Source organism: Solea senegalensis, linkage group LG20 (genome assembly GCF_019176455.1).
Source record: "Solea senegalensis isolate Sse05_10M linkage group LG20, IFAPA_SoseM_1, whole genome shotgun sequence".
In the NCBI taxonomy this organism is placed as follows: domain Eukaryota; kingdom Metazoa; phylum Chordata; class Actinopteri; order Pleuronectiformes; family Soleidae; genus Solea; species Solea senegalensis.
The window spans coordinates 1,871,775-2,015,953 of NC_058039.1; the positions used below are offsets into that span (position 1 = coordinate 1,871,775).

General features: G+C 42.5%; 1 protein-coding gene across 1 annotated transcript; it reads right to left on the reverse strand.

Moving 5' to 3' along the window:
• Positions 1-2,806: 2,806 nt before the first annotated feature.
• Positions 2,807-112,480, reverse strand: LOC122786453 (exostosin-1b). Its single transcript, XM_044052772.1, has 11 exons — positions 110,612-112,480; positions 32,028-32,121; positions 29,631-29,738; positions 27,672-27,791; positions 22,415-22,547; positions 20,120-20,238; positions 14,550-14,645; positions 9,025-9,114; positions 6,592-6,752; positions 5,092-5,263; positions 2,807-4,830 (listed from the first exon to the last, which is right to left on the reverse strand). The coding sequence occupies exons 1-11, from the start codon at positions 111,553-111,555 to the stop codon at positions 4,645-4,647; spliced, it is 2,223 nt and encodes a 740-aa protein (XP_043908707.1). The 5' UTR covers positions 111,556-112,480; the 3' UTR covers positions 2,807-4,644.
• Between the last annotated feature and the right edge of the window lie 31,699 nt (positions 112,481-144,179).

Here is a 144,179-nt window from a genome sequence, read left to right on the forward strand (position 1 = left end):
AGGGGTCCTCGTCTCCATTGAATTGCTTGATTTGCTAAAAGGATTCTAGATAAATAATAACTTTTTTACAATCAATAGATCTGTCTATCGAATGATAACCAACATTGCATTTCTTCATGTAATAATCTACCATCAATTGTATGATAAATGTGATGTAAAATACTTTGATTAAATGTAGCCTATTATTATCAAAAATGTAAGCAAGGTAACTTTATATAGTACATTTTAGCACAAGGTGATCCAAAGTGCTTTACATAAAATAAAATGAAAATACAACAATTCAACATACAGCATGTAAAAATGACAGGCTTAAATAAAAATGATATCAATTCTATACAATTGACCATGCAGGAAATAAATGAAAGCTATCCCATCGATTTGCATAACGATAAGTTGATAAATGTGATGAATATCACTTTCTAACATTAGTACTTGGGCTGCCAAATGATCAAATATGGAGAATTTACATAAATTGCAGTGAAACAATAATGTTATTTTAATTATGTTCATATGAATGTTACTTATTCGGGTTGTCTTTTCCTTTTAATTGTAGGGGTTTGGTTGCATTAATAGATCCACATAATTGATTAGTTTAAAACAAAAACCATCAAGAAATCAATTGGTAGATTATTGTCTCCATATATTTTGTCCCTTTGATGGAGGATTTATATAACATGAAGATGCTGAAATACTTTTTCTTTGTCACTTTCGCATTAAGCCTGTCGGCAATATTCTGCCACGCCACATCCCTCGCTTTATTGATTGCCGCGGTATTGCCCTTCTTTCAGATTATGTGGCTGTAATCCTCATATACCTCCATGAGGAGAACATCTCTGCACAATCTTTTCTCTTGCTTTTCGGCATTTTTCACAATTTTCGCACTCGACTAGAATGGGCTTTTTATTTTCCCTGTGGGCGTGCACAAGTTGAGGCTTAACAGGTGAGGCTTGACTAAGCGTCAGGTGGAGCCAGCTGATTTCACTTGATGGAACGACTTGGAGCTAGATTGGGAGGTGGAGCTTAGTCAAGCTTCAAGCTTACACCTAAGTCTGGCAATTCTTAGCTACGTTGATGGAATACCCCCAGGTTCAGCAAAACTGTTGATGTCTGCTGGATTTCAATAAACACAGCCTTTTACAAAAGGACCAACAACTGTGTGTGTGTCTGTGCCACATTTATGTTGATTTAGTCTCAGACTGTCCAAAAACTACAGTCGTGTGTGTGTGTGAGATTATTAAACTATGACTTTTGGACAACATACTATACTGTGACTTTTTTGTCTCATTTTGGACGACATACTATACTATGACTTTTTTGACTGATTTTTGACAACATACTATACTATGACTTTTTTGTCTCATTTTGGACGACATACTTTACTATGTCTTTTTTTTCACATTTTGGACAACAAACTACACTATGACTTTTTTGTCTCATTTTGGACGTCATACTAAAGTATGACTTTTTTGTCTCATTTTGGACGACATACTTTACTATGTCTTTTTTTCACATTTTGGACAACATACTATACTATGACTTTTTTGTCTGATTTTGGATGACATACTATAACATGACTTTTTTGTTTTATTTTGGACAACATACTATACTATGAATTTTTTGTCTCATTTTGGACGACATACTATACTATGACTTTTTGTACTGATTTTGGACGACATATACTATGACTTTTTTGTCTCATTTTGACACATACTATACTATGCCTTTTTACTATACTATGACTTTTGTCTCATTTTGGACGACATACTATACTATGACTTTTTTGACTGATTTTGAACGACATACTATAACATGACTTTTTTGTCTCATTTTGGACGACATACTATACTATGAATTTTTTATCTCATTTTTGACAACACACTATACTATGACTTTTGGACGACATACTATACTATGACTGTTTTATCTCATTTTGGACGACATACTATACTATGACTTTTTTGTCTCATTTTGGACGACAATAGTATGTTGTCCAAAATCAGTCAAAAAAGTCATAGTATTGTATGTTGTCCAAAATCAGTCAAAAAAGTCATAGTATATTATGTTGTCCAAAATCAGTCAAAAAAGTCATAGTATAGTATGTCGTCCAAAAATGGTCTAAAACGTCATAGTTTAGTATGTCGTCCAAATCTGGTCAAAAATGTTACAGTTAGATGACTAATGAAACTAATTAATTGTATGTAAAAGTTGAAAAAAGGTGTGAAGTGACCATTGTCCTGAACATTTTCACATTATGAAATCTGGCCCTCGTTAGAAAAAGTTTGGACATCCCCCAGTCTAAAAGCTTCATGTTTTAAAGGTTAAATCCACCCAAAATCGGCAGCAAGAAGCAGGCTTGATCGCAATTTCGCCGCAGAATTTTCTCCTTCTTCTTAATGTTTATTTAATTTGCAGCTTGAAGATCAGATTCTACTTTGAATGCCCTCCCTGCACCAAACGAGATACGAGATAAATAGATAAATGAAGGACACAAGCTAATTTGTCCTCTGAGCAGACAATCACGACGCCAAAGCATCTGAAAAGTGACGTGTGGAAGTATTACAGGTTCTACGTGGTCAATGGCAAATTAATGTACAAATGTGCTGACCCAGCTGTTAGCTTAGCCGTTAGCGCTACCTCATTAGTCACATGAGAATTCAACCTCATGTGATGAATAGTAAGATTAATAATAAATAATGTCGCTGTGTTCATTTGGGCAGGGGATTTATCTTAATATCTTTAAAGAAATAGCATGATTTTTAAGTTTTCCTGTTGGGAAATTGGGAAAAAAAACAAGGACACAAACGTATTTGGGCTAGCTATTGTTAGCAACAGTCTCCACGTGGTATTTTGTGCGCACAAACAGCGTAGCAACGGCAGTTAGTCGAAATGTAAACAGTACAACTGATTTACTGTGAAACAAATGTGACAGAGGTGAGATAAACAGTAATAGTAGCAGTGTTTGTTTGTGTGCAGCCGTCTCACACACGACTGCAAATACAGCGCACCCAAAGTTTAGCAACCGCTTGCGCACATCGCTCACATCCAGTGTCGCCCCAGCTTTAAAGGTCGTGGATAAGCGTGAACTAAAACAGAGCGGGGTTTTGTTGGCCAGAAAAAAAGAGGCTTTCCTCCCAAAGCTAGCATTAGCCAGCAGGTCATATTTGAGGGTCAGTGCTTTCACAACACAATGGTCCATAATGTTAGAGTGTTTCATCAACAGCTTGTCTACGGGAATAAAACAGCACTCCAAATGAAAAAGGCTCACCTAATTGAAGCGCACACACACACACACAGATATCTCTGCCTGACAAATGGAGGAGAAAACCTTTTGTCAATTTAATGGCTCTGAGGTTCTCTGATATGTCACCGGGCGAAGGGAGGGGGGAATATATAATATTTCAACCGGAGAGCATGGCGGCGACGTGATGTGCAATAAACAATTTTAAAGGCGGACCCTGATGTCAGAACGCTCAACGTTAAAAATCTCTCTCTCTCTCTCTCGACACGCCTGTGAAATGACGGCTGCTCTGTGGTCGGAAATGTTTTCCCTGTGATGATGGAGACGTTTGTGTTCAAATACAACATTCTGCTCCATTTCATCCAGAAATGTTCATTTCACTCATTCCGTCGGAAATGAAAATGTACTCGGCTTCAGCTTATGGTTGGACACACACACACACACACACACACACACACACACACACAGTAAATGAGAGCGTTAGTAGGGGAAATAAAAAGATGATGAAAGTAAGTGGAGAAAAAAAAACAGCCATGAGTATAAGAGGAAAATGGGATATGAAACAATGTTCTTTTCAAATTGATCTTGGCGATAACAGACCGTTGTACACACTGTGTATCACCACATCAACGATGAGGCTGATCACATGTTTGCAGAATCCAGGATGTGTGTGTGTGTGTGTGTGTGAGTGAGAGTGTGTAAAATATCAGAGTAGTTCTGTAAAGACCTTGTAATGACTGGACACTGATGTAAATGTTTGAAAACATATTCAAAATCTAAAACCAAGAGTTGATTTGTACAATGGAATCAAATCAGAAGAACAGGGTTTCCCACACTGAAAAGCAGGGGTTTGGTAGTGAGTCCAGGCTTATGTCCTGATGCAGACTTGGGTGCGACCAGTAGGATTAGTGGTGTGCGTGGTGGGGGGGTTGCCAGGTTTGCGGTCATGAACGCCTTCCCTCTTCTACCATCCTGTACATGTGCCGAAAGAGCGGGAAAGTCAGTGACGCTCTTGTTCGTGTCGTACAAAAAAATATTCTATTCCAGAGTTCTCGTCACCGTCGTCGTCAGTAGTGCGCACTGTGTGTTTGTGAAACACACAGAACTGTTTGGCTTGTCTTTGTGTTCTCTCTCTGTCTTTTTGTCTGAGGGTTTCAAATCTAAACACCATCTGCGTTTGTCCTCATTCGTCCCTTTCCATGTCCAGTCCGGGCAGCAGCAGCAGCAGCAGCAGCAGCAGCAGCCGCGGTGGCACTGTAGTCATTGGCAATGTGCTGAGTGGAAGACAGAGCTGTGTCACCCTCCGTCCATGCGGCTACAGTCCTACTACTCCTGCTTCCCACCGAGTCAGTCTCTCTTGGCTCCCCCAGTGCGAGGTCTCCGCCCCCCAGGGGGCGCCGGTCCTGTCAGAGCCTCTCGATGTCCCTGTATTTCTTGCGAAGGATGGAGACCTGGTCCTTGAACAGGACGGGGTCCAGTCTCATCTGGGAGTGGACCAGCGGCATGGCGCCAAACCAGCTGGCGAACTTGTTCATGCAAGTCTGTCTCTGGGCGAAGTGGTCGGGGTCGGCCCAGCGCGAGGCCCTTGAAGACTGAGGCAGGACAGACACCAGAGACACAGTCGTTACAATACAAGTACAAGTATGTACTGTATATATAGTCAGTCAATCAAATATAGATATATAATTATAGTTAGATAGAAATATAGATATTCTTATTTTCTAATAATCAAATATTTAAGCCAATCTCTGGCTTCAGAGTGAATCAGATAGTATGTGAAGCAACAACTTTTATATTTAAGGTTGTAAAATAATAAAAACAAGTGCAGATGAGGGGACTTGTGTGTCTCTCACCTGTCCCATCATTGTCTCCTTGTACTGTTTCTTCTGTGTGACCTTGATGGGCGGCAGCTTAGTGACAGCAGAGACCAGGAAGTTCATCAGGATGTCCTCACAGTTGGCCAGCTGGTCCACCATGTTCTTCAGACTGCTGGGCAGGAAGCTGGTGTAGAGATAATGGTAATACCTGCAGGAGGACACACACACACACACACACACACAGCAAAGAGTCAGCAGAAGAAGAGGGAACAGATCATCTCGTCTTTCATCACAACAACATGTGACTGTGACACCATGAGTCATGATATCATATCTTCTACCGCGTTCTCCTCCACATGAGGGTTGCGGGGGCAGCTGACATGAGGTGAAAGGCGGGGTAGACCCTGGACAGGTCGCCGGTCCATCACAGGGACACGTAGAGACACATTACACACCCACACACACACGCACAGGGAGAAGATAAAAACTCCATGCATGAAGGTCCCTGTTCTGGCCGGGACGTGAACCCGTGTCTTCTTGCTGCAAAGGCAAGAGAGCCAAACACTAAGAATCTCTGCTACTTTGCTGTTATTGCTGTTTTATATTACACTAGTCATTATTGGATTATTATTGTGGACTTTCATATATAATTCCATATTTACTTTGTGTTTTTTCACTTTCTGTTTGTGTCTCATAATCCCGAGTGTGTTTACTTTTTTTTTCGTGTATTATGTTCACATGTTTAAATAGTCTTTCAAAAACATCTGTGATGAGATTAACATTTAATGATATATTCACACATTTTCTGAAGATAATGAAACCATGTTTACATTTACAGATTAAACAAGGACACAATTAATCTGTTAACTGACAGAAAACGATTTAGCTGATATTTAAATAATCAATTCTTTAGCAAAAACACCAACATTTCCAAATTTCTAGCTTCTATTATGTGACATTTGTTCAACTTGTGAGAGGCCATATGAGGGATGAAACAAAAAACTCATTAATAGAAGATAAATAATAAATAATCTCAGGTATATTAAACAAATATTAATTTCAGGTATATGAAAATGAATATTTCATGAAAACAATGTGTTTTGAATGCATCACAGCGTTCAACTCAATTCAGCGACTGCCTCGTTCCTCAAGTCGCTGATGGATTGAGCGCTGGACCTGTTGGAAGCGATTAAGCGCCGGGCCGCAGCGATTGGCTGACGACAGATTAATGGAGCGCCGCCATCACGTCTGAGTGACGCCACATTAAAGCTGACGGGGCGTTAGTTTAAATAAATGCAGGAGCGAGGCTCAGCACACAGACTGACATTTTGGATAAACGTACGCGGCTGTTTCCTGAGGCTGTGCTACAACCGACATCACACCTACTGCCGCGACCTACACATCATCAAAGTGCATCAAAGTGTGCGATCAAAAGAAAGACGAGCGTCGAGCAAAGCTGTGATCTCTGTGCAGCAGAGACACAAATACACATGTTCAGTGTTTAGAAGACAATCACAGGTGTTTATAGTCTCATACTTGTGGTAGATGGCAGCTCCAGTCAGCACCATTGAATAGTCGTTGGTCCATTTGGATGTGTAGCCCCATCGCTCCTTGTTGCTGTCCCAGAAGTGACTGCGGGCCGGATAACCAACGAGACGCTCGGGAAAACTCTGCCACACAGTGAAGGCGAAGTCCACCTGTGCAGAGGGAGATAACAAACACAACATTTACAACATTTATAAAATGCACTTTTACAACAGTTTGTAGAAGAGGTTGATTCATTGCAACCAGTGGCTTTATTTATGCTTAATAACTCATTCATTATTGCTTTAAATATTAGTTACAGGACACACATTTACAGCCATATCTGTAAAAAAAATGGTGAACAAATTCAAAATAATTAATAAAAACTTCATTTTATGCATGTTATTTTCTGTGCGTGAGCCTTACACAATAATCCTAATTTTAAAATACACATCAATCTTAACTTAAATTTCTTTGGGGACCCACAGAGAAAAGTCTCCTGCAACCCATCTTTATCCTTCACCAGCAGGATACTCTATCATTTGTTTAGCCAAGTATTCAACTGTAACGTCTAATGTCCACTGTGTATGAATCAGTGACATCTAATGGTGAGACATTGTCATTAGTGCAGTCATTCAGGCTGCTGGTAAACGTAGCAATGCAAGACGGAGACCTCCTCAAAGCAAAGCACTTGCCCTAAAAGTTCATATAAAGTCTGTTTTCATGCAAAAACACTCTGATACAACCACACTCTATCATCAATTTCTGCCAATAAACCCACTTATGTTACACACTGGACCTTTAATCAAAGTGAACTACATTATGTTTTAAATGTGTCACCTTTCATCAAAGTAAAGCATATAAATAAACGGTCTTATTAGATATTTGCTCTTCATAATAAAAGAAAACTGTTTGCAAAAGGAACTAAACAAGCTGAAACTGGCAGTACACGGTGTTTTAAGTGGTATATATTATATTGTGTATAAAGAAATGGAGTGATTACAGAGAGAGAGAGAGAAGCAACAAAGGAACTGCACGCTTTAGTGAAAACACTGGCGACGCAAAAACCTCATCAAACACAAAGCAGTCTTTCCTCAGCAGCAGCAGCTGAAGCCAACTCCTGTGTCTGCGATCAAAGCGCTCAGTCACTCAAGAGGATGAAAACATGTAAAGGCCTCAGTGTCTCTGCATTACACCACATATTACAACACTGCACTACACTGAGAGGCTTTTTATGTCTATGACTTAACTCTAAATCCACCATTAAACACAACTAACTTCCATTTTATTTGTCTCCTGCCAGAATTACATGTGCAGACACACGAGTCGCACAGGAAGAGAAGGAGAGACCTGACTCTCTTCTTCAGTAAAAAGTGACCATAATTAAATTCTCCATACACATTTCATTTTAACCAGGATACTGGTGTGAGCTTTCAGGAGGGCTTTTATTGTGAAGGAAAAGTAAAGCTGCAGGGGGGAAAAAAGAGGAAAAAAGGCCAACAATTCCACTGAAATCACACTTTTACAACAGGGGCCACAAACTCCTGTGACCTGGGGGCCACAGAGGGTCTGGTCAGGTCAGTAAGGGTCGGTAAAATAAGCTTCAAATGTTATTGCGATGAATCACAATTATGACATTTGTGACAATATTTCATTTCAAGTGTCTTTTGATATGGAACAATTAAAATAAAATAAAAATGCATTTATGACACAAAATGAAAATATCCTCTTCTTTCAGATAATCTGCCTCCTTCTTGTCCTCATGTCCTCCTTTATAGCGTCCCTGAACCTTCGCTGTGGTCTTTGTCCATCGTCAACATCCTTTGTCCAATATAACTTCATATGAAGTGGGAGGGCCGTCTGAAATTGACTTAGGGACCACAAGCGGCCCACAAGCCGCATGTTTGACACCTCTGCAGTAGAAGATTTTAGCCAACGAGAAGAATGAGGAGACGTTTCAGGATTTCTGGTCTTAATTTCCCCTTCACTGGCAGCTCTGCGTTGCCATCTTCATCCTCGACACAAACAGACTTTTATGGGATCTAATTCTTCGCTGTTCAAAGCAGCATCTGGCTTCCCATGGTGCCGCGCCAAAATGTGTCCTCGGGAAAAAAAACGGCAACAATCCCGACAGCATGTGGAACAAATATGCCCATAACTGAGGAGTTACAGTGTGATTAGACACAGGCAGTGAAAGAAAAGTGGAGCAAGAGAGAGAGAAGGATAGATGATGAAAAGAGGGAAAAAGTAAAGCTTGGAGCATGAAAGTTAAAGTAGTTTAAGAGTCAAGCTGCAGAGTCATAAGTGGAAAACACCAGGGACGGAGAGAGAGAGATGAAAAAATAACAGAAAACACAATCAGAGAGTTGGAACGTGTTTGTTTTGACTCAAGAGGACGAAAAAAAAGTTCTAAAAGTTTTATATTTGACGGCATTAGGAGCTCACCTCTGTGGTGGACAACACCGTGTCTTCATCCAGACTGAGGACAGCGTCGGTCACTATGGTCTCATAGGGCAGGAAGCGGCTGCTCATCACCTGCAGGGGGAGACACAGAGCACAGCAGGGGTTCTGACAATGAAAACAGCCTTCATCATACAGCAGACGCAGGCACACATGAGAATAGAGGAGGATTAGGACCACATGTCAACATTTGTTTTTGGAAACAAAATAAAATGAAGAGAATAAATAAATACATAAATAAGACAGAATTCTGAGATTGAAGACAGATTTATGAGTTGTTTTTGTTTGTTTTTTTGTTTTACAGAGAATTCTGAGTGTAATCAGAGAGAATTCTGATTTTCTTTCTCTCAGAATTCTAACCTTACTCCCCCCAAAGTATTAAAGTTGAATGAATGAATAAAGCTCTGAAGCAGCACATGGTTCAGTACTGATACACTACAGCAGGGGTGTCAAACATATGGCCCGGGGGCCAGAACCGGCCCGCCAGAGGGTCCAATGCAGCCCACAGGATGAATTTCTCAAAATTTCACACTATGATTACAATCTAAACGTAAGATCAAATGCAATATTTTTCAATCCCAGATACCTGTGACTAAATGTTTATGCCTTTATAGATGATGCGTAAATAGTAAATTTAGGTGTGATATTGTTGAAATTGCACTTATATTTCATGTTTTGTAAAAATATCCCTCATTAAATGTAAAACAAAGGAGAAAAAACAAAGGAGTTCTTGTTGGTCATAGGTTATTATGCTATTATTTTACTATTTTTACTGGTCCGGCCCACTTAAGATCAAATTGTGCTGTATGTGGCCCCTGAACAAAAATGAGTTTGACGCCCCTGCACTACAGTAGTAATTTAGTGATAAGTGATTATTATGAGCAAAAATAAACTTTTTTCATGTTGACACGAAAGTTGCCAGCGAGCAGTTTATATATATTATAAAATAACATTTTTATACAACAGGCATCGACTTCCACCTTCTGTGTTGATAAAACTAACTTATTAACGCGTGTTAACATCAACATTCATTAACAGTCGAACTTCTTGTCCAATATTCACTCTCCATTAAACACTGTTTTCCCTCGTCTCCATTAACTCGCTTTTAATAGCTTTTTTTCCAATGAGCTTTTTAGCAGTTAAGTGTTCCGCTGTGTTCACATGCTAGTTACAGAGTTCCACTGTGGACTGGTGTTCCACTGACTGCACAGCGTTGGCTTTATTTCCTGAAAACAGCTGCTAATCTGTCGCGATTAGAAAAGTCCAGAAAACAAACAGTTGTTTTACGAACGATATCCAAACATCTGGGAGATTCATAGTCACTTCACCTGGTCCTTGTAAATGTTCTGGTGATAATATTAACATGTGTCTGAAACTGACAACAACTGCAACACAAACATTCACAATCTTCTACCACAAGCTTGAATTCACTTATATGAAACAAAAGCAACATGTCATATTAATAAGGTTAAGTTGAACTTTACCGTCCACAATGTGGAAAAATAAAAACACAACATCTATCTATAAATTGTCTGTGTGTTGATTGTTGATTTGAATAAGTAATGCTAAAGATATCGTTAAATAAATATATCAGAAAAAGAAGCACACATCGGCTTTCGCCGCTCTACTGTAGCCACGCCCCCTCTCACTCACACAGCACTGTGCGACAGCTCCATACTTACTACAAACGTTGTAATAAGACTGTAAGTTTGTATAAAGCGTTGATGAATGAAGTCATTGTTTCGATTACAGATGGGATGTAACTGGTGCTTTAAGCCAACCATTGAACATTCACGTCCAATTAAACACAGTATTTCTCCCACATCTGGAAACTAGTTTACAGAGTGCAGTGCAAATACAACGTGAAGACGCCGCAACATCAACACAACAGCTGAACACAGAGAAGGAGAGAAAAGTCCCTCCTGTGTGACGCGCCCCATTGTTTTCAACCCTGACAGAAGCAGTCGTTCAGATCAACACACACACACACACACACACACTGCACATGTTTTCCCCTCTGTTGTTGAACAACAGGACATGTGTATTTAATGGTGGCTGAAACCAAAGTGTGTAATTCATGATTTACTGGAAGCAGAGGGAGTGACGGTGGGTGGATGAGAGGATGAATGTATCCTGACTTCATTTAAACAAGCCCAGCAGCAGCAGCTGGAAGAAGAATTCAACCTCACACAGACACACACACACACACACACACAGAGCACTCGCAACGTTCAGATACACAAGCACACATCAGCAGACAGATGTACATGTACATATATACACAGTATATGAATATATATATATATATATGTGTACAGTATACATGTAAATATAGAACACACACACACGTACACACGCACAATGTTGGCTGAAGTCAGCTGTTGGTTTCCTCCTCTGAGAAAGGAAACTGCAGCAGCTGAATGTGAGTGACACTTGTGTTTACAGGAGAGAGGAAAACACAGGATAAAATGTCCTGCGGGTATAACCAGAGAAAAGGAGAGAGAGAGAGGAGAGAGGGAGAGAGGAGAGGAGAGAGGAGAGAGGAGAGAGGAGAGGAGAAAGTGACAGCAGGACAAACCACAGAAAAATGGGTAACAGAGACAGAGGAGGACGAGACACTGGTGTTTTAAACCCCCAGATGGTTTGTAATGTTATGAGTGTGACACAGTAGCCTGGGGCTTCCTGGCTGCTGCTGCTGCTGCTGCTGCTGCTGCTGCTGCTGCTGCTGCTGCTGATCTCCAGGAACCTGAGCTGTGAGAGCAGGAATCTGCCTCCAGCACTTCACCTCTCTTCTGAAGGACGTCAGCAGAGGTGTGACAAGAGGAGGACAGGACAGGACAGGACGGAGACCACCATATTTAAGCACTTTAAAAAGGACTAAATGATTTCTTTACTCGTCTTTGCTCTGTATTTTCTTGTAAAGTATAGTGTAATAGTGTATTTTTTTATTGCATGTTATTGAATATTTAGTGTTTGTCTGAGAAGCAGAACTGTCAATTGTTTCCTCAGTGTTCCCATGTTCATCATAAGTCTTTTACATTTTACATGTACCTGAGTAGAACAACATTAACACATCCTTCAGTTTTTTATTTCAATATTGAGATGATTTTGAATAAATGAATAAATAAATAATTAACAATTAACTTACTAACTAACCTGGCACTTGTTGAATCGAATGTATGAATCGATTACTAAACTTATTGTCAACTATTTTGATCATCGATTAGATTAGTCAGTGTTTCAATAATTATAAGGAGTTTTCTGATTCTTCAGCTTCTTACATGTGAATATTTTCTGGTTTCCTTAAAACAAAGAACTCATTCAAACGGTATCATTTTACTTTTGTGGACAAAACCTCATCATTTCCAGGTCTGACAAACCCTGATCAACACCTTTAGGGACTAAACTAGTACTCAAGATTCATTGAGAACATAATAGTGTGTACATTTACATGGAAGTAAAAACAACCTGTTGACAGGCTGTGGCAAAGGAAGGTAATGTTCAACTATTTGTGTTGGTTGTTTAAAGGCTTCGCAGCAAAATGTAAGTATTTCAACACGTGGCTCAAAAATAATAATAATAATAAAAAAGAGTGTGATTTAAATAAGTTTAAGAGAAGGGAAAGAAATGAGTGACAGAGAGTAAGAGTGAATGTGACAGTAAGTGGCAGGAAACATGAGAGAGATGAAAAGTGTTCTCGCTCGCTCGCTCGCTCTGTGGGGAGGACCAACACAGCTTGGCTCGCCATGGTAAACACAGAGTGCACCACAACCACAACAAACCACACACACACACACACACACACACACACACACAGCTACGTAGTGACACAGAGCCGCACAGCTCTGATTGACAGCCGGCAGGAAACCACTCAGAGCCACAGGGAGAGGTAAACTCTGAACCCAGCCTACCAGTGCGTGACTGACACTGATGTGGAAACCACTTCCTCTGACTGGCAGCTGGAGTGAAGTCGTCGTGAGCGGACGATGAGTCTGACGATTCACAGATGAGCAAACACTTCCTTCTCCTCACGTTTGTTTGGAAACAGTGAAAATAATCTCAGATTAGGCTAATGTCGGACCTTTGAACTACACAAGGAGAGGTCGCGGGGAGGTCAACGTAAACAGAGAGGCTCAGTGAGGCTGTCATAATAAACTTCATAAAGCAAAACAAAACAGCACATCAACTCAAAGTGGGGCTGAATATGAATGGATTACTTCATTCATTTATTTTATTTGAATGTTCTTTCAGCTTCTTAAATGTGAATATATTCTGTTTTCTTTGCTCCGTATAACAAATAAATCATTAAAACGTCATCATTCCCAGGTTTGAAAATCATTTTTCACCATGTTCTGACGTGTTATGGACCAAACGACTACACAATTAACTGAGGAAATCATCAAAAGACTAATGGATTATGAAAATAATCCTTAGTTGCGGCCCTAATTTAAAGCTGCACTGAGTAACTTTTGAATTTAAACCACTTTCACGTGAGTATCAGCTCCACACGACTCAACTTTTACTGTTTCTCATTAGAGCAGTGTTTGGCGTGACACATTTCATAACCCTGGACATTCAGTAGTACTTTTAATCTTAATCTGATTTGCGTCTGATATTGCAAAGAAAATCTGCTGCTCGGCAACCCCTGCATGCTCCTGTTCCTGCACTGAGCAGCTCCAAGTTTCTCGAGGTGGGTCATGTGGAGACAGTGTTTTAAGAAGTCCTCCAGACGGGGATAGATGTTCCACACTGCAGCTTTAATCCTTTCCTCGCTCTTTCGTTTCTAATTAGCTGCGTTCATCCATTTAATATCACAGTAAACAAAACACCTGAAACAAAAGCCATTTTAAGCCTCAAATCATTTCTTCCATGTCGCTATTTTCAACTCACAGACCAAAAAATCGATGAATTGAGAAACTAATCAGCACATAATGGAGCTGAGGTTCGGTCGCAGCGGTGGAACGCGCACATTTAAAAATAGATCCGGCAGTTATGAGTTTCTGAAATGGAGCTGAGGATCACAAGTTATTAAAACCTCAAATTAATAAAGTCATAAGTCATCTGCTGGGTTTACTTGTTGTGCATATTATTAGTCTATTACGACTCAAGTGTTACTTATTCCTCCAGAGATTCTTCAACTTTATCACGTTCATTTGATATTCAGCATAAAAAAGGAAAGAACGACATAAATAAACTCCCCTGTGCATTTACACTCACCCACTTATTGCCTCCCTTATCTTTCCTAACAATACACATTAGGCTGTCACGCTTTTTTTAACAGTGTATATTATTCCCATTACTGAGCTTTAATTAAAACCACACAAACTGTCCTTTTAATGGAATCACTGCAGCACAAATCGAATCTCATTAAGTCTCAGAAACTCTCAGACGGGAGAAAATGGGCCGAGATACAGTAGCTGTACAGTTGGTGACTGTGCATGAGAGGAACCGTAGAATAAGACGAGTCAATGAAAGGATGGAGAGCGCGGGCGAACGTTTCTGAGGCTCACCTTATTTTCCCCCTCGATGACGATGACGGGCACTGACGTGGCGGGCCAGCGCTGCTTTGCAGGGAGAGGCTTGTCACAGTTCCACAGGACGATGATCTGCAAAGGAAGAAGAAACAGGGTTTTCACCACAACTGTGTGTCAGCAGAGAGTAGCCAAAAAAAGTTACTTGAAGATAATTATTACTCAAGTAGAAGTAAAAGTACTCATGAAAAGAATTACTCAAGCAAGAGTAAGAGTGAAAAGACTACTCGAGTACATATCAGAGTTGGTGAGTTTCCCTGGAAGAAATCCATGTGCATGTGTGTGGATGAGCTGTATGGGTGTGTGCGGTGTATTTTTATTTATTTATATATAATATTTGCCTCTGTTAACAACAAATGGAAACTCACCTTTGGCTCCAACATTGGCTTAAATGTTCATTAACAGCACTGTCCCTTCCAAATAAACCACAAATAATAATAATAATAATAATAATAATAATAATAATAATACAATTCTGAGTTCTGACTACAAATGGATCACAGTGCAGCTTGAAAACATCAGTAATAAAAGGTGCTACCTGCCTGCACCAGATACCTGCATTGTAGCTAATATGACTTCCTTTAACCCAAACTACTCGCAGCGCACTTTCCCAGCTCGCTGTCGAACCGGCCCACGGAACATGTGACATTTACGCGGCAAAATGTCACCTCATTACAGGATGTTAAAAGAGTCTGAAGGGCAACTGAAGTGATAAGGTGAACAATTTGTACCATTCTGTCCGTAAGTCACAGCACATGTCCAGGTTTGTAACAATAGAAGAACATGCTGCTGAACTCTTATATCACATCACGTCAGCACCGACTGCATTTCTCTTTCACTCACAGTTTATATATATACTGTATGTATATATATATGTATATATATATATATATATATATATACATATAATATATATATAGGAAGTGATTTGTTTCACATCAAAACAGACGGACACTCGTGAAAATGAGTATAAACAAGTATGACTGAAATCATTTCTACTGCTCAATAATCCCAGTCATGCGCTGCTGCTGCTGTATACACACAAATGCTCCCTCAGTCAGGTCTGATAGTATTGTTTGACAGAGCTTATTCTCAGATTAAGGACATACTGTAGCATACAAACAATTACATCATTAGGACAATAAGAGGCATAAATATCAACATCAACAAAAGTCACTAAGAGTTACGTACCGTAGCTTTATAAAATCATGGAATTAGCAGTGAAAAAAAACTGGAAATATTCTTTCATAAAACTATGCAAACACCTTAATCTGAATACTGTTTTATTCAGACTAAGGCCAGTAGTTGGATTATTGGTTTCCATGAAGACAATGTTTGTTAAAATAATGAAGAATCAAACTTTTCTTAGGTAAGGTTAAAAGTAAAAACACTCTTTCGTTGCTGTGTGTGAGTTCCTACACAAAATGTCCTTGAACGGTAAAAGAACCCAGCGTGCAGCACTGCGGCTGACGCTGAGCACAGACATCGCTGATGGAAATGAGCCACAAGAATATCCCTGAAGGGATCAGTGGCGTTTCACATTATTCTAACATCAACAACGTCACTCTCTGTTTCCCCCCGCGGGGAATCTGCACCCTGACTGCACCTGCCAAATTATGAGCGAGAAGCTGTTCAGATGTTTGTGTTACGGTGTTAACACACAGCAATATGTCATCAGTCTGAGAACAACACGAGGAAGATTCAACACAAGAAAAGCATCGTTCATGGGTCTCACTTTGTCAAGAAGACAACAGGTATGAGGCCACTTTATTAGGTACACATGATGCCTAAAAACAGGGGTCTCAAACACATGTACAGTAGCTAGTCTGATCAAGATTAGGTCAGGTCTGAAATAAGAAAAATGGACAAAGTGAGCTTCAAAATAAAACACAATATTCCACCATGATACTGCAATAACAAGATGTTTGATATTTCACAGAATTACTAAGTAAAAGTGTTTGTTTTCATATACATTTATAATGCAAAACAAATCTATGAATAACAAAAACAGCCAGACATACAATATAATCACAAATCAACATGTAGACAACTGTAATGACACACTAAACAAGCTTACATGTGCATATAAGATGCCTCAGAAACTAGAAACTTCAACATTTCAAATCTCCACACAATCCCACCATCCTCTTTTTTGCAGTTTCTAAAACACTCACACATCAGCCCCTCTGTCACCAGCAACCACGTCACATTCAAAGCCATTTAAATCACATTTCTTCCTACTGTCAATGCTCAGTGTGAGCTTCAGCGGGTCATCACGACTGTATCTACTGTACACGCCTTAATGCATGTGATCGGCTGACGGCGTTAACAAGCAATTGAACAGGTGTGCCTAATAAAGCAGCCAGTGAGATCACACACAGACGTGAGAACTGCCTTAATCCACTATTCCTGTTGGAATAGAAAGATGAGTGTGTGTATTTATATATATATACATATATATGTATATATACACATGTACATAAACATATATACTGTATGTATAGGTACACAATCACAGCAGGGGTTCCAGTGTCAGAAAGCATCCTATTTCGCCTCCTCTGCACCTCCACATTCTCTCAGTCCCATTGGTTTATTCATATCCACGTCCCTTTCTTCACGCGCTCTAAACCCCCCACACCTCCCTCTTTCCTGCACAATGAGGCTGTGTACCTGTGGAGCTCCACTTTGCATGCACAAATGAGGGAGCGTTTTCTCATCCAAGTGTGGCTTCGAGTGTGCTGATAATGGAATGACTGGCTGGGTTTTGCCCCTCGGTGACACGGCTGGAAATAACGCAGGCCTCGACACTTTATCGACTGACGTGTGTTTGCAGCATAGATGAACAATATTTGTCCATAATTGTTGTTGTAATTCATTGTTTTCACACAACATCTATCCACATCTTTACTTTTATGAAAACACAAGTTAACGTTACATATATATAACATTTATATAGAGGTGAAAGTGTTGTTTCCTGCCAGAGGGCGTTACCTTGGTTGTGTGACTACATTACTATATGTGTATCATAACTATCAATTCAAAGATAATAATTCATGATTTGAGTAATGTTAATAAATGACTGAGGGTTCCTGTGACACCTGTGATGTAATGAACTGTATATAAATATGTGCCAGTGATGTGGATACGTTTTTAACATCATCTCTGTAATTAGAGATGATGTAATTGGCTTAATGAATTTTAATTATTGGCTTTGAAACGTCTGTTTGTTTCTGTTGTTTGTTTGATTCTTTTCTTACAGTATTTAATTAAAAAGGCTTATCTTTTATTCTTATTTATTATACTATTATACTATTAAACTTTTGTGACACCCTAGTGGGATGTTTGCATTTTCTTGTGAACCTGAAACAAATGTTGGATGATTATTCTTTAAGCTACATGCTGTAGTGCTCCAGCTTTTTCATTAGCGATGGCACCTGGTGAATGAGTGTGAATGGGTGTGAATGGGTGTGAATGAGTGAAAACAGAGGTGCAAAGCAACTGTGAGAGGTCATCAAGAGTAGAAAAGCACCATATACATTTCACTCAAGGTCCACTTGTTCTGCCACATCAGAGTTTTTGAAAAAGTTCTCTTTCTCAAGGATAAACTTGAGAATCTGACATTTTTGTATTTGGTATTTTGTGAATTCTTTTGAATCACTTTAAACCTTTTTCACATTCCCAGCCCTTCATTCCTTCTTATAATTATTTTCACCCTGTGTTCTATTGCGTTCACCACCTTTATTTAACTTTTCATTGATTCTCTTGTTTGCTCTTTACTTGGTCTTGTGTGACACGGTCTTCTTGCTTTTTTTTTTAATCCTAATTCTTACAGATATTTCAGTGTTCTGAATTGTGTGGCTTTGCCCTTGTGTTTCTTTTTCAGGCACTTTATAAACTTACATATTTACAGGTTATGTGTAAACAACATTATTCTTATTATATATTATTACAAGAGCTTTTGCAGTTTATGTCAAATGTGTGTGCATATTTATCATCACAATACACTCATTTGCATAATGGGAAATGTGGGTTGCAGTGCCATGTTAAAATAAAATAAAAACGCAAATTCTTCAGTTTCATTTAAAAAAATGAACTTTTAAAAATAATATGTTATTATTCTGGTACGAGAACTGGCTCGCTCGCATGGACGACTTCATACACAAAGTAAACACACACACACACACACAAACATCCCGCCCACGCGGAACAAACATTCATACGCATATCTGTTCCAACACCCAATCAAAGCATCGGACACTCATGTACAGCTCTCACACGGAAATGCATGACTCCCACACACAACACTAACTCCTGCTGCTTACTCACACACACACACACACACACACACACACACGCACACACACACACCCACACTCACCTTCACTCACACAAACACAAAGCAGCCATCGGGGAGGAAATTCCATTTCATTTCCCACACTGGTAAGGAACAAGTAAGGGAATCAATACATGCCATCTCCCTCTGTCCTGAGGGGAATTTTGCTGCCATGAAGACAAATGTATCACTGCAACAAAATGTTGCTCTAATTCAATCTACTACAGTTAACACACACACACACACACACACACAGGATGGAGAATGAGCTCTGTTGTAGCCGTATCATCCACATAAAGTGATGCAATTTTGGGAGTATTTTACTATCCCTGTGAGGGGGACAATCATTGATGTAACGCATGCCCCCGTAAATCACAACTACACGCTGAAACTGCAGCTGTAGCACAATGACATATAAGTGTGTCGAGGTTCCCACCACGACGATAAAACAATAACGTTTTATTTGAAACATGGTTGTAGCAGCTAATGACACCGAGTTCACTAAAAGAATGAGAGATCATTCTTTCCATTTCAGCTATGGTTCACAACATCAGCGCTCGGTTACACTGCTGAAACCAAAGGTCACATGTCCATCCATCCATCATCCGTCCATCATCCATCCTCTACCGCTTTACCCTCCACATGAGGGTCATGAGGTTTACACCTACGGTCAATTTAATCCCCATATTGCATGTTTTTAACTGTGGGAGGAAACCGGAGAACCTGAGAACACCTGCGCACACACACACGCAGAGAACATGCAAACTCCATGCAGAAAGACACTTGTTCCGACCGGGTCGCGAACCCGGGTCTTCTTGCTGCAAAGGCAAGACGCCAACAGCTCCAGCAGGGACATAAGAAATAAGAAATATTGTTAACAAAAGGTTCCTTTAATAAAATCCACGTCACCTGTCACGTTTGTCTTCTGTTGTAAACCCAAACTAAACTAACTCCTCACACCAAAGACCGTGGAGAAAATCAAAGATTTTACATCACGGCACACAGGAGCTATATTATACAGTATATTATATATTCATATTATTCATATGAAGCTAAATAACAAATGCATCCTTAAAAGTATCAAATACTGTTTTATCAGGTGAGTCTTTTATAAAGAGGCAGAAGCTAGGATTCAACAAGTGTTTGTGCGCTGACTGTTTGTTGACTATGTCACACACACACACACACACACACACACACACACAGTGTGCCTTACCTGTGCACAGTACTGGGACTTGGCCACCGCTGCCAGGAGCTTGAGAATGGGCTGTGACTGGGACACCAGAGGCGAGACGGCGTGGATGACTGCTGTGAACTTGGGGTGCGGTTTAATTCCTGAAACACAGGCAGACAAACAGTCAATGAAAACTCTGTTGTAAAGCGAGCGTCGATTCAAAGGTCAGAATAAAGCCTGATGACAAATGAAGGCACTTTACATAACTCCTCTGAGCCTGTCGTCCGTTAAAGGCAGATGATTTAAATGTCAGCGATGTGAGTTTGTCTTGAAATATTCAACTCCATCACTTCTGTAAACTCCTCGGCTGTATCTCCAAACCACCACTGATGTGACTTTGAATTCACTCTGACGTGATGTTGGATTAGAGTAATTGAGACTGAAAATTAGAGCAGGAAATAAGATATTGAGCGAGACGGATCACAGAGGCCGTTCAACTTTTCTTTTTTTGCTAAATTAAATCTAATCTAACCCAAACCAACAAAGCATAGCATGGAGGAGATAGCATTAGCACAGTCTCCTTTACGCTGAGCAACCTTTATGAAGGAGGATACACAGCGTTTTCAGCGGTGATGACAAAGTATCAAACTTTTAAAACACCTGGGATCTACACGCTCATATAAACAGAACTGTGACGTAACAATGAAGAATGGAGAAGATTTACTCTTCTGACCTTTATTCCATTTATTGCATTGAATGAAGAATTCCTTCTTTTTTCTTGAGATAATAATCAGACACTTAGATGACCCTGAAAGTACCATTTTCTTATTAATTGTTCTTATTGTAATTCACTTGCGTTTGTTTTCCACCAACGGCCACAGTAAATACCCTGTGTTGTGTAAGTGCTTCTCAAACCTTTTATAGAGAAAATATTAACGCCATGGACGGTAAAACACAGAGGTGTAAACAGGTCGAGCAAAGTCAGCAGAGGCAGATTTATTCCCAGTAAGATCGGTTTTCCCTCTCATCATCCTCCTCTTCCTCACATATACTTCACACACACACATATAGCAACATTAGATTAAGATAGAGCGAGAGATGAGACGACTCTAATTATTATTATTATTATTATTCATCAGTTTCCTTTTCTACGCACTCCAGTCAAAATTCAGCAACTCCACTCCAATGACAGTATAAACAGCATTATATACAGTGGAACAGTATTTCTGATTGTCCTCCAAGTACCACCAGAGGAAGCTCACGTACCACTGGTGGTACACGCACCACAGTTTGAGAACCATGGGTACAAGCTATGTCTGTTCTGATTGACTTGTATTTTTTCAACTATTTGATCCTAAAATCAAATCCACTATCTGATAAATAACTATATATGTATATATACATATGTATATATATATACATATGTATATATATATATACATATGTATATATATATACATATGTATATACATATATATATATACATATATATATATATATAAAATGTTTTGTTTTTTTGCTGCAACCCTCTCATTATTCATCATATACAATTGCCCATATTATAAATGTGTGTAAATGGAAAGCAAAAGGGAAAAAGCTGTTAGCGACCACTTAGCCATGACCTCAGTAATGACCACAAATCAATGTAATAATTTAAGTAATACCTCTGTGACAAATCTAAACCTTATTATCTTTGCAGAGGCTAATGTTATGCCAGGGCAATTACATTTTTAAAGGTGTACCTAATTAAGTGACGCCTGAGAGTATACAAATCATTCTTTTCTTTATTGTCAGTGTGCGCGTGTGTGTGTGTGTGTGTGTATGGTATATATGTGTGTGTGTGATGGCCTGGAAGCAGAGGATGATGATGATGATGGAGTGAAGTATAGAGAGGAGCCTGGGTCACAGACATGTGGGGGGGAGGGGGGGCAAAGCAGCTGAACCATAGCAGGTGGAAATGAGGAAATACCATTGCTGCTGTAGCAGCAGCAGCAGCAGCACTGCTGACTCAGAGACCAATGATGGACGTGTTGGTGTGTCAGCAGGACTAATACAATCATTCCTCCACTGCACTTGCTACTGGAGGAGGGCGATAGATGAGTGGTGAAGGCCAGACATCAGCTGCTCAGACCAGGTCCAAACCCAGTCACAGCTGGATGCAGATCTACAGGAGTAACAGTCATTGTGACTAAATAAACATTTGGCTGCTGATGTGATGGATAGCGAGGACAAACCTCCAAAGAAAACTCTTCAGCCTAAACTTTGTGGACGAGTTCATATGAAGCGTGACAGCGGTGATGTGGCGGCACTTTGTCCGGTCTGTGATGTGTTACTGACCCAGTGTTGCGTAGTAGAAGGGGAAGTCTCCCAGGTATCCAGAGTACTGCGGCAGGGCAAAGAGTCCCCCAGGGTGACTGTTCCACATCAGGCTGCTCCTGGAGCCGTGCTCCAGCACTCTGTCCTGGATGATCTGCACACACAGCACACAAGAATGAACACAGATTAGACAACTAATGACATCATCGCCGTTTCAAGGACATGATGTCATATTAAAACTTCTTTTTTGTCCATTTAAATTTGTCCTAAAATGGATTATCTCGTCTCATGAATGCAAAAGGGAGATATGATGCATAGGCATGAAAATGATCATTTATTAACAATTTAGTACAAGGTAGGTTGACATATTAAAAAAGCTTTATATTAAGCTTTTCAAGAGGAATTTAAAACCTATCAATACAGTTATTGTTGGACAGGATCAAACCGCTGTCTCCATAAAACTACCTACATACAACAACGTGTTTGAAGAGACCTAATAAAACTTTGTCCGGGGCTAAAATAACCTCATCTGCCCCAACCAATCAGGAATACACCAATGGTTCCTCCTGGTGAGAGATTACGCAGTGAGTGCATGGATGTGTGAAAACACACAGCGATCCTACATCTCTGAACGTTCTGTCGCGTGAACTCGTGTGGACAGGACCGGGATTGGTGTGGCAGCCATCTTTGGTGATCCAAGCCAGTGAAGGAGGAAACTAAAAAAGCCCTCTCTCGTAAACCTCAGTGGCTTTTACTGGGTTGTATTACTGGGTTAAGGAAATCAGATTATTTGAGCAAACACTAACTCAAGATTAAAGTCAAAATTTCCCTTAAATTGCAGATGACTCATAAAAATCCTCTCAAGAAATGATCTGAGTTGATTGAGGAGAAAATTAAATATTGATTTATTGATTTCACCCCACAAAAATGCCAAGAATGTGAATAAATGTCAAAACATCACTGATGTTCAGACTTCCACGGAGCCCATTTCAGTGCAGAGTGATACTCAGAGTATTCAAGACTCTGTCAGTGAATTAGCAGCTCAAAATGGAAAAGGAACTAAGAGCATGTCTGCGGGCGTCGAATGGAAACTAGAAGCTAGCTCGGATTTCCAAATATTTGCTCCGTCATCGTCTCAATAACAACTACTGATTGTGTCAGGAGTGAGAAAAGAGCTGAGACATTTCTGTTATTGTGTATTATTTTCTCTGCAGGCAAATCAAACTGAAGCTCCTTACAAAACAAATCAGAACGTCACAGCCAAACAACTCAAGATCCTTTCTTTTTCTTTGAGGACAGACATACAGTTGATGTGCCTTTGAGCCAAAGCTAATTTACTTTACCACTGCTGACTCTGGAGATGATAGCAGCTGTTGGCATGGCAACAAAGGATATTTATTATGATGTAATATTCAGGCTTTTGAAAATAAAGTGGTAATAATAATACGGAGAATAAAGTTTTCCAATTATGAGAAAGAAAAAATTGGAATATTCCCAAAATAAAGATGTAATATTACGAGAATCCTAATATTAAGAAAAAAGACGTAAAAACACCAAGAATAAAGTCGTAATATTACGAGAAAGGTTCATTTTGGCGATTCATTTAAATATTTTAACACGTTAAAAAAAAAAGACTGTTGTTTGTTTACTTCTGCTGGCGACTGACCCATGAAGGGCTGAAAGAAGTCATTGGCATCCTCTTATAATCTATAAATTATAATCCTCGAGACGAACCATGGTGTCAAGTACACACACACTTTGTATGAGGACACAGGAGCTCTCACAGGAGAACACTGGACTACAGCGTATTTCACTGATAAAGACTGTGATTAAAACATCGGAGACAAGGCATGTGCTAACATTTACTGGGTGTTACATCTGTTATTAGTTCTGTTCCAGAATATAAGAAAGACGCCTCTAAAGAAGTTTTATTTAAGTTTAAAGAAAGACATTAAAACTGTTTTGAATTTAAATCTACTTTTTGTGTCGATTCTACAATCATTCCATGATTTTATAAAAATAAATATCTCTTATAAGCTTAATATATATATATATATATATATATATATATATATATATATATATATATATAAATATATATATATATATATTTATATACATATATATAAATATACATATATATATACATATATATATATATATATATATATACATATATATATATATATATATATATATATATGTATATACAGACACACGTGTGTATTGAATATTATCTACATATTAAAGTCAGCAGCGTCAGGATAGTCAGACAGGAAGCGGGTGAGAGCAAGTAAGAGCTGATCAAATTGTAAAAAGTTAATAAAACAGCCAGAGGGGGCGTAATGTAATAACACTGACAAAGGCAGGTTCTATAAATTCATCATTCAGAGACATAGATGGTGAGGAAGAGGCGGGGACTAACATAACAGCCCAGTGTGAGTTTGTTTTTACTTTCTTCGTCCCTGAGGGAAGTTGATGTCCATTTGCCTCAGTGGAACAGATTAACTTGAGAAGCCTTGGCTTGTCTATAAAAACACTGGCTGCCACCTTAAAAACCCCGAGCCCTTTTTTACGTCTTATGAGGGGCAATTTTGCTCGCTTGGCTGCAGCTCCTCCCCCGTCGGCAGCCCTCAGCCGGGACATGATGGACGACTCAATCTCACCTCGGAGCAGCTACAATCAACCAATTAGAGCATGATAGATAAATCCTGCTTCCCTGTGAGCACACTGTGAGCCCGGCTCTAATAGGCGGGTTTAATAGGTGTACCAGTGCCGCAGATCCGGAAATGTTGACCTTGTGATTGGTCGAAATTAGTCCAATTTCTGACAGGAAACGCGGCGTGATAGATTGTGTGTCTTTGTTTTGCTGTGCACGCACACGCACGCACACACACACACACACACACACACACACACACGCACACACAGTTCAGAGTGGATGTTGAAAGTCATTTTAGCGCCGGTGTGTTTGTGAACGTGGGCGATGATATCACAGTGTGTGTGTGTGTGTGTGTGTGTGTGTGTGGTTACAGATGTGTAAAGAGGGCGAGGGAGGACCTGTGGGGGGTGAACAGGCTCGACAGGATGAATAAACCATGTTGCTTGTTATCTTGGGGGCCACGGCAACGCCACACACATATGTCACCCCTTCCCCTCGTCACTCCCTCACAACCCCGCCCCTTCTCTTGACTGTTTTTTTTACAAGACAGTCACTGACGATCAAGCGTTTAGGCATCGTTATATTCAATATAAACACACACACACACACACAGGTTTTCACCATGTCACCGTGCTATTTAGTGTGGATCGACAGCATATCAGCGAGGTTATGGCTGGGTGGTGTCATGCGACTCTGCACCCTGACATATGATGGAGTGAGGAGGCGAGGAACGCTGGGACAGACACACAAAACAGACTAAACTCTAACAACTGAAGCCATGATCGGGGACGGCTGTGGGGACGGTGCTGGAGTCGGGCCACGCCTCCAAAAACACCGTCAGAAAACCAATTCACACAGAGAAACAATGAACAGACGTCAATGACAATGGAAACGTGATGACTGTGTGAGGTTACGTGAGGAGGACCAACCTCTGGTGAGGAACCGTCGCTACTACAATGAAGATGAGATTGAGTGAGGGACTCACTGACCCACAGGTGCGTACGAGCAGCTGAAAAGCAACAGCTGATATCACGGGACTGTTGACAGGTTTATTGTAAACAGATTTACAGCTAAATCCAAACACGTCCCAAGTCCCAGTTTTCTGGTTGTTAGGACGGAGACACTCTTCCCTCACAGCTGTCCACTGTGTTCAGGCGTCCCTATCACCAAAGTATAATCGTATCAGTATCTGTATATGATACCGCTCCCTGGCCGTGACTGAACACATGTGTGTCACATTCAGATGGAGGTCCAGTAAACAGTAAATAAGATTTCATCATGGAGAAGAGTCTCACTCCACAGCTTTAGAGCTGCAGTGAGGGAGGAAATGAAATGCATGATGGGCCACTGCGATCAGAGAGGAGGCATTCTAGCTCTTATTTGTACCCAAATGTTTAAATGCACTTATTATAAGTCGCTTTGGATAAAAGCATCTGCTAAATGACATGTAATGTAATGTAATGCAACTTCAGCACTCACAGGTTTTATCAGACTGTCCTCCGATGACATATATTGGGTTATTGTTAACAGAGTGGATGCACATGTCACTGAGAGACAGTCAGAGAAAGAGAGACAGGCTGGTGAACTTTGAGGGTTACTCCACTTGAGAGTGGATTGAGCTTCAGGTGATTTAAATGATGGCTGGAGGAAGCGTTCCCCCGGGTTCCGTGGTGGTCCCACCAGTGTTTGCTTCCACGGGCTTCCGACAACCACAGATGACCTGCATACTTTCATGAAGTGCCCACACAGGTGGCCTGTAGAGGGGACTGAGTGGATGTGGGGGGATAAAGTGGGCAAACACAGGCGAGGCCACCACGGTCCAGATGTGATCACAGGATCATACAGAACATACAAAGCCACACAAGCATCCCATATTCAAACCTACAGTCTGTTTATCTGTTTGTCTCTGGACTGTGGGAGGAACTCGTACCTGTGGAAAACCCACACAGACACAGAGAGAACAGGACGCTGAACCAGAATCTGAACCTTGTTGCTGTAAGGCACAGCTGATTTTATCACTTTCATTTGTACAAAAGAGTTTATCACATATTGTGAGAAACCTGGGCAAACACCCAACGACCTCCCACTCCTCCTACACAGGATCACTGTAATCGTGTTTTTCGCTTGTTTTTCCACACGTTTACACTTTGACGTCACGGCACATTTCCCTGGAACAACTTTGTATGTTTCAGTCCTTTTCTGCCAATTATCGCAGTTGGACAACTTTAAAACAAGCATTATTACACGAGTAATGGAGCCTTTGACTCCGTGGCCCCTTACCCCTCTTAACAATGCTACTACAGAGAATGTGATAATACTCAGTAAAATGAGGAGATTCCAGAGTTGTAACGAGAGACGAACGCCCTTTGAATAAAACAAAAGAAAGCAGCTCATGAGAACGTGTTGGCGAACATGTGCTGGGAACTCTCTGTAAATGACACTTCCCATGGTTTTATTCAGCTTCTGGCCTTGAATCACAGACACTGCAGCTCTCTGAGAGAAGGATTGATGATGGAGGAGGCAGAGAGATGGAGAGAGGCCAAGAGGGCGGGTGGTGTAATGTATGTGCATGCACACGTGTGTGTGTGTGTGTGTGTGTGTGTGTGAAATCCTCACCTCCAGTGTGCTCAGCACTATCTTTTCCACAGAGGAGAAGTAGGCCTCCCACAGGAACTGCGTCTGTTGTCTGAGGGACAGGATCTTGTCCTGGTGGATGGAGCGCACCGTGGTTGGAATCTGTGAAATGACACACAGCAGTCAGTCAGCAGTAAACACTGAAGCCAGCGTTTAATGAGTGAACTGGGACCTTAAATGTGGTGATGGGAAGATTAGAATGGGTCCCGTGGACACACTCACAAAGCTCTATTAAGTGATGGGAACTGCGGCGGATACTGTATTGTTTTCTGAGCAGCAGCCACAACTATATTTAAGTAATCTGGGTCTGGTCCAAGTATTTAATGACTCCTCAGACTAGCTCATAAGACCTTGAGGGAAAGTCCAACTCATGTTTAAGTTTGATCTTTGAGGATCCTGAGAGTGAAGTCTCCTGACTGTCCAGTTGGTTGCCAACATGAGCCAAAATGTAAAGTTCCTAACTTTTCTGAGAGCTGAAGAAACCCTTGACAACGACCAGTCGAGTGTATAGTGCATTAGGGTTAATTAAATGATCCTTGAATGAAGTGACCCCATGTGTACAGTGTATTGTTTGCGTCTAACACAATAAAAGAATAAATAAAAATAAACCCTCAGAAATATGGCGTCTCCGGCACAGTGGCAGCTCTGCAGGCAGCTCGTAAACATTATAAAACTCAATGTCAAACAATATTATCAGACACTTCATACAAATGACCATTTAATGGGCAGATAATTACCTTTCTGACGTACCCCTGTGAAGTTCACACAATATTTGCCCTCACCTGGAACAATGACAGGCTTTAGCTCTATTCAGACGGGATTAGTTTTACATGGGTCGGTGGAGTAATGTCATTTTACTCCATGATATCACAGACACAACAAAATGACCCACAGCGTGAAACTGGACCCGGGAGGAAATGCTGCGGTTCATTTTGGTTTGGAGAGAACATCGGTGTCAGTGAGAGACTATAGTGCATCACCACACACAATTGTTACCTAAAACCAGTACAAGTCTTGTGCTTTCTTCTTTGGGTTCAGTATGGTGTTCAGTATGGTGTTCAGTATGGTGTTCAGCTTGGTGTTCAGTGTGGCGTTCAGTGTGGTGTTCAGTATGGTGTTCAGTATGGCGTTCAGTATGGTGTTCAGTGTGGTGTCTCAGTATGGTGTTCAGTGTGTTCAGTATGGCGTTCAGTATGGTGTTCAGTTCAGTATGTGTTGTTTCAGTATGGTGTTCAGTATGGTGTTCAGTATTCAGTGGTGTTCAGTGGTGTTCCATGTGTGTCAATGGTGTTCAGTATGGTGTTCATTGTTCAGTGTGTATGGTGTTAGTAGTTCAGGGTGGTGTTCAGTGTGGTGTTCAGTGTTCAGTATGGTGTTCATGGTATGTTCAGTGTGGTGTTCAGTGGTGTTCAGTAGTTTATGGTGTTCAGTAATAGTGTGGTGTTCAATTCAGTATGGTGTTCAGTGTGTATGTGTTCAGTGTGTCAGTCAGTGGTGTTCAGTATGGTGTTCAGTGTGGTGTTCAGTGTGTTGTGGCGTTCAGTATGTTCAGTGTTCATGGTGTGCAGTGTTCAGTATGGTGTTCAGTATGGTGTTTCAGTGGTGTTCGGTGTTGTGTGTTGGTGTTGGTGTTCAGTGGTGTTCAGTGTGTTCAGTATGGTGTTCAGGTGGTGTTTTCAGTGTGGTGTTCAGTATGGCGTTCAGTGTGTTGTTCAGTGTGGCGTTCAGTGTGGCGTTCAGTATGGCGTTCAGTATGGTGTTCAGTATGGCGTTCATCGTACGCCAAAAACACCCAAGGTTTGCCACAGACTTGTCCATGCGTTCATTTTTATTAACATTAGAAGAACAGGTTTTATTTCAGCTGCAGGATTCGCTGTTGTTTTTTCAATCTGGTAAAGTTTCCGGTGAGACTTCTGTGTGGGCGTGTCTTAAGGCCGTTACCTGCAGCAGGAGCCTCTCGTCGCCGATGACTGCAGCTGTGTTCCAGTCAATGATCTCGGAGAAAGGCAGCTCCCAGCCGTTACTCAGCATCACCGGCACACATGCAGCCTGAAACACAGACAGAGAGGGGAACTTAGATTAGTTTATGTCAGGAATCATCTGTTCCGGCGACTCCTAGAGAGGCGGAAGTATTCTGAAATATTCTAAAAGTAGATTTCTCTCAATATCCTGAAAACTTCAAAACGACATCACTGCCGGTGCTGACACCACAGCCCACCGAAAAATCCCTGACAACCAACAGATGAGTGAGTTTTCAGTAACTCTTGGTGCACCCCCTAATCGCACCGAGTCTCGCGGCGACGATCAGGTGTGAAAACGACCTCAAACACGAAGCAGTTGAGGGTTTTACAAGCAAAACAATGAGAGGGAAAAAACAGATTTGGGTAATGAGTTCTGTGCGGGCCACGACGAGCAACAGCGTTCACATTAAACGCTGTGTCATGAATTTTTCATAGAAAAACATCAACATGTCGACAGTCAGATAAACATAAGCCAACTAAGCGACAGTTTGGGGCCCCCAATATATTCTATATTTAATTTAATACACAAAAATAATGCCTTTATTACAAGATGAACAGTTGTTTTTGATTCTGCTCGTGTTCATTTGATTTCTAACTGAGAGGCTTTGAATCATTTATCTGTTCTGTGAATAACAGAAGAGCAGCACGTTCAGGGCCGGCCCGACTGTTTCTGACAGAACTGTGTGTCAGTGAAGCCGCACCTGTTGACACTTCAATATTAAACTGTGACTTTGGGAGCAGGAGAGTTTATTACTCAGAGCAGGAGACGCAGCAATGAGAGGAGGAAGGGAAATTCAAAAAGCAGAGGAAAATGGATTTAGATGCAAAAACTGTGTGTCTGTGTTACCTCTTTAGGACTTTTTCTGGTCTAAACACCTCATTTTTCAGGCTCTGCTTAATTCAGATGTGACTGTGAGTTAGGATTAACTGGTTCAGGTTTAGGTGTGGGATAAAGCTTAGTTTAGTCTTTAGTCCAAATGAATGGAAGTCACTGCAGCCGAGCCTGAGGGTCACTTCTGGTTTAACTGACACCTCTATGACCTGGGAGCGGCAGGGGTGATGTCATTTAATCCTAACCATACCAAGGAATTCAAGGACCTGTGGGACCTGTGATTTTTTTTTTATTTATTTAAATTATTATTTATTAATGATTTAAGCAACACAATTTTAAGTGGAGTTAAAACGATTCATTGTATAAAAAAGACAACAAATGAGTGGAAATGACCTCATTGCTGCAGTCATAATCAGACTATGAATCGCATTATGTTAGTCTGACTAAAATCGTAATATGCATGTAAACACACTGATTGTTAGCATCTATCACCGTAGCTCAGCTCATTTCATTCAATGGAAAAAGCTCAGTTGCACAAAGTCAACGGGTTAATTCAGCACTTCATTTAAAAATAGCCTCTTTATTTGTAGGAGGATTATATAAAAATAGATGCTACAATGCTACTGTCCTCTAGCTCTCTGATTATTCATTCACAAAGAGAACGTAAAGACTTAAGAGTGTTTTAAACCTTGGACATTAAATTAAAATTAAAGAGTATTTTTGTGACTGTATTGTTTGTATTTGCCAGGTCTCCCTTGGAAACGAGGTTTTCTGTATATTTAAGGGTCATCCTGGTTAAATCAGCTTAAATGAATAAATATGATGTAAATATGTCAAAATGAACCTTGAAAAGTGCAGGAGTGACTCTGAACTACATAAAAGTAAAGCGAGGGACGACGGTTCAGGATCATGGACGTGCTTTTCTCTCTAAATATAGTTTTTATTAATTCAGGAAACTTCAAGATTATTTTCAAAATGAAAGCCTAACGTTACTTCACGCTGATGTACATGTGAAAAGTGGTTTAGGGGTTAGTCACACTCTAAATCCAAATTCATTAAAAACATTTGAGTCCGTGTGACACAGTCACTGAACTGAAATACGACTGAAGCGGCTTTCAGCAGCACTGTCGCTAAACACACCTAAACTAACTCCAGACTGTTAAACATGGAGATTTTAGACGTTTTCATGTCTTTTTAACTGATCTACAGTTCGACCGTCTGTTTACGTCACATTTAGCATCGACTCAGCTCACGTACCAACAAAAAGCACCAGGTTAAAGCAGCGATCACGAATGAAAAGCAAACACAAACAAACAGTAGAGCGGAGTCAAGTCGGCCCGAGTAGTGTTTCAAATGTTTTTCTTGTAAAGAGTTGTTGCATCTTAAGTTCAGCACCAAGTCTAACTGTATTTCAATTTGTGGCAATAAATGTGTAACATGTCATGTTAGTGTGTGTCTTTGTGTTGTTGTTTAGTTGTTGTTTACCTGCAGCGCCTCAAGGAAGCGAAAGGAACCCAGTCGTCTGCCACGAGGCACCAAACAGAAGGTGGAGTTGTGGAGCATCTCTTTATAGTCATACCTGCAGAGACACAGCGGACACACGTGATGAGTTCATCAGCGGGACATTGATGGTCACGAATTATTATCTTGTCACGATATCAATCAACATTCTTCAATAACACACACAGCGGAAATGAGCGTAAAAAACAAGGAAAAACAAAATCAGGATTTGAAGTAAGGCTGCAAATTCAATTGCAAAATAATCGTAACCACAATTTTCAATTCTAAAATATCCAAATCGACGGAATTAACATATGCAATTATTTGATAAAGACAGAATGTGTGATAAATCAGCCATCAGGTCAGATTCTGCAGAGCTGCGGGAATTTAACAACCATAAAATCGTGGCCTACAGATGAGAAAATGTAAACGCAACAACAACACAACATATTGTGTCGCTGTAATTTGAAGAGGTTCATATTAAACACCACAATTTAAAGCACAGTTCCACTTTAATTCACAAAAAAATGAGGTCTTCCAACGAGTGACAAGAACATAGTTTTTTATTTATTCTTAACTATTTTCCTCGGAGATAAAACTAATAATCTTTCATTTTACAACAATTGCTTAATGAGCGATCACGACAAAATACGTTCCATGAATTTGCACTAAATTGTGATGAAATGAGTGAAACTTTCACATTTACTTTTCTTTTCTGAAGACACACACACACACACCGCCTTCACACCCCTCTATCTTGATGATGATGATGATGATGATGATGATGATGCCCCCATCCCTCTATCTTTCCACTGAGCTGTGCCTTATTGCTCTACAAACAGAGTGATCAACCCTGGCAGAGGTAATGAGCTGAGAGTGACACCTGCTTCCACCACACAGCTGTCTCCCTGTGTGTGTGTGTGTGTGTGTGTGCGCGTGTGTGTGCGTGTGTGTGTGCGTGTGTGTGTCAGAGAGGCAGACACAGAGAAAGTGTTTCTGAGCATCAGTCTGTGCTCTTGTTTGCGTCCATGATGTTTTTCCTGTGTTAGGATGTCGTGCTGCACGAGTGTGTGTTCTCGTATTTGTCGCCTTGCGAGGACCAAAAATCCATAAACCCTGTGGAATGAGGACATTTTGGCTGGTCCTCAAAGGGGATTTTTCAGGGTTAAGACCTAGTTTTAGGGTACGGCATTTAGTTGTGATGGTTAATACATTATGTCTATGAGGGTCCTCATTACGAATGCGCACAAACACGTGTGTGTTCCAGGTGTGAGGACCTTAAAGAAAAACAAAAAGTCCCCAAAATGTCAATTATTACATCTTAAGGTGAAGACATGTTGTATGGTTAGGTTAAGGTTTGAGTAAAGGTTAGGGTTATTAGTGATGGTTAAGGTTAGGGTGAGTCTCCAGGTAATTAATGTAAGTCATGTAATGTCCCCTGATGTCATGGAAACAAGACTGTGTGTGTGTGTAATTTATAAATATACATGTGCACACACTAGCGCTGAATTCATCATTCATCAGTTGACATTGCTGTACTTAAATGTTAGAAATATAATAATAATAATAATAATAATGATGATAGATTTTATTTATATATCATTTCTCATAAACTCACATTAAAAGCATAAAAATGAATGAGACTGAGATTATTGTAACGTTGAGTTCTGATCCTTAAAGCTTGGCTTATAGGACGGTGAGGGTTTGATTCCCGGCTCAGCTGATGTGTCCCTGGGCGAGACACTTAACCCCCACGTTGCCTGTGACAGCAGCGTGTGAACGTGTGATAGAAAAGATAGAAGTGCTGCACATGGATGCACTGTATGACTGTGTGAGTGAACGTGTGTGAATGGGTGAATGGCAGAAGCAGCTCTTCCCACTTTGTCTTTACTCCATATACAAACAGAGGAGGTCACTTCTTCAAACAGATTTTTAACAATGGCCACATTTATTTATTACTTTGCTTCCATTGTTAAAAACATAAAAATAGAACTAATGAGCCCCGAGGGTTGTGTAGGTTGAGGGTTAAGAGAGTGGTGAGGCAGAAAATCATTTTTCATTTAGCCATCGTCTATACAAGGTGAAGGTTACAAGGCGCGCACACACACACACACACAGACACACACAGACACACACACACAGCTCTACTGATGATTCTGTGAGCGTACTGTAGATTGTACAGGAGTGTGACAGCGACTGCTGATGCTGAGGTTTGTGTGCCGGTGAATGTAGACTGAAATGACAGGGTGAAGCCGGAATAAACAAACTAGAGCTGCAACTAACGATTATTTTCATAATCGATGAATCGGTCGATTATTTTTTTTGGTCCATAAAATATCAGAAAACCTTAAAAAATGTTGTCAAACCTGGAAATGATGATGTTCTCAAATGTCTTGTTTTGTCCACAAACCAAAATGATTGACTTTTAATGATTTCTTTGTTATTCAGAGCAAAGAAACGAAGAAAATGTTCACATTTAAGAAGCTTAAACAATCGGAAATCTTGTTTTAATCATGAAAAAAGCTTCAAACCGATTAATCGATTATCAAAATAGTTGTCGATTCATTTATTAATCGATTAATAATCGATTCATCGATGAATCGTTTGAGCTCTAAAACACACACACACACACACACACACACACACACACACACACACACACACACACACACACACACACACACACCATTGAAACGTTGCCTTTAACCACTCTGTGATGAAGTGTGTGGACACGGCAGCGTGTGATGACACAATCCCACCCTCACTCACATCTCCATGCATAACACTCTGCATAATGCAGTTATTGCAGGAACACGTGTACACTGAGACACGCACGCACACACACACACACACACACACTTGCAGTGTCAACAGGCGACAGCTGCACAGAGACGAAGAAGCTATCTTAGCCCATATTTCCACACCAGCTGTCTGCCTGGACAGGGTCTGTGTGTGTGTGTGTGTGTGTGTGTGCACAACACACCAGCATGTGATGGCACTGCATGTCAATCAATTTTGAGTCACACTCCAACCTGTCTGCTGTCGTCTTGCTTTACTAGCGCAGTGTCGCTGTTGCCTTTGTCTTGGCATAAAACAACTTCCTGTGTGCAGTAATGGAATGTCGCTGGGCTAATCAAGAAACACAGTGAACGCTTTCACACTGACACGGTTCTCGTTCAGAAGATTTGGTGATTTCCAGCCCAGAAGGTTTGTTTCCCTCATGGTTCATGATCCATATGAAAAATCCACCACGTTTCTAAGTGTTAATGTACACAACGCTAGGCCAGTGTGAGAAAATGATGATGTCATAGCTCCACCGTCTCCTCGCGTTTCAGTCAAATAAAGATTTATTTAAAAACACAACCGTTTGTACATATCGTGCAGTCTTTGTGTGTACGCTACGTCTTCTTCTTTGTCTGTGGTGTATTTCTGTGGCAGCGTTACAGTGCCACACACAGGCCTGGCATACGTACTACAGCATAGGATTAAGAGACGGCTGCCACAAACCATAGCCGTGTTGTTTGTGTTGGGTTTGTGTGTTCAAAAATACCATGTAGTGCGTTGTTATCGACCGGCAGTGCTAACGATGGCCAGCCTGAGATACACTCGCGTTTCCGACCTCTCGAACTCGGGGGGCGTCGTCACTCGCAGGTCCGACTTATGACGTCATTCTTTTCTTGCAGCCCGAGGAGAGAGAACACATTTCTGAATATGTACAGGCTTTCGTGGGTTAAAGGTTTTAATGAGAGGCCGTGACAAGGAACATCCCCTGCTATGGAAACCCACTCTCACCTCCTCATTACCTCTCTGTTCCATTTCTCACCCTTCCTTCCTTCCTTCCTTCCTTCCTTCCTTCCTTCCTTCCTTCAGAGGCCACAGCTTTCTTTCCCCGTGTTTTCCACCTCTCTTTTCTTTTCTCTTTCCTTTTCATGTCTAACAGCAGCTCTCCCTCTGCTTTCTGTCCACATGACCTTGAGCCACCATTGTGTTCAGAGCCTGCAGGGTGTGATTGTGTCTGCGTGTTTTTATTCATATTCAGAAGTGTGTGTGTGTGTGTGTGTGTGTGTGTGTGTCCACCATTAAGAGAAAGAGAGTGAAGAAGCACTTAATGTAGGAAGGACGGAAAACAAGACTTCATCCAGTGTCTGCTCATGTCAGCGTGTCTGACAACTGTAAAAACTCTCTACCAGCCGCGATGGCAACATCCTACACTGTTGCCGTGACAACCTGTCATTAAGTGCCTTCATTTGCGGAAACTTAATTACACGGGATCGGCGCTGACGAGGAGTAAGGGGGTGAAAGAGGAGAGGGATTAGACGTGTGTGAGTGTGTGTTTCAGTAAACACATTCACAGCTGACTTCACCGGTATCTCAGAGAAACCTCGGTCCGATCAGACGCCGTCTCTGCCCTCGGCTCGTCCTTAGCAACCCTGACTGCTCCCTCGTGACCCGTGAGATAATAATCAGTTTCTCAAGAACACGCTTGGTAGTTAGTTACTGTTGCTATGTAAACAGTCAAATTTATACGCACTCCTCTTTTCACATGAGTCACAGATTTTATCAGTGACTCAGTGAATCTGCGGCTTCAGTGCCTGTTCACCCTCTGACCTTCAGAGAGAAGAAAGCGGGATCCAATTTACCGCTCACTGAGGCTGTGGTTTGGATGATACACCACAAACTTACAAAATGCTCATAAAACCTGCGTCACACTGGAGGATAATTGGCCAGAGTTCAATTCCAATCTAATCCTTCCGACTGATTTGAACAGATTATCTGACCAAATCCTCCTGTAGTGTGAGGGGTTAACTATGGTGGCGAACGCACGGCAACGACCCAGAACACATGCGACGAGCCGCATGTTCATAAACGCTGCAGATTCAAAAACACAAACGGAAACAAACGTGAGAAACGCGCTGCAGAAAGAAACAAAACACATGCATCGACAGAAACACGCTGCAAAAACAAAACGTCGCAAAACCGAAAACAAACACAAAACTAATAACTAAAAAACAAATAAAATAACTTCAGTTAAGTATCGTAGAGCTGCACGACAACGAGCGCTCCCACTTTGTGTGTGTCATGTGTGTTTCTGTTGTCCACCTCCATGGCTGGTTATATTCTGAAGTCACGTTAAATCACGCAAGATTCTGTGGGAGTTTGTGTGTACGATCACATTTGAATTTCATTCACCTGAAGATCCAGCGACAGTCATTCACAGAACCACAAATCCAATTACAATAATGAAAGAACAGCTGACCCATAATTACAGATGTGTTCATGTATCTGAAGACAGATTCCAGCAGTGATGGAACAACAGCCTCGTTCCTCCTCATAAACACGAGCATGTGAGTCGACGCATATTGTCGCGTGTGTTCCCACGAGACGAGGACAGATGTGCAGGCTGAGTGGGCTTATGGGTAAAAAGATGGCATCTTAGGCTCCGTGCTGAACGTGTTTGGTGTGTGTGTGTGTGAGACAACTGGAATCCATGTGCATTTATAGCCTTCTGCACCCACTTTATTTTCACCCCCCCCCTCCTTGTTTACCCCATGACTGAGTGGAAAATAGTGTGTCAGCATCTGTGCATGTCCAGATGTGTGTGTGTGTGCACTGTCCATTTTTGTCCAGCCTTCCTCCTCCTCCTCCTCTACATAACACCTGCTGTACACTGTGCAACAAATTCATTAGCCTAATTAGCACCTCATTAGCCAGCTTATGCTAGTTCCAATTAACATGGAAGGACCCAGAGGTCTGCCCGGCCAAACAAACCGTCTCTCTGTGGTCAAACCCGTGATGAGCCTGCGGTCCGTCCACAGCCTGATGACACCCACGTACAGGACTGTGAAGACTTTCCTCTGCACAAAGACAGGCACAGTGTGGTGTGTGACATACATTACTGAAAAATGTTGAAAATGATGTCATGCTCACCACGTCTTCACAGTTATGGGAACATGTGGCTGCAGAAAACACAGCACAGGAAAAAAAACCACCAGGCAAAAATGATTTGGGAGTTATTTTCTGCACTCGATTCAAGTTTCCACATACGAACCAGTGCATACATCACTGTTCACGTGCTTTGTGGCGTGAAGTCACAGACAGGTTAATAAAAATCTACATGCTCAACACGTCTGGAAAGTGAAGCCAAACCACGAGTGCCTGACACCAGAACTCTCTTCAAAGGCCACCAGGGGGCAACGACACTGGATGTAAAATTAAGCCAATTTGCAAGTCAATGCGAAAATCACCATCTTTCTCACTCCCTGTGAATCGTAACATCTTCCTGAAACGTCCATTTTGTAAATTATGGATTAATTCACAGTCGAATAAAAGATAAAACACAGGGACATGGACACTGACCATCAACCATCCAGTGAGTGGACAGTTGCAGTCAGGTCCAACCCCTGCTTTACCAAATATGGCCAAAAAAAAAGATTAATTCAAATTCAAGGCAGTAAAATTGCAGTTCACAAAGTTCACAATGTGTGACAACTTGGTTAAAGTATCACAGTCAATGTCCTATTCAGGGCTGCAGCTAACGGTTATTTTCATAATCCATTGATCTGTTGATTGTTTTCTCTATCGTTTGGTCCATAAAATATCAGAAAATGTTGATCAGTGTTTCTCAAACCTCTTGTTGTCTGGTCCAAAAACCAAAAAATATTCAGTTTGAATATTTTCTTTGTTACACGGAGCAAAGAAAATATTCACATTTAAGAAGCTGAAGAATCGACTTCCGGTTGATGATGTAAGAGAGCAGACGTCGGCTTCGGATCTCCCGATCACATTTGCTTCATTTTTTACTTAGTCATCGGACTTTTTTCTATCAAACTGTCACGGCGCGTTACAAAGTCATTTTGATACATTTGACGCTAAAATGAGCTTCTCTAAACACAAGAAAAGTGGCACTCAAACTCCAGTTGTGACACGAGCCACCACTAGCATAGCTAGCAAACTCTCGGCCATGGCCGCTAGCGCAGCCCCTGTTAACGTTACCAGCGAAGGTGCTAACGCTAATGCTGACGCTGGCCTACCTGTCCGAGGGGACGCTACTGACACAATCTCCATGTCGCAGCTGGTGGCCGAGCTGGCGAAGCAGAGAGCTGGTTTGAAGAATGATGTCTCTGGGCTGATTCAAGAGTCCTTAAAGCCACTTCAGACAACCATGGATGCCCTCAGGGATACGGTCGGCTCGTTCCAGACCCGCCTCGCAGCCACGGAAACCATCGCCGGAGAAAACTTTGAGCGACTGACAACAGCCGAAGCCACAATTCAATCTCTCCAAACCCAGAATCAAACTCTGTTGGACCGTGTTGACGACATGGAAAATAGATCACGCAGATCCAACCTGAGAATAGTGAACATCCCGGAGGGCAGCGAGAATGGTAAGGACCCGGTCAAGTTTATTTCTGAGCTCCTGGAGGAGTGTATGGGTCCTGACGTGTTTACCAGTCCGCCTGAACTGGAGAGGGCTCACCGGTCACTGGGTTCAAAACCGAAAGAGGGGAAACCAGCAAGACCATTCGTCGTGTGCTTTCTTCGCTTTCAGCAGAGGGAGACAGCCCTACGGTGGTCCAGGAACCATGCGGTGAACTATCAAGGGACAACTTTGAGGTTTTACCCCGACCTGAGCCCCGCACTGGCGAGAAAACGAGCAGCCTATAACGGTGTGAAACACGCACTCTTCCAGAAGGGAGTCCGGTTCCGTATGATGTACCCGGCTCGCCTGGTGGTAACCTTTGAGGCGCAGACGTTCACCTTCGAGTCACCTGAAGACGCCCAGGAATTCTACAACCACCGAGTAATTAAGGAGTGATAAAAACGTCCGTGACTGTTGGCGCTTACTATTGAGAAGAATGGCCTCTATACAGGCACTGGACTTAACTGGACTTCACACAAACAATACTTTCACTCACTCTCATTGGTGGACTCAGGTATCCTTTTCCCTCCAATTTCCTTATTTTCTGTCTCTTTTATTGCCTGTTTATGGTTGTTTTAGGCATATGTGTTGAGACATTCAATGTGGCATGTAAATATTATTACTTAGGAATTCCCCCTAAAGTAAGCAATTTAATACCTGATGCTGGGTTAATGCCCTTTTATATTTGTTTTTGCTCGAAGTGTCATGTGCGCTTAATATAATCATTATGATTATTATTATTTTTCACCTTTCTTCTCTTTACCCTGACAACTTCATCAGCCATAAGTTCATATAGTGATGTTATTACTTTTGCACAAAATGATCGGGAGTACCTACAGCGAAAATAGAGTTAATTAGGATGCACTCCCGGAAGAACAGGGGAGATTTGGCGAGCCTGCAGTTTTCCTCAGTTGGGGAGGCAAACATAGGCATTGATTTTTGGTTTTATTATGTTTTGTTGTCATCATGGGTAATTTGGGGTTCTGTTAGAGTTGTAAGGGTGTTGGGTGTGTGCATCCCTGGATTTCAAATCCATTTCAACAGTTTTATTAGCTTGTTTCCATCATTTTACTATATACTTTTATGTGGAGGCACTCTCTCTATTCTTCAGAGTGGATGCTGGGCTGTGGTGCGGCGAATCGTGTATACAAATACAAATATTACTGATCGATCTAGTAGACCATGAACGGGACACAGGAAAGTAACCAGGTTACAGGTGGGACAAATATAAGATTTATTTCATGGAACGTCAAGGGTTTGAATGGACCTGTAAAGCGAGCTAGAATATTTGCACACCTTAAACTTTTAAAGTGTGAAGTTGCCTTTCTGCAAGAAACGCATTTAATGGTCAAAGACCACTTCAGATTAAAAAAACCGTGGGTTGGCCAAATTTTTCATTCAAGTTTCAATTCCAGGTCACGTGGCGCAGCAATTATAATTCATAAAAAAACAATCTTTAATGCCACAAACATTATTTCTGACCCACATGGCCGTTTTGTTATCGTTTCAGGGTCCCTCTATCACAAACCTGTCCTACTGGTAAACGTGTACGCGCCCAACTGGGACGATGACAAATTCATAGAAAAATTAATCTCATCCATACCTGACTTAAACTCACGCTCCCTAATTTTTGGAGGGGACTTAAACTGTACAATTAATCCTTCCCTGGACCGTTCCAGCCCAAAGTCTAAAATTCCCTCCAAGATGGCTAAGACACTATCATCATTTATGAACCAAACTGGATGTTTCGACCCCTGGCGGTTTCGCTTTCCTCATAGTAAGGTATTCTCTTTTTTTTCACATGTTCACCATTCGTATAGCAGAATTGATTATTTTTTCATAGACAGCGTATTACTCCCCTTTGTTAAAAACATAGAATATTCCACCATAATTGAATCCGACCATGCCCCAGTAATATTAGATTTCTCCTTTCCACTTAACTCCTCTGACCGGCCTCCATGGAGATTTGATACTGCACTACTGACAGACGAAGGATTCTGCCAAATGATTTCAACAGCCATTGATAACTTCCTAGAAACCAACAACATAGATAATATCTCCCCCTCCTTGCTGTGGCAGACTCTTAAAGTGGTAATAAGGGGGGATATTATCTCTTACACTTCTAGGGTGAATAAAACTAGGAAGCAAGAACAAGAGCGACTTCTCAGTTCAATATTTGACATAGACCGTCAATACTCTGCCTCTCCTACTCCGGAACTCTATAAAAATAAGCTGGATCTTCAAACCAAATATGATTTATTATCCTCCGAAAAGACGGAACGTATGTTGCTGAAATCGCGAGGTTTTGTCTATGAACATGGCGAGAAGGCTGGTAGACTGTTAGCGCGTCAATTAAAATGCAAGTCCTCCGATCAACTGATCACACAAATTCAAAAAGAAAACGGGGAGCTTACCACAGACCCCCTTGAAATCAACAATACCTTCAAGGCATTTTATTCAAAACTCTATACCTCGGAAGCACCTAATGACAATACCGATATGCTTAACTTTTTTAAGAATTTAAACACCCCTGTTATCAGTCCCACCTATAAAGCAGATCTAGAACTACCCTTTCGTTTAACAGAAATCTCAAATGCGATTTCGGCGATGCAGAGTGGCAAGGCCCCGGGTCCCGATGGATATCCTATTGAATTCTACAAAAAATTTTCAACCAAATTAGCGCCACTTATTCTTGAAATGCTTAATGATTCGGTGGGTACTGGGGCCTTGCCACGGACGCTAACTGAAGCATCCATAACACTTATACCAAAGCCCGGGAAGGACAAAACACAATGTGGATCATATCGGCCCATCTCATTGTTAAACAGCGACATTAAAATTTTAGCTAAGATACTTGCTCGACGTCTGGAATCGGTTACAGGTGAGGTGATCTCCCCTGATCAGACCGGTTTTATGTCTGGTCGTCACTCCTTCTCTAACATCCGGAGCCTTCTTAATATCATATATTCTCCTGCATCCGGGGGGATACCAGAAGTGGTTATCTCCCTGGATGCAGAGAAGGCTTTTGACAGAGTGGAGTGGGCGTATTTATTTGAATGTCTGCGGGCCTTTGGTTTTGGACCAACTTTTATAGCCTGGATTGAACTCCTTTATGCCTCACCAAAGGCATCAGTGGTCACGAACGGGAAACGATCTGAATTTTTTTCTTTATCAAGAGGGACACGTCAAGGGTGCCCACTAAGTCCACTCCTGTTTGCATTTGCCATTGAGCCCCTGTCTATCATGCTAAAATCATCCCCGGAAATAAGTGGAATCTCTAGATGGGGGAGGGAACACAAGGTGGCTCTATATGCCGACGACCTTCTGTTGTACGTGTCTGACCCGGTGCGGTGTGTTCCCCACATAGTCCAGGTGTTGCATAGATTTGGTGTTTTTTCAGGATATAAGACTAACCTCATGAAAAGCGAGTGCTTCCCAGTGAACAATTTAGCACTTGAAATTCTACAAGAGGACCTGCCATTCCATCTGTCTAAATCTGGTTTTAGATATTTAGGAATCAATATTACACGGACTTTTCCTAAATTATTCAAAGATAACTTCACACCCCTCGTTGATAAAATAAGAAACGATTTACAGAACTGGAGGTCCATTAATCTCTCATTGGCTGGAAAGATCAATTGTATTAAAATGAATGTGTTGCCCCGTTTCCTCTATCTTTTTCAATGTCTCCCTATATTTCTTCCAAAATCCTTTTTTCAGTCCGTTGATAAAATTATATCATCATTCATTTGGGGGGGTAAAGTTCCTAAAATACAGAAAAGGTTTTTGCAGCGACATCGATCCCAGGGCGGATTAGGTTTACCAAATTTGCTTCACTATCATTGGGCGGCTAATATTCAGAAAATCATATACTGGCTTCATGCCCCAAAGCTGTCGTGGTGTGAAATAGAAAATGAGTCATGCATTTTGACATCCCTCCCTGCCTTGGTTACCTCGAGTCTCCCTTTGCCTACTCCATCTCATACCTCTAACCCTGTTGTTATCAATACTTTACGAATTTGGTCTCAGTTTCGAAGACACTTTGGTCTAACAGATTTTTCTCTTCTGGCTCCTATCTGTGATAATCATCTATTTGTCCCGCCTAGATTAGACAACGCCTTTGCCCTGTGGAAGAGACTTGGCCTCTCCAAATTTAAAGATCTCTACAGCGAAGGCGTATTCTCTTCCTTTACTAATCTCTCTCAAAAATTCAACCTCCCCGGCTCAAGTCGTTTCCGATATTTCCAGATCCGACACTTTATGCAAAACCTAGATTTAAACTTTCCCAATGTACCTCAATCTACCGCTATGGATGGCATCCTCCAAATTCCGTCCAATTTAAAAGGCTTTATTGCGAGAATCTATTCACACATATCATCTCTCGGAGACACCTCTCTCAATAAAATTAAAGGGGAATGGGAGGAGGAGCTTGGGGATGTAATTCCTGAGGAATCCTGGACCGAAGCTTTGAAGAGAGTTAATGGAACTACTTCATGTGCTAGGCTGGGTGTAATTCAGTTTAAAGTCTTGCACCGTTCCCACCTCTCCAAGTCTAGGTTGGCCAGAATTTATCCTGAGGTGGATGAAAACTGTAGTAGATGTCATGTTGCCTCGGCTACACTAACACATATGTTCTGGTCATGTTCTTCCCTCTCAGATTATTGGTCAGATGTCTTCAGAATCCTTTCAAAGGCTCTATCCTTAAATTTGCAACCTAGCGCCTACTCTGCCATCTTTGGTATAGTGTCAGCTGACCAACAGATTAGCAATAAGCATAAGAACATTATTGCATTTACAACTCTATTGGCCCGCCGAAGGATTTTGCTGCTCTGGAAATCCCCCAAACCACCAAGCACCTCCTCATGGATGAGTGACCTTATGCTGCATTTAAGTCTTGAGAAGATCAAATACACACTTAGAGGGTCAAAAGACCTCTTTTATTCCACCTGGAACCCAGTAATATCTTTCATAAACAAACTTAAAACCCTTCCTGATAATTCATGAATACACAAGTACTAGATCCTGAGGAGTGATGCATGATGTCGCACGGCGAGCTCGGCCTCCTCTCCTACTTTCAAGATTTACTTTCAAACAAGCTGCCTCCACTCTGTTCTCTTTCTTCTTATTATTATTATTTATTTATTTTTCTCTTTGTCCAATTCTTTATACATGTTGAATGATACCTTTACCTATCAATATCATAACCTTTATTTATTTATCCATTTATTTGATCTCCATAGACCGGGATGCACTAGATGTTGTAGGGTGGGTGGGTGGGGGGTGGGCATTTGTGTATTTGTTTGTTTGCATATGTGTTCTGCAAAAAACTCAAAAGCTTTGTCCTTTTATATAACTGTCTTTATGTAACTTGTCCTTAATAAAAAGATCTATGAAAAAAAAAAAAGAAGCTGAAGAATCAACACTTCATCGATTATCAAAATAGTTATCAGATATTGACGCGCTAACACGCTAACGCGCAGATAATGCTCCAGCACACAGTGGCTGCTAATTGCCAGGTAGTGTCAGAACACATGTGATGTTGGTATTATAATCAGAAAAGTACCATCAATCATACTAAATACAATCAGACACACAAACATTGACTCGAGCAGAACGTTAGCCGTTAAAACCACCAGCCGGGTCACACTGGACCCATGAGAGCAGCTTAGAACCATCACACAACGCGTCCACATTGTTAAATACTCCATCATGTTGTTCAGAGGACACTGCGTTAAAGAAGGTGGCCAGGTGCTACCACAGGTGTCCCAGCAGAGAACACACATCAGAACCCTGACCAGCTTCATCTGAAGAGCTTCTGTCAAAGAAATGACTCAGTGACCCAAACACTGTACGACATCATTGATTGATGAGTGAGTGACAGGTGACAGTCTGATAGAAACTGCATCGGTGCATGCAGCTATTTCTATAATGACTTGAGACGCATTGATGGACCACACGTGTGAACTTACATCTGCACTGGGTTTTATCGTCTATACCTGGGCGTAAGATCTTAAGTGGGACTTAATATGACAGGTCTTTCTGCGCCGTCGAGTCCAATTTCATGAGGGGACTTTTTGATTGATGGGTTCATGTAATCCCTCGCTTTGACTTTTTTTCTCTCTGACACTCCATCACTCTCGCGATGAAGAGTCAATTCAGTTCACATTTTCAGTTCAAAACCGGCGAGACTTTCTCTGCTGACCAACAGTTCCAGTCTACACACTGTGTCCCAGACTCAAACAATATGCACGTGTCTACAGGACCATAATGTTCCAGAGACCAAACTGGCCGACCAAATGTAAGCTGTGAATCCAGCATCTGAAGGGGTTCCCTCACTTGACCACCAAAATTCAGGCTTTTATTTAATTCATATGAATAAATAACCAGTTTACTGTTAAGTCCAAGTGATCGATTGTCCTGAAGCATATTTAAGACCACCATATTACAGTGACCTTGACTCTTGACCACCAAAATCATCCTGAAGTGAATTCAAGTGAATATTAGGACCAAATTCAAAGGGATTCTCTTGAGGCATTCTTAAGATAACACATTTGTCAGGTCAAAGTGAGCTTGACCTTTGACCACCATCAGTTTGTGAACATTGACGCCAAACATCGAAGGATTCCCTCGAGGCGTTCTGAAGATGTGACATTCAAAAATCCAAAAAGGTTTGTGAGGTCAGAGCAACTGTGACCTTTGACCTTTAAGGTGTAATCAGTTTGTGGTGAAGTGAACGTTCACAAGAATACACCAGACAATCAAAGTGACAGCATGAATTATTCGCCAACGCGGAGGCACAAAAACCCAGGGTCTGTGTCAGTGGGAGGTTGTTGATGTAGGTTTTATTTTATTTCACCAGATTTCTGTCCCGCTGTGTCGGAGCAACTTGGTGCGCAATCTTCACAGGGATCTGTCAGATTCTGTGTATCTGCACTGGATCCATAATATTACTATTCAAATGAGAGCCGGGCAGTGATTGGAGCGGCAGGTGGTGGGTGTGACCCATGCAGGACTGAAAAGCAAAACTTGCCGTGAAGACGGGGCTCATATGAATGCAGGCTCACATTCGGCACGCTCGCACAAACTTTTCAATCACGACACGTTTGCCAGCTCTTTCCCTCCAGCTACGGTCCCTTCTACCCCAACATGCAAGGCAGAATATTTTACAAATACCCCGATAACAAGAAGTCTTCCTGCCGCGATACTAATTCACGATGACGGCTTTATCCTTGCAATCTTTTCAATTTGTCCTCTTGGATTTCTTCCACTGCCAACAGATGGAGGCAATTTTTCCGTTACATTTAGTGTCTGCGTGGCAGTCGGAGGCCCCAACTACTACACACACACACACACACACTCCCACGGGCCTCCAGAGTAAGGAAGTGAGGTCAATTTCAAACTGGATGACACATATTCCACGCATGTATCCAAGAATATTTTGGGAATTTGTTCTCATAGGCAGCCGCAGGACTGCACCTCTACACTCGTGTACTTAAACACACACACGCACACACAGTTGGTGTAAGTTAGTGCCCGACTGTGTGATCTTGCAGATGAGGGGTCCGGGGTCCGTGGATGTTCAGTGGACACCAGCCGTGCCTCGCTCTGGACTGTGCACATAACTTTGTGTCTTCATGTGTGTTTTGATCCGTACGTGTGAGACAGTCTCAGATTTTGTCTTCAGAGGACGCTGGAGTTGTCCTTCCATCTAACATACACTCACACACGTCACACGCAGAGAGTGAGAGGGAGAGTTGCTGCTTAGAAAGGACACGCGTATCGTTCACGTTACATCCTGGACGGGTCGCCCATCCATCACAGTGCAAACATACTCACTTTCACACCCATGTCCAATTAACCTCTGCATGTTTTCTGGACTGTGGAGGGAAACAAAGAAGGACTCGAACCAGTGACCCTCCTCCTGTGAGGCAGGAGTATCCGCCCCACTGCAGACTCTTTCACGATAAATCATTCCCCAGCATCTTAAAGCGTCTAAACAACACACACCCTCACATAAAACCAAGCCAGCGCACTAATGGACACAGACTCAATTCCGCGTCCACCATTGCACACTAACAACCTGATTTTCAAAGCATCACCGACCATTATCTGGATCCCATCTGTTGCTCTGTCTCTCCTCCAATGGACGAGCAGAAACTTAAACGCATCTAATTCCTTGTCTGCAGACACAATTTAATATATTTCCTCTGAAGACTCCCCGAAATCAAAAAATAAACCCAGTCCTGGAGCCACCTGAGTCCCTCAGAACAACACCACCAATCAGAAAAGGCTCAGGAACCAACCCTCAGTGGTGCCAGAACTAATTCAGTAAAAGAGATCCTCTGTCATCAGTCTAGATTTCTTCTTCTTCTTCTTAAAATTGCTCTTTTTAGCAGAAATTAGAAGTAGCTGCTATATTTTCCAAACAAGGTGTTTGAGCGTAGTGGAGTTTTGGTTCCAGAGACTTAAGCTGGTCCCCACAGGACATGAAGTGACCGTGGAGGACACTGATGAGATGGACTGAAGAGGTAAAGGTGACATTTTTAATGGTAGATTTGAAAATAAGTCACATTTTTGCAGCAAAGATGTTTGTTGGTCGCGTCAGTGGGAGCTTTCAGACGTCATCTCACAGCCTTCATCAACGACAGCTGGCTACAAACCGACCAGGTTTTAACCATTAACTATCACCATGACAACTGCATTTGTTGATGAAGACAGTGAGATGTGGTGGAAAGCTCCAGTAAATGCTAGTTATTCCACTTGTTAAACACTGGGTTGCGTAAACAAGTATTAACTCTTTGTGCCAAAGTCTAATGACTGTTTTCATGCTTCATCATTTCATAGTTACTCGGTACAATTATGGAAAATTCTCTCTTTTTTTTTTCAAAAATTCTCTTTGGAAAGTGTCAGACGTCCAACGTGAGGTCATCACATGATCTGACCAAAACTTCCAAGATGTTAAATATGCTGACGCAAAACACAACAACAAACACATCTCATGATGTAGAACATGGTCTACAGTAGTTGTTGGTACCGGGTGGGCGTGGTCTACAATTACACAGGGTGATAACTCTGGTTTACATTGGCCAATTTGGGTGATTGACAGCTCCTTTTAATCCTCTATAATAGAATCAGGCTCTCTAAATTCATATATATCACACCATTAGCGCGTCAAAAGGATGCAATTTGATGGACATTCGCCCTTCTCCAATCAGAACTATCTAATGTCGCTCTGGAATGACCAATCAGACCCGTGAATAGTCCCCCAAAGCATGCTGGGAAGTGTAGTTCTTCATTAGAAGTGCTTTGTTGTGGTGGAAATAAACAGCAAAGGTAAGACAACATTTGCGGTTGGTATTTCTTCAGTGTGAGTTGTTGTTTTGCTCTTATTTTGAGTCTTGGTTGTGGAGTCTCTGCTGTCCAGCAGACACATGTTTTTTGTTGTTGACATAATCACGCTGATTCTCCGGTGCCGCTTTTCAATGTTTACACTGTTCCGATGTTTTCTGCTCCAGCTGGTTTCATCGATCGGTGTTTAAACTGTGTTTGGTGAACATAAGAATGTTTTTTCATCAGCTTTGAGCCGCGTTTCTGACCTTTCTGTGGGTATGCAGCAGTCTGTGTTTATTAAAGTTAGACATGGCTCTATGACGTGTTTGCTGCACTGGGGGGCGTCAGGGAAGAAGAGGTTCATGTCCGGAGCAAAGTTTAACTACAACAAACGATTCCTACGAGTCCTATCTGAACACAAAAGGGATATTTAAACAGTAACTCATTAGGCAACCACCGTAAAACTTACTTTACAACAAATATTTCACTGTGGAGGAAGTGTAGATTACAGCTCTTTGTGGTATATACAGTAACTACTGTACAGGAGGATTGAAAATGCAACTGGCTCCTTTTGACAAGTCAACAACTGGGCTGGCCAATCAGATTTCAGGGGGGTCCAGTGCCACCTCTGCCTCCCCTCTAGCTCCGCCTCTGCCAATAATGGTCCCATTTAGAGTTAAACAGACAATAAAGCAGGTTATGCTTTAGGGAAGGATGACATGCTGGTCCTCGCAGTCTCAACAGATCCATCCCGAGCTTCTTCCTCATTGTTGTTGTGGTTTGAACAGCCCATTACAAACCATCTTAAAACAACAAGATAGTGACAACAAGAAAGACAAAAACACACCTGATCCTCCTCACAATGCTACATGCTATTTACATCGATAATTGGAACTGGAAGCGATTGGATCTTTGAGCTGGAAGTCCAAGGTCAGGCTGAATCCAAATGGAACACTCCATAACATCTCCCATGGAGTGTGTGTGTGTGTGTGTGTGTGTGTGTGTGTGTGTGCATAGTATTCACCGCCTTTGCTCCTTCATTCACAAACAATCCCTCTTCTTTTTTTCCCCTCTCAAACAGACTGACAAGCACATACACAATCACACCAGAGTGAGTTTGACATCAGCATCAAACACAGAGTGTGTCAGCATCACATGACACCGGAGAGCGGCGTGTGTGTGTGTGTGTGTGTGTGTGTGTGTGAGAGGGAGACAGGGAGGGAGAGAGAGCGAGAGAGGGGTGGGTGGAGGTACACTTGTCAATCACACGCAGAGAAGCAAGCGAAGTGATATGCTACCTAGTGGGTTCATCAGTGCCAGGTGTCAGTCAAACCCCCAAGATCACACTGACTGTCTGTCGGCACCCATCTGTGTGTGTGTGTGTGTGTGTGTGTGTGTGGGAGAAAATGATAGTGAGAGGCCACAGTCAGTCCTGGGAGACAGATCATGTGGAGAGGGACACAGAGGACAAGAAAAAATAATGAGTGGGAGAAAAAAAGAGGACGCAAACGTCCACCCTGACGCAGTTATGATTCAATTTGGATTCCTGCATCAATTATGCAAACGTATTCAAGAAACATGTCAAATATTGATAGGCTTTTCAACTTCTCAAACTGTATTCATTAAGGAGCCAAACTTCACCCGGACTCTCTCATTAATCATGGATAGATGTCAGCTGGAGGTCTACATTCAGATTCAGCCAACATTCGCACAACCAGCTACGGCTATGCCCTGTATCTGTGTGTGTGTGTGTGTGTGTGTGAGAGAGAGAGCTGTTGTCCCTGTGGAACCGTGACTTGTTGTATGTGAGCAACCCTAAATACAACATGGTGAGTGAGGCGGGGGAGTGATTCAAGATTCTTCAATACAGTATGAAAATCAATATCCTGACTTCCATACCGATTCCTGAATCCATTAAAACCCTTAGCAACAGCACAATTACTGGTAATAGTATGGTTATAATTTAATAATAGGGAGGTTATATTGTGGTAATACCATCATATTACTTTTATTACTACATATTATTAATTATTTATTATTACATATTACTAATAAGGCTAAAATACTATGTGAAGTAATATCCAGATAATAGCGTGGTAATGAGAATTTCTATCTAATATAATATAATATAATATAATATAATATAATATAATATAATATAATATAATATAATATAATACAATACAATACAATATAATAATGTTTTTTTGGAATTTTGCTTTAAAAAAATTTATCAGTATTATAACATATATATATATCTATCTATCTATCTATCTATCTATCTATCTATCTATCTATCTATCTATCTATCTATCTATCTATCTATCTATCTATATATATATATATGTATATATATATACATATTCCCTCACCTGGGCATCAAAGTTCAATACTTATTTATTTGTATATATATATATATATATATATATATATATATATATATATATATATATATATATCTATATATATAGATATATATATATGTATATATATATATACAAATAAATAAGTATTGAACTTTGATGCCCAGGTGAGGGAAAAATGAATGGATGCCATTACTGGCAACCAAATCTGTACTTAAAGGACTAAGTAGTGTTACTTTCTCCAAGGACGTTATGGTTTAATTGGCTCAGTTTTATCTGAAGTCACAAGCAGCAAAAAAATGGAAAATGAACTCTGAAAATTACAATCAAGTACAAAAACAACCAAAGAATATGTCAATAATGCAGCGTGGATAATACACCAGAGGTAGCTCCTTCATCATAACAGGAAATCTGGATATAATCAAGCATTATATTGATGTAATAAGGTATTCTATTAGGTATTAATAAGGTAATAATTCTAACATATTTATGTAACCATGTCAATTTAAAATAATGAGCTGCGTGGAAGGTTTCTGTCGTCTGTCCACATTCCTCTGCATCTCTGTTACGTCAACACAACAGACGGCTCCTCGGGCTACAACTGCTGCGTCTCAGTCACATGACATGCCTCGTACACAGAGCTAACCTGCGCTCATGTCACTGAACTTAGGCTCCAAAGCTGGGCGGGGTCATGGCACACAGGTCAAAGGTTAGTCTGGTCCCCACCCTGAAGAACAAAAGGGAGGAATAAGCCTTTCAGTGGCTTGGATTGAGGCTGACTGAGGGAGTTGTGCTGTGTGTGTGTGTGTGTGTGTGTGTGTGTGTGTGTGTGTGTGTGTGCAGAGGGTATGATGGACAAAGTGGAGAGAGCTCATGTTTGTGTCTGCGTGGATGAAAATGTGAGGATGAACCCAGAGTGCAAACCTACTGCTCTGACTGTCCCTGGAGCTGCACTTGGCTGTGTGTGTGTGTGTGTGTGTGTGTGTGTGTGTGTGAACAGCTGTTCTCCAGTGCTACATGGGGAGGTCAGGCAGAGACACAGCGGAGCTACAGCTGTGGCCCTGGGGCAGTTGTGGGAACTGTGGCTTCAACAACGTGGGAGACAAGAGGAGGGGGGAGGGGGGGAGAGGGTTGAGTATGAGATATGAGATTGAGCAGGAAAATCTGGATTTACAGGCTGAGGTGATGTCAAAAGAAGCACGAAAGACGAGTAAAACAGGAAGAGAAAAAACACACAGGAAAAGGAAAATGAACCACATTAAAAAAAACAACTAAAACCACAGAGAACACCAGGCAGACAGACAGACAGACGACTTTATTGACACCAGGCAGCGTGGACCGTGGCGCCGCAGCCGCAAGGTCGTTGCCCAGGAACATGAGCGGAGGAGCACGTACACAGGAATCTGTATCTGTCATATCACTCACAAACAGCTCAGCATCAATTTTGATGATTTGAGTTTGGAGTTTTCTGGCTGTAAAACACTGAGGTGTTACAGACAGGAATGTAAATGAGTTCTTTATATATATATATATATATATATATATATATATATATATATATATATATATATATATATATATATATATATATATATATATATATATATTATTAGGTTGTATAAAAGTGTGTAGTTGTCTAACTAAACCCGCTCTTCTGGGGCTAACTCCCCCAATGCCTGATTAAATAACTGAGAGTTGAGTGAGAGAGAGCAGAGGAGGACAAGGTGCATGACACGAGCTTGACAAGAGGCTGATGGACGCGAAGTTTGGTGTTTACACTGATTTTTATCACAACAAATATCATTTACAACACTTTACACTGAACAGTGAAGATTTCTGCTGGATACCCAGACACACCGGTGGGTATCTAGCACTTTAAGTGCATACAGCACTCAACTGCTGATTTGGATGCCATGGCGACCTCAAGAAAATGAATCGAAGCTCATTAAGAACTTGCTTTTCCTCGTTGAGAAGCAGCCTGCTGGCAAAAGAAGAAGGAGAAAGAAATCTGAATTAAGAGCCACTGTTGGAGATAATGCTTATTTCAGGACAGCACATAATGTGATAAGTCTGAGAAATCTCCTCTTTGTTTCGCCCGGACCATCACGGGCTGCGGTGAGAGCAGAGGCCGCGCTCCAATGGACAGAGACCAGCGGTGCTGACAGTGAAAACTAATAAGCTGTGTGCACGGGCAGAGAAATGGACTCATCTCTCTGACGCACAAAGAAAAACGACTGGTGGTGTTCTTCGCCATTTCCAAGAACAAAAAAAGATAAAATAACTGAAAAAGGAAAGGGAAAAAAAGCTACTTGTTGATTCTGAAACCGAACACTAAATCCCTTCTGCCTGACAGATTTGGCAAAAGAATAATATCTGCAACAAGAGTAATATTTGCAGCCCACATTATACATACGGGGGAATAGAGTGAGAAATGCAACAACACCAAAAGCCAATTTATGGCCTGTGTGGGAAACCTTTAATAAAAGAGGGAAACTTGTTAAAGGTGCAAGTTAAAAAAGATCCAATCATCCAATCACTTACATGCCACAGTTATAGATATTTAACTGGACCTTAACAGTGCACGGCAACACTGCAAACAGGCGTAGGTGTTAGGAAAAGAATGAAGATTTATTAGAGACCAGTTAGAGGTGAAACTGTACATGTGACAGATAACATAGTGGATGTGTGTTATCGCTCTCTGATAACACGTATATATACATGTGTGAGTGTCTGCGTGTGATAGAAGTCGAGTTGGCGAGGTTCCTGCAGGCGATGGAGTCAGTAAACCGTATCCTAGCAACATGCTCTGACACATCACAGGCTAGATTCCCTGTAACTGATAAACTGCTATTTGATATGCAAGCGCACTTAATGTGCCAAAAATGTATTTAGGGCTCAAAAACCACAATGAAAAACCCCCCAGAATGTAAGGACGTCACTTTTAAACCTTATAGTGTCACTTATCTGTCCAAAGAAGTCGTATCTTTAGACAAAGAAGATCATGTTGTTATTGGTTTTATGGGACGTGCTGTCAAAGCCGTCATCTCAAATAGAGCAATTTTCCTGACATTAGCCGCGTCTTTGACATCAAGAAGCAGCTCATTTTCTATTTTATAAGCAGAATTACTGACGCTGATGTATGAAACACCGCCAACAGACAACAAACAATAATGCAAACAACATAATGTGCTTTTAATTAAATTGACGACAGATGACAGAGTCGCTGAGTATTCAGCCTGACGGTTCTCGACAGCGCGGGAGAGAGAGAACATCTTACACGTGGAAAAATGGAGCTTATTGTTGATTAATTATAGATATTCCGTATCACTGGTCTCCTGCAAAGACTACGCTGACGGAAAGTTGTAAGTGAAGCTCCGCCTGTATAGTCCATTATTCCTTTTTTTCCAGAACTCGACAAATTGTCTGACAACGATCCAAAATTCAAAGTTATTCTTCAACATCTTCTCACCTCACAGCGAGAAGATTCTTCGCCCAGCAGGAAAGTTCTTGAAGTTTCAAATTGCCTGGGACCTTCTCTTCGTGTGGAGTTTCCACGTTCACGTGCATGCGAGTGGGTTTTACACCCTCAGATTGGAGTTAGGAGTTAACTTAAAACTCTAAATTGACAGCAGATCATCAGCATCTGCATGTAAAGTGTGAACCCTTTCTATCGTACAACATTATTTTAGAGACAAGAACCAAATTGGTGAAAATATTGAGTAAACTCGATCATCAATTAGTTGATAAATCCTTCTATTGGGTGAAGCCCAGACTGTAAAGCATGTTATAAAGATGGTGATTGCTAAGTGTCCTTGGGCAAAACACTGAATCACCAATTACCCTCAATGGAAGTGCTGTGCCGGCCGTGTATAATGGGAGATGTATGAATGCTGTATGAATGTGTGTGGACGGGTGAAGGTCAATGGCAACATGAATCACTTTAAGTGGTTGCCAACACTAGAAAGGAGCTATACACTGTAAATGCAGTCCATTTATCAATTAGCATCTATAGAACAGGTTAAAGGTCTACAGAGAGCAAGAAGGATCAGACTGACAGATGACACGACAACCTGCTTCTTTTCATTCATCTTCTCAAAGGTCGGTTTCATTGATTCCCCAAAATTCATCCAAGTGCTGATGTACTGTTGGGTTAATGGAGCTCCAGTAGCTGCCGCAACCACAGCAACAAAGAAACGCCCTCTGGTAAGCAATGGTACCTCTGTAGACGTATATACAGTAGAAGACAACACACAAACAAGATGGAGGAGACGCAGTCGGAGACATTGGACCTGACTCGCTGACATACAAGTCTGCAAGTATTTACATTACACTGCCTGTTGCTAATGCTAACGGTATGCTCTGAGTGTTTGTCACAAAACCAGATTGTGTCTCGCTGAGTTTCGCTCCAGGCTCTTGTTCACTTTCACTGACTCTTATTCACCTGCATCTTCTACATGTCTCCTGATCGATATCCGTCCTTCGATCCCTGTCTCAGGGATGTGGTGAACCATTTTGACTTTAATGAAGGGGTGTGCTGTGTCCAGTAAGAGAATAAGATATCCTGTTGTCTCTCAGTTTACATACAAGTATCTGGAGAGAGGGAAAGAGCGACCCTTAACAGTGCTGGGACAGATTTAATGCCGGGGACAAATGGAATGTCGGATTAATGGTATCAGGATACGATCTGGAAACCAGACAAATCTTAATGCGAAGTGTAAAGGAGGCCTTTCCCCATCTTGTTTCTCGCTCTCTTTGCCAGTGAGGAACTTTCCTCGCAGGCATTTCTGCAGTGCAGCGGAGCAGAGAAGCAGCCTTCTCCTCTTATACCTGTAACAGAGGGATATTGTTGCCACAGAACATTCCTGCATCTTCATTTCAAAGACAGAAATGTTAAAAGGTAAGGCGAGGCGAGACACGGCGAGGACAAATGGGTACAAAATACCAAGGCCAACGCAGGAGGGACAGGAGGGACTGGAGCCTGTGCTGCTGGTACGAGGGGAAGCTTTTATTTAACGCAAACATCCATACCACTATATGCATTACACAAATGTGTCTTCAGTACATATGCCAGGTCTGTATGTGGCGCTGTCACACTGCTGCAGAAATGCAACACAAACGGAGAAGATGATGATGATGAGCATTCAAAATTGAAAGTGAAATCAAGTGTTTTCAGAGAGCTTTTAGTGCACAGCTGACAGACGAGACGCGGCCGAGAGAAAATGCAAAAAAAACTGCATCTCTGCAGTTACATGAAGCAAGAGAGAGCAAATCTCTGGCTCACAAGAAATTCACAAAGACTAGCATGACCAAGATCCCCGAGGACAATCACTTGTCCACATACAGAGCGTCCTGCAAATCAATCAAAGTGGACGCCATGGAGGGAGTGGCTCTTACAAGTTGCCCTTACATCTTAAGCAGAATCAGGTCCTTGAATTCGGGGAAATTGGTCTTGGAGTTGTTGAAAAACAAAGGTGCAGGAACCCTGTCTAAAAGACTGGGGTAATGTGGACGACAGGTAGCCTGGCTCACAGCGCACTGCGTCTCAATCTCATCTGAGATTTAGTAGGAGTCCGGAGAGGGTGGAGTCACCTCCCACTTCACTAACAGGAAGTTTTATGTACGCAGTAGGCTCCACCTACACCGATCACGGATGGATGGATGGTATCCCTGGTAACCCGGGACCCCGGTAACACCCTGGTAGTTTCTGGCTCTGGCAACGGTGCATTTTCTATTTCCTGAACGTCACAACATCCCCCCCACCACCGCTGCGGCTGCATTAACCATCCGTCAGGGAATGGTCGGATACACGTTAAACCCACTGAGCTCAGGCAGCAGTTTGTTCACGTGCGCTCACACACACCGAGGCTGTAGAGGATTGTTTTGCATTAGTTCAGAACATTCAGCCATTTAATCACTCGGTAATGGATTTACCACCGACTGATTGTCCAATTGCAAGAGCTATAAAATGCTAATGTTATTGCTTTTCATAACCGTAGCATTACTGTTGAGTACAGCTATAGCTAGGAGACAGTGCTTGGTTTATCCCAACGGCAACTCGAGACAACCAGGCAGCTCGAGGTGATTTAATCTGTTATCACAACAACTCCCACTTCCCTCTTTATTGCTTTCTCTCCCACAAAAGGCTCAACAATTTCTCACTCGATTTTTTCATCTCGTATTCCCCGTCTACTCCTTTAAATGTCTATTTACTGATTTTCTGATTATTATTCGATCTGCTCATGGACAATAAAACAAGCGATAAGCCCCGACACTTTTGAACTTCGCTATACTCCCAGACAAAACCCTTTAGCTCCTATTTATAGATCTTGATGGCAGCTTTTAAATTATAAATTGTATTCATCTATTGTTAATGTCAAATTTTAACTGTATAGTTTCAAACCAGTGCTTCCCATCACCACTTCTTTTCATTTTTACAGTGTTTCTGAGTGCACGGTTCACATTGTTTGAATCCACATGGGAAATGATGTGTTTGACTGCTATTAAATATGATTTTATCTTCTAATCATGTCCCAAAAACGTAACCACAAATTCACCTTTGTTTGATCCTAAAATCAGAGAGAAATGCCCTGCTTTTGGAAAAAAACATGGAAAAAAAGAAACTGAAATCATTTCCTTGTGGTCGGTGGGAGTTAGCGGTGGGTCTTTTTCAACAGTTTTATGAAAGTCACTTTTAAAGTGTCTATGTCGAGGGAATAAGTAGTGTAAGTAATGTAATGTTGATTCATTCACTCGTTGTAAGACATAAAATAAAATGGTAAAACAGAAACTTGTTCATGGAAAAATGTGGATTTTAAAAAACCCAAACAGTGCGATCAAAGGAAGTATCTGAATATAGGGTCATAATCACCTCCCATTATCAGTGTTAACTGGGTCATCTGTGGGAGAGGCACGTGCTCTCCTGAGACTGCCAACACACACACACACACACACACACAGTGAGTCGTTCAAAAGAGCCCAATAAAACATTTACAACGTGCTTGAGTCCTTTTTTCTTCCCCGCTGCTTCACTCTCAGCCTGTTCCTGTGTGTTTTGTGTCGTTCTCCTCTCTCATGATTCTCCTCGGTGCCGTTACAAGTCTGGACTTCTCACCGAGTCCCATCTCGTGTCACCTTGTTTTAAAACACGTTTAATTAGCGCTCGCAGGATCTACACCAGCGTGCACGTATACTGTATGTGTGCGGGATGGCGGCGTGTGGGTACGCTGGAAAGTGACACTTTCTTTAGGCTTGATAATTACACGGGCTTGTGCACGCACACACACACACACACACATTTTAACAGCATGTTTCTCCCTCCAACCTTTAAGCCTTTCCTCAAATTACACAAAGCTGTGAGCATATTCTGCACAGCGTTGGTCAGAAGTGTCAATAAAAAGTGCCGTCTTTGCACACTTTCATGTTTTTTTGGACAGTGAGTGGAAGCAGCAGAGAACAGTTAAAGATATGCAGGCCTGAGGTGTCAGGCTGTTTGCTAATGAACAGCATACAGTGCACTGTTAAAGACTACAGAGGTCCTTGTAGGTACAATGCAGCAGGTTACAGCCTTTTACGGATAATGAGCAGTGTGTGTGTGTGTGTGTGTGTGTGTAGAATCCAGAGAGTCGGTTGCACAGGATAAAGCAAGGAAAAGAATTCACCACTAAGTTCTTCATGGGACTTACATTAGTAGAATGGTTCTCAAACTGGGGTACGTGAGCTTTCTCTGGTGGCGCATCAGAAATACTGTTTGTATGTGATGGGATTGGAGCTGAGGAATTTTGTGTGGAAAATGAAACAAACAACAAAAAATAAATACATGAAGTAAATAATAATAATTAAAGTCACCTCTGGTATCTCTCGCACCATCTTAATCTAAATTCTCTAAAGTTGTCTAAGGTATGTATGAGGAAGAGGATGATGATGAGAGAGCAAATTGGGATTAAATCTGCCTCCTGTGAAAAGTCTGTAGCTGACTTTGCTCGATCTATTTACGCCACTGTGTTTCAACCTTGGTGATTTTAACCATGGTGATTTCAAGAGCTCAATATTTTCTCAGGTGGTACTTTTTATTGGTAAGTTTGAGAACTTACCAATTATAATATTAGGAAATTATAGACAGTAAAAATAAAGGGTTACAGAGTTTTGCATGCAGAGAATAACAGTGTGCTGACGGGGAATGCGCCAATAAACGGTTTATTACGGATGTTCTTGGTAGAACAACAGACTTTCTTTTCCTGAGGGTAATCAACACAACAACAGGATATTTGCTTGATCAGAAATTACAGCAGCAGCAGAAACTTGTGTTTCAAAGCAGAACAAAAAGAGGAAACAAAAAACCAAAAAAACATCTTTTTGCATCTTTGCTAGACAACCACAACCGTGGAACAAATCACCCTCACCTGGAAATGAGAAAGGAGCAATTTACCAGACAAGATGATAGAAAATAAAGCTGCTCTGTTTGAAAGCTGATGCAATCTACTTTGCAGTCGAACATCTGGGGAAATAAAAAGGTCACGTAGATTTATATTTAGACGCCAGAGGGAGGGGGAGGAAAAAAAGCTGCTTTACTCCACTCATCTGCACCCAAAAGCTAACAATGGTCTGCTCTGAAGAGCTAAATGAATGTAGCATTAACGGCAGCACACTGCACAGCTAATGGCTGCTGGTTTTGTGTCTGTAAGCAGTTTGAGACACACATTAGGTCCACTCTGCTGAGCTCAACACATGTTAGCTTTGATGCTAGGAAGACAGAACTCAGCTTTTGAAAAAGGCAACGTTAACAACATGAACACGAGTGTTTACTTTCTTGCATCTGTGACCGGTAAAGCTACGGTCAGTAGCTGGTTAGCTTGGCTTTCTGCAGAGCAGTCTGTGGTAACAAAACAACACTTAGCGCAAACACAGGAAGTCAATGAGGAAATGTTGATTAGTTAAGAAAAAAGTGTCATTTGTGAAACTTAAAGAGTCTTTTCATTTTCTTCCCAGCGAACAGAGCCAGGCTAACAGTTTCCCTCCATGCTCTATGCTAATGCTACCGCCACACCCAATGTGAATTTTCGCACCATCTGCATCATAAGCGATTATAAATCAATTACTAAATGATAATAATCAACATTTTCCTACATTTTATGGGGCAAGCAATGTCTCCCTTCACTGAGAAAATAATCAAATCATGAAGTAACTGTTAGTTGCAGCTCTATTTGCATCTATTGTGAACATCATTCATTACTAATATTAAACATTTACAAGTAGATCGACCAATGTATGCAGCTAAAAACTGTAGTGTCGTAGCCTATAGCCCCAGGAGTGAACACTAACATTACTTGGACAATGTCAACATTATGTCACTGTTTTTACCAAAGTTAAAAAAATCTTCTGGAGCAAATGTAAACACAACATGTTTGTGCACCGCGTCACCACAGCATAACAAGGTAACCAGCAGGTAACTGGGTGGTAGCTTCATATTTAGCGCAGGAGAGTGATATCATCACCTTATTGTCCAACCCTAAGCAAATAAGCATACAACGTGTATTTACAATAACATGGTAAATATCTATTCAGTTGCAGCTCGGTCCAGATAGACAAGTCCTCTCCACAGCTCGATAGACGAGTGGATGTATTTTGTAACATTATCTCCCGTCTTTGCTGGGTGTGTTTAGTTGAAGATAATCTAAAAAAATATTTACTGGCCTGTCTGATGTCATTTATTTTATATTATTTTATAACACATGCAAAAATCTCATCAGTTTTTTGGGTTTTCTTTTCATACATTTTTTTTGTGTTGGAAATCAACCTCTGGGAATTAGAGAGAAGAAACATAATACTCTATATATTAAGCACATGGAAGGAGATTGAGACTAACAGCAATGGGGACTTGACTGAAGAGAAAGCAAAGGGAACATTTCAGACAAACGCAGGACTAATTAGGGTGCATGAAAACACCCAAGGGTGCCCACAAGGCCTCGCTGCTTGGAAAGGCTTAGCAGTCTTCTACAATATCTCTACAATAAAGACCTTGCAGACAGACTGTGATTAATGCTAAGACTTGCTAGTGGGCCTCTTCTCTGCATTAGATCCAAAGGGGAAAACTTTTAACCTGTGATTGAGCTGCGCTGATTCACCTCTAATAAGTCAAAGTAGACATTCCACCACCTAAGCTCCACTGGAAAAAGACTGATAGTAGCCATGGGATGCTGGTGGAGTGCTAACCCTTTCAAAAACACCATCTGTTGGCTGTCTGTTCGGGATGGAAGTAGCTGATAGGCAGGGAGGGAGCCTATCATCGTCCTGGTACTATGGGGTGGAGTGTGAGTATACCGGAATGGCAGAGGAAATTAATCTTTGCTTCAATATTTGTACGCCGCTGTGTGTGCGCTTCTGTATGGATACCTGAGGAGCAGTCGAGGATATTGGCCAGTGTTAATTGGGTGGAGTTCAGCCTTGAGTTTATTACCAACATAGCATGAAAAATGAAATGAAATGCAGACAGCACCAAGTCCACAATGAATATAATGAATAACAAACTCTGCTTTTCTTAAACAAAGGTCTGGTTCACAAAAGGTAATAGCGCAACACAGGATTATTGTAAATTCCAGTGTAAGATTACATGTTAGTTCCTTTCTATGATAATTTTACTTGAAAATTAATTCTTTATTAAAAGGCCACATAACGCAGAATGGCTTGCGCTGTTGCCTCACAGCAAGAAGTTCACCGGTTTGAAACCCGGTTTGAACGTGGGCCTTTGTGTGTGGTGTTTGTATGTTCTTCCCGTTTCCCCCAATAATCCAAAAACGTGCAGACCATGGTGTGAATGTGTCGTCCGTCTCTGTGTGTTTGAAGAAGATATTTTCAAACAAAGCAAATAAAAGATCAATTTAATCATTCAAAATATTGTATAGTTTGTTTGAAAGTACACTTGTTCTTTACGCTCGCTGATTTGTTCTTTGTGCCATGGTTCTTTGGTTTTGTAGATATATAGCATTTGTCAGATTATAAACGTTAGATACTTTTTTTTGTTAGATTACAATTATTTTCTCGGATGTCGACGGGGAAAAGTTGGGTTGAGACTTCCTGTTCATTGAGCTGTCGCTCCAAAATTCAGTAGCCAATCAGCAGGCAGCTTCCTAAGGCCCGCCCACAAACAAAAAACCACGGAACAAAGAACAAATCAGGGAGCGCAAAGAACAAGTGTATTTTCAAACAATGAAATACAATATTTTTGAATGATTAAATCAATATTTTATTTGCTTCTTAAAAGGTGTTGCTTGAAAATATGGACACAATTTTGCCTTATATAAACTGGGATTGGCTCCAGCTCCTCCCACAACCCTCATATAGTGGATAATGAGTGCAATGAGTCAATTCATTCTCTAATAATCTTGGGCTAAATACTGCTTACACATAATGAGAACACACTGAAAACTATCTGTGATTTGAGGGGTTAAAACTCACAGTGAGAGTGTAAGAAGATGAATTGTGTATTAGGAACGCTCTAAAGGTTAAGCAGGAGCCTCAGCTCTAAAGTGGATTGTACTGGTCATTATACTTTCAAACACACAGCGTAAAATATGACCATGGAGCTCATTCATCACCGAGCCACTTTATGTAAAAGTTTAGGGCTTACTAATTCATCAATGATTCCCTTTTTTTTCACACAACGAGCTCATTTGTTATCCTTGCACGACGAACCTCCGTCTCAAACCGTCTACACTGATTCCACGTGTGCTCCTGATCAGCTTTTCCAGACGCGGTTTCAGCATGACTCAGCGGGTGCTGCCCTATTCATGATTCACCCTGTTATGACAACAACACCAACTTGTGGGGATGAACAATGACTTCTTGTAGACTTAGCAGATATCTGTAAGGGCCCAGGTTCTCCTGTGACAGCACTCATCTTTGAAGGAGGGCTTTAAAGGGAGTATTGCCAGCCTCCTCAGCCAGACTCATTACTGCCGAATTAGACCGCATCGTCAGGGTAAGCTCTAGTAATCAGACTACCTTGGCAGCTAAGCTTAATTGGCTCATCACTCAGCCGGCACTCACTTGATGCACATTAAAATAGAACCAAAGTGTCTGTCATTTTCTTCAACACACAACGAAAATCAAAAGACAAAATGCAAAGAAATGTGGTTTCCTAGAGACGTGTTTGATTTTTTTAACAAGTCGATGGAGAATCTGGGACAAAGAACAAACCAGACCAGTCATCAAGGACAGTGTTATTGTTATATTGCTCATGTTTTAGCCACAGCTGCAATATGCTCAAATATCCCCAGTGGATGATATTCTTACCATTCTGCTGCTGAATGTTCACATAACCTTCGACTGCATGTGTGGAATTCTGAGCGGCATCGCAAACTAAAAAACTAAAAAACTAAAAAAAAAGTCCCTTTATTAAAACGTACTTTACAGTTCATCCCGCTCATCTAACCCAATCTTGTAAGATCTACAACAAGCCTGAGCAGCACCTTCAAAATTAAAAAGCTGTGTTTAATTTTGGCACAACCGCCTGCATATTAAAGTAAATATGGAACCTAATTTGGCAGCAGTGACACACCAGGGGAAAAAAAACAGGAAACAGATGAGTGAGAAAGATGGAATCAGGCAGACTGTGAGCGGAAATGAGTGAGTGGGAGAATGTGATAGAGGCCAGCAGTTGTTGTTGGCTTGCCTGGGCCTCCTTTTGCCAGCCTCTCTCTCTGAGAAGCTCAGATATCCATCAGGTCTGCCTCTCTCTGTGCTCGACAGCAGGTCTACAGAGGGTCCTTTTTAAATCAGGCCTCTCCTACTGCTGGCACAGCCCCAGATAAAGGCCCACTCTGAAGGGGATTCCTCAGCCCACGGACCTTCGCTGGGATACAGCTGAGATGGACCAATGAGTGCTTTTGTGACGGGGAAGAGCAGGGCTCGGCGGTCAAGGAGACAGACAGACACACAGAGAGGAAATAAATGACAAAGCGGGAGGCAGACACACACTGACACACACATGCGAGCCCAAGGAACGACACACAAGCTCCACAGGGGGTCCTGTGGGGACTATTCGACATTTGTTCAATGCATCCTATAGACACTGACTCTCCCGTTTCTCTCGAGGGCCAATGGGACTCTCGCTGGGAGTTGAGCTGTAATTAAGAGCTGCAGCTTTACGTTTCACTTACAAAAAGAAAAAAACCCTCATGAAATGTGACCTGATTGTAGAGAGTTCACACCTGTGGATCAATTCAGTGCAACCAAAGAAAACAGTCGGTTTGTGTTAGATTTGCGTTCCATTTGTAGTAGGAAGTTGGATTTTCTGCGCTAATGAGGCGTTCTGGTGTAAGGACACCGCCTGTGTGCCACTGTTAGCAATACCACATGTGAGCTATAGCTAACAATGGCTACATTACTGGATACTTTTGTGTCCATGGTTTTGTCCAACTTCTCACAGGAACTCGGTGACATCAAGTCAAGGAAAGGCAATGACGAGGTCCAGTGGAGGGTTGATCAGAGCCACAGTGACTGAGCATGGCGCCAAACCATGGAAACAACCTAATGTCTCTCACCTTCATACATGTTTAGATGGTGGGAGGAAACCCGCGCAGACACGGAAAGAACATGCAAACTCCACAGCGAAAAGTCCCGGCACCTTCTTGCTGTGAGGCAACAGTGCTAACCACTAATCCACCATGCCGCCGAGTCAAGTCAAGTCTCTGGACTCGGATTTCCAACAAACTCACCAACCCCCAAAGTTGTTGCCACTGTACAAACACTGCTATTGTTACCACTAATAGCACTTCTGTTATATTTGTCTCACAGTAAATTGTTGGTACATGTAGTGTGGTATGGTAGACACGTTGCTACGCTGTTAGAGTGTGCAAACATGTACAGCATTGCAACTGGTATTGCTAACAATGGATAGTCAATGGATTTGGCTTTGACGTCATGACGTCACTCCCAGTTCCAACTTCCAATGTAAATGGAATGCAGCATAATACTTAGTTCATGTTGCAGATGAAGTCATATAGACTAGCAGGTAATGTGTAATGTACTCGTCCTGTTCCTGTATTTACATTTTTTGTTTGGTTTTCTCAGATTTTTCGTTTCATAACAGTCTGTCTAATGTTGCTGGATTTTCATTGCACCATGTAACACACTGTTCACTGTTTGGTTACTTCTTCATCATCGCAGATGAATCTTAAATCAAATCAAATATACTTTATTATCCCTGCAGGGAAATTTGTCTTGGACAAAAGTGCTACAGAGGCAGCAGAACAATGCACAGCATGACACATTTTAATAAAATAAAATAAATTAAATGAAACAATGATATTGCACAAGCTAAATACCACAGTACAAAATGTACGAGTAGTATTACAGTTGATTTTTCAGATGGAAACAGGCCATACTGTGCAAGGGATCAGGTGCTGGCCAAACATGACCCATCCACATTAGTAGGCATGTGACTCAGCCTCCTGATGCTGAGGCATGTTTATCCAAATGTGGCGCACACAGTGTAATGCAGAGATGTATTACATTTAAAATGGGGGTAAAAGAAGAGTAACTTCAATAATGAACAATAATTAGGCATCTTGTTACGTAATAATATGGTGAGGGGAGAGTATGACTAAAAACACAACATATCAAAATTCAAAACTCTATTCAAACTCTTTCCACTCTCTGACCATGGTTTACTGGAACATGCTAACTCATGGAGAACATGCTAACTCATGGAGAACATGCAAACTCATGGAGAACATGCTAACTCATGGAGAACTCATGGAGAACATGCTAACTCATGGAGGCATGAACTCATGGAGAACTCATGGAGAACATAACTCATGGAGACATGCATGGAACACTAACTCATGGAGGCATGCAAACTCATGGAGAACATGCTAACTCATGGAGAACATGCTAACTCATGGAGAACATGCTAACTCATGGAGAACATGCTTACTCATGGAGAACATGCAAACTCATGGAGAACATGCTAACTCATGGAGAACATGCTAACTCCACGCACAAAGCAACAGTGCTAGCCACGTGCACCACTGTGTTGCTCCATGTCAATCCAAAGTCACCAAACAAGCAAAGGCAACATGTTGAAAGTTAATGAAAATATGAAAACTTGAAAATGCCACCATGTCTTCTCTTGTCTTTCAACTAAGACAAGACCAGATTACAGTTTGACACTGAGTCACACTGAGAGAAAACCAGCCTTTGATTGATTAAACAACACCTGTATGACTGCTGTTAGCAGCCTCTGTATCCCACTGCTACACTTATCACTTATCAAGCTTCTTGAAGCAGCAGTGGAAAGCCAATCTGGCATCGCTTACCACCCTTCACCACCCGTCTTCCCCTATCTCAGTCGGTGAGACTTGTCAGGAAGTTGTGACGCTCAGATGAGCCGTCCTCAGGGACGACAAAGAGCTTTTGTGTTGACTGAAGTAAAACAAGCCTTCAGCTGTTCCGCACTTCCTACACAGGGCAACCTAATGTGCACTCGACACATTAACAGACAGTGTGGTTCTGGAACTGGTTGGGTTATCTGTGGACCAGCTGACAGCTGCTTGTGTTGCAGTGAGCTTTGCAGCTCAACGTTGGGAATATTCAGCGGTGTTTTCTCCATAAGCCCCTTGAGAGTGTTTACTTATCAGTGGGCACACACCCCTATCAACAGCTTTACACCAATGCACCGCAACGCTGAGGAGTGGCAGAGGAGGAGAAAAGATACAAGGAGAGAGAAAGAGGCAGCAAAAGAGGAGGCTTTCTAGGAGGCTTTGGTATGCGCTCAAGAACATACATGGTCTGATGCTGCACTCCTTGAACACATGTGTGTGTATGGCGGGAAGGGGCCTGGTTTTTCAGTGCAGGGGAGTAAATCCCTCACTCTCTCCCATCCCTGGAGAGCCATTCTGCTGCCTGTAGATAAGTGTGGAATTCAGGCTCGGTGGCAGACGTGCCGAAGTGAAACGGATGCTGTGGTTTCGGCTCATACTTCCTCTCACAAGACTGAGGTCTGCCAGAGTAGGGGCCCGAGCAAAGATGCTTTATAAAACATGATTAACATGCTTATGACAGGACAGGCCGACAACCACACACCTATTGTGAAGTACGCCGGCCAAAAAAGAAAAAAAAAATACGGGCTCCAACTGTGTCAGCATGATGCAGTGAGCCGTGTGGGCTTCATTACTTGTGTTGGCCGAGCCGGCACTAGTGAGTTATCCCCCAGCTACTGCACATGACTGCTGTCTCCTCTCTATACGTCTCAAACCAAAGAACACTCATTTCTAATTAAATTTATAGGAAGTGGACAGGTTGGTTTGACAGCACATTGTAAGTGTGTGTGTGTGTGTGTGTCGAGTGGAGGGAATGAAGTGAGATCCACACACAAGTGAAAGGTCCTGACAGTTGTTGTCGCTCAGCGATGGAGTCCAGTGAGGAAGAGGAGACACACTGCGGCTAACGCCTCCCTTCACATACAATAACGAGCTATAGACTTTTATAAACCCTGCTCGGAGGAAGTGACAGCGACGGCTGAACCTCCGTGCAGAGATGTTCACAAGTCAAGTCTCCAGTTTCTGGTTGAAATGAACATTCTCTCATTCCATCTGCTCTGTCCCTAACACTGCTCTGTCAATCCTTATGAATTTACAGCATGTAGTATCTACTGTCAGTATTAAAAGGGATCAGTTTTAGGTTGACTTTAAAAAGTCTACTGTAATGCAATGTGACTAACAGGCGACTGATTTACTGATTGAACAAATAAAGGACTATCTTATCTTATCTTATTTACAGTAAAAGAAGCATCTTTCTGCCCAGTAATTTATTGATTCATTCATAAAACATAAAAAAAAAAATACATGTAAATGTTTTTACACCTGAAAAACTGCAGTAAACTGGAGAAATACAATCGTAAATGGTCTGTATTTATATAGCTGAGTCATGTTCTCTATAACATGTCCTTAAATGACCCAAGTTCCTAAAATAAAGTTTAATTTTGAAGGCCTCAAAATGAATTCCTGTACATTTGTGACACTGGACACTCTCTGATTTGTTGAGTGAACATCAGATTCTCTGCAGACAGTGCCTCAGCATCCAGCCTCAAGTGAAATGGGGGGTGTGGGAGGGGGTGATACCGATGCCGATAAAAAAACAAGGCGGTGTGGGAGACCCGGCGGCCACTGAAGCGAGGTTAACACGGGCAAGCGACAGGAGAGGTGCACACAGGAGGGAGTGTGTCTCGGTAAAGGCCCACGCATGCCACCGCCGCTACCACTTTCGACCACTTTGTGTGACTGATGAGTTCAAACAGGACATGGTAATAGCCTGTCTCCAACATTCCCCTCACCATAAATCTCTCTGCAAGAAAAATGGGGAAGCAATCAGGTGGGAAGAAGGGTTCGTGTGCACGTGTGTGAGCAGAGAGGCAGAGACGCAGAGTGAGCCATAGTCGTAAAGACAAGCTTCTGTGAAAGTGAGCCTGAAGAATGCTCCGAGCCTGTGGTCAGTGGAGAAGAGAAGATGTCGTTTGTTAACAGCATTTAGATATATATATATACAATGGAATCAAGTACAATTAGCCAGGGGTGGAATCGAACTTGCGACCGTGATGTCTTTGGTACACAAGGTAGGGTCTTAACCACTGAGCCACTCCACCCCCCATATATATATATATATACATATATATGCATACATATGTATGTGTGTATATATACATATATATGCATACATATGTATGTGTGTATATATACATATACATACATATGTATATATGTATGTATATATAGTCCTGGACTTGCAACCCAGCTGTGATAGACCACACACACACACTGTCAAAATGATTTATTAACATAAAATAAATGATGTTATTTGACTCCAGATATAAACGAAAGGCAGAATTTGGCTTAAATCTGGTTACATTGCCATTTAAAAATGATAATTGTGAGAATTAAAATACAATGATTATAAAACAGATTGAGATCTATTGGTGCTTTTCCTTTATACAATATACAATTTTTGCTTTTGCGTCTGACACAAAAATCAAACCTGGACTCTTTTAAAAACCAGCCAGAGTGTTAAGCATACATGGCTGCTGTGCTCCATCCAGGTAGAGTAGAGTCGAACTGGAGTAGTGCTAGAACTGTATAATGGAAAAGTGCCATATGATAGAAGATGATGAGTGGGCACTTGAGCGCGGGAGATACAAAGCTTGTTTTAGTGCACATCAAAAAGTGAAGCTGTCTTTCCTGCCCAGCACTTAACATGATTAAAGAGTGAGAGACAATAGGAAGTCCCGGCCTTTTCTTTAAAGTAGTTACACCATTAAATAGGGCAAGAGGAAGAGTTATGTTGAGACTTGGCAGACTTGAGCTCCTGCTGTGGCCAAGTCTTTACAGTGAGAGGGAACGACGGAGGGTAACGGCGTATTTCAGCACCAAGTCTGCTGGTCCGCCTTACACCCAATAGGGTTTTTCAAGGAAGAGTTATGTTGAGACTTGGCAGACTTGAGCTCCTGCTGTGGCCAAGTCTTTACAGTGAGAGGGAACGACGGAGGGTAACGGCGTATTTCAGCACCAAGTCTGCAAATTGGTCCGACCGTGACCCTTCCTGTTTTTCATTTACCATGTGATTACGATTAATGAGCATCTCGCATCTCGACTATCAAACCCCCCCCCCCCGTGTCAAATGTGACCGCACAATATGGTGTGTTTGCATGTGTGTGTGTGAGTAACAGACTCGCCGCTGGCTACGCATAAACACAGGCTCTCGAGTGACTAAGACGTAGAGTCTCATCACAAGCACAATGCAGGCAGTGTGCACTCGCTGCAGTGCATTCAACCATCAATGCTGTGCGTCAGGGCCATCAGGTCTGCCAAACACACTGCTGCAACACTAAAGCAAATGAAGTTGGGAGTTTATTGAATGGGGAAGGAGGGACTGATGGAGAGAGAGAGAGAGAGAGAGAGTGTGAGGGTGAGATAAAGAATAAGAGAAAAGTTCATTATTCACTGCAAGCGAGAGGAAGGAAAGAAGTTGGGGAGAAAGTACTTAACAAACTACTATGATCTACAACAGTCGTTTGGAGGACGCTGAACTAGTGTGTGTGTGACTTTATTCATCACTGTTGTATGATATTATAGAACGATCAATCGCACACATTCTACTGTCAAACGAACGCGACGGAGGTGCTATTAATAGTAACAGCAGCAGTGTGGAATCCTAACTCGGGGTACGCGAGGTCGCTCTCCAATGACCTCAGGCGACAAACGCGACGCACCGTAACGCCTGGCTTTCTGTCTCGTAACCACGGTGACGTGCACAGCGAGACGTCGCCGCTCAGGTGATGAGCCAACAAGCTCACAGTGGAAGATGATCAACCCGTGAGTTTGAAAAATACACCCTGGTGTGGCAGGAGAAGCAGACACACCACGTTAGCTCACACCCGCGGAGGAGTGCGGCATGACATGCTCGTCAGCCAATAAGAAGCAGCATAATGAGAAGGAGCTCAGGGGGGTTCCAGCGTGGTAAGCCTCCTGTAATGAGATACTGAGCTCAAATATTATTAAGAATAACTGAAATTAAGACATTTAAAGGAATTCTTAGGTTTTAAATCTGGTTAAGTGTATCTATGTTCACAGTGGAGGGGAGAAAATTGCAAAAAAGTGCAGCACATTCACTATTTCTGCTGAGTTTTTAAAGGAGAACGATGATCTTTTAACGTGCAATAAAAGCAACAATGCGAGCACGACTGCAGACATTAGTCCCCCGACGCCTGCAGCTGCCCCACAGGTCGCCGACAGTCTCCTGTGGAAGCTTTATTTGTGGAGGACAGTGGATGTGAAACAAAATAGCAGTGACTTTGAAAAGTGACCTTTACCAAGAGCTCCACATACCACGAAACTACACACACACACACATTCCTTCTCCTCAGTGGGGTCAGGGTGCCCCGCTCTAGTCAAAACAGTGGACTCAGTGACCGCATCGTTTCCAGCTACCAGTGTGGGAGAGTGAGACGTCTCTCTGTGCTTTGTTTGTCTGCAAACAGTCCGCAGAGAGGAGACCATGCGACCTCGCGCCGGCACAAGAAAGACAAGAAGGGGAAACTAAACTGAGGATTTTAAACACTGACCGCCGCCTCCCTGTGATATTAAATACAAGCGGTGGAACAGTTTCTATCTGAAGTCATTTTAGATGTGAATTAAAGTCTGAGCTCATGCGCCAAAACAAGTGCACGAGAATAACGCGCAGTCATTCCGTGCATGTTTTTGCACATAATCAAACCTGTATGTTAACTGAGGAGCCATATACCACACTTGCATATAAATACACAGAGCGCTTTGTTACCGCTACCTGCCACAAATACAAACACACACATATATATATATATACACTAACTGATCTCAGGAGCATCGCTCTCGTCTCACATCAGTTCATCCGTTCATAACAAAAACCGCCTCAAAGAAAACTCAAAGCTTTAATATTGTTTACAACTGTTGATTCGCCACAAACAAATGACCCAGTGAACAGGAAGCTCAGAGAATGACAGACAAGTGAGAGGCCAACAAAATATTAATATCCTTCACGTTTATTTAAATAACCTGCATGACTTTTTTTTGCCATAGACCATCATCCCAACACATCGCTGCTGTGATTTAAAACATACAACATACACGTCAGATGTGCATTAGACTGCAGCTGCGTGTTATTCTGTGCAAACTTAACACAGCCCAAAAGAAAACTCACCAAACTCAAACTAAAATATCTTAAATTACAATTTGTCTGACTATTTTTTAACGCCAAACTTCAGATTAATGTTTGTAGTTATAGATTTAATAAAAAAAAAAACGCAGCATTTTCACATGATATGCCGTCAAAAATATGAACGACTACACTTTTAAGGATGAAACCTTAAAGATGAGCGTCTTTTTAAATTTGCATATGTTAAAATAGAAAAAAAAATGAAATAGCAGCCTTTGTGATTGGTTAATTGCGTTGTTTAAAATGACAATTTTAACGCTCAGCGCTTGTTTGAACTATACCTGGTGTGTGTATTAAGGACGGCTTAATATCACTCTGTTACTGCTCCTGTTAAGAGGCTCAGTTCTTCTAATAGATCTATGAGAAGATCCACGAGTTTTATTTATGTGAACGTCATGGCAAACCAAGTCATGTGACCTCAAATATATCCAAACCAGATACGACGCATCGGGTACTGGCTTGTCTTAGCACGTCACAAAGACATTTTCTGGAAAAACAAAACAGATTTATACTTTATAGAAATAGCATATGGAAAACTATCCAATAATATACACTAATAATAACACAATATAATAATACACTAATAAAAAACCATTAAAAAATCCACTAAAAAAGACACATATTTGACTGGTCCTTCTTTTGAACGAAAAGCCCTTTTGTCTGCAGATAATCTCTCCTTTGGTCAAACAACAGAGGACAAAAGTGTCTCTTTCTTCAGTCATGAGAAGCTGTGAAAAGAACCCGGCCTCTTATTTCAACATGTGTGCTACATGCTTTGAGAGCGGTGTGTGTGTGTGTGTGTGTGTGTGTGGGTATCATTGATACACCGGGCACGTTCCCGCTGCCACCCTGCCAGTTCTCACGCCCCACACACACACACACAACCTCGCACACAGTCACACAATCACACAATCACACAGTCACACACTTACAAGACGATAAGTTGTAAAAAAAAAAGTTTTCTTACCTGCAGATGGTGTTGATGGGAGGTGGATGACAGGTGGAGCAAGGAGGCGAGGAGGGAGAAAACACAAGAAGAAAGCATGATTAGTGAGTGAGTCTCCTTCTCTTTTCCTCAACAACGTAGAGGCCATATTTAGCATTCTTTTACTTCCTTCTCTTTTTATTTCATCACTTTTTACTCTCATTCTCTACTTCCACTTCCAATCCAATAATCTCCTTTTGTACTTCCTCACTTTTACCACCCCTCTCCTCCAGCTCGCCTGCCTCCTATTTGCTGTTTGCAGACAGAAAAACCTCCTTTAGGAAACCAGCAAGTGGCGACAAGTCCAATTAGAACGAGCCAAACCAGCAGGTGGGTTTTCCTACAACTGCTCCACATGTCAGACATGACCCTTCACCACATCTTGCATCATTTACTCCTCTGCTCACAAGCCTTCAGGGGAAACACAGCAAAAACCAGGAGGTACAGGTGAAATGTAAGGGCAGATGCTGTCCACTGAAAACCAAAACACTGAATCAATCCCTTTTCAAATCTCCTTCTTCTCCTTTTAACCCAAGCATCACTACACAAGGTTATGTTGTAGAATGACAGCAATATTCTTCTTCTAGAGTTATAATGTCGCTGAAGTCACAAGAGTGTTAACTCGTTTGACAGTGGTTTAAATGCAGAAGTCACTACAGCTTTAATTTGTCTAGGGAAGTGTTTTTGTGTTCATGTTGAAAAGTCTCATGTCATAAACAATCTCATTTAAATGCCATTTAAAGGCACAACACACAAACTAAAATAAACCAGCGCGTAGATGGTAATAAACGGAACAGCTGGATTCAGTTTCATGTATTAAATACATTTGACGTGCCTGTGAAGTCATTAGTGGCCCAGACACAACTTTTTCTTCTTCTTCTACATCCCGCAAGAGCCGAGAATCCTTCAAAATAAAAGTCATGAAAGGTCGGGAAATAAATGCACGGGGGGAAAAAACTGTGGGAACAAATGAACTTAAAGTGCTTTTAAATACTAACCGCTATAGATGACATACATTCTCCCAGCAAACACGTGGAGCAGCAACAGATCACGAGTATTTCCTTTAACATTTCACACTTTTAAAACCTGAAGCAGTCGAACCTGAATCCAGTGAAACCAGGAACTCGTGTATACTGTGCGCGCGTCTCTCCACCGCCTGTGGCCGAACATGCAGCGAGTCCTTTGTTTACAGCAGTTATGAGAATAATTAGTGCATTATTTTATAGATGTTTAAGTGCCACAGCCCATAAAACTAAAACCTCTTCAGGGACTCCTTACTGTAAATATTCCAAATGTCCTTTTGAAAGACAACAACATCCTTTGCATACGCAGCCTTAAACCTCCCAGTTACCGTAAGCTGAGGACACTGAGCAGCAGCTGAAGGTCTGAAAGTCCCTTTCAAGTCAAACATGCAGTCAGTCGCTCAGAGAACCTGCGGCGACAGGGACATTTCCTGTGGTTAAGACAGGAAGCAAGAGGGAGTGCGGCTTATAAACAAATACCCATCAGTCGCAGCGCTGTCGCTTTGCTGCTGTGTGACGTTGGCATTTTGTATTTACACATGTTTGCATGTTGACTTTCTGTTGGGAGGTGTTTACTGTACGCAGCAGCTGTGGGTGACGAGGTGAGCGCGCGCACACGCGGGTCGTCAAAGCGTTCTTTCACCTTCAGGAAGAACAAACAAGTATTTGCCACATGAAGCGTCTATAAGTATCAGAAAGTACTAAAAGAAATACAGTATAGTAGATAGTAGATATAATTAAAAACATGTAACATCTACTGAATGAGCTCACATTTATTTTACACATACATTAATTAAAATAACGTTTTTTAACAGATAATAGAAAATAACGTGTAGTCTAAAACTAACTATAATGAGGCCGCTGATACAAAAAGGGTGAAAAGAAAAAACCCGGCAGCAGACTCCGGGATGAGACCTCGTATAAATCTTTGCGGCGTCGGGAACAGCTGCTCCCAGCACTGAGCGGCACACAGCGACGCCTTCGTCTCCTTTAAGGCTTTGTTAAATGTCACGCCGCCGAGCGCATGGCCAACAAACTACCAGGCTATCGTCAATGAATATGCAGGGAATATATTACATATTAGATGGGACTGTTAATAATCTGTTACCGTCACTTTAAACCCTGAAACATGTCACTTTAAATCTGTTAAATTGCACAACCAGTGTTCACTTTATGTACAGTTCTTATTTCTTGTTTATATGCATATGTTTACACTTATTTTATGCATATATGTTATGTTAGTTTTTTTTGTAATACTCTTATTCCTTGTATATATGCATATGTTTACACTTATTTTATGCATATATGTTATTTTAGTTATTTGTAATATTTATATTTTTCTTATGTATATTTATACTTTTTTTTCTACAAAAGCATCTCTTTTTCTACTTTATGCTGGTGTTTTGTGAGTGGACAGCAAAGTAAGAATTTCATTGTACAGGGAAACGTGTTTCTTTACTGTGCATATGACAATAAACACTTTGAATCTTGAATCTTGAGTCTTGCTCTTGTGACATGTGTGTGTGTGTGTGTGTGCTGTATTTGTTGCACCAAGTTCATTTGTGCCAGTTGAAAGAAAAACAGGAAAGAATATGATTGGAAAACAAACAAAAGGGCAAAGTGCTTAGTGAAAAGGTTACACAGTGATCACGGACGTTTCCAACCAGTTTTTGTCAGAGTGCGTGAGGCAGAGGGAGGTTGATAGTTGTCAGGTCCAGGCAGCAGCCGTCACCCCCCCTCAGGTGTTTTGACATTTTAAGTGAATATAAGCGCGGCGGGCTCCTGCCACGATTCTACACCACAGCAGAAGAAGCAGGACTGACATTTTGTCTTCTTCTCTCTCTCTCTGTGTGTGTGTGTGTGTGTGTGTGTGTGTGTGGGTGTGTGTGTGTGTGTGTGCACTGCTTTTCCTTCCACCCACCACTTTCCTTAGATAATGAAATACATGGAACCTGCACACACTCAGGTGTCAAAGCGCAGAGGAAAGTCAGCGTGGGCTACAGAGTGAGATAGAGGTAGATAGCGGCGTGTGTGTGTGTGTGTGTGTGTGTGTGTGTGTGTGTGTGTGTGTGTGTGTGTGTGGGGCGGGTATACCAGATACCAGGTGTTTTCCAGTGAAGCTCAGACCACAGTGATGTTCTAACAACCAGCAGGAACAAACACACAAGCTGCTGAAGCAAATGTCAAGAAATGCTATTTCTTTGAAGTTGACTGCGACGCATGCGTCATCAGACAAGACTAATGTTTGCTAGTTTGGTTACTCTGAAGTGTCTTTGAGCAAGACATAGAACCCCCAATGTGCCCTCATGATTGCTAACATATAATGGTAGTGCCGGGGTGCCCCTAAGCAAGGTACCAAACCCCCATCCCCGGGCACTGCTCAGACTGATAAAGGACTCATTTATTTATCTTTATTTGCTCTTCCTTAAAGAAGTCTATTTCTGCAAAAATCTTTGATAACACAACGTGTTAACACAATGTTTTCTACCCACAATCGCAATTTGAAATCACAACATTTTTGTTGTGATTTCAGCAGGACTGATTCATATCTTCATTATTCAAAACAAGTTGTACTTTTATTTCATTTTTATTTTTGCCTTGAGCTAAATTGATCAGATCTCACTAAGACATTATTAAGAATCAGATCACAATCTTAACACACGGCACACGCGGCTAGCACGGTCGCTTCGCGGTAACCGAACACTGTAAATTGCCCGTGGGTGTGAGTGTGTTTCGCCCTGTGATGCAATGGTGACCTGTCCCGCTTGTGACTCCGCCTTTCGCCCTATGTCAGCTGGGATTGGCACCAGCAGCCAAGCGGTAGACAATGGATGGATGGAAATCACAATCATGTTATCTGTCAGAAAAATGAATGGCAATCGGATACTTTCACCACATTTGTTCCACCATAATCACACAATCAAGTACCAGTTCTTTGATAAGCGACGTATTTGACGTCATTCACGTAAAAACAACAACAACATCATCATGCCGGTCAGAGTCGGTGCAGCTGCTGCTGATGCTGCTGATGCTGCTGCTGCTGCTGACGCTTCAGATTTCCTGCTCAAAGCAAATCAAAGAAATGTCAACTCATGAACGTCCATTATTACTCCCATTCCATTCTGGCCTCGAGGCTCCTGCAAGCCAACGAAGCACCGGAGCGCGTTCCTGACAGCCAACGATAATAGCGTGCTGCAGGGCGCACATCAACATTTAGGACTTTTATATTTAATGTCGGAGGATGAGGCTCCTCTCTGCTGCGGCCTATGACGCTCTCTCCTCGTTGTGTTTTGTAGCTTTGATTGTTTTTGTGCTGTTGATCCATACAGCACAGATAACTAATGCTAATGAACTAGTCAAAGACACTCGCGGGTAAATGGTTAAGTTGGGAGGAAACGACCTGCTGCTTACCTCCTGCTGAAACACAAAGTATAACGATCATGTACAAACCACAGCCATGTCTAACACACCAGCTCACAGGACCGCCCCTTCCTGTCCTCCAGGTTTAAACCTATAACGCTAATCAATAGTGAGTAAGAATGTACATCCATGTCAAAGTGTGTCACATCTAAAGCGTCCATGTTAACTAATGATATCGCATCTCACAAGTGTCTACTTTTGAGTTTGGGAGCAACCCTTGTTTCAGCAGCTGATCCGTGACCTGGTCCCAACATCTGATTTCATGTTGAAGTGTAAATAACATAAGCAGAAAGTTTATTGATGTACCTTTTTTGGTAATTCTACTGGATCGATCTACATGGAAGAGCTTCAATTTTCCTTTAACCCTGTTCTCTATTTTAAGAAAGCATAAGAAGCAACAGTGTCTGATACTCATTTCACAATAAAACCACTTGACAAAAACACCAATAGACAACAGCAGAGACTTCACATTATTGGTTCTCCTACAGTATCTTATGTGTGTAGCGATGCCTTCAAGGATCAAACAACAGTGTGTCCTGAGATAACCCAGACTCACTTCCCTTAGACCTTCTGTCCACACAACAAAGAAAAGCTCAACTGACCAATTACTACAAGAAAAAACAACCACACATCACTGACACTGACTTGGCGTCTGAATGTGTTTGAAACTGTAAATGACCTTTGGAATTCAGTATCAAGTCTGACAATGACTGTTTACTTCACGTCTTTTCATGTGTGTGTGAGCGGCGGATCTTAATCTGCCTGCACATCCTCGCGAGGCCTCTCTTGTCACTTTGGAAAACAATAGTCATTGTAAACAGGACGTTAAATCTGGGCACTTCCTGCAAGTTTTCCAATCAGATATTTCCTTATCGCTCAATTCTGGCTGCACTGTCTTTCCGTGTGTGTGTGTGTGTGTGTGTGTGTGTGTGTGTGTGTGTGTGTGCATGACTGTTCTTGTATTTGGAACTCTTAAGGAAATCAATGCAGGGTCCTATAAAACAAGCAGCACAAACCTGTGTGTGTGTGTGTGTGTGTGTGTGTGTGTGTGTGTGTGTGTGTTTGTGTGTGTGTGTGTGTGTGTGTGTGTGTGTGCGTGTGTGTGTGTGCATGCGTGTGCATGTGTGTGTGTGTGTGTGGACCCCTGTTACCTGAGGGGCTTAAAGGTTGATATTAATAGAGTATTTCTCGCTGCAGAGCTGCGTCACTACAACAAGATTAATAACTGCCTTGCTTCCTGTACGTGTGTGTGTGTGTGTGTGTGCATAAATACATGATGAAGTGTGTGCGTGTATTTGGTCATCTTGGTAATAAAGGCCAATTTGAGCTTGTATAATTGATGACAACAGTTTCCCTTAAGATACAAACTCCTCAAAATGTGTTTGTTGAGTCCAGGTTTTCTTAAACTTAACTGAAAGTAAACAGAGGAGTGAGCTGATATGATGCTCAGTATAAGTCAAAATCACTACATTAGATGTTGATCAAAGGAAAAAGTACAATCTGTAAAAAAGACCCAGATGCTGTAACGAGAGATGTGCATGCACACAGGTGACTGCTGGGGGACCCGTTACTACCGTAGACCACACTATACCAATGAGACACACCTGTGTCCAGTATTAAGATGGACTAAAAAAGACCTCCAGATTCTAAGGACTCTGGCTTTGATCTTACAAGGCTGGTTTTCCACTAACAGTCAGTCGGGGAGACAGAATGACTGTGAAGCTGTTCAGTTATGGTAAAACTCCTGCAGTTGGCCTTTGTACTGTACGCGTGCCCATGAGGAAAAAAAGCCCATATCGTTATTATTAAAGAGAGGATTACATTAGCTCTTCCTGTTTACGGCTCTGTAATCTGCTGCTGCTGCCCGTCTAATAAGATTTTTATATCGGCGTTGTCTTTCTCTACAGGACAGTGCAGCAGTTGTAATGAGCCTAATGGTTTTTAATGCAGCCACGAAATAAGGATCTAGAGCTAAAACCATTTTTTTATATGACACAGAGTGTGAGGTTTATAAAAATAGGTTCTCCTATAATCTGTGTTCACTAAGTTGGTGGCTGTAAAAACTGTGTGTGTGTGTGTGTGTGTGAGAGATATTATCTCCTAGGCTTCTTAGCAAGGTGTTCATCATCCATCTTTATTTCCCAGAAGCCAGTGTGTGTGTGTGTGTGTGTGTGTGTGTGTGTGAGAAAGAGAGAAAGCTGTGGACCTGAGATTCAGAGAAGTGTTTGTGACTACCCACGCCTGGCTGTTAAAGAGATCCACCGCAGCTTGTGTGGTTTCACCTGTTAGATGTCATCACAGTCTTACAGCGTTTACCCCAGAATAAGTATGAGTCAGCACTTTTTCAAACCTGCTAAATAACAACAATTTTTTTTTTTTCCTCTGGTACGTCACAGTGGAAACAGGAAACACAACAGTACCATTTTATATCTTTCATTTCGGCAAATTTCAGATTCACAGATCCATTTTAAAAAAGAAGAAGTATCAACAACAAGTACGTGTCGCTCTCTCCTTCTCATCAAAACCTCTGCATCTGACGTTAATAATCACAACTGGTCTAATTGAGCTGAAATATGAAGTTTCCTGCTGTAGGACACTTAAATCATGCAGAAGAGCAGCTCGCCCTCTTTGGTTAGCTGTATTCTAAATGTTATAAATTCCATTCCTTATTATTTTTATTATTCAGAGTATATTCTAATTTTTAATTCCATTTTTTTTTTAAATACATTTTAACTCCACTTCCACACATGGTTTTTTAGACCTCTGTGTGTGTTTTATCACCGTTTCTGACTGGACGGGAGATTGTTGTGATTCGGAAAACTTTATTGTTCTACGAGGGTCATATGTGACCAAAGCATTTTGTTTTTCACACGTCGCCACATTTGAACACAAAAATACACAATTGAACAGTTTTATTACACCATTCCATTACTATTGATTTTTTCTAATATTCAAATTATATTTGACTCCTGAAATTCATTCCAACAGCCCTACTATCAATTAACTATCGCACAAAAACATGCATTTAAACGACAACAATTTATTATAAAGCAAAGCATAATAGTATTCTTACTAAAAGACTTGTTAGAGAGAAGTCTAAATAGGCATCAGTCAACATTGAGTCGCTGCACTGAAACGTTCTTCCACAAAACAAGACTCAGACATAAGAATAAAAGTCATCAGTTTTAGTTTCCAGGCAGGATATTTTATGAATTTAAGAAATCCTACACATGATGAAGTCAACAAGAAAAATGTTAGTTGTACTTCTAAAATGGCTCGACTGTTAATCATCATCATCGACATGCATACATTTCATTATAATCCTTCATCAGCAGAAATGAAAATAGATAGAGAGATAAAGAGTCAGCAGACGCTGTGTGGTGACATTCTCCTCATTGGTGCACTGCTGTCAAAGCCGAGCACAGCAGCTCATCAATCTTTATAAATCATTCAGTTCTCCTGCTTTGCCCTCCACACATTAACACGACAGTGACACAGAATGAACGCAAAAAAAACAACACACACCCCCTGTTCCTGGGTTTGGTTTGAACCGTTCTCCTGCAGCGTTTCAGGATCCCTGCACTTTATGTAAGTGAGGGTGACGACACGGCTTCAGCTAAATAATTCAAACGTTCCATGAGGCTGTTTTCAAACATGAACACGGAAAAACTGGGTCTAGACATTTTCCACAGATTATTGTTCACCTATGAATGATTGCGCAGGAATTACTCCAGGAATGTTCCGGAAGACATCTGCAAACTTGCTGTGAATTTTCCGAAGAGAAAACTCATTTTGGAACGAGCAGAAAGAATGTTGTAAAGGCACATTAATCTCTGCAAGCACCTTCATATTCAAACTGCTTAAATATTATATTTGAAAATAGATTCATTCACTCATTCAACAAAAACAAAAAACTAAATAAGTTGTGCGGGCTGCTGTCTACTTATTATTGCAGACGGCCTCAGACACGGGGCGATAAAAATTCTCATTAAATGTTGGAAAACTAAGTGTAAATTATAAAAAATCCTTTTTATATTATATACAAATTTATGTCATTATTAAGATTAGTATTGAGATTTATTGAGAGTAGACACAACAAATTTTAATTCAATGCTTCAATGTTGTGCGACATTCTCGCTAATATACAAATCTGGGCCTTGACAGATTTGGAGATTTTTTTGAGGGTTACCTATATAATATACAATCTGCTCTATACGACATTATATAAGTAAATATAGATATATGCTTGCACATGTCCGCAAACATACATTCTTTGGTACTTAAAGACTGTTTTCTGCTAAGGTAAGGTAAGTAACTAGCTCGTGTTACCGCCGCTAGCAATAACTTTAACATGTCAACGTTTGCAGTACAAGTTTTCTTTTTTTTAACCCAAAACACCTCAGTTTGGGAACCTTCAGGGTCCAACCTGTCAATTTTTGCCACTTGACACCTGCTATTATTACCACAATTACTTCTTCAGCCACGCCCTTAGCATGCGTTTGGGTGGTGCAGCAGTAAAACACAGTGTTTTTACTGCGACACATTCCGTTTTTCATGTCATGAAAATTCATATCGTAACACGTTAAAAGAGACATGAATGAATGAATGACACAAACCTTCCCAGAGGAAGTGTTGTGCACAACAACTAGAGTGGTGTTAGCTACCGCTAACTTGAAAGCGTGTGGCAGAAGCAGAACATATCACTTTCAGTGTGAATTACAGGACTTCAGCTGAATCCTGTTTTCTACTGTTTTCTACTTGCTCCGTCTAACTCCACAGCTAACGGTGAAGAACCCCCTCACAGCACATGCTCGCGTCAACTCTCCGAGGTGTCAGGTGTGAAAAAGAAGTCATTTTTCAAGTCCCAAAAATGTGAATCTGAGGTCACCAAGGAGGCAACAAGTAGTGACAAAAGATACACGAGTAAGAATTTAGTCGAGTGTATCTGGAGAATCACAGTGAATAATTCAATGAGTCCTTTTGATCTCACCCAGGACGGAAGGATGACTTTAAATATTCTTTGGAGAGGAAGGAACAGAGTCGGAGGTTAAATCTCAGCATTTTGTGAGGATGTAAATCATTTAATAACTTGTCAAGTCAAGTTGGACTCATGAGCTCAAAGATTTTATGGTGATGAATGTCATCTGGGGCGGGATTAAAAAGAGGCTCTTTTTTTTATTTCAGATGGATGACTCGTGTCAGAAGTGTCCCCCATGGTCACCTTGTATTTAAATAACATTGTGGCCCATTGATCTCTGGGGGAGGGGCCATGTTAGCTCGAGTTAGCATGCAGAGGAATGCTAGAATGTCTCTGGCTCCAAGCCAGGAAGCCTTTTCCTGGCCTGACCTTTGACTCCAGCCACGGCAGACGCGGGGGGAGGGGCAACGGGAGCGAATGAGGCTAAAGAAGGTGGCGGCCACCACCTGCTTCAACCGATCTCATGACCTCGTCTTCAAAGCGCTGCGACAGTCGCAGACACGGACTCACATCTAAACTCAACTCACAACGTTGGCTCCCACTGTGCGTCTGTGACGAGCAGCCTACGGTCAAACACGCACACACACACACACGCACACACGCACACGCTGGGTGCAGATGTTCACCGTCCCACATGAATTTAAGGAAAAACATTTTTATCATATACATTTATTATACACTCACAGTCACAAAGTCATTGTTTCCCTGTATCTAGTAACTCACAAACAAATAAAGAAGTCATTCACCAACACAATAAATTAAATAAATCAAGTTTTTTCACTGATATTTATGATTAATGAGTTGGACTTCTGTGTAAAGTCTGGATTAAAGTGTCATCAGTCCTTTAATAGTCTGGAATATGCACTGTGTGCATTCAGGTCAACTGACCTCTTTTTTCTGGGGGAAAATAACATTGTTGAGAGTGTGTATAGACGGGTACGTGTGTGTGTGTGTGTGTGTGTGTCTTTACATCATTAACAAGAGCACTCAGAGTGCAGACTTCCACCAAGGCTTAAACACTTTGGCGCTTGTATAGAATGAGAGTCCGTGTCTCAAATTCATCCTGATCTCTTAAGATGTTGCTGGGATACAGACGTCCGAACGTGTTACTTTTCTCTCTGCTGTGTTGTTTTGTAATTGCTGAGGTGAATCGGCGTGTGTTGCCGTAGAACTTCCCCGTTCTCTCCATCCATGTGATGGAAGGATCGTTACATCATCCGGTCCTGCGTGAACCTCAGCTGCTTGGCACCGGTGAAAAAGAAAACAAGGCCAGGAGCAGCAATGTGTGCTGAAAGCATTTTTAAAAATAAACATGTGTAGAGGTAAAACACTGAGTGACTAATCGGTGTGGAGGGCTAAGCCAGGCAGCGTGACCAGGAGAGGGGGGAAATAAACTCTGGAGCACAGCCGGAGTAATCAGCCTGAAAAAAAGGCTTTACGCGTGGTGTGCCAGGTCTGCACAGATATACACAGAGAGGGACAAATAAAAGGGGATTTGGAAAAAAAGACAAGACGGAGACAGAGAATGTGTCCATGTGTGAGGCAGGAACACGGAACTAGACTGGAATTAACACCCAGAGGTTACACCCCTCCACCCCACCAGCTGATAAAACGGTTTACGAGGTCACGCCAAAATCAGTTCATCCTGACGATCAGGTCAACATGTGTAAAAAAAATAGGTCACACCATCATTTCTTCATCTTTTAAATGATTCCCACAAGACGTCACGGCAATATCACGTTCACAAAAACGGTGACAACATGTCAGTGAGTCGGAGTAAATCAATCAAGTCATAAAGTAATAAAGCATATATATATATATACACATACATATATATATATATATATACGTATATATAGGCAGGTGGGAGTGACAGTAATGAGCAGAGAGACAGTTGGGGGATGAAATTAAAGAGGAATGTAGATGAAAATAGTGAAAGCCTGTAAGAGTGCTGGATATAGAGGGAGTTAAAGGGTCATTTGAGATGATGACACTGCTTCCCTTTTCTAGTTCTGGTATTTCCATCACAGACGTGCAGCGAGTGAAAGACTCCGGCTGTAACATTATACACGCTAAGTAAAAAGGCGACGGGCGCGTGCACTGTGCACGTCTGCATGTATGTGTGGTGGAGAGCAGGTGAGAGGCTTCTGCAGTTCTGTGTCAGAATAAAAACCCAACATGTACATATGTGAGAACACGTGTGTGCACACACACACACACACACACAGATCTGAGCATCTCAGCGAGAGCAGGGGATAAACACAGGGTTTTCCCTCATCGCCTCTGGCTCTCATTTCTGTCGACGGAATGGAAACAGGGAGAGGAAGTCTCAAAAAAGAGCGCAAGAGGCAGAAAATTATAGATCTCTTTGACACCGTGTGCTTATGTCATGAAAACCAGCCGACCACGTAGCATTAGCTGAGAAGGTTGGGTGCACTCAGACATTGAGACATGGTATTAGCAGCATGTGAGAGGTTTTCTGCAAAAAAATAAAAATAACCAGAGACAGGCCAGCTGCTTTTCCCTAATACCCCATTCCCAATGCTAAGAAAACACAGTTTAATCCCAGGTTTCAAAGGGTTTTTCACTTTAATTGTTCACCCCTGACCTGCTTTAGTGGGAAATAAAGACTTCTTTTCGTCTGCTTCAGTTTCAGTCCGGCTTCATTCCTCGCACAATGCTATGCTTCATTTCCTCTTACTTAAATTGTTAACTCACTGACAATCGCCTTCTATTGAGCAGGTTCAAAAATATCAGGCACGTTTTTAATTTGAGTCAGTACTAATAATTAATATCTTACTAGAAAATGAGACGTATTAAATCCTGGTAAAGACAATTCTCGCTAAACAAGCGCATTTTCCTGTTTCCTGCGAATCACACGGCCCACAGATGATTGACAGGCCTCTGGAATCACTGAGCATCAAGACACATTCATCCATCCATCCTTTTTCTACCGCTTTATCCAGGTCTACACTAATTATGGCAAAATGAGTCCAATTTCTGCTGCTTTTGTTGTGTGTCTTTGTCAGTCCTAAAAAGGCTGTTGTCGTCTTCTGTGTTCCAGCTTCTTCTATCGTTCCTTTGTCAGAGTCGTCAACTGTCAATGCACAGAGCACCGAGGCTCGTTTAAGTCCGACTCAACTCCGCAAATCGCATTATCAGGGAGCGTTAGTGTTAGATTTCAGTCAGAATAGCTGTAATAATAATGTTCACATGCATTTTGAAATTCATTTTCAAACATTAAAGCAAAAAGGACGTTTTCGGAAAGAGAAAGGAAGGAGCGGGATGAAGGGGAGACTTCCCGAAGACGATGGTGTGGGTCTTTGAGCGTCTTAATTGTGCAGTCGCTCCCACAGCGGATCAAAGGCAGAGAAGTGGCTCGGCTCTCCGCGGCATTAAGTCACTTTAAGCCTAGACGGAGGCCATACACATGCTCCCCTCAACTAAAGCTGCCTGGGATTAGACTGACAATAGCCCACAGTGAGTCACAGGCTTTCAAACAAGGTAGGACGGCGTTTTCACAGGAAATAAAAGATGGGCTGAGCTGTTTAAAGGAGATTTCATTTACTAGAATAATGAGTAGAAATGCCTCGTTGCTTTATCTGAAACGTGTGTAAAGACGGAGGGTAAAGGTGCCGAGGTCAGTGCAGGTAAGTGGACTCCAGGTTTTAATCCTTAACGCTGCGTTTTTGGTGACACCGGTGGTCGCCAAGGTAACGGTGAGTGGAGTTTAATACGCCAGTAACCACTTACACAATCACAGATGGTCTGTATTAATATAGCACTTATCTAGTCTTGATGAAGCTGCTTTACACTACAGTTTTACCATTCACACGTCAGGAGATACGCGTCTTACCACGAGCAGAGCCGGGAATCGAACCCACAACCTTTTCGATCTACCGTCACCCAAATGTGACTGTAACTTTAAGTAAATCTACCAAAAACAGACTCGCCACAAGCCACACATGCATTTATCTACTTTATTATCCATGCAAAGGAGAAGTATTTCACTACCCACAATCCTCCAGTGAAACAGCGACGTCTCTGATTGGTAGAGCTTGCCGTTACCATGGAAGTTTTTACCATAAACACATTAGCTACAATCAGGTCCTTCAGTATGACATGAGCTGACTGTGATTTCCTTTTTCTAACAACATCACAGGGGTAAATTCAAGAAGTTGGACACTGTGGGAAACAGGAACGTTCCTCATTCTTAGAATAATCATGTCAGTCGCTCACGCTCTCAAACCAGCAGCAGCTTACGACCTCACAACTCTTTCACGTTTGGATTTTCTCAAAAGTGAAGTGAGAAAATGAAACGGATATTTATTACCTGTGGAAACCAGAGATGCTCTAAAAGTAGAGAGTCACTGTTACACTTGATACAGCTCAGACACAATGTCAGATAAATAAACAGTGTGTGTGTGTGTGTGTGTGTGTGTGGAACAGGATTACACCCACACTGAAATCTGATACTCCACCGCGAGCTTAGATTGAGGCCGTGAACGGGCCGTCGCGGCGCCGGCAGGAGAACGGTTCACTTTAAGACGACTTTCTAAAAGTCCGTAAGTTCAGACTGAGACTCACACGTATGTAAAAAAAAAAAGAGAGATGTCAAAGTGAGTTGAAGTTGAGGAAAAATGCTGAGAAATTCATACAAACACACACACACACACACACACACACACACAGAGTGTCACTGAGCTGTCAGTGTATTGGACACCAGAGCGCGGCAACACATTTGGATCTGTCAGCACCTGTAGAAGCCCTCGCTCACACAATAACACATGCACACACTTCTGAAAACACTTTAAATATCAATGTGATGAAAGGGTGAGGGTCCACGGATTCAAGAGAGAGAGAGAGAGAGACGGGAGAGGGGAGCTCACACACGGGGGCGGGACTGTTTGGTCACCAGGTACGACAATCAACACACTTTAACTGCTGTACACACACACACACACACACACACAGCCGAGAGTAAATGGTCTGTATTTACATGGCGACGAACACTCAAACACACTTACAATTCAGTTCATTCACTCATTCACCCACACATTAACCCAGCACGCTCCATTTACATCGGGAGCGACGAGTCGACCGCATTCCAGTTCAGAAGTTGGCGGGAAAAAAAAGGGGGCCGGACTACAAAAATAACCAAAATCTCCCGAAGACATTTTGTTTCCTCTCAGATTACAGAGAATCTTCACGTTTACTTCACACACTTTTCAGCCTCTTTGTTTTTTTCTTCTTCCTCTTCCTCTTCGTCTTCTTCCTCTTCCTCCTGGCACAAACACCAGCTATTGTTTCGCCGTCATTGTCCACTCACATCTGTGTGAGAGGACGACGCTGACTTTAATCCTCGCGTTGTTCCCATTGACTGGACTAATAAGTGACGGCCGGGGTCATTTATCTTACACACTCCTCACATTAACACTACACGGACACACAGAGGAGGAGGAGGAGGGAGGAGGAGGAGGATGTGAACAGCTGAAGTATTTCTCCCCAGACACAGGACCTCCATGAGAAGTATGATTCTGCCTTTACTCTGTTTGTGGCCTGCTGACAAAGAGAGAGGGAGGGAGAGAGAGAGAGAGGGAGAACACAGAGGGGGAGATGGAGGAAGCAGAGTGCAGGATCCATCCTTTCAGGATACTGACCACATGTTTCCCCCCACTGTGCTTTCGCTGGCTACTGGATTAGTGTGTGTGTGTGTGTGTGTGTGTGTGTGTGTGTGGTTGGAATTGGCTGATGGCTGTGAGGCAGAGAGTGGTCTCTCTCTCTCTCTCTCTCTCTCTCTCTCACAACACACACATACACACATTCTGTAAAGCAGTGGTTCCAAATCTTTTTTTCCATAAAGCCCCGCCAACATAAAGCCCTGCCCACAGACACACACCAAAAGAATAACAGCAGACCACTACCCACAATTCAAATCTTAGCCCTAAACTGAGGCCACGAACACACGTCGCCTCCACGACCCCATGATGAATAATAATTTTTGACCACACCAGATTATTTTCATTCTACACAAACCCTGAAACCTCAAATCTCCGCTTTGGATGAAAGTTGTTGTTTTAGTTTTCAGGAGAATGAAAGGCTGTCATGCATTATGTGGTTTTATTCAGATACTGGGCTACAGAAACCAGGTTATGCCGCACTGGGACCAAGTTTTGGTCTCCAGGAGGATTACTGGCCTGTCTGTCCTAAAGCGGTAACAAATACAAGAACACACGTAGGCACAAAGGTTTGTGCAGCTATTCTTGTTAGGACATTGCATTGGATTGGACCATCGCAGCTAAATGGCTATGGCTAACTCTAGCCTAAACCCAGTTCTAACCCTAATCTTCTGGCCTCATGCTGTTCAGGCTGGGGGAGAATGGCAGCAGTGGCAGAGGAGAGAGTCTCAACATAAAGTCAAGGCTTCTCTACAGTTTCCTCTGGTTTTCTTTTGAACACACAATGACCGAGGTCAAGTCGTCAGAATGTGTCCACTGAAGTGACTCACAGCAGATCAGACGGTGGATCACAAGGTGAAGTGAAACCTGTACTTATTTAACCCTGCAACAGCTTAAATACCAAAGTTACGGCTCCAGCAAATTAGCCGGATTTCAACCGCTAACCTCAACAGACTGCACCAACCTGAGCATGAAGTCTAACCATCGTCCAATAGTGTGAGACCCCGAGCAGCAGGTCTCCATCTCCCTCTCCGAAGCTGTTATTACCACCTCACTTCTGTTAATGTCCTCATCTCCAATGCTGTCTGCTAGCTAATCGTCCACATGGCTGTGTTTTGATTTGTAAATCTAGCCAATTTAAGACGTTAATGTGGATCAAACCAAGAAAGAAGAGCTTAAAAGAGGCAAAACTGGACAAAATTAGATCTTAGAGCTTATCACAAGCAAATGAAATGTTATTATTTGATCACACACACACACACACACACCTATCTGTTAATTTTACGTCTGTATTTAACACACACACATAATGCACAGAAGCAGTTGGGATTATCTTTGTCAAGCAAAACTTGCTCAATTGCCCTGAAACTCGGCTGATAACACGTGTTTCCTCTGTAGTTTTAGAGCAGCATTTATTACACTGTCGACAAAGGGGTGGAAATACAGTCGTTCTTGTGATGAGATTTTACAAGGTTTCTTGAATGCATCTTGAAGCTGCTTCTCTAAGTTCAACATACTGCAAATCTAACAGAAGAAGAGTTTTAAAAGTAAAATAAATCTCCTGCATTTTTTCAAACATGACCGTGGCTCCGTTCATACTTAAACAAACTAACGAACGAACTAGCGTCATACTCAATTTCACATCCCATCCCAGTAGCAGACGTTTCTCAGCACGATGCTACCCTTGTTTGTATGTGCGTTGTACATGTGTGAGTACCACTGGACCTCCTCAAGCAAGTTTCCATGGTTACCATCTGACTGCAGCAGGAACAACAAAAAGGTGAAGATCTAGTGACCAGGATATCGCCTAAAACATGGGTAATAAGTGGGGGAGGAACGGGGAGTTTGAGGAACATAAAGAGGCCCCGGCCCCAGCCCCGGCCCAGGGGCGCGTTTTTGCCGTCTTTCTCTTGTTACCCTCTTCCCCTCAGCCAACAAAAACCAAACGATTTTCAATGCAAGTGAAAGAAGCAGCGGATGCTCATGATTTGATGATCCCCAGAGATCCATTTTCCTCTGTCTGTGCTCTCTCACTGCTCAGACACCTATATATTCTGCTGGAGCCCTCCTCCACCACCATCTGCCTGCGTTGCCTCCTCCTCACTGCCAGAGTCCCTAATGAGGCTCCGTGGGAATGCTCTCTGGCTCCCTCCCTCAAGATAGACCTGTTCACTGTCTGTTGTTTCTGAGGAGCTGCTGGAAAGGATTGTGCGCTGCTTGTACCATATGGCCTCGCCAACCCCACACACACACACGTGTTCTCCCATTTTATATTCACACCCACACGCACTTAATCTGGGATGAACACATGTAGCCATACGCTCATTTGGCACATGCTCGCACACCTATTTAAGTAAAGGTTACGAGGACGGCCGAATGCACGAGGGATCATCCATCACTGGCTCAAAATCCCTCGTCGTGATTAACGTGTGAAACGCAGTCGACCTGGGAATCAAACGCCCAGATAACCCCAACACTTAGTGTTCAAATTAAAGTCATGGAGACATGTTTATGGCAGTCCTTCCACACAGATACTCCCATTTGATTGATGACATTTATGATAAATAAAGCTGGCAAACAGACCCGGCATATCTACTACAGCGGCGACTTTTGTTTGTCGGTGAGTCCTCTGTTAAATATTGAGATTTGAGAGAACACAGTTGAGCTGCTCTCGCTCCGATAATAAGCAGGTGTTTGGATAATAAACTCCACCTTGATGGAGGATCGAGAATAGTGATTTTCCTTGTTTCGTGGAGGCTGACAGGCTTAACAGGTGGTTATTGAGAATATCAAGTGCAATCATGATGGGTGTGCTTTGCTTGCCCCTCCCCCTCTCTCATCCTCTCCAAGTGGCCATCTCTCTTCCTCCTTCCTCTCCGTCTCTCTCTCCATCACTGAGTCATGCAGTCAGTGAGCAGACTGTTTAGTCCAGGTCTATTTCTGGACGACATGGTGCGGATGAGAAAATAAGACAAACACACAAATACAGGGAAAGACATGTCCCTGCAGCTTAAGGATCCAGGAGATTGAAATGGCTTTATTATATATATATATATATATATATATATATATATATATATATATATATATATATATATAAGGTTTACTCAGCAAAACAGAGTGCCTGTCGTAAACAGTTGGCGTCCACATTAAAAAGAACTAAAACACCACAGACGCTCTTCATCTCCCACAAACAGCATCAGAAAGCCATTCAGGTCGATCAATAATTGAACCTGATAACCATTTAACAAATTGATCATTGAAATGGAGCTTTAAGTGGATAATGGCGGCAGATGCAGATCCTGTATGTTGTTCTCCTTCCTTCCTCACTTCAGACAATCCTCCATCGTTTTTCTTCCACTTCAATATTCTGTCAGTTGACGACATGAGAAATACGTCTCATTTCCAATGGAGAATTTATTCTTTTCATCCACAGCCTGAAATGTACTTTTCATATTGTAGTGACTTGATTTAAAAAGCTCACTTGATGGAAACTCAGTGAGTTATTTGGGAGGAAAATAAGGACATAGGAAAAAAAAAAAAAAATCCAGAATAAATGGTTGGCAATTTAAAAAACAAACAAAAGAAAAACCAAGAAATGGTAGAAGTTCATTGGTCAGTCTTTGAAAAACACAAAATCCATAACTTCTGTTTTTCCACGTTGTTATTTTCCTTGCATTTAACCTTGGAAACCTGACTCCAAGTGTCCTCTCTTTGATAAATGTCACCTGCTTCAGACTGTACAGAGGCAGTGGAACAGGAGAAGTCCTCCCTTCTCTCATGCATCATATCAAACACATCCATCTTTCCTCCCATTACATCACTCCTGGCACAGGTTTTCTTTCTCTTTTCACACGCGACTAAGTTCCTCTTCCCCTTTTACCAATGAGGTCAACGTGAGTTCAGTTCATCCCTAATATCAGATGGTTTGATCCTATGGGGACCAATGTTTCACACACACACACACACACATGCACTGGAAACAACCAAGGCAATGACTTATGATTTACATGGAAACTTGATGGGGGGTGAGGAATTTGAAAAGAAAAGGGCACAGTGTGAGACACCTTCTCATCTTCTTCAGCAGCAGCCGGGTTATTTCTGCTGGCGGTTGACAGAGGAAGCTGCCAGAGATCATGTGAAAGCACAACAATGTGACTTTTCACGGCTCAGCTCTGAGTTTTAATCCCTGACTGAAGAGAAAGTCAGTTTCTTTGGGTCCCCAAAATGTTGTCGGGATGTGTTACAGCTGTGTGGTTACTGAACTAAAGTTAGTTTTTATTAATCTCCTTTAGGGAAAGTTTTGCATTTTGACCCATCCTAGAATTAGGAGCAGTGGGCTGCCACACTGAGTATTGGGGAGCATTGGGGGTTGGGTACCCCAGCCCTTTTTGGCCGGGTGGGGATTTGAACCGGCGACCCTCTGGTTACAAGTCAAGTTCCCTTTCCACTTGCCCACGGACTGCCCCTAACTAACCTCAACGTCCTGGATGCCAACTGTTTAATACCACAACCAACCAACTAACCAAACAACGAGGCATGAGATTGTATGACAACCTAAGAGAAGATGCATTAACTCATAAACTGGCCCTGACGCATCATTAGAGAGCGAGGAAACGACTGCAAATACTTAAATGTAGAGTTACACTCGTGCATCCATTCTCTGGTTCGTTGGATCGGTTCCTCAAACTACCGGACAGCCTCGAGTCTCCGGGGAGACTGGGTGGCAGTAACTGTTTGAAACTCTCGTTGCACCCAGGAGGGCAACGCAGGTTTGAGTACCTGGCTCAGGGACACCTGACGTTCAAAACATGTTCATTCATTCATTGTTCACCACGTTGTTCCCCACATGAGGGTCATGGGGGGGGGCTGGAGCCAATTCAAGTTGACAGAGTGAACGGTGGTCCACACTCTGGACAGGTCCCCAGTCCATGGCAGGTTAAACACACAGAGAAGAACAAGCATTCACTCTAAATCCCACAGCGACAGTCAGTTTAGAGTGACAGATTAACCTAATCTGCGTCTATACGGAGTGTGGGTTTTGAACAGGAAGCGGATTCTCTTGACGGAGACTGATGACGAGGTGAAAGTTAAAGTAAGCGTTAACAGAACCTTTTATTCACGGCGGATAGTCGAGTCGAGTCCGACAACAACAACCAGGAAATTAATTGTGAGTAACGTCATTGTTTCCAAGGGTCTCTCAGTTTTTGCCAACTCAGACTTAAACGCAGCCCCAGAGTTTTCAGTCCAGAGAAAAAGCTGCTGATGGAGCCAGCAGAAAATGCTTGGGTAACAGGGACGGGGGACGGCCTATCCAAAGCAGAATGAAGGCGTTCTTAAACTAAAACAGAGTCATGTGGATGATGCCAAAGGCAAAAGGTTTGTGTGAGCGTGAGAGTGTGAGAGAGCGAGAGACGGAGAGAAGAAGAAGAAGAAGAAGAAGAAATGGCAGGATGCATTCTCATTTTTCAAATCCTTTCTTTCACCCCCACTGACCCCAAGTCATTTCTCTCTTGGCGACTGCTGCTTAAAAAGCTTTTCCTCAATGAGAGGATGATGCAGAGCACTGGGAATCATCTTCAGTGTCCCAGAGATTCCCAGACAAGCGGGGAACAATACAGTGACACGGCATAACTAATCGATATGATGGGGGACGGGGGTCAGAGCTCTTGATGTTGCGGGCCCCCATCTCTCCCAGCCTTTTCCACTCATCCTCTTCACTCCTGTCATCCGTCCACACCCTTCATTTCCTTTCCCAACGGACTTCCTTTGAAAAGCTAAACAATCAGTTTCCCCCTCCCACCCGACACACAGCTACAGTCAGTCTTCACCGCCTGGTCTTCACCTCGGTGTCTGAGGACACTGAGTGTACATGTGAGTGGAAGACTGTTTGCTTTCATTTACCGTGGACTCATTAAGTTTATTTCTGCATTATCTAATGTTGACAAAGTGTTTCTGCATGTCATGTTAGGTTATTATCAGTTTTCTTAGGTTTCACCTACAAACTGAAGGTGAAATGAATGAATCCACTTGTGATTCCTGGTTTCTTTGCTCCTCTATGACGATTATCTTTGGTTTGTGGATAAAACATTATTTTGAGGTTGGGGAAACATGGACCAACATACGAATGAATTGAGAAAATAATAGAGTGATTAATCAGTGATGAACATAATCACTGGAGCTCTTGCCTATAAAAAAAAAGACCGTTCATTTCCTTACAAAACCTTTTTTTAAGGAAGAGACAGAGACCTGGCGCCTTAATACATGAGCGACACAACATAGACTGACAATTACAGCTGACAAGGCGTGAACTGTGTGTAGTGTGTTTCTCCTGTCCGTGTTGTTCTCCATTACGCCGCTCAAACATCGCAGCCTTTACATCAACAGTGCTCTTCTGAGAAATCCTTAATTAATATGGGCAGAGCAGAGGTGCCTGCTTCCAAGTCCCAGAACCCCCCCGGAGACTGAAAGTAGGATGTTAAATGAGGTCTGGACGCGGCTGAAGTTGGCCCATGTCCACACTGGCTGGAACAGCTGTTTTCCTGTGCTATGTTTGCGGTTTTAAACAAACACCGTCGCACACGCATACATATGATACATATTTACGCACACGCACGCACACACACAGAGAGAGTCTGTCTGTTGCTGTGTGTTGGTCGGCAGCAGACCGAGCCTCTGTGGTCTGGTTGGGATCAGTAACACACATGCTCTGTGTTTATGGTGAGCTCACAGGCCTCCTGTGGTTGGCCTCTCTCCTTCCCGACACTATCTGACTTCCCAGCACATTTTTCACTCTTTTTCCATCACATCAACTCCGTATGTTTACAATAGTGAGAAAAACATGGAATGACTAAAACTGGACTTTTAAAATACATTTTAGTCTTAAACTGAGAGACATAGAGACGATGCGCTGGAGTAGAATCACTTGGATACATCATTATAAATGTTTAACCTCTGAATTCATCCAGAGAGAAGTCAGATATAAATGGATAATGGATGGATAATATTTAAACAGTATTCTGTGTGTGTGTGTGTGTGTGTGAGTGGCCTCGGTGCTCTGCACATGCTCCACAGTTCCCACTCTCAGACTTTGACCCAGAAATGACAAAGGACGCGGGAAACACAAGAAGAAAACATAGAAAAACATGTTTTAACTGGTACAAGGAGACTGCTCTGTCTGTTGAAAGCATTAAATATTTTGACCCATATTGACCCAGAACGGTGTTAAACATAGAGTCACCAGCTAAAGACGACCAGAAAACGCTTAATACGAACCACCTCGGACACGCCCCAGTGTCCTGGGACAAGGACAGTCGTCCAGCTGAATGGAAACATCCTGACTTCATAACAGTTCCCGATCAATTATTCTCCAATATTGTTCCTCTGTTTATGTTTGTGCTGCACATGCAGAGATAATGGCAGTGATGTCACCTTCGTGAGTCTGTTTGATGGTTTGTTTAAACTGCTTTCATGACACTTTTAAATTCCCCCTTGGGGACAAACAGGTGATTTGAATTGAACCCCTGAATCCACCGCGTTCCAGATAGAAATTGGAAAAAAATGGTATTTCCTTTGGCAAACACAAACTGCATAGCAACATGTAAGAGCACTATGTGTGCGATTTAATCAACTCAAACAAATGTAAACAAATTAGGCGGAACAGTAAAAATAGCAGCGTTTGTAGGGGGCAGCCATCTCGGAATCCTAACTTGGGGTATGTGAGGTCGCTCCGAGTGGGTATTCCCATTGAAGGAATGCCCAGTGACCTCAGAAATTCCGAGATCCAACTACAAATGGAACTCCACATTAGCTCGGTCCAAATGACTGGTTCATGCTGTGTGTTTTTGTGTGTGAGTTCAGTCTCGACTCATTTGCCTCAACTCGCTGTCTCTCCCTGTTAATCTCTGCTTTCTATAATCACCCGTTCCCTCTCCGTCTGCCCCCCCAACTCTGTCTGCCGAGTCTCATTTGGCGCACCATTGTTGGAGGCCAGCGAGTTTACGGAGGAGTTGGTTGGCCCCCGAAACATAAGCGGGAGTCGACGTGGTTGCAGCGGAGTGTGACGGATACAATAACCCCTGGAGCGGAAGCACCCATGTGCTAAATTACTGCCACAAACGTTCTTGTGTCGGGCCGCAGCAGGACCGCCAGAGCCATTCAGCTATCTCAATCCCGCACGCCCTGACCGAGCGTGCCCAACACGTCAAGGTACAGTCAGAGGTGGGATGAGGCAGAGTTCCGGAGTCAGGGAAAGTTTTTTTTGGTTGGGACATGCAGCAAATTCCAATTTCAACACACACGACCTGTATTTATCCTGCTCTTTTCTAGTCTCCATGACGACACAAAGCACCTTGAAGAACCTTTGACCACCGATCCACAGCCTCGGATTATTCCGTACATGATATAAATACTCCTCTATGAACCCAAATGAGCACACAATAATATTACTTCAATGACATTTGGATTGAAAGCGTATGTTTGAGAAAAGTTCCATATAAATATTGCTGAAATGTTTGTGCCTTCTCCTTCTCTAAGGATTGAGACCCTCCCAACCCTCCCATTGGTCTGGACACAAGGAGAACACTGGAAGTGACCTCCCTGTGGCCGGGTGTCAGACTCAAATGACCTGGGGGCCAATGAGCATCTAGTCTGGTCAAGCAGGGGCCACATAGGGGGAAAAAAGTGGAAAAAAACTATTAAGTAGTCGGTGGGCAATATAAGATATTCATTATGATATTAGACAGAATTGCAAAGTAAAATTGATTCACAATAAAAACATATTTATGATGCACAAAAACAGAGAATTAAATTGAAAATTTAGCAAATAACGACGAGGATAATTGTGATTAAAACAGCTTAAATATATGTCATTTCATGTTGAGTGTAATACATTTAATAAAGCAATGATTACAACTGAATGTCTTATCTCTATTATAAAAATATTGCTGGCAAATACATTTAGTCACATATTCTGTTTCTATTCCATCACCTCGCACAGTGGTGGGCGGGCCGGGGGGCCACATGTAATCGATTGGAAGGCCACATGTGGCCCCCGAGCCACCAGTTTGACACATGTGACTTAGAGTGTCCAGATGTGACTTGGGTACCTTGACCTGCCAGGGACTCGGTCACGAGCCGTTCTCTAATCGCTGTAAATATTCCACTTAGAAAGAGTCTGAATATTAAGAAGCTAAAATCCAAGATCTTAAAATGTTCTAACGATTTATTATAAAGTTTATGTTTTCACCCAGCTCTGTTTGATGCCTTCACTAACAGGGGAACCATCCATAATCTACATTAAGCGGGAATTCTGACTGGACAAGTGTATTTTTCTAAACTTAACAGGATTTGCATGAGAAGCAGTTTGATAGAAGATAAGAACATCAGATGCTTCCCTGTGGCTTTTCCCTCAGCCTTGTCAGTGAGTGATTTAAACTTATTTAAACACCTTCCGGCCCACAGCCACAACAGCCATTGTTTGCGAGGGCCGGCCACATTTCTGCAAACCCATCCATCTATTCAACCGTACAAAGGAAGCTGCACTGCAGCCACATCACAGTGGCTGGAAGAGACGCACAACTGTCTGCCAGAGTCACATACCTTTGAGATGATATTGGTTTCTGAGGCTGGGAGCCATTTATAGACGGGATCTATGTGGATATTGTGGACAAAAAGGTACCGTAGAAAAGAAAAATGTCACGATAATAATAATGATGATGATAATAAAAGTGTGATTTAAGGCTTGGAGAAACTCCGCTGCTTCTTTCTGGCGACAAACGGTCTTAAAATTGGACCAATTTAAAGTCAGGAATTAAAGTATCGACGTGTCTCCAAAGAATTCGATGTGCAAATCACTGATACGGTCTTTAGAGCGTCATGAGACACTTAAAGTCTCGGCTGCTGCTGAGTGTATTACTGCAGCGTTTTACAGTGGACGTGCTCCGCCCAGCCCGAGGTAAGAAAAAAAATAAAAGCCAATAAAATAATGAAATACAACATTAGGCTTATTGGGCTTTAGGGGAAAAGACATTTATGAGTGAAGTGATTGTTTAAACCCTCATCAGGTACCTATATACTGATTAACGAGACAGCATGAGTCACAATCTGTCTCATTTGGCACAGCAGGAAAACCACTGATTTATCACAATGTGGATCGGCTTCATAGTAATTAATGAGGGGTGAAAAGAACAAATGACTTATCAAGTAAAGAGGGTGACATAAACACACTGGCCTGTCTCTGTGGTTGTTGTCGAGGAGCTCCCATCATAATAAAGACGGTCCTACGACAGGTTGATAGATGATATTTAATACCAGGTGCTTGTTCGGAAATTCACTGCGACTAATTGTTTATTGACAAACGTTGCAAATTGTTTTGAGAAAATCAATCGCTCAATCAATGGTTTGGAATATGAAATGACGCCAGTGAGAAACATCAATAGCAATTTCCCTCACATCACGTCTCCCAATGTCTTTTCTATGTCTTGGAAATGACATGTTCACTTCTTCATCGGTTCTTTTCAGCCACAACGCAAACGCATGAAGGAAAAAGCTCCGTTAACTCACTTTCATCTTCACTTTCAACTGTTTCTGGATGTATCCCAAACGTCCAGTTGATAGTATATGACAAATTAAGCTGAATTAGACTTAATAATGGTTTTAATTTGGTCAAAGTTCTTACAGATTATTAGCTAATTAACTAATTACCTGAATATTGACAAATGAATAATTGATTTTAGCGGTCGGGAGGAAAAAAACAATCTGTATTTTCATACATTTAATCGACCTCTTAGAATACACAAAGATCAACAGTGAGGTTATTTTGGCCTTGTGTACTCTCCACTGATACATGCACTTATTTATTGGCATATTGACTTATAAATGGTTGACGAGCTCCTACAGTCAATCGGCTATAAATGGAGGCATTAACGTAATGCACCTGCATCCTATTGTACGCCGCAGCAGCAGCAGCAGCAGCAGCAGCAGCAGCAGCAGCAGCAGCAGCAGCAGCAGCAGCGTGGTACGATAAAACTTTGTTGATAAAGAAAAGGCCGGCACACGGGGGAAGAGCTCGTTGCACAGGAAGTGCTTTATAACAACAGTGGACTGAACATGATTTGATCTCATTTCTAAACACACATTCTCACACAGTTCACAATCACAGCGCACACACAAACACAAACACAAGGAAAACATTGGATGACGTGAAGATGACGTAAACATCTGCACATCATCACAGCAGTAAATAAAGGTGTGTTGTTGTTTTTTTTTCAAAAGGATGGGAAACAAATCCAGGAAGAAGAAAACACAGTGCAAATGTTGGAGATTAACGCAGATTTTCTGGAATATTAAGTCTTTTTATCCAATCTACAGTTCAGCATTGTAAAAAAACAAATCAAATGTATACAGGCCAGCCGAGACGTGCTAGAACTGTAAAATGGAAAAGTGCTGGATACAAAAAAACCATCCCCCAGCAGCTCTGGTGTTAATGCACGCCTTACAACACTGTCGTGGGTGTTCGCCTGGTTCTCACTGCCCAGTTGTGTTTGGCACAACATCGGCTTCCATTCATTTGCAGCCCTTTCTATTCTCTCTGATGTTTATTTAATGTGTTGGCACACGTGTGTCCGTCACACACCGATAAGGAGAGACAACCTTACAAACACATGGCCTTGATAAGGTTTACGTTCCCTGACAATAATTAACCTCAGAGCGCGGCTTTGACCGGAGGAGAAGGAGGTGGGACATAAACGCGTCAAATAATAAAAGCCACTTACTTCAGTGCTTATCACGCGAGCACATTAGAAAAGCACACGGCTGTAGCCTACAGGTATAAAGAGCTCACTCTATGTGAAAGTGCAGGACATGAAATATGCACAGCTGTAAACGCCGCGCAGTTTTCTTGAGTGCACCGTGAGTCACAGCAACATGTGCGCTGATAAAACCAGGGATTATCGGGGCTAACGTGTGCTAATCGTGAAAATACGATGTACTATTACAGCGACAACCGATCATCTGTTAAACTAAAATAAAATTTAGAGTAAAAAGAAAGAAAGTCCATAATGGAGCTGTGAGAAAAAAAAAGTCACACGCTGGGGAAGTGGTTAAATGAGAAGGTGCAGCAGCGTTTTTACAGTGCGTGTCAGCCTCAAACTTCCAACATGTAATAAAGATGATTGCGGCCTTTTCTCTCTCCAGTGAGCACAGAAGGGGAAGCAGGGCCACAGCTTGGGCTCACATCACAGCTGCTGGCAAATGTTTATTATAAACAGTAACTGAACTCAACACCTATAATCCTATACGAGCGACAGCGAAGCATGAAAATAGGTCGGGGTCGGAAGGGTCAGATCTAATGATGGGTCTGCTGCTAAACCAGGCTAAATCCAGTGAAAGGCGTTTCGATTAAATACATTCAGTACGAGCGAACAGCTGATTCACAGCTGATTATCATCACAGAGGGAGAAAAGGGAGGGACTCAAACTCAAGGTAAGCTACAGATCAAGTTAAGAAGTTAATAACAGAGAGACAAAGGAAGGTTCGGACACCATTTCTTGAAGATGAGTTATTTATGGAGATTTAAAATGGAAAATGAAACGCACATGATGACGCAGTCACTATAAACTTACTAACGATAGAGCACTTAGATCTGCTGACCTCAGCTGTCCCAAAAAGAGCAGGGACATTCAATGCTATTTTTTCGGTGATGTCGTCCTCAAAAAGCTTATCAGCATCCAGAGATGCCGCCGGCTGTTGAGACTCATTTGGTTTCACTTCATACTCCACACATTAAATGCAATTTATTGAATAATGAATCTCCCTCGGCGACTTCACTCATTCGCTCCCAAAAAAAAAAAAGGTCACTCTCTCTGATCCTGGATGAGACTCAAATGAAATGTTCTTGAGGGGAAAACCAGGGGCGGAGGATGAGAGCAGCAGCGTTTGGCTACACCGTCAAATAGGTACGCGTTTTTTGAGGAGAAAAAAAATGAAGAAAAGCTCTTCTCACTCATGCATTATTCATGTGTTGTAGCTTCTGGGGTCGGGGTGTTCCAGATGAGTGGCCACACTTAGAGAGTGCCGGGTTCCGGCCAAACAAGATGTTGCTGGGTATGCGAGAGGTAAAAAAGGGGTGTGTTCGTGTATGTGTGTGTGTGTGTGCCTATAGGAGCATGTGCACATATGCACACACACAGCTCAGACTGCAGAGTAAACGTAACACACACTTGTCTGGATTTCCGTCTGTCCCCTCGTCGGCTGCAGTGCAAACACTTTGCAGACCGAGAAGCAAACCCTCCGCAGTCCTGACCAACTAAAACATTGAAGGTGAAGACTTCCCATCACACAATAAAGAGCAGATATGTTCCGGCGTCATGAACTCAGAGCAGAAGCTCCAGAAGAGTCCGTGTAGTCCCGGGTTTATAGACGCTAAGCTACGAGGCAGTGAGCAAATACTCCCCAAGTTACCAGACACTTGGCAAACTCCACACTGAGGCCGCTTTCCTTTGCACACACATCTGCACCTGGGGAACCATGGGAAAATCTGAGCCATCACCTTGATAAAGAAGCAGTGATACTGAAAACAACTGGTAAAATGAGCTGCAGCATCTTCAGGTCCTCGCCACACAGAAATGGAACGAACCACAAACCATTTTTTTTTCCATTTGTCGTTTTGAAAAGGGTTTTTTTCCGTAAACGTCGTTTCAGGAAACGCAAACTCAAAATGAGGAAAATCGCTCTTTTCTTTTCCAAGTAGTTTAAGAATCAACTGAACAGTCTTGTCTGGTTTAAATGAGCATTTTGAATGTGTCGACCAGTAGACTGTGAGACTTTGCCAAATTACCATCAACCTTTGTTTGACAGGAGCAGGGGTAACTCTCTCATTAATTTCCTTTTTCAAACTTCAAGGCCATGCATGCACAGACTTTACTCCAGAGCTGAGGCTGCTGCTCGGGCATCTAGGTGCTGCAGAGGTCTGTCCACCTCTGCAGACATATGGGTTCAAACTGAAGCAGCAGGATCTTCAAAAAAACACAATTAGTGGTGTTTTTGTGAGTGTGAAGCCAGTCGAAGAGTGCGTCTTTGGCATTAAATAGCTTCCTCGTGCAGGGACAAGTTGGCACGTTCCATCTGAAACCTTCTGCCCGCACATCTTGCCCGTCTACCTTCAGACAATCAGAGATCATCGTGTTTTGGGAACGAACTGCTACGGCAAACAAGAAGCAGACCCTGAGAAGACAAAGTTCTGTTGTGTTCCATGTTCCACTGTGTTCCAATTCAACCCCCACAAACACACCCAGTCAAGCTAATACACAGCGCAGGATGCTCTTTGTGCTGCACATCTCTTTGCTCCCCGTCATATCTCTACTTTCATTTCGCTCTTGATCTCAGGGTTTAAAGTTCTCACTGGTTTTCCACACTTCAGTGATGGTTTCACTGAAGGACTGGGACGTCCGGTGGCTCAGCGACAGCCGTACATCGAGAACAGAGTAGGGAAAACAAGAATGTGTGCCTTCAGACCAAGCAGTGGAAAATTCTGCCATATTTTAAACAGAACCTCTGCGGAAATGACTCAAACAGCCAGAAATGTTGTTACTTCTAAAATCTTTCCGTCCATGATGTCATGAAATCGCACAGTCACTCTTTGATGTCCAAAGGCCACAGCGGGAGATTTAATAAGGGCACATTCTTTTTATGAGACTTTCCACATGCAGAAAGAAATGATTGTGGATTTGGACTTTGCGGCGAGGTGAGTGTGGAGCAGGACGACTGATGAGGAAGACAAAACAGAGACGGAAGGGGAAATGAGGGAAGATATCAAACATTTCTACCAGCAGCTGCACTTTGTCCTACATCGGCTCCCAAAAACAAGCGTGCACGCCTTCCACTTTATCTGAAAAGGAGGCCCCTGTTAAGCTCATGAATAAACACCACGCAACAGCACAGCCAAACTGGCAGGAAAAGTGGGGAAAACCATTCTTTCCTTCCTCTCTCTGGTCAATCATACACTCACACTGCTATGATGACACTCTCCCGAGTGAGGCCAGATGCCTTCTGCCCTTGCAAGCCCTCTCCCCCTCTACCTACACCCTCCTCCTTCAGTTTTGGCTAAGCTGCTGATCCGTGAAGTGTCAGTGGAACCTGCCAAACCTGTGCCTGGTCGTTGACGGCCGGAGCGGCGTGAGCAGCGCCGCCATTGTTGCCCCTGCCCCCTGCTCAAGCTTCAAAACCAAAAAGGCAAGAGAGGCCAGAGAGCGGGATAATCACGGTTGATGGAGAAGGGTGAAACATGAGAGAGTAAAGAAGGGGGACCATGAGGGGAGGGTGTGCGATGTCAGCAAAGGCACAAGAGTTCCCTCTAGAAAGAGAGTAAACTCCAGCACAATAGGACCCCTTTGGAGGGCCTGGGGGCAGCCCTAACTTTTACACTCCAAGAGTGGAAGTCAAACTGAGCCATAAAGAGTGATGGAGCAGACGAGGGAAAGAACCCTTCCATCAGCCTGCCAGGCAGCCAGATCTGCTCCAACAAAACCCTCTTTCTCTCCGCCAAGCCGTGGCCCCCTCAACATTCAGCCATGCACACATTCTTCAGTGACATAATGCTTTTTTAAGCTCTTGCCCTCTTCAGCTCCACCACCACCACCACCTTCTCCTCCTTTACTCAGATTTCCTCCTATTGCCGGTTACCATTTGAATATGAATACCAGCGGAGGGGAAGGGTGTTTGTTTTTGCTCTTGTGCCGTTGAGAAGTGGAGGAGGGAGGTCAACGTGCAAACTGACGTCAAAGACCTGCCGCCCCATTGATGTGCTGTAGGTAGGTGTTTGCTGAACGACCTCTCTGGGCCATAAAAGCTGTCATTCTCTGGGGCCGTAAAACGCAGACGAGATGACTATGGTCAGGTGCTCACTGAGGATGAGGGCGAATCCCATGAAGCACTGGAACCCGTGTCATCCTCCGTTCCTTCTCCACACACACACAGACCGTGACCTCTCAAGCACTAAAGCACTAAACCTCCACACTCAAGCAGCAAAGAGATAAGAACCGTATTAGTGCAGCCTGAGGGCCTGCACACATGACAGCGAGTCGAAGAGAATCCACCAAAATGTTGAGCGCACTTTGGGAGCAAGAAACGCTGTTTGTGGAAAATGGGTCACGGAGTGAAAACGTCTCAAAATGCCGCCCTTCAGTAACATGGCATCGTCCCACCTTTCTCTTGTCTTTGCTGCGTTCATCTTCGTCTTGTGTTTACAGTCAGTTTTATTTCCTTTCCTTCGTTGCACCGGCTTGGTTCGTTCCGTCTCTCCGCGATTGTAAAACGTTAAAACGTAAAGACAAAAGGTTTATGCACTGCAGCGTTTAGAGATGACATCATGAAAGTCTGGTATCTTTGAGGGTAAGGCCTAATTCACCCACGTGAGTGAGCAGCTTTTAATAGAAGCAATGATTTCAGGGGCTGGCCCACTGCTGCTCTAATTCACTCATTGATTTTCATTTTGGGGGGAACTCTCCCACCAGATCAGCCTCTCTCCGTCTAAGCCAGCAGCTGCCTCAGGAGGGGGTGCAGAGGACTTCACTGGGCCATCACTGTCCAATCCAGTGTGTATGCATGTTATCCGAGTTCACGTCCACACCCCCCACTTCTCTCCCCGTCTTGCCCCCCACCTCTCCACCCTGCACTGCCACCACCTCCTCGGGGGGGGGCAGGGGCTGCTTGGCTACACTGCTAATCCGTCAGTAAATGTGGGTCAGTGAGCAGAGCGTCGCCTTCGTCACTCAGGGAGGGGACAGACAGCGGGGTCACGACGCCGGTCACGACGCCGGTCACCCCGCACGCTCTCGTGTGCGTGTGCACAAACACACACGCGCTTGGATTCACATGTTCTGTGTAGACAATGAAGACAAAGATGAAAAACAAGCAGCAACACAAACTAACAACCACATATCCGTCCTTCCAAACTCCTGGAAGGACGGAGGGTTGCAGCGGGACCTGGAGTAATCCTAGCAGACACTGTGGAAAATGCAATTGGAACTTGTAAAGAGCATTTTTCACTATTTTTAACTCATGACTAGCTCAGGACAAGCCGGTGTCCTTAGATTAAGGATGCATCACCATAAGATTCACAAGCCAGCGACTACAAGGTGACACAAGAACATGTGGACACCCCTTAATCTAATATGTATTCCTGGGGTAATTCTCCCCTAAAAGGGAAAATAAAGAAGATATTTACGTTCGAAAGCTTAAATATCTTGAAAATCAGAGGTTTTATGTCGTTAAGAGCTTAAATCTCTTACACGCATGTAGACCAAAAATATCAAAGAGTCCTAATTAATCACCACTGCATTCACACTAATTAAACTCAGCATCATTAACATACTCCATTATGAGCTTGGTGCTTTATCTACGAGGGAGCAGGCAATAATGAAATAATGATGATTTAGTCATGTGACGACAGATAAATAAACAATGGTAACGTGGAGAGTGCGACTCCCTCGTCCTCTCCTTCTAACAACATGGCCGGGTCTGCTCTGCACTCCACTATCAGGACAACATTCTGGTGAGTGTTGCTCGACCCACTCATAATCCGTGTTTTGCTGAGATAAGGTGGAGATGAAGTGCTGCTGGTTTTCTTCACTTAGCCGTGCTCAGTGGCCGGCTGTTATTTTGTGCCGTTAAGTCAAGAAAACGTCAACGACAGGAAAAAGAGATGAGAAAAAAGAGAGAGCTCAGTCATGGAAGGGAAAGGGGAAAATGAAAATGGTGGATGGGGCTGAAAAGCCTGCGTCGCTGTCCTCTCTCACATGCTCTCACTTCTGAGAGGATTTTCTCAAGTGGGAAAATTTCTACTGATGATACAGTTGTGAAAATGGAAACGCCGCCGCGGCGCACACTTGATGGAACCGTCATTGACTCCTAATGGGAAAAAATCTCACTACACGTGTAATATTCTCAACCCTCCATTTCTTTCATCCCGACTCGTGTGGCACACACACACACACACTTTCCCAGGTGCGCTCGTTCTCCGTTCCTCCTCTCGACTTTCTTGTTCTCTAAATCGTTTCCTCTATTTACCTTCACTCTCCTCCCTTTCTCTTTTCCAATGCCAGGTCTTGCCGGTGACCTTGAGCAGCAGACGCCAGTGAAGTAGCTAAAGTACAAAGTCAATATCCGCTGGTTAAGTATTAAATGACGGGATGAGGACGCCGCAGTTAGCCAGAGAAACCACTTAACAAAGAACAAACAGAAGGGACATTTGCAGCTGGACCTTAATGGAACACTCAACACTCATAATGATGTACTTTAAACAGCTCACTCCAGATATGACTTTATGTACTTTAATGCACGTGCAGCACATGTGCATTAACAATCACTGATGCACTCTCTGTGAGGAGGAAACCTGAAATGACTCTTCACTGAAAACGGGAAGCAGCGATCCATAAAAGTGACTTCCCATTTTGATTTCCCTTTATCAGACCTGACCTCTGGGGAAAAGGGCAGCAAGACAGGGTCCAGATGCAGAAAATACAGGTCAGTGCTGGGTCTGCAGATACTTTTCCACTCAATCGCTGGGATTTTGTACGAGTCTTTCTCAGATATTACCTGGAAACGTGACAAGGGAGCTGGCAGCAGAAGTGAAGGAAAATATCTGCCTTTTCATAAAGAATCACGCTGGAGTGTGTAAGATATTGGGTAACACACGTGACGTCACAATGCCAACGCGCTTCACAATCTCTGTCTTTTTATAAGAAAACCTGAAGTGATTATTTGCTGAAAGCGGAAGCGGCAGCGATGATGAATGATTACCCAGAACTGACATGACTGCAGGAGAAACACAAATCTTTTCATATTTCTACTTATTGCTGTTGTAGTCTGGGGAGTTTCATCGCCACAGGGCACAGCATTAAAGCACAATCCCATGTAATGTGGAAATTTCAAGTTGGCCAGCTCATAATAGCCGTTCACTGCCTTCTGCCAGGATCATTGTCTGCAGCTTTGAAAACTGAGTGGATAAAATAGCAGTGAATGGGGCCTTTCATCCACGCTTGGCCATGGATGTGGACCAGAGTGACTCCAATTGAAAGCTATTGCAGCTAAAGAAAATCAATGGTATAAATGTGTGTGTGTGTGTGTGTTTGCATGTGTGGGCTGGAACCAGATCAGGAGGCCAGATACTGCATTCCTGTGCAGGGCAACATTCCTCTGGAAGGTAGCAGGGTCAGAGGTCACGAGGCAAAGATGAGACGGGATGCAGTACCGGCAGCCACAGCGGTGTAAGCGTGGGTGTGTGTGTGTGTGTGTGTGTTCACATCAAAAGACACAGCAATTATGTGATAAAGAGAAAATGTCTTTAACGACCCAGAAATCACGCTCTTCACTGAGACGATAGATTTTAAAAAAGGACAAAAAAAATCATTAAAATAGGAGTTCATGTGCAAAAATAATCGTCATAATCACGATATATGCGCCATTCAGAGAGCATCCGCGTACGTACAGTATAACGTGCAGTCACACAGCGACGCCAACAGCTGCTTTGACACGTGTGTGCATTCCTGAGTTTGCAGCACAGACTCTCACCCACAACCTCTGGAAATGGAGCAGTGCCACTGACCTGCTGGCGACACCCACATCCACCATTAACCTGAAACAGCCACGTCAGGGTTTTTGTAAAGCACGGGCTGGCATCCAGAGGGGTTTTTAAATCACATTTAAATGAAAACCCATCAGGTTGTTAAATAATAACAGAGGGAAAAAAAATGCTTTCAAACTATTGGTTGACAAAACAGGTTAAAACCTGCAAAATCAACAGAAACAGTCAAATCTGCGACCGCACACCCGGATTTTTCACAATCTGTGTCCAGAGCAGAATTTCTGCTGCTTATATATCTGCAACGATATGATCACATGATCATTCAGGCTGATTCAGCGCTCGGTTGTCGTTCACTTAGTCTCACAAAAGAACTTCTTTTATTCGACCAACAATGAGCTGAAACTAAAACGCTCCGCAGGTGTAACGGGAGCTCTCTGGTCACACCTGAGTGTCCAGTCATGGAGGATATGAACCAATCAGGGACGACGTGGTCAAACAAAAACACAGCCCTGAACTTCTCTGTTTTTGGGGGACCTCTGAAACAACGTGGACGACAGGCGCAGTTGGTACAGCCTTTAATTTTAATTTCTTTTGATGAAGTCTGATCACAAAGAGCCTCCAATCAATTCATCAATTCATTCCATCTAATAAAACAAGCTCTCTGAGTTCTTAAATGTGAGTATTTTCTTCATTTCTTTGCTCCAGATAACAAAGAAATCATTCAAAGTCAATCATTTTGGTTTGTGGACATTTGAGAACATCATCATTTCACATTTTTCAACTTTTGCTGCCATTTTGTCCAGAAAATAATCCGTAGATTAATCAATGGTGAAAATCTAAAATAAGTAAATAAAAAAATCACGGACATTTAGCTCAAGAACCAAAAGCAAACTCAGTGCTAAACACTGTAAAAGAGACACGTAGAGATGAAATTGGATTTATTGACTTTTAGTGGGGACTGAACTCAGAAATGGTATGACTAACAGGCGGAGCTATTGATCACAGTTAATCAAGCATGAAACACACCACAGTGGAAAGAGTGGGCAGTGATCACTGCAATTTTCCACGAAGCTGTGTCATTCAGCTGATTATAGCATCGAGAGGCTCTCCGTGATCCAGAGGCGAACATCTGGAGATGGACTGGAATGTCAGATAATGAATGACACATTTCTCCAGGTGACACCGAGCCCAAGGCATCCAGTGAGACGTAGGCAGAGGGTGAGTGTGTGTGCTATAGGGAGGGCGAGAGAGAGGGTGTGTGTGTGTGTGAACTGACAGACAAGTGCATGCTTGTGAAGATTTGTTAGAGGTCTCTTTTTCAGAATTACAGTTTGGCTGTGGAAGGTTTTTGAGTTCATGTCAAGTTCAAGGAGAGCTGCACGCTCCCCCGACCCAACACACGTCCTTGCACTCTGGAAATATGTGCAGGTTAACTTTCCATGCGTTGCTCAACTGTCCTTTCCCTTAACCTTGCTATGCAGTACACACACACACACACACACACACACAGGTACAGGTACACACACACCCACCGGGAACCCTGTGGACATGTGCTGTTATCACACGCCTGTGGGATCCACCGGTAGATAAACGCAGCTCAAACGCCGTCACTCACACTCACGATTGAACCTGACAGCAGAGTTCACCACGTAATCCAGCTATGTAAACATCAGACAACACCGCCTGCTATATTAAGACATGCCACTAATATCCGGGGCGAGGGAGGGGTCATGAATTACAACCCAGACAAAAACGAGACCTCCAAAGTTCCAGCTAATCAACTGTAGAATCAAGTGGAAGTGCAGGTGATAATGAACCCACTGTGTCGTGATACATTCACGTCACACACACACACACACAGTGACAACAGACTTTCACTTCATTTGCACGACAATCACAAATCAAACATGTCCGTGCACATCCTGGAGAAAGGGCTGCTCTCATGACGTGGAGCTGGTGGAAGGTGGTGGGAGGGAGGGGGGGCGGTTGAATTTCTTTGGAAAGGAGGGGGAGAGAGAGGGGAGGGGAGGCGGGGAGTGTCAAGGGAGCTAATAGACTGTCTGGAGATCTTTTATATGTAATGCCCATGAGGGAGAAAGGAGGTTGAGCGCACAGTAAAAACCAGTCATGAAGCGGCACAATGTCGGGGTTGGTTAACTGTGACCTGGAGGTTGAAGGAATCATTAAAAACCCACATTAGTCATTCATTGTTGAGCTTTTCTATCTCCTGAGCAATATGTGGGATTTCCTAAGCCTATATTTGATCAATTAGTGTCATTTTTTTAAAGCCTAGATTTAAATTCCAAGCATAAACATGTGTTTGATTGTGTCACGAAGACCAATTACATCTTACTACAACATATCATGCCCAATAATTGTCAACTATTCCGGTCTTCCATTCCATCACAGTGTTATTGTGTCTATTAAAACAAGCTCAGTTCTTCAATTTCAATATTTTCTGGGTTTTTTTGCTCCATATAACAAAGAGGTAGAAAGCAGGCGGAGTACAGTAAAAATCAGTTTGTGACCTGGAGGTTTGGGATCATTAAATCACCCAGTCATTCTTTGTTAATCAGTTATAGCTCTTGATCCATTTCTGGGATCTTTGTAAGCCTAGATTTGAATTCCAAGTGTAAACACATGGCTAACTGTGTCCAATATAGAAGAAGGAAAACTAATATTAGGTTTTATGAATAAAAAAATATGTATTTCAAGTTCAATAAAAAGTTATTCGAATCAGTAGCAACTGAACCGTCTCATTGTAGAGCCTTGCACCGAGTAAACGTCTTGGAACTGTTTCTAGCACTCTAGAACTCCAGCTGCCATTGATAACAGATCAATAATAATAATAATAGGACAACTTTCCAATAAGAAGTGGAGGTGAGATATACATGAACACACACACACACACACACACACACACTGTGCGCCACAGACGCGCGTCTTGTGCGCTGCTGACGTGGATGGCGGATGTTTTTACGCACGAATTCTGTGCGTAAAAGTATACAAATCAACATAAAATGTACTTTGATGTCAGAAACATCAGCGAACTTACTTGTCATACTCTGCGTTGTCCTTGTCACAGCGCGCGTCCTTGTGCTTCTGCCAGTCCTTGCCGTGCTTGCAGGTGGTGAGCAGAACCACGTCCTCCGCGTTATGGACGTGGTATAAGGCATTCCTGGTGTCCGAGCCGATACCGGTCAGGTAGCGTTTCCCCTTGAACACCAGCATGTACTTTCTGAAAGGCGGGATGGAGTTGTACTTGAGGAACCCCCTCTCCCCGCCGGTGCGCGGGTGCTCCTTGGAGAAGAGGGGGATGGAGACGTCGAATCTGGGCCTGAAGTTGTCGGTGCTGATGCTGGCTTTGGCCAACATGGCCTGACCGATGTCGAAGCCCAAGTCTTCCGTGTAGTCCGGCCACGTCCCCGAGTACAAGTTAAATATAAGGTGGTTCCTGCCGTCATTCCACAGAGGCAGGTTCTGGACCTTGGTCTTTAGGTTGTGGACGTATTGCGGGGACAGCTGGTCCCGGTCCAGGGTGTCCAGACTCAGGACGAACAGACACGCCTGTCCGGGGTCTGAGGTGTAAAACCTGGACCCCTCGATAGTGGATAAAATATTCTGATAACTCTCGGAGATCTTCTCCCCTTTCTGCTGCGGGTAAACATAAACTTTGAATCCGTTCTTTTGACACCGAGAGAAATCAAAGCAGGAATCCATGCGACAGTGTTTCCCTTTGTAAACACTCGCGTGGATGTCCCTCTTCTGCGTGGGGGATATGTGCAGGTTGTACTCCTCCGTGTCCGTGTGATCCCAGGGCAGGAACGGGTGTAAAGGGTCAGAGAAGTGAGGCCACGGCTGGTCGGGCCGGTATCCATGTCGGCTGCGGTCGTGCCGGCTCCTGCTCGCCGCTGGAAGTTGAACACCTCCGAGGTAGAAGAGCAGCACGAGACACGCGCCGGCGGAGAGCAGGATCAGGTAGCGTTTTTTGGCCTGCATGTGTCCTGGCAACAGGGGCGAGTTGTTTACAGAGAAGAAATGTGGAAAAGTGGCCCGAAGTGAGGCTCTCACCAACCCCGGCTACACCGCTCCATCCTCCGGCTGCCTCCTCCAAGGATCCCCAAAGCCCCTTCTGCGTATGTGGTTCCCAAATCCAGCAATTGATCCAGTGCATGTGGGCGATTTTACAAGTGTTGCCCGGTTCTCCCTCTTCTGTAGAGTTTCACCATTTAAACACATGCAGCGCCTGCGGCGACGCTCGGACGCTGCTGCTGCTGCTGCTGCTGACACCGCGGGGATCAAATCAAATACACGCTCTCTGTGTTCAGCCTGCGCTTCTTCTCGCCTTCATTCAGGCCGGCGGTGTAAACGAGACATTCACATGGGAAACGACAGCGGCGTGGGAACTCTCTCCTCCCGGGGTAAGCAGCGGCTGGGTCCCCGAGGCTCTCCCAGACGCAAAGGTACCCCGGTTTTGGATGTTAAACTCGGTCACACACTGACCGGGGGAAGTCGTAAAAGGAGCCGCCGCGCTCCGATCCCAATGCCTCCGGGTGAATTCGTCCTCTCTCCCCCCCTCTTCTAAGGCTCCATGGTCCCGAGTGAAGAGATGCAGAAAGCGGGGAGGTCGCGCCGTTGCGCAGGCAGAGAAGACGCGGCTCAGCGGTGCAAGAGTAACCTGACGAATCCCTGCATTTTTTCGTCCTATCCCCGCATTCCCTCGCTGGTATCAAATAAAAGCCTCATCGGCGGAGAGCTGAGCCACGCAGCAGCGGCAGCAGGAGGCGAAGTTACACGCGGACACGCGTGGAAACGACACAGAGAGGACGGAGCAGAATAGCGCAGAGACGGGAGAATTCTCTCAAAAAGACGCGATTCCTTGATCCTTGTGTCCAATTACTGAGTGCTCAGTTGTTCCGATTGTTAGTCGGTTACATTCCAATCCCGACACGACGGCAGCTGACGTAACGTCCCATCCATGCGCAACACCGCCGCTGATTGGTCCGTGTGTGCATCCGGAAGAGGCGGGACTTAAGGGGAAGCGCCCATTCATAAGCAGAGTCTACAGCATGTGCACATTTACCAGATAGAGAGATAGATAGTTGGATAGATAGATAGATAGATAGATAGATAGATAGATAGATAGATAGATAGATAGATAGATAGACAGACAGATAGTTAGATAGATAGATAGATAGATAGATAGATAGATAGATAGATAGACAGAGATAGATAGATAGATAGATAGATGGATAGATAGATAGATAGATGGATAGATAGATAGATAGATAGATAGATAGACAGACGGATAGATAGATAGACAGACAGATAGTTAGATAGATAGATAGATAGACAGATAGATAGATAGATAGATAGATAGATAGATAGATAGATAGATAGATAGATAGATAGATAGATGGATATGGATGGAGATGGATAGATGGATGGATAGATAGATAGATAGATAGATAGATAGATAGATAGATAGATAGATAGATAGATAGATAAATAGATAAATAGATAGATAATACCTTGATCATAAATAATCAAGCAATTATTATTTTTTCTTTGTGTTTCTTTCTCTTACATTAGCTCAGTTTAGATTCAAGGTCCAAACATTTAAAACCTCTTTCTTTTTCTTTCTTTCCTCTCACAAAAAAACCCAGACCACAAACACTCAGTGTTATTTACTAGTTTATTTATATTCATTATGTAAACTATGAAACTCGTATTACACCCTCAGCATCTTCACATATGAACGATTTCTTTGTTCATTTAGAGCAGGATGTGGCACAGTGACATGGTCAGACATATGAGACAGAGGAGACACACTCGACAGCAGAGAGGAGTGGTTCTCGCCGAGTGTCACCATGCCTCATAAGCCCACATAATCCTCCCCACTGCCATTTGGTGGCACAACACTCGCGCTGGGTGAAGAGGCCATACTCATTTTTTTATCGGCCAATTTGCTCAGAAGAAGAGGACTAATGAGCGCGGCGGGCTGGGAGAGCGGCCAGCGCTCCTCGTCACAACACGCTGGCGATGAAGAACCTCAGCGCTCGTCCTCCTGGTTGTCCTGCGTAACCCGGTGTGAAGCCGTCTGTATCGGAGAGTTGTGTGTCGCCTGAGAAACCCCTGAGTTATCAGGTGTGAAGTGAGCAGTCTGTTGTGCAAGTTAATGATACGAGTGTGTTTTCTGACGCTCATTTCTGTATATATATTCTTATTTCCTGGTTGGCTTCAGGAAGAACCTGGAAGACGTCCTCCAGTCCATGGTCTAAACACTACTCTAAGATTTACAGAGTGTCACGGACATGTGTTTGTGTTTAAAAGCTATGAAGTACACATTCACATCAAGATACCACCACTGTCTCTTTGTTGAGAGCCGTGCTGTTGTTTATGCCTCAGGTGATTTCCTCTTAATTGCCTGCAACTGCGAAGGAAACGATGTCTAACTGCAACGTGACACTTGAAACTTGAGACTGTGTTAATCAGAGACAATGGCGTCATCTGAATTGACTCGTCTTTTTTTGAACGTATCGCATCTCGTGCACGCCGTTAAACATCAGTCGTAATTGAGGGCAAGGGAAGACACGGTAGCTCGAGCAGCGAGAGCGTTAACTGCTGCGCCATCAAATGCACCATATACCCTGAGTTGTTTATTCCCTGTTTGGGAACATTCTGTAGCTGTGTGGTCCCTTCATGACAGCGCTGAGGACTGGGAGTCATTCCAGCGAGCTTCGCCTCGCTCCACTCCTTCATCCTTTACTTGTGTACACTTCTAATATTTCCACCCCAGAAAAATTCCCCTCTATAATCAAGCTTTGGTCTCTCTCTCTCTCTCTCTTTCTCTCTCTCCTTGACAGGGCTGAGATTCTGAGATAGGAGGAGAGGAACAAACCTGCCCAGCTGTGAAACCTTAAAAGCTGGACTAAGCAAGATTGTAGAGTAGAGCACCAGTTTGTTTAGTGTCAGCGTATAGGAGCAGGAAATTGCTCTGCTGGTGGAGAAAGAAAATGACAGGAAATGACAAATTTAACATTGACAGAAAAAACAAGTGATGGATCATTACTTTCCTTTGATTAAAAAACAAAACAGAAACACTACATACACGACTGCTGCGATGGAAACCATCTGCATGCTGATGCCCTGCTTATATATCTCTATGGCAACAACAGTGTGGAAAGATCTCCTTTTGACAATGGGTTCAATTAGACTTCAAATGAACGAACAACACGTTGAATCAATAGTAGAGTTATTGTACCTTTTTGTTAAATTTGAGCCCAGTGGTGATTCAAGAGACTTTAGGGCCACAGGCAGAAGGAAGCGGAGAAGCTCGGCGACATCGATCCGAAGGAAAGGAGTGGCACTGGGCCACGTCAGGTGGTTTCCAACCATGGCCCGCCCACTTCTGAAGTTGAATAGCCATGCTTTACATTGTCTTTACGTGTGGAAGTTCAGGGGGGCGTCCCCCATGTAAGGACATGACTTCCTGCTCAAAATATGAATTTTAATTAAACATTTACTTCTCTAGTATTATACAGTATGTTCTGCACTTTTATAAATGAATTACACTTTCATATTACTGATAGAGCTAAGGCAAACAGTATCACACGCCACTGATCGTCATCGTGTTTAACCATTTGTGATTGGATCCCTTGTTTTGGGAGATGATGTAAGTTGGCCAAAACAGTATCTGCAGTGCAGACTCGGCTGCGGAGGAACTCAATGTGTAAACACACATTTTCCCATTCCGAAATCTCTCATTCTGTAGATTTTGTCCAGGTGAGAATAGAGCAGAAGAAGGTCTATCTATAAATCAATAGATAAATGTCCCACCCCCACCTGCAGGTCATCCTATCCTTGTGAACACGCCTCACCCACACACTCTCCCACTGCCTTTATCTAATGTGAACAGCAAAGTACATGTCAGGACCAACTCTCCGTACGTAATCCAGAGTTCATGGCCGAACCAGCTAAATATTGCCACATATTTGTTATTAGGAAAATCTGATGCTTTTCACTGTGGCTTAAATATACTGACAATACACGAGAGGCACACCCAGGCAACGCATGGACAAGTGGAGCGGGAACTTGGCTTGTGACCAGAGGGTTTCCAGTTTGTATCTGGAGGTCTGCGTAAGGTACCCAATTCCCCATTGCTCGCCAATGATTGGGTTAATTGGACACTCTAATTTGAGCCCAGCCATAGTTGGGGCCACATCCCCTCGCCGGTCCCCAGCCTGGAAAAGGGTTGTGTTAAAATGTAAATAATAAATAATAAATAATAATTACTCTGCCAAATCAAATAGTCTTGCATGAACTCAACAAGGTCAAGCATATTGCTTTTCTTTCATAATGTACGTCCTGTGTTCATGAAGAACACACGTTTCTTTTCTTTTTTTTAGTGACTTTAGTAAGATTTAGTCATTCATGGATACCGTATAATAAATATTGAATATTGCTGTAAAGCAATCATGACATTAGGGCATATTTGCTTTGTATGAACGAGTGAATGCAAACCTGAGCTAAATCTATTGACCTGGACACTCCAGTAGCATATATATTAAACGACAAGATCATAACCTGTATCAGATGCTGACTGCAGAACCCGCCTGAAACGCTGGTCCACGTAAGACCTGGATTACCTGTGTGCTCTCTGTGACTCTCTGTGTGTCAAGCACTTCCCCTCGGTGATGGCAGGCATCCATGATAAAGACTTGCAAATCCAGGCCACGGTAAACAAATACCCGTGGCTGGAGGGTAATCTGTGGGTCGGGGGAGTTTTCAGGCAAGAGGAAGACAAAACAGTCTTTGAGAGTCTTCAGGCTGCTGCTGATCAGTTGCTGATAAAACTCCCCCTCTGGATGATGTAACGCACTGGGCTCCTGTGTGTGTGTGTGTGTACATACTGTACCATCTGTGACCTCTATAGGACCTTTTCTGGCATCAACACTGACCATGTCAGGACTAGTCGTCCTCATAGAGACCAAAACCTGGTCCTAAAGAGGCAGAACCTAATTTCTGAGGAACTGGTTAAGTTTAGGACTAAGCCCTCATAAGGATGGCCGTGCAAACGTGTGTGTGTGTGTGTGTGTGTGAGAGAGATCCAAGTCCTCCAAGTCAAAAAAACTGATTATAACTCAGGTTTAATCAGGTGTTTAAGAATTCACCCCACGTTCAAATTATTCTGCAGTTCACGTTAGTTTCATCAGTTTTGTCTCCCGTTAGCATCATTGGGAATGTCAGACCTGTGTGAACATGTTAATTCCTTCTTCGTCTGCTCCATTATTGGCAGTGAAGCGTCAATTCCCGTGCTACGCTGCCTAGCCGTTAGCCTAGCTGTTAGCCTAGCTGTTGGCTGCAGCAAACCATGTTGGTGCAATAGTGCTCAGTGTTTTTTTTTTTTCACTTTATCAATCAGATCATGTAAAAATCGATTTAAAGAGAGACTGAAGTACACAAACAGTCTCTGCGAGTGTCACGTAAACATGTTAGACCACGTAAAATGGAACTATTCTTAGCTGGACTAACATACCTCGATATTTTGATTTAAAGTCTGATGTACGCCAGCTAATTTCTAAAGCTAGAGAGAATAAAGAACCTCAAAATCCAATTGAGTTTGCTTTTAAAAGTGTGTGAAGTGGCTCCTTAAACCTGAAAATAGAGTTCCTGTGATGGAGTGTGTAATCTTGTCTACATAGTCTCATGGGGAGTGTGCTCTTCTTTACCGAGAATACTGCTTTCATTTGGAGGAATATAAGAAAATAACACAAGTTTATCATGCATTCAGTCTATTTCCCAGTGGTTATTGTTGCAAACTGCACAAGAGACAAAAAACATTAACATGCTGAATAGAAATGCTGGACAAAACAGCGACAACGGCCGCTCAACCTAAAGCAAATCTTTAATTCCATACAGTTGCATCTTCTTAAAGCTGACCACAGCAACCAGCGCAGTGACAACACGGGTCAGAAGTTTCACTAAAAGAGCACAAAAGAGACTGATGGAGCTGTGGCAAGTGAGTGGGAGTCATGTGGACTTTAACTTTCTGTTCCTCCGACTGCCAGCCTCATGGATCGCTCCAGGCTACTGACTGCTAAATGATGTAGCCTTGGCTATCCTTTCAAAGTGCTGCTCACTCTGTGTGTGGGATGCTTAGTGATCTCCCCATTCTTTATTTATTTAAAGTGACCTTTCGACTCTCGAGCTGAGATTGCTTTGGGCAAATTGAGGCGGGTTTAAATGTTTGGGGTGTGGGAGGGAGGCCATCGTGTGCTGCCAGGGCCCTGAGCGAAGTGCACTGAAACTCCGCAATGTTAACCCTGGAACTCTTCTGGGAAGCGGCAGCTGGCAGGCAGTGTCAAACGAAGCGTTTCAGGTTAGATGTGGTGATAGGTTTCTGTCCTCATTAAGAAAGAAATCCTTGCCACTGCTTCCTCATTTGTATTCCACAGCGACTCATTCGAGGTGGATTTTCATTTAGGGCGTTTGGATATGGTATAAGGCTATCGAAGCCAGCGACAAGGAAGAAGGTGGCATCTTTGAGTTTTCTATTACGCAAAAACGCAGAAAGAGCAACTTTACATTTACATATACTAGAGACAATAAACAAGTCTGGCTTGGCTGCACATAGTGAAAGTGTTCCTGCTTCTGAAAGGGTCTAAACTAGGGAGGCACCGATACTAGTATCAGGTAGCGGATACTCATATTTGTATCTGTAAAACTACACCTGATACCACTTTATGTATCGACAAGTGAGCCGAGCAGGTCGGTGTAGGAGGTGAAAAGTGATAAATCATCTTAAGAACCAACACGATGCACAGCAAAGGATTTACTGCAAAATATTCGTATTATTCCTTTATCTAGGTCAGTGGTCTTCAAGTTGCGGCCCGGGGGCCACATGTGGCCCTCCAATTGATTTCATGTGGCCCTCCAAACAATATCAAGTTGTAACAAGTCCTTTCTCTATGTTTTTTTTTTAATTAATAGATTCATTTTTTTTATTGTGAATGTCGTTCCATATTAAAACAAGCACTTATATTTCGAAATGATCCAATCCAACTTTATTTGTAAAGCACTTTAAAACAAACACAGTGGACCAAAGTGCTGTACAGAATAATGGATAAAAGACAAAAGACAGAAAGGCGTACATATAAAAAAAGGAATCAATGCGGCATATTGATATGTCATATTGAGCTCATATCATCCACCGCTGGGTTTGTTGGTTTTACTTGAGTTTGAGACCCCTGATCTAGGTCTGTCTCATCTTCTAAGATGCACACATTCTATCTAATGTGTGCTGTAATGGCACGATTGAAGTACTCAGTATTGGCAAACCCTCACATTAACCGTATGTAATCGCACTTGTACTCGGTGAGAACAAAGTGGTATTGGTGCATCCCGTGTTTGAACCTCATGTCGTGAAAACATCTTGTTCTTAACCACACTTGTGGCTGAATGTGCCAATCACTAAAAAAACATTGGCCCCACTTCAGGGAGCTGAAACATAATGAGTGTCAGTATCATTAAATCTACCGCACGTGTATTAAATCACGATCGTTCACTGGGGCTCTTGCTGATATCATTGCTTCAGAAAGTGCTGACGCTGCCCTGGGACCTGCTGGCTACAGTACGATAGGATTTTGCATCCATTCAGAGACTCTTTCATTCCCTCAGGGACTATACTGCACAGTAATCTACTTAATTTACAATTACCCATGCATGCCACTCATAAAGTGATAAATGGGCCGATGTAATTCCTCCGATAGAGCCGGTGAGCTTGGAAAACACACCATTATAGTATGTGCATTCTGTTTTTTTGGAGCCTCCATCATTTGTCTTCATCATACAGCATGTCATATCGAATATAACCCGCACATTTGCAAATACAGCATGTGCTGCACACACCCTGCACATCTCCGCCATGCATACTGGATGAACCTCCTCCGTCTGTGAGGAGATGCAGAGGTAAAGCCCGGCTGTTTCTCCTCCCCCTGCCAAAGATGACAGCAGTGGCTGCTCTCCTCGGCCCTTTGAACTCCAACCCAGAACCTCTGTCCTCACCTCATCTGTGCTGTTGGCTGATGTGCGAGACCTGCGAGGAACTGTTGGCAAAAAAACCACGGGGTTAAGTTTTAACCCCGTGTTTGTGACTCGAGCCGTTGTCACGGGTCCGGACTTGTTCGGTTCATATATGTATGAAAGAAGCAGGACATTGTCTGGGTCAGACGTGTTCACCACAGCAGGAGGATGTCCGCAACATCCAGGGCTCGGGCAAGCACAGCAGGCACAACATGCAATGACTCTGAATACGACACAGCAGACAACAACGGAGCAGCTCATTTGACGTGGTTGATAAGAAGCAGAAAGTGAATGCAGGTAAATGTGCCCTCATTTCCACCTGTTCAGACACAAACGCAGCCTCAGGGTTTGTAGTTAAGGATTAAGCCAGCAACGTTGTGGCTGTAGCCTCACTCATTTATGGAGATATGTGATTTGGGAGCTGGCAGATTTTTGGTGCAACTTTTGTGAACATCTGCATTCTCATGTCGAAGCCTTTTAAATGATTTTGGGAAAATGTCTAGATTTCAGTGCAGGTTGGAAAGCAGCTTTAGGTTCTGGATCGGCTCTGTGAGGCTGGACTTTCTCAGACCAGTCTTATAGACTGTATTTTCAGCAGAAACAAGGGAGTAGAGACTTTTGTTTTAGCATTTACTCTCAGTAAGTTCTAGGCAGTAGACAACATTTGAAGACAACGTGACTGCTCAAAAAACAGGTATCATATGTGCATTCAGGGTCTCACAGTTGCTTTAAGCAAAAGACTTGGAGCGGAACGGAATATTTTAATCATTGGCTGCAAATGGAACTGCTCATCCTTACGTCTGTTCATTTGTATTCATTAATAAATAAACCTACCCTAGTTACGTCCACCTTTAAAAATATGGTCCACAGAGTTAATGAATGCTTGTAGCTGCTGTCAGACATGCACTACAAATGTGCCAGTTTCCTGAAATGACTTCAAGGAGCTGTGTGAATGCAAGTGAGCCCACAGTGGAAAAAGCCCCCGCAGGTTCAGCGGAGAACTTCACTAATTATTCAGCGTTCCTAGAATTTAGTAAATGTTGAGAACAAATCTGACGCAGGTTGAAAGAATGGCTGGACGTGGCAAAGACTGAGCGAGGCAGGGACTGTATCTGGTTATGAAAGGGAAAAAACAGGCCGCTATCCTCATCAAAGTCCACTCTGACCCTTAATCACAAGCAGTTACTGCCTAACGCTAACTTTAAACTAATCTCAATATCAGATCTTATCCCGACACTTAACCAGTTCCTAAGAAATGAAGTTGTGCCTCATTAGGACCAGGTTTTAGTCTCCATGATGTCTACTGGTCCTGACAGTGTTTATGCCAGAAAAGGTCTTAAAGAGGTAACATTCATTCCTTCATCTTCTACCGCTTCGTCCTCCACATGAGGGTGTGTCAATCTCACCAAATTCTTCCGCTTTTTTTAATTTCTATTCTGTTTTTTTTTTCCACAAATGAACTCAAATCGATGTGTAATCTTCATCCTCCGTCTTCCTCTGAGCATGTGACCGCTGTATCTAATTTCTCTTCCATTTTTCTCTCTTTACTTTCCACATTGGATTGGCCCAAAATTTCAATTTCTAGTCAAATTCAAATCAATCTACCTCTTACCCTTTTTAATCGCTGTCTTTCTCTTTCTCTCTGACCATTTTGCCATCTCCAGAATGAAAGAAATCTTGATTCAAACAGATTTCCATAGAACTGGAATAGACAGAACATGAAACGGTATATTTTAATTTCTGCCAACTGCAAACAACAGATGTTGATCATCCCGTATCTGAATGGCAAAAATCACTCGCGAGAGAGACAGAGAACCAATCGCACCAATCAAACCTTTTAAAAAAAAGCAAAGGAGAAGCCCATTTTTCCCCCTCTGTTGTGAGTATAATTTGCCGTCCAAAGCCTTTGAGAGCGACGCTGTGAGGGAAACACAGCAGATCAAAGTGTTTCTCTATCCCCGTTTCTCACAGCCGTCACGCAGGGAACGACAGATGCGGGCGATGAGCTGACGGCACAGAAAACCACGCAGGGAAAAAGGTTAGAATGACATACGAGGACATGTTATGACTGCTGCCTTGACTTGACAGTGCGGGGTTAATTATGAATGGCCTCCTCTGTTGGCGAGGGGCTTAACACTAAGTCACACAGACGACTGAGGCCCGGCTGCCTTCTGGCTATATGAATTAGGCCCTCTTGTGTTTTAGTGCTGGTGGAGGCTTGCGTCGGGTTGGTGGGGTTTCACTTAGGGATTGAAACGAGCTTTCTGACATTAGTCGTTCACAACAGCTTCAGATGATGTTTTATGGTTGACCCATTTTACTCAAGGGCTATTAGTGAAACGCTAGTGAAACCAACGAGGCTGAACCGAGGTTTCAAATCCAGGAACATGGCATGTTTCCTTACCGGAGAGTTGTAAAAGTAAGTCAGGAAAAATTCCTCCATTTTTCCTTACTTTCCCAGCAGTAAAATTTGTCCTAATATTATAACATTAAGCAGGGGTGTCAAACTCATTTTTGTTCAGGGGCCACATACAGCACAATTTGATCTCAAGGGGGCCGGACCAGTAAAAATAGTAAAATAATAGAATAATAACCTATGAACAACAAGAACCCCTTTGTTTTTTCTCCTTTATTTTACATTTAATGAAGGATAATTTTACAAAACATGAAATTTATTGAGAAATATAAGTGCAATTTCAACAATATCATGCCTAAATGTACTATTTACACATCACACTGGATCTATAAAGGCACAAACATTTAGTCACGGGTATCTGGAGCGTTTGACATTACGTTTAGAATAGTGTGAAATTTTAACAAATTCATCCTGTGGGCCGATTGGACCCTCTGGGGGGGCCGGTTCTGGCCCCCGGGCCGTGTGTTTGACACCCCTGATATTAAGTGATGATTTAGGAAATGTTCTTTGTTAATACCAAACCAGAAATGTAACACTGGCCTATAATATTGGGTCTTGTTGAACTAAACAAGTCAAAATTCAGAAGCTTTGATCAAAAACATGAGGGTTGATGATGCTCAGGGATCCTGGGTGAAGAAAGCAGGGGGAGGCTGATTGTGATGGGTAGAAGGATGGTTGGACATGGCAGCGGCTGAGCAAAGCCGGGGGATGGCTGGCAGACTGACAGATATCTTTTTAGGGACTCTCATCGAATTCCATTCGTTTGGACAGCTTATCATAAAAATGAAAAGTGCCTTTGAAAAACTCTCTCAGAAAATATTTCCAATCCTCGGAAATTCTTTCTTCCACGTTGGGCCGATGTCCAGTGTTTGTTTACTGGACCCTGGTTTCTCTTTTGACCCTTCAGCTGCATTACAAGCAGCAGCCACGGCACCTTAGACACGGTGTTCGTTATCAAATAATATACGTAATATAGAAATCTGATGAAGTGAGGGACTTAATAAAATGTGTATTTATGATGCAAGTATGTCATTCTATTTGGTAGAAGTTGTTTTGTAGGATAGTAGCAAGAACTTTATGAAGGTCTCAAACTTCTCTGCAGACTTCCAGCTAAAAGTCTGTTTTTGTTATAGATTCATTGTGCATTAAATATACGTTGTTTATCATGAACTATATGTCAGTGATTCTTGTTAATGTGATTCCATGACAGATATCATTGTAAGCTCAATGCCCAAAAAGTTCCACTTTACACTTTAGAAGCACGTCTTAAGGCCGTGGCAGGATCATAAATAATGATGTTGTCTTGAACTGCATGTCTGCACACGTAGCATCAAATATAATGTGGTTGAGCCTTCAGAGAGCTGAACGACTGTCTACATACATGTGCATGACGACTGTTCCATCAGAAACACAGTTACGTAGAACTTTAGAAACATTAAGTGAAAGGATCTTCCTTCCTGTGCTTTATCTCGTTCCTCTCTAGAAACATGTCGTTACGACACGTCCAATCAATCAAAGATACCAAGCTGACATTTCTGACTCACCAGCTGCTCACGGCATCGATTCATTAAAGGATGTCAGTCTTACTTGGCGGGTAAATGTGCTTCTGAAGGATCTGCTGTGTTCTTTCATCATTATGGAGCCTCTGCAGACACACACACACACACACAATTGCCCCTGATACCATAATGGTAAGACAGAAATCCGAGTTGAAACGAATGCCTGAAACATTTAGTCGATTTACTGCCACGGAGACATGTACGCAAGCCATTGTCTACAGTCTGGGAAGTCATTTGTCTGATTTAGCTGCTGTGTCTCTGGGCAGGGGGGGGTGCTTCATGTGATGATTCATGCTAAAAGAAGCCAAACATCTGGCTTCATTAATCTTTGCTTTTCAAGTCTGTGTTTTAAGGGAATACTCTCCCCTGTTCATCACGCTGAGCCGATTGCACTCCCCCCTCCATCAGAGAGAGAGAGAGAGATTGAAGGGGGTGAAAGGTGTGGAGGGAGAAAGAAGGGATAGTGTGGGAAAGAAGGACCGGAGAGTTGTAAATCAAGTTTGATGCAGTTGGTTTTCATGCTGTTTAAACAGTTAGGGAGTTCCTGATTACTCACCGAGCTCTGGATGAATGTGGTGAAACGCTCACATTAATGCCACATGCTTTATTGCCCGGGGGGGCAACCAACAGTGATAAGAACAACTGTGATGACAAATCCTCCACATGCTGACTCAACTATCACTGTCACGTCAATGGAGATGTTTCTCCTCACAACAAATCTTCAGGTAATTGGAAGGAACATGTTCGTAATGATGACAGAAAGATGAGGGTGCGGCGTGTGATTCAAGCAACATTTAACGATTAAATGATGTGGACTGGCTACGATTTAAGAGATAAAACATGGTGATTACACCGATCCAAACAGGTCCTACATCAGATTGTACTGCGTGTTTTGCAAAAGTTGGTCTTACCGAGAAAAACGACATGATCAGTCATCTCAGGAAGGAGGTACACGTGGGTCATGCTCTTTTTAAAGAATTTAACCACATCAGATACAATCTTTGTTCGGCGCGGCAAAAAAGTCCCAATTTCTCAGTGTGGTTTTGTTTAGTAACGGCTCAAAAACATCAAGTCTGCTAATTACAGCAACACTACAGGGTCACTGCACTATCACCAGTAATAACACAACAATAATATAGAGTCAACATTTCATCCTGATTGACACTTATGGCTGGGAACATCCAAACAGCGCCTTTAAATCAAGATTGCCAGATGGAAGCATGTTAGCTCTGTAATAGCATGAGCACCCGTCATCCAGGAGATATCTGAAGAGGATATTCCACCAAACTGGAAGCAGCCTGCTCGGCCCAAAGAATCAAATGTTTGCCCTTAATAATTTGTTTTGTTGAAAGCAAGGAGTTATAAGGAGAATATTTCCAATATCTTGAAGACGGATTATGTTCCCTCAGGGTGCAACCATCTGTGAGAGATTACCCTCATATAAACCTGCGTGGAAACATTTGAGGAAACATGAGCATCGCCAATTTTAGATGATATAAGATGTGTTCTCCAGATAGACTTTTCCTATTTGTCACTGAATTATAGTTTTTCTACACTGTATAAAATAGTTGTGTTTTTTTTCTTGGTTGTTGTGCTACATGGTAGAAGTGGCTAGCATTGGTTCAGATCCAGGGTCAACCACGGGCCATATACATGATCAGAAAACATGAACTACACATTACTACATTCATTCATTATGTACAGTTTTTGATGAAGGTAGGGTCTGTAAGTATGGAAAAGCAATAAAAAGCACATATCTCACCTTTTACTGTTGTATCTTTAAAGCTCCGCCTCCAGTGGGTGTTGCTGTTAGTAGTAGAAAACACTTGTCTCTGGCTATTAAGATGTAAATATGTGATTTAAACAAATGAGATTAAAACAAATTCAGAAATAAACTAATCATCAATCAAACTTTATTTATAAAGCACTTTTCTTGCAAGGCAATGCAACTGAACGTGCTTGTCAGGATAAAAACATAATCAAGGACTGTGTCACACAGAGTCTCTGCTGGAAAAGTGCAATAAAATACCAATGGGTGATCAGAAAAGCAGGTAAATGATCCATAATAACAGCAGTTCATACAGGTCTGCACAGAATAGATCCTTTCTCATGCACAGTGTGGTTCATGTTCAGTTTCTCATATAACAAAACCAGATGTTTCCCAAAAACCTTTGATTGCGAGTGGACGGGATATTTTTCAGACACAACCACTGACGCATGTGACGATGATGCAGTCCGTGTCATGTTAGAGGGTCAGTTGCTGTTTTCATCTGTATGACATGAGTCAGACGTGTGCTTCAAACAAAGTGCCGATTTGTTTGTTTCAGTGATACAAGCAAAACCGAGCTCCACGGGGGGAACACTGGAATAACATTAAAATCAAAGCAGCAGAGAGGGACGGCACAAACGCACCAGCACGAGCTTGTACACGGTGAAAGAACAAGCCAATTAACTGAGTTTGAAACAGTCTGTATCATAACAGACAGAAATGCACACACTGAAACCATTACCACTCACACACTCACCCCGGTGTGTGCCAAATAGGCCGAGTTGAAACAAACCCCGTTTGATGCTTCAGTGCATCGACTTCTATTCAAAAGAGTTTAAAGCCCACAGGTACGCGACAATAAGAGACACGATCAAGCACTCACACGCTCACGGCCGCTGTAACTGAAGAAACAAATGATGGTTCAGTGCACTGAGGTGAGAAGATTCTCTCTCTGATCAAAGCAGCAACTGAAACAAGCATTGACAGTTATCTTTAAGTTCATGAGTGTGAACACAAAGCAAAGGGTCTGTGGTTTGATATAAACACGGTGTGTTGACAGACAAATCTTTGCTGAGCAACTGTCACGATTCGGGACGGCACGATATCAGAAACTGCAGTATCTGATGATACCAATATCACAAACTCTAGTATCTGCTGATACCGATATCACAAACTCCAGTATCTGCTGATACCGATATCACAAACTCCAGTATCTGCTGATACAGATATCAGAAACTGCAGTATCTGATGAGTATCTGCAATATCACAAACTCCAGTACCGCTGATACCGATATCACAAACTGCAGTATCTGATGATACCAATATCACAAACTCCAGTATCTGCTGATACCGATATCACAAACTCCAGTATCTGCTGATACTGATATCAGTATCTGATGATACCGATATCACAAACTCCAGTATCTGATGATACCGATATCACAAACTCCAGTATCTGCTGATACCGATATCACAAACTGCAGTATCTGCTGATACCGATATCACAAACTGCAGTATCTGCTGATACCCACATCAGTCTGACTCTAAACTATGGAGCTGTTCACAACACATTCACAACATTAGCTCTGTCCCATTAAAAGGACTGGATCCTCTGGAGTGTGGATTTGTGGACTGGATGCGACCTACGCTGTCCCAGTCTACAACTAAGGCCAATAATGAACTTGTTCTTTTGACTAAATATGGGTTAATGAGGGAGCTGTAGAGCGTCGAGAGGCGGAAAGAACTGATGACATTAATTGCAAGTGTATTGTGGGGGCGACGGTAGCTCAGTGGTACAACAAGTGTCGTCTTTCGACTCGAAGGTTGTGGATTCGATGCCTAATACTCTTTTCAGCCACTTCCAAATTGGCTTCACTCTTCAAACCTGGGGACGACTTGCATTATCTATGTATTTGGGGACATTTACACTTGTGGCACCCGAGGCAGCATAAAATTGGGCAAACATCAGTTGTTGGTCATCAAGAATCAAATTACAGTCCCAGAACATTCAGGACTAAATGCCCCCTCACTGTGGTTTTATTCCAATGTTGTAGATGTGGATCATAAGCTGCTGATGCTTCTTTGGGCTGTATGTTTAAGCCTCAGAGTTAAGTCAGAGTTTGATCAGAGCCCAGAGAAACACAGACATACAAATAAAACCTTTGACGGCAATTTCCTGTGAAGACGAAACATCCCCAATTTCCAAACCTCCAGCTGTTTCTTCTCCGCTCTGTGGCAGAGAAGAAAAAGGAATCGGTGGAGGTGGTGTGTGTGTGTGTGTGTGTGTGTCCCACTGTAAATCATGGTCCACCATAAACCTCTGTGAAATTGGGACACATCCAAAAACTGAACTTTTGGAGTTGCCTTTTATCAAAGTGACAGATCACACGAGTGGGGGGGAGAAGGGTCACAGAGGGAAAACACAGCAGATAATAAAGAAGGATGAAAGCGGGGGGAGAGAGGGGGAGAGAGAGGGAGAGAGAGGGATGATGCAGAAGTGAAGTTGGACAAACTCCCACTAGTCTGGTGTGAACATCTGGTCTGGAAATGCACGAGTCAGGTTGTCTGACTTGTCTGAAACAACAAAGAAACAAAATCCATACTTTTTAGTCCCTCAAACACATCAAGCTGTATATTTATTTATTGGTAGATACTGATTTATCATATTTATTATCTACTGTATTTATTCCACATATGAGGTGTGTTTGTTAGGCAGAGCTGCATGATGCCATGATGTAACAACGTTACATTTAAGCCCACTTTACTCCAGTCAATCCTAATATTAAAAGTGGCATTTCTATTCCGGTTAAATGCAGTTGAATATGTTGAATAAGTTTTGTGATTGTTTCAGAACTGGAGGCAGACGCCCTAAAATGTATGTATTTATTCTCTGGCTGCTGTTGTATTTTATTTCTTGCAGCCTGATGTATTATCAGTGCTGCTACCAGTCTTTCTCAGGTTTCCCTTGAGAAAGAGTTTCTTAATCTGAATGGGATTTTTTTTTACTGGTTAAAAAATAATAATGAAAATAAATAAATAAATAAATGAATGAATGAATGAATGAATGAATGAATGAATAAATAAATAAATAAAAAGATCTCACACTGTGAAAAAGCAATCACAATCTCATGTGAAATTCAAGACACAGCTCGAAACCACTATTGGGAGAGTAAATATAAGTTGTATACGTGGTGTGTAAATTGACATATCCTCCACTTTATTAGGTACGTCTGTTCAACTGCTCATTAATGCAAATATGTAACCAGCCAATCACATGGAAGCAAATAACTGCCTTTATTTAGGTTTGAAGTGAATGAGGAAACATTCTTTGACTGGTGGCATGTGGCATGGCTGGTGGTCTACTTCAGAAACTGCTCATGTGCTGGGATTCTCATGCACAACCATCTCTAGGGTTTACAGAGAAAGATATAAAACAATATCCAGCACGCAGCAGCTATTTGGGAAGAAAACGCCTTGTTGGTGCCAGAGGAGAATAAAAAAGAAAAGGAACAGTAACTCAAAAGCCACATGGGTTTGAAGAAAATCATCTCCAAACACATTGTCACACACAGAGGACCACACACGGGGCCACTTTGTTTACCTGTGTACCTAATAAAGTGGGCGGGGAGTGTATACACGATAAATATGCACCAACATCGTCCATTTATAAATCCTAATGTAATAGATGTTGTTATGCGTTCCCAGAGGACGCATTAGTTTGAATGGTAACAGTATTTTTACATCGTAACATTAACACAAAATGAGCCGAGTCATTACATAAAAAAGGACATAGTTTATTCAATTAAGAGGTGACAATAAATGATGCATCTGAGAGCATTAAAGAAGGCAGTAGAAGGGAGACGCGTTCAGTTATGAAAATAAAAATACACACACTCAAACAGCTCTGACCACTGTAACCACGAAGAGGTTTGAATTTCCATTCTACTGATGAGTGTATGAGTGATGACTGTATTAATGAACTTGTGATTCCTGGTCCTATCACTAGGGTTAGAACGCTTAGAAACAAGAGACAGAGGCTGAAATCTCCCCCTACAAACTGTCTTTAATGAAAAAAATAACCTCAGGAACATGTATAATGTCATTCATCATTCTTTGTTTTAAATGTTGACGGTACACATACAAGGATTATTCTACACAAAACAAAACAATTATCATTGTAAAATGATGACACATGTTAAGTACACACCTCCTCAATGTCTAATAACTCTCTTTACTTAACCTTACCCCAGCCCTTGACCTGTATGGATTTGAACCGGAAACCCTCAGGTTACAAGAGAGTTCCCTTTCCACTCCCTTCATAACACACACTTACATAATCATTTTTCTGGGATTATGTTTAGTTTATATAATAATATTGGCTAATTATAATGGCTTATAATGACACAGAGGGACGTCATGTGACCGAGCGGCAGTGTACGGCGCTCTCGGGGTGAGGGCGGGGTTGAGAATGAAGTGGCAGGGTGAAGGGAAGAAATGGGACTCGGCCCAAGTCATGCAAAGTATGGTTGCTATGAAGAGAAGAAACATGTTTATGAGAAACAAGATGTTGGGATAGATTTAGAGTTGTTTGGGGCTGGGTTTGGTTTTCATCAAGTGGAGTGAAGAGAGGAGACTGTGTGGATATCAGTTCTGTTTATCGGCGTGTCAGACAGGAGGCATGAGCGGCGTTGAGAGATATGCGTGGAACAGTTTGAGGAGAGCTGAACTAAGTTGGGTAAACAGGCAAATTATGAGGAAATGTATGAAGAATGTTCTTAGAAAGAGTCTCTGTGCATCCACGTCCCTCCTCCTCCTCCTCCTGCACACGTACCTTAAACGCAGCACATTTGTCTGTACAAGTCTCCAGAAATGTATCCATTTTTCTGTCTCCTCTTGCGGACCCCTCCTCCCCCTCCTCCCTCCCTCCCCCCCTGCTTCGCTCTTCCCCTGAGTTCAAGCTTGCCTGAACAGCTTGGCAAGTGCCGCTGTAATACATTCCATCCACCAGCGTCTCTGCGAACTCACATTTCGAGGATTCCCAATCTGATTAGGCCCCCGACAAATTGTCGGAATGGAAGTAAAAGTGAAGGAGACACAGCTTTAACCCCAAATCTCGTCAACTCGACAAGCAGATTCAAATGAAGGTTATGAGGGTTATTACACAAAAGTGGGAGGGAATTTCAAGGCGTGACATTTGGAGCAAAATCCTTTTCATCTCCACTGACAGTAAATTGGAAGAAAAAAAGTGTGTGTTTGAAGTGAAGGATCTGCAGGTGAGGGGGGAGAAATCAGAGTTTTCATGAAAAGTCATAAAATCATCCTGGCCTTTCATGAGTGCGTGCAGGACCACTGCAGAGAAATGAATAGATGTTTGAAAGACAGACAGAGGGAGAACGCTGTCATTGTTTGAAAGTTCACAGAGTGTGTGTGTGTGCGTGTGTGTGTGTGTGTGTGTGCCTGAGGCGGCTGGGAGGATTCCACGGAGGGAAATGAATTTGAGACGGCGCTCATGCTAAATGAGGAAAAACAAACAAAAACATATTACAAGTGACTGACGGTGAGGCTAATAAAATGCAGAGCGTCTTACTGCGAGTTTGTTGCACTTTAAACAGCCATTTACTTTAAATGACGCTCCGTGCCATGCACAGCAAAACAAACAAAAAGCTTGTGAAGGCAAAACTGGGGAAAATGAAACATAAACGAAGCTTAAATGATCCAATTCCCTGTATTAGAAGCATTTATTGTAATCATTTTTTCACCACAGTTAAATAACCTGCACAGAAGAGCAGGTTTGTGTAGTTGCCATTATTTCTGCCAAAGCCAAAGGCATTTTTACAGACTCAGTAACTTTTAAATAGCAGATAATAGACAACCAGGTTTTTATAGAGACTCTTTACACCTCACAACCTGTGTCACCCTAATAAAGACATGCTATGTCATTTATAGGCATGAGAACAGCTTCTAGAAACATGCAACACCAAGACACGGATAACACTGCATGAAAACCAGGCTCTCTGCAGAGTCATCTTCTTGCTTCCACTAAAACATTCACTCAACTGCAACTTTCTCAGGTGCATTCAGGCATGTGGTCAAGGTGAGCTGCTCAAGTTCAGACTGAGGAAGACAACTTTGAGTGTTTGAGAAACTGCCGATCTGCTGCTATTCTTACGGTCAATAATCTCTACAGTTTACACAGAGCAGCACTTATCTGAGGGGGAACGCCTCGTTGAGCCGAGAGGTCAGAGGAGAATGACCAGACTGGTTTGAAGTCTGGTCGCAACACCTTGACCCTTGAACCAGATCACAGATGCTGCCACTCACGGTCATTTTATGAGGTATCCTGTAGCCTAGGTGAAGATTTGATAATGCTCTGCAGACAAGTTCTGGCACGGACGACCTTTTGGCCAAGTACAGAATCTCTTAAAAAAGGGAACCAATCATAAACCCCCTGGGACAGAGAAGCAGCTTTTGTATAAGTCCAACATGGCGGCCACCAAAGAGCAGGTGTCTTTCTATTCAGCCATTGCTTAGCCTGGGTGAAGTACTGGCTAGCTTTAGCTGGGCTAGTCAAAAGTCGTTTGATGCCATTAGCAGATAGAACATTACAAGCACAAGCACGTTCTCTGTCGCTCTGCATACATCATCAGTTGTTGGTCCATCCAGTATCGTTAAGAGGCGTTTTAATCGATCTGCATTGGTCACACCCCACTTTCGCAAAAAGTGGGCAGTGCATGTAAAACAAGTGCAAACAGACGACTGTCATTCTGGATCCATACCTGTTACACAGAACAGCAAGGCAGAATTCAAGGTGTAACCTTCCCAACCTTGAACAGGGTATGTGTTGTGAATGTGACCTAAGATTCATCCTCTAAACCAGGCTTACTGAATCCTGGTCCCAGGGACCCATTTCCCTGCATGTTCTGGATGTTTCCATGCTCCAACATACCTGATTCAAATGGTCAGCTCATCAGCAAGCACTGCAAACACCTGATAATGACCCGTTTCACTGAATCAGGTGTTGCTGGAGCATGGAAGCGTCTAAAACATGTCCTGCAGTGGGTCCCGAGGACCAGGATTGTGAAAGCCTGCTCTAAAGTTCATTCATTACTGCGCCAAGACCAGTTCCAATTGCTTTTCATGGATGTTGAGATATTTCACAGAATCATCGAAGTTTCCTGACAGTATGTCCAGAAGCTATAGCAGTATTCCACATCGTGGCGGGGCTCACAGGAAAAGAAAGAGATAATATCAGTGGACTTCATCCTCCAGGGAACACAAATGTCATTCAATAGCTGTTGAGTTATTTCAGTCTCCACCATAGTGATGGACGACCCATGTGACACACTGTACAGCACAGACTTGCTGCTTTCAAGGTTCAAAAAGACTAAACACTGATTGGACAAGTGTGTCCACATCTTTCCAGTTAAGAGGAAAAAAGAAAGAAAGAAGCATTTCTGGAGCAAGCAAATATTTTTGGACCTGGTGATGCACCAGCTGCAACGTCAACCCGCTGTGCTTCACAGTAAATAAACTAAAAGTAAACTTCTACATATTTTGAGCACATCAAGGTTTCACCACCTAATGGTTAAACAGGTACAACCTGACCTACATGCAGTAAATAGAGCTGTTCTTTACATGTGCAATTAATCAAAGTGAGTCCCAACAAAGTGCTGCTGTCCCGGGTACTTTGATAAGAAAAAGCATGAGCGGTAATGAAAGACACTGTCTACACGAGGCCGGCATTAAAATCCCACTGAGGAGTTTTGTGTTTGTGAAGAGCAGGAGGGGCCTCCTCACCCGTCCCTGTGTGTTAAAGCTCAGAGGTGACTTTAAAGAGACAGCTTCATACATAATGCATCATGTTCTTACTGTTTGCCCGCCCGTACGTCTTCATGCGGCGCTAAATTCAGTCATGAACTCTGGAGCACGTTCAGAAAATTAGGTCTGTACATTTTCTGCAGTCGGCCATTTCACCTGTGAATAATTCAGTGGGAGATTGTCTGGATCAGACTTGTTCAAAAGAGCGGGGGATTGTCGCAGACATGCTCACTTCTCACATGTTTCAGGAAAATATCTCTTTTCTGTGGAGGGTTTCAAGAAAATGTCGAATGATGAGACGAGCAGACGCCTCGTCGGCTGATCTCCTACTTTCCCGGACACGTCCAGGAACCACGGCGGCCTTCACATAACAAGTTTGCAGAGTAAGCTTCTGCTTCACAACATTAAAGGTTCTTGTTTGTCCATTTGGTGCTGCTGTAGAAACACAGCGGCTAATAGCTCATACGTAAAAACCTTATTTTAAGGCTATGAGTTTTATTTAAATACAATCTAGTAATTGGTGTTTGACCAGAGAGGCAGAAGATTTCAGTACTTTATCCGTCCACACGAGGGTCACAGGGGCCGCTAGTGCCAATCCCAACTGAGATGGAGGGAAAGGCGGCTGGACAGGTTGCCAAAGTGTTACAGTGAGCATACAAGGCTTCTGTTCACAAACATACACCGAGAAAAGGAACAAAAACCTACAACTGCTGTTTATTCTTGCACACAAACTTTTACTTTATTCTTTTTTGTGTGCGTGGACAGGGGTTCGGGTTAGGAGGGCCTGGATTGTCCTGGACACAAGCAAGGTGGGCTTCAAGTAAAAAAGGTTGCTATGCCAGTAATAAAAATGTGCTCTATTTATATATTATACATTTTATCATGCCTGTTACCTATCGTGCTGAAACTGTATAATGGAAAAGCGTCAGTACTGTTACTGCTGCAATGCTTTTTTTATGCCTGATATGCAAGACTGCGTTTGCACCAGTGTTGTCACAAGGCATGAGGGGATGCTGAAAGTGAATGTGTGGGTGGTGGGTGTGTGAAAAATGAATGCCATTTTGAATGCATGAATGCAATTGTGTGTCGGTATATATCATCAAGAGGGAAGGCCTGAAATGTTGATCTAACCTTGTGCCCCAGCTGTTTTCATTCCCCATTCAGTGGAGTTTAATATTGAGGGAGTCTGAGCTGTCGGAACACAAAGTGATAACGCATATTGTGCTACAACGTGCGCGGTTGCCTGGTGAGGCACATATTTCTATGCTGAGAGACGTGATGGTGGTAATATCTCTCACACTGGATGGATAAATCAAAGGTCTGGGTCCATCTACTGACACGGTCACGGTGTTATCCTTTCTCTTCCTCTTGTCTGAATAATATATCCACCAGCTACATGGGATTTATGCACTGTGCTAAATAGTGTAACTGAATGCTCAGATGGCTGAGTGTGTTAACTCTGAATATCAGAGAGGTTAACGCTCTTTCACTACTCTTTCCTGTGTTTTACTCTCTTGGGGTTAACATGAGTCTTCATTTGTGTCCACTTCAGAACACTAACAATGTCAGCTTTAATTTCGGAGCGATCATACACTTATGTAAACATAACTATGGGTAGTATATTCATTTTCTGCCGCCTAAATGTTACTAACTGGACTTTAAATTCCTTAGCATTGGCTGTAAATAAAGATGGATAGTATGTGCGTCTTCATGTTGTCTTACTGTGCAAACAGAGATGTCATCTTGTCCTGGTGATGTCAAGGAGCTGTGGTCTCAAATGTCATGACTAATCAAAACTCAATTTTAAAGAAAAAAACCCCAAAAACCTTTGAATATAATGTGCATCAGTGTGATAACAGGTCAAAATCTTCCATTCACTACATTAGAAGAGAAAGGGTTTATGATGTACAGTATGTTGGGCTTTAAAACGTGGATGTAGTCTCACTGTGAGAAGTTCACAAGTTCACCTCTCTGTGTTTTCAGGTTCTCCCTGTATGCACATGGGTTTGCTCTGGGTTCTCTTAGCCCAGTTCAAAAAATAGACCATAGGTGTGAATGTGAGGGTGAATGGTTGTTTGTCTCTATGATGTTAAGAATGATGAACAACTCTAATGGTTGCAAAAAGATCTTCATTTGAATTTACGTCTTCCTAAGGAGTTAATGGTCTCAATCACTAGTTACAGAACTTATATCGAACATTATGTCAATTTCTTTTAACTATACTCCCTCATGTGCTCAGGTTAAAGTGGTAGTCAATCAATAAAGTCACCACATTATGACAAATGTTAACTAAAACTGAGTAGTGGAGTGGAAAACTCTATCCTGACTTCATTGTTTCTATTTTAAACAAATGCTTGCAGCCAGACGTTACGGACAAAGGAGGCGAAGCGAACAGTCAGCATAAAGAAAATCAAGGTTCCACCTCAGTAGATGCGGTTCCCTCATCTGCTCCCATTAACCTCCCTCCCTCCCTCCCTGCCTCCCTCAGAGGCTTGCGGCTGTCTCCGACCTCCATGACTTCAGCCTCCTGCTTTCCAAAAACCCCGTCCTCGTTTCTGGCTCCCTGGAGCTTGGAGAATCAACCTGTGAAACCCGTACACTGAAACACTCCACCTTCCCTTGGCGAGTATGTGACAAGTATTTTAATCAGCAAACTTTTTTAAATTAAAATAATGTTAAATTAACAAAAAATGTCAACGCTATCACATCAAATGTTAATCTCTGCTTTTCCTCTTTATACATTTTCAATACTGAATACTTTCCCTTCATTACAGCAGTAAAATTGCCCTTTTAGCATAGCAAATGAGACCATTAATTTCTTTTGTTATCTGTGCTACTTATTCCACCATCCAGTGACGGAGGAATTCAACAGCTCGTTGCACTCTGGTGTGTAAAATTAGGAATACTAGCTGATAAATTTAATGGACATAAAATGTATGATAATCATAAAAGAGAAGAGCATGTAGTGTAACTATCATACCAAAGAGCTCCAACTGCCCCAAGACAAGCTGAACTTTACATTTTATATCTGTGCCCACACAGAAACTTCCATTTGGTCTCAAGGGGAAACTGTATAACACTGCACTGGTCTCGAGTGGGCCACACGGTTGGTGCAGCGGTTAGCACTCTTGCCTTTGCAGCAAGAAGACCCGGGTTGGAACAAGGGCCTCGCCTAAAGGACATATTAAAGACTTCTTCTAAGGAAATCGCTTTTATTTTAAAGGGATTACACACTTAAACAAACATAATATACAGGGTAGATTATTCAAATTCCACTAGTAAACAATCATAAATGCTACATGGACCTTCTAAATATGGCAACTAACCTTTGTAAATTTGGCTGAAATGAGCCTTTAAAAAGATGCAGTTCACCTATTTTCAACTTGCTGAAACTACAACCTTGTCCAGTCCCTGGTGTCACCCCACTGGAGACATTGTGTGTGTGTGTGTGTGAGTTGTGTTGTGGTAGGCACCCAGGTCCCAGCTGACAGTACAGGGAATCTGTGCCAAAACCGGAAACCCATGGGGGCACACTGGCCCAGTAAACCCCACTCCCCCACCCATCAATAAGACACACACACACACACAACTATCTCATACCCACATACTCCTCCATTGACCTCTGTAACGTGTCTGCCCCCACTCAGTCACACTCAGCATGGGCACATGCCCGAGTCTTGGCGACAGGCGTGTCAACAACATCAAACTGCTGCTACACAATCCCTCTCAGTTTTCTGAGCAACGTGGTTTAAGAAACTAATGGGCACCGTTTAGTAATTGGTGTTAGGATGTAAAAGTTACTTTGTTCTACAATTTATTATGCTAATCCAAGATCATAATGGCTGAGATTAACAGGCTCGTTTGGAGATGAATGTGTGAGAGAGAATCTGGGCCAACAAGACAATCACGACATTGAGCTGCAGTGGAGGGATGAGAGCTGAGTGTGACTTTTGTTCCTTGAGTTGTTGTTTATTTGCTGTTTTGTTGCCATAGATCTTAAACTGCCCGTTCATATTGAAGCGGTTATTGTTCAGCATCAGTTAAGCCCACGCGTTATGCAAATCACGCGCAGGCCAATCAGCTGTGGAGGCTGCACATTGTTGGTTCTAAGGGGGGGAAAAGGGATACTTGTCATCACGGGTTATTGTGCTGCATGGTGCTGAGAAATCTCAATATGTCCAAGAAGGAAAGTGATGGCAGTTTGTGCTTGTGACACACAAACATGCACATGTATACATAGACACACAAAATCATGCCCATCCTACACAAAATCTCAAGTATGGACACATGGAGAGACAGACACTCTACCATCCTCACCCACTTAAATGCATAAAAGACACACACACACACACCAAACGACAAAAGATCAAGTCTTCAGTGCACAAATGTGAACTTGGCCAATACAGAGAGCGTCTCCTGCTGTGATTGGTCAGTTAATAGGCAGGACTTTAAAGTCACCGCCATCATCGTTGGACACAAATCTGTCAAATCAAACAAATAACCGTCCCATGGTTGACTGGAAAACTGACACATAGTTGACATATTGCAAAATGTTTCTTTGAACCAGAACCCACAAACAAGGTTACACAACATAGGTGGGAGGAGAGTTTCTGTTTATTCTGCTGCAGTGAAAAAAAAGGGGGCATACAGATGTTGTGAAAGAAAATCTAATCTGTGGTGAATAACATGCAGTTGTGCAACACAGAATGGAGGGTACTCAAACAAAGTTTACAAGGCACAAGATGAAAAACCTTTTCAAGTACACACAGGTTTTTTTATTTGTGTTGAAGTTGCCGACCATAGATGTCCACTTGCTATTAATCATCAACCTGTGAGACAAATGTTGCCACTGATGATCTGTTTCGGTCTGAATCACAATTCTAGTAAGGAAGTGATTCAGGACACTGACGTTAATCATTTACCAGTGGAAATACCCTGACATCAAACATCCCCTGTCCTGGAGAGCAAAATGGAGGGTGAATGAAAAGCCTCTAAATGAATGGATTGGCTCATATGTGGAGTAAAGTGAGGAGACGTCCAAAAGGTTCTGCTTCTCACTTGACTTATAATGTCACTAAACGTTTTCCTGAGGAGCTCATGGTCTCAGTCACTAGTTTCAGGTTTTCTTCAACAGGACATGATGACACATGTGTATGAGGGCGGAGTGAAGAGTTCAAAGGCTGATGAAGAAGGAGTAATGCCATAGCAATGAAACTTGGCGTGCACTAAATTCAACCTTTCGTGATACTAATTGCATTGTTTTCTTTCTCGATAAACCTACATTTTGTGAACATGGACAAAATTTGGCCCCATAATGTCACAAAACATCTGCAGAAAAAAGGGGTTGGCCACCCGGGTTCATCCTTGATGATGCTCAAGTTGATGATGCACAGTTTTGTCAAGTGTGCAATAGTGGGTAGCCTTGAGGCTGACCAAAGGTCCAGACGTCAACCACCGCCACAGTGATGGATAACAGACATTTGACCGAGTTCTCAACGGGCCTGAAAATTACGACCCGACTCAGCCCCGCGGGTCTTTAAGCCTGAACCAGACGCAGGTTCAGGCTGACCAGGTTTGTCAGGCTGGCCCCACCCGTTGAGAACTCTGAAACTTGGCATGTCGAAGGTTTATGCTGAGTGGGTGCCACAGCTTTTGACCCCTGATCAAAAGCACACCAGGCTGGTCATGTCAAAGAGGAACTTGGCACATTTTGACACAGATCCAGCTGGTTTTCTTGAACGTTTCCTGACCCAGGATGAGTGTTGGGGTCCACCACTTTGAGCCAGAGACACAAAGGCAGTGCATGCAGTGGAAATATCTGCTGTTGAGGACTTTTTTGACTATCAGGATGAGCTCTTCTATAACAAGAGCATCAAAGTGCTGCAACACCCATGAAAGACCGCAGCAGAGACTATGTTGAAAAATTATGTTTCCATTTAGAGGAAGAAAGATAACGACACCCATCACATGTGGACATCATAGGATGGACAATTCTAGTATTGTCCAATAGGATTCAAAAACCTTTAAGTTGCTGAGCAAACTGCAAACCTTGAGCTTGTCCTGCATCTGGAAGACGATGACACAGTCTAGGGTTCCAGGTCTGCACGACAAAGAAAACTCAAAGATTTATTACCAAAAGCAACATGTGACATCGTGCCTTTTTATTATTTTTTTACTTTCTACGCGGTATATGATTCCACAGTGAAGCCATCAAGCCATTCACTCACACACACACACCCAACAGACCAATGCCCAGCAGTGTGAAATGTGTCAGCCATTTTGGCTTGAGCTGGTGGCACGCAGAGCAACTGCTCATTAGAAGGCAAGCGTGACAGAGCCTCTCTCTCTCTCCCCTCCACCAGACGGGTTCGACTCTCTCACCCAAACAGAAGGAGAGAGAGGGGAGAAGATACAGAGAGGGAGGCAGATGGTGGTGTGGGAAAGAAATGAGAAAGCAGGAGAGGCTTGATGGAGAGTGAAAGTGAAAAAGAGGTGAGAGTTGGGAGTGAGGGAGCGATGCAGCGTGTGAAAAGGACGGGGAATATGCCGGCAGATATCATTAGCATCGGGTGCTGGGGTATGTAACAAGCAAGCAAGCTCACACCACCCCTTTATCTGCAGTGGCGCCTGCCGGCCAGAGGCCCCCAGGTTTCGGCTCACCAGTATGAGCTCCAGCCTGTTCCATTAATGCTGAATGTAGGGGGAGCTGGGGGAGGGAGGGGTTTGTTTTTACCCCGCTCTTCACATGTATATGCAGCCTCAGGGAGTAAAGGTTTACCATGTGTCGCTCTCTCTCTCAATCAGAGGTGTAATTGACTCTGTCTAAACACCAAAACACAGTGGTAATAACTTTGGCTTCCCCTTGACGTAGAGAGATAGAGCAGGCTGTGTGAGGTGTCTCTGTAGAGGACGTGACCGCATCGCCCTGTCGGACCACAGAACATTCTCCTGCAGAACTCGAAGGGGGAGACTTTATTCATTTTAATGCATCTAAACGTAATGGAGGAAGTCTAAAAACACAAGGGTGTGAGGTTACATGTAACTGTTGTAAAAGAACAGCAGTGAGAGATAAATGTGAGGAACCAGTGGGCAGAGGGGCATTTGGAGTTATTTACATATTCTGAAAGTGTGATTTCTAAGCTTTTGTGGGAGCCAAGAGACGGTATCATCACATCACTATTGTATAGTTTGAACAACGGTTATCAATAACAGGTCTAGGGACCCTGAGGTTTCCAAGAAGAGGCCCCAGAGGGTTCGCAGAGAAAAATAAAATGAAATATGAATATACATTTCATAAAACTGAAAAACAAGACGGATAATATACTTAAGAGTTAGAAGGATCGAAGGTCGATACATAATATCAAATAAAAGACATTTAAGTGGCTCTGTGTTTGTGTGTAGAGTGGATGTTTCACTCTGTTACTGAATGAACTGATGCTGTGCTAACTCTCAGCTAGTTGCTAAATCATTAGCATCACAGTCAATACTGTGTCATTCACACATTATTCAAGCACATCAGGTTGGTTAGTTATTCATATTAATAGCAGACACTTATAAAACCATCATCATTTCGATGTGCGTATCATTTGCATGTTTAAAAACAACAATACTGAGCTAGCTAATAACAATGTAAGCCACGTAACACAGTGGGATATTAAAAGACAGCGTCTAGCATGAAACAACCTTTTTTAATCCTTGTATGTGACTTTGAATGAACAATAACTTAACGTAGATTAAAGATGTTAACGTTAACAAGGACCCCATAACCTCTGAGAGTTTGCCACATTAAATGAGTATCACACAAATGCACATTATCTCCACAAAGTTGGTGAGAATGATCAAATGAGCAGCGACTGTCTGGAGATGAGAGCATTTGGCTGGGCTGTAGAGAGCAAGGGCCTGGGAGTTCATGAGTGGATGGATGTCAGCTTAAACTACACTCAGTCAGCCCACAGCAAAGGTTCATTAGCAAAGGCTTAACCTCCTTGGCTGGTGAAGAGACTCTTGTGCTGCCCACTTGGTACATGTATGCACAGTTTAGTGAAGTTACAGTGGGAACACGGGTGAGTTCGCTGTCACGATAATCAGACCTATAACAGGAGATGTAAAAACAAATGACCGCATCACTGAGGACATGATTGATTAGGCGAGTCAGGATTATGGAGTGAGTTATATATATATATATGTATATATATATATATATATATATATATATAAAAATATGTATATATATATATACATATACATATATATATGTATATACATATATATATATATTTTTATATATATATATATATACATATATATACATATCTATATCTATATATATATATATATATATATATATATATATGTATATACAAATACCATTATACAGAGAACCAGTAGTGGATGTCATGCAACCAAGGGTAACGCCCCCTGGCAGGTAACGACACCGCTCACCTCCATAGATGTACAGTACAACACAGTTTTTATCATGGTGCCAAAACATGCTCAAAGTGAGCAGAAGATGGCATCGCGATGGGAACAAACACAAGCAACAGAGTTTGTAAGCTGGGGAGAAACGGGGAGACTCGGCTAGTTGCAAAAATAACTCATTTTGAATCTGTTCTATATCAAAGTATATGGGAAAATAAATCTATTTCTTTCATGACGTCATCAGGAGCTGTCCAAATATGAGTTGACGCCATGTAATTCACAGCGAGCACAGTCCAATACAGGTGAACTCCTGGTTTGAAAAACATGGTGCAGATTAAATTGCAAACATGCTTCAGGCTTAAGTGAGTAACCTGTGATTATGGTACAAAACGCATCCACTTCAGGCTGGGAAAAGATAATGAGTTTTCCTTCTGTTGTCAGAACAAAAAAAACAATCCACAACGAATCGTCAGACATTAAGACTCAAGCTACGGTTCTGAGTTTTCAGACTTTAACTCTGGGTGACGTCAACACATTTGTGTCTGTGCATTCTCCAGAGTTTGACATTTATTATGACAAATGCAGTGAGACAGTGAGACTGAGTGAGACACATTCACAACAGCATCCAGGGTAGGAAGTGGAAAGTGGCTCACACATGCAGGAAAAGGTCCCTCACCCATTAACTCGCTATGTACTCTCCAGACTTTCTTCTGCTGCAATCTACTTTGAGTCGGTTATTAATTGGTAAATATATTTTGGAGCTGGGACAATCTCCAAGCTCAGTGCATGTCTGAAACCAGCTTGAAATGCCAACACTGCCAACTCCTCCACCTCCATGTTAGGATAATAAAAATGTATGGAGCAACGAGCCAGAATGTCCTTCTGAAAGATTTTTACTTTGTACAAAAACAGAGCTTGTCGTAACATTTTAATATGCCGCAGCGCTTTCTCTCCTGAGGCTAGGGCACATTATACTGCCCTCACTTGTTTACATTAAATCAAAGATGGCTGGCATAATCTCGCCCTGTGTGGGATTTTAGATTGCACACTTCTTTTTACATAATCACAGGCATCACATACCCACAACCATGGCAGCTCTCCCTATTACACAAACATCGATTTAGCTCTTTGACTGAACAACAACTTCCAATTGTGTGTTTGTACCTTCACAGAGAACCAAGATGCAAGATGCAACTTTCCTTACATAAGTTGAAAAAGAGAAGGAAAAAGTCGAAAAATGAAAGCAAATAAATAAAACAGGAACCACTGGTTGAAAAGAAGATGTTCTGAAAAATCAGACAAGATAAAAGAAGAGGAGAGATAAGACACAAGGAGAAGAAGAAGACAGGGAGACTTTCTTTGTGCCTAAGAGGGGTTTGTTCTTTCTGACAATAACACATGAAGAAAAACAGATGCGATCACCTTCGCTGCTCAGCTTGATGCAGTGTCAAGTACCGAGTAACACACACACACACACACACAATGACAAACAGTGATGGCGTGTGGCCAAAGCCCCCTATCCGAGTACCAGCGCTCCTCCTGACACTCCAAAAGGCCCCCGCGTGTGACACTGTCTAAGATGTTTAATTCATACAGCCGCCTGCTCCAGTTTGACATGAACGTGACGCTCGGAGACGGAGGGAGACGGGGAATGCAGAGAGTTTCTGCACAACAGCCTGGTTAAAGATGACGCAACGAATGAAACAAGAGCGTTAGCAATATGAGATAAAGAGGGAAAAATGTTGCTCGCTTACTTTTCTGCAAAGCGTAGGAAACGTTGCATTTGTAATATATTTGACTGTATGTTTACATTTGGTTATTGTGTCATTTTATAGTTAACTATTTCCTGTTACTTTAATTATACATACCACCAAGGGAGTAGGTTTGATTTTGAGACAGGACACAAACGCGCTCCAAGGCAGCACTCCTGAAAGTTGACGGTTTTTTTTACATTCGCAATCATAATTTCACGTCATGCAGATGTTATAGGTTAAAGCAACTAATGAAAGACAAGGCGGCTCTTTACTCTTTAGTGCAGGGCTGTGGTGCAACTGTGCATCATACTGTCAATTAACACAGCCTACTGTCCATCAACAACATCGCAAATACATAAATGCAATACAACACTGTAAATAAACATGAATGAAATGTCAATGGGTTTGTCACTAATACTCAAATACACCTATTTGAAAGAGCCAAACACTATAGAATATAGTATAGGATATAGAAATGGACACACGCAGAACGAGTAACGCAGAGAGACAGAGAAAAGGAGGAGGGACAATTCACAGACACATGCAGACAAAACCCGTGGAGATTTTTTCCAGGCAGGTGGTGAGAGTGCAGATTGCTGAGGGGGTGGTGTGTGTGTGTGTGTGTGTGTGTGTGTGTGTGTGTGCGCTGCAGGTCTCAGGAGAGGACTGAGTGCGAGCGATTTTCTGTCATATCGCTCTTTCTCTTCATCCCTCATCCCACCATGGCCACTGAGGTGCAGCCCCGTTTAAAAGGTGCAACAGTGTGTGCAGCGTTTGTAACGCATCACATTCACTTCATTCACACA

Coding starts and splice junctions, on each gene's coding strand:
- LOC122786453 (XM_044052772.1), bottom strand. CDS start 111,555: ATGCAGGCCAAAAAACGCTACCTGATCCTGCTCTCCGCCGGCGCGTGT. Junction 29,739..32,027: donor GCTTCCTTGAGGCGCTGCAG/GTAAACAACAAC, acceptor TCTGTGTTTCAG/GCTGCATGTGTGCCGGTGAT. Junction 22,548..27,671: donor TAGTGCTGAGCACACTGGAG/GTGAGGATTTCA, acceptor CTGTGTGTGCAG/ATCATCCAGGACAGAGTGCT.